Raw genomic sequence first — 142,282 nt, forward strand, 5'->3', positions numbered from 1 at the left:
ACATATTTGTACACCTCGTTTGTATTACCCGTGTATCCAATGATATTTTAAATGGTTCAACGGGCTAAGTTTTGATTTGAGATAATATAAGTTCGAAACGAACTATTACCCATGTATACATGAAGTACATAGAAATGATATTACTTGATATACTGAAGCATGAAATGATTGTTACATGTATGTGAAACTTGCTTGATGACTTTGTTCATCCATGATGATGGGCTATTATATGTGTTTAGGCTTTTGTCCAAGTTGATTTGAAATATGTTTTGTATGCTTACCTTAAATGTAATTGAATGGTAAGTTAATTTGTTATACGAACTTACTAAGCGTAAATGCTTACTCTATTTTATTTTCCCTGTTTTATAGTAACTTGGAAGCTCGTTTTGGTTGGAAGTTGGTCAGAGGTGATTCGCACTATCCATAGGCCTTTTTGGTACATATAGTAAACTAATTTTGGTTATAATGGCATGTACAAGTTAATTTGGCCAATGTTGGCCTAAAATTATCTTGTTTAGACTAGTCATTAGAGTGGCTTGTGTTTGATATATTTTGAGATGTATATATATGGCCTTATCATGATTAATGTGTGTTTGGTATGGTTGAGTGATGAATAATTTATAGGCATATTGAAGATTGGTTTGAGATAGTATGTTTGGTACAAATTTGCATATATGTGTATTTTGTTAATTTGGTAAGTTTGGATACTTGGATATATGTGTTGAAATGTCATGTATAAAACTTGATTTTGGCTTGATTTGAATGTCTTGTTATGGTTTGTTGATGTCAAAAAATGTTGAGATGGGTTGATGACAAATTGGATGAGAAATGTGGCTTGAAAATGACTTATTTTTGTCCACACGGGCAGAGACACAGGCGTGTGTCTCAGCCGTGTCAGGTGACACGGTCGTGCGTCCCCTGTATCTTTTAAATTTTGCAAGTCAGTATGCTCACATGGCCTAGCACACAAGCGTGTGGTTTGGTCGTGTGACCTCAGTCAGAGAGTTACAAGGGCACGGACACGGCTGTGTGCCCCTATTTCGAATGCCTACACGGCCTGAGACACGGATGTGTCTCTTGACCGTGTAAACGACACGGCTTAGCCACACGGACGTGTGTCCCCTGTACCTTTGAAAAATTTTAATATTTTTCAAAAAATTCTTTGAATACCCGAATTAGTCCTGACTTGTTTCTAATGTATGTTTTGGGCCTCGAGGGCTCACATAAGGGAACATTATGCTTGATTTCGATTGGTTTTTGATATGAATGCTATATGATATGAAATATCTATTTATTTGTTCTGTAAATTTCGGTAATGCTCTGTAACCCTGTTCCGGCGACGGATACGGGTTAGGGGTGTTACAGAATAGGCCAAGTATGGGAGATGATTCATCAAAGAATGGTTTGGAATATTCAAACGGTGAAAATTTTAATTTTTGGAGGGATGCATGGATGGTTGATGTAACAGCCAGATTTTTAGTGATGTCAGAAATAGTGGTTCGAGGCCCCTAAATCTGCGAGTAAGTTTGTAAATATTATTATTTAATATTTACGAATCAAATATGATTTTTAATAAAAAAGATGCATTCTCAAGACTTCGTTCCGGTAAATCAGATTCGTAAATATTTTTAATAAATATGTACAAAGCTAGCTGTGTAGTTAATTAGGTTTTGATTAGGTGAGTTTGACTTAATTAAGGTTAATTAGATAAAAGGACTAAATTAAATTGATTGTGAAAGTTTAATTATGAAATAAAAAAATCAAGGGACTAAATTAGTAAATAAACCAAAAATGTGACACTTGTGTGGTAATAATAAAATACATGTGTAATAAAATATATACATACATTTGTAATAATATGTATAATTTACTTATTATTTAAGTATAAGATATTTTAGATTAAAATATTTTTATATTATATTATTATATTACATTAATTAATCAAAACAAAATAAAGAAATGAAATAAAAAGAACAAAGGAAAGAAACAGAGAAGCAAAACGAAAACAGGGGAGAAAGGAAAGAAAAAGAAAAAAAGGGAATGAAAGAAAGAAAATTTGGGATTTCAAGGTTCAAGGTTTGGTTGGTAAGCTAATTTAGTCTATTTTTTTATAATTTTGATGTTTTTGGAATCCCAGAACAAAATACTATTTGATTTAAGTTAAAAATTTGAAAGTTAGTAAATTTTTAGATGTTGTTCATGTTGAATTAATTGATGAATTAGGGGTTAAATTGATTGAATTTGTTAAATTAGCTTAAAGTGGGAATGGAATGAAAATATGAAATTAGTTTTCAGAATAAAAGTTAGTCTTGGTTCAGAGACTAAATTGGAATTTTGACAAATATTGAGTAAATATTAAAATATTTAATGTGAGATTGAATGGTGTTGTATTGATATTTTTAATTGTTTTAATTCCGTAGCTTGCGTCGTACCGGAATTCTCGACTAAAAGGGGAAAAAATATAGTCGACGAGGAATAATTCAGAAATCTTGTTTTGTATTTCTATAATCCGAATCTAATTATTAATTGTTGTATTTTGATTAAATGTTATAGTAAGTGATTGAGGTGAGAATTATTGTGGTTTACAATTGAAATGGATTGTCTTGGTATGTAATGAAATTATATTGGTTGAATTGAATTTGAATATATATATTATGAATATATATGTGTAAATGTGAAATTGTGCAAATATGATAATTGGATTATTATATATATATATAAAATTCAGTTTTAATGCCCAAGTAGACGGAATTTAGAACTACTGGGATATTAATGGCATGTCATTAAAGAACTTTAGCGCGCTCTCTTATTATTAGCACGTTGGTGCTCTCTGATTACTAGCACGACAGTGCTCTCCGTTTAGCACATCTGTGCTCTCTGTTCATTAGTGCATGATAATGCACATCTGTATTTGTTCCGTATATCCGGTGTGTTCTATAAAATCTACTTTGGGATAAGAATATGAGATAGTAAACTGAAAATAGAATGTGAAATATGTTTTAAACACATGGAAGACACGAGTTATATATTCATAAATTGATTGTGGAATGGATAGTGCCATTGTTTAAATGATACGTGAATAAATGATGGAAATGTATTACATATAGCAAGTGATGACAATTGAGTATTGTGTGATTTTAAATGTTCAATTGTGTTTAACATTTTATTATACATATTTTATTGTTTTATTTTTTTTTAAAAATTGGATTATAGAAATACCACTGAGTTTTTACTCAGCGTACGGTTTTGTTTTCCGTGCGCAGGTTAAGTACTTAAGTTTGATCGCTGATTCAGCATCCAACAATGATCCCGAACTCAAATATGGTGATGTTTATTTCTTTGTGTCGGCATGTACCTAGAGTGTCTAAATATTAGTTATTTTGTAGTTTGATTGTAAATGAAGTTATAAGATCTATTTTGGAGAGTTTATAATTTGGATTAAAATGATGCTTTAATGACTTGTTTTGATGATATAAAATATTTGAGATTTCTATCTGTTTGATCTATAATCTCCGGTAATGTTCCATAACCCAATTCCGACGAGAGATACAGGTTGAGGGTGTTACAGTTGACATTAGACCACTAATTGATTAATTGGGTTGATAAGAGGAATAGTGCCAGAATCATATATGGGTCAGTGGCTTCAATGGTTACACCAAATGGTGATTGAAATTGGAGTTTATTGGAAAATGCTTTACCATGTAATATTTTGCTTAAATTAGCAATAATGCTTTCGCCGGACAAGGGGGCAATGTGGATTATTTGGCTTGGAGATAGGATGCTAATAGGAGATTCACTGTCAAATTGACCTACTCAATGGCGTCAAATAATTTAATGGAAGGGTGCAAGAATGGTGGAAACCAGTATGGTATTTTAGAGAACCCTAAAGAATTCGAATTTTCTTAAAATTAATGTGCTTGAATAAATTGTTAACAAACAATGAAAGGAAGAAAAAGCATATGATCATTGAGGTGTGATGTGTGCAAAATCAATTTATTTTCTAATATAATATTAGATATAGATGCAATATCTATAAAAGAAACTATATATTAAATTTTATGTTCATATAAAAAATAAATATGATAAGAACATAGGCCTAAAAATTAATATATAATAAATTATAAAACAATTTACTACATTTATTATTAGTATTTAACAACAATGAAGGTAAAAAGAAATTACTTAATTAATCTCTCGTACTAATAGCATCCTTGAATTTAGTGCGTCGTGATTATGGGACAAATCCATCCATCTTGGATTGGATAACCCCCCCCCCCCCAACACATCAACAAAATTTGTTGGAAAAAGATAAAATGAAAAGTGGGCATGGCATGCAGTGCACGTGATATTTAAAATGTTAAATTTACTAACGTGGCGTATATTTAAACTAGATCTCACGGTTATCAACTCACCTCGTTTTCGCTTCCTACCATTTTTATTACATTTTCACGAATCTGTAATTTTAACTAATTTTCCTCCAGCTTCTTCAATGATTATGTAAAAGCCTGCAAAATCTCAGTTGTCCAGTACAATGGCTACCCTCTCCTTTTCTCCCCTCAAACCAAACACGTTATTTTCTTCTTTTCTGTTCCCTTCTAAAAACTTATCCTCCCGACCAATTATCTATACTCTTCCTCATCGAAACACTCCTCCACTCACTTTCTCTGCTGCCAAACGCCCTCCCGCCGCATCCGCAACCAATTCATCCTCTTCCGTTACCGTCGAAACCGTCTCTCCTGAAAATGACGCCAACTCAACCGTTTTCGTCATCCGTGCGCGTAACCGTACCGGTCTCCTTCAAGTTATCACGCGCGTCTTCAATATCCTCGGTCTTAGCGTCGAGAAGGCCACCGTAGATTTTGAAGAAGACTATTTTGTCATGACGTTCTTCGTAACCGATTCCCGCGGCAACAAGATCGATGATCAGAAGAGCTTGGAAAGTATCAACAAGGCCTTGATCGACGCAATCGACGGTGACGATGATGCCGCCTTGTCTGTGGCTCCGCCAGATAGAGGGGTCGTGGTAAGGAAGCCTCGGTTGGATTTTGGGGAGAGGAAAGGCCAAGCTGAAAGGATGCTTGGATTGATGGATGTTTTCTTGAAGAACGACCCGATCAGCTTACAAAAGGATATTTTACATCACGTTGAGTACACGGTGGCTCGATCGCGATTTAGTTTCGATGATTTTGAAGCTTATCAAGTAAGATTAAAGTTTCGTTGTTGGGTTGAGAACGAATTTTGACTTCCTTTTTAAAAATTTGGCGGGAATGTATAGTATAACTTAAGTGCGATTGTTTAACAGGCTTTGGCGCACAGCGTAAGAGATCGGTTGATTGAACGTTGGCATGATACTCTGATACATTTCAAGAAGGAAGACCCAAAGCGAGTTTACTTTCTTTCGCTTGAGTTTCTTATGGGTATACTTTCTTACCGTTATGAGCCTTATAATGTTTGCTCTAATTAAAATGATGGATAAGTTTAAGAGCTCTCGAGAAGTTTGGTTATGCTTTCTGTTACTCTCCTAGCACCTATAGTTTATCAAATCTAGAGGATCTGACTTTGGTTTCTATTACAAGTAGAACTAGTTTTTGAATTCACATGTTATTCTGGATTTTCTTCAGTGCTTTAAATATCATTCATGCTAAACAACTGTATGCAATTTATATTTTCAGGGCGTTCGTTGTCAAATATTGTCATCAACCTTGGAATTCGCGACCAATTTGCAGATGCTTTAAGCCAGCTTGGTTTTGATTTTGAAGTTTTAGCTGAACAGGTTAACTTGACATTCGATTTTCTTCTGTCCTCCTTTATTGTCCTAATCTTAGATTATTATTATTAGCATATCACGATCCGGAAAAGTAATTGTTTGTTTGCGAGGAGAATTGAATACATCAAGTATATTTATTGGAGATCATGTTGTGTGGTAGTCGGAGATTTGAAACTAGGTGAATCCAATGGATGGCCATATTCTTGGGAACCTAGAGCCACAAAACTGTATGATGTTAAGGTGTGCTCGTCCTTTCGAAACAGCCTCTCCTTGGAATTAGAGCTCGAGGGAGATCTCTGTTTGAACAAGTTAAAACTGAATTCTTAATCATGTTGGAAGAAAGCTTTTCTTATATATATATTGTACACTCAGATAATTATTTACTTTCCTCTTTATCTTATTCATTATGATATTCTAAGGAAGGAGATGCTTGCCTGGGTAATGGAGGCCTTGCTCGTCTTTCAGCATGTCAAATGGATTCTCTAGCAACTTTGGACTACCCTGCAGTGGGGTATGCCTCTATTCTATATTTTTCTTGTAAGATTTGTGGAAGCATTTCAAGTTAAAAGTAATACATATAAGTCTTCCATTAAGTAGGGGTACTGAATCATTATCCATACTGGCTTTGAAACCAAAATGGATTATGGACCGTGAAGTTGACTGCTTATCTTCTAATTAGTATTAGCTTATTTATAATCTATGCTAGTTTTCCTTTTTCAAAATCATTTAGCGAATTCTTGCATCAAAATCATGTCATTTAGTTCATGCATAACTTGTATATCCTCAAACGAGTATTGGCTTTTATGTTTAATAATCTAATTCTAGGGGATTGTTTCTGCAGCTATGGATTACGCTACCAGTATGGGTTGTTCCGTCAAGTTATAGTGGATGGATTTCAACATGAACAGCCTGATTATTGGTTAAATTTTGGAAACCCTTGGGAGATTGAGCGAGTTCACATAACATATCCTGTAAAGGTTTGTAAGCACTTAGATGTGTTCAATTATCTGTGGGAATATTGGATGTTTGACTTTATCTTTCTATTTTTTTGCAATTCTGTATTGTTTACTAAACTTCTGTTCACTATGTTTTTGGATGGTAAAGTTCTATGGGACGGTCACAGATGAATTTTTGAATGGAGAGAAATGTAAAGTTTGGGTTCCTGGAGAAATGGTAAGGCTGTAATTCTTTTCATAAATTGAAGCCTAGACATTTGCATAAAACTCTTTACCCATTATTTATACTCATGGGCGATGCATGATTTAAATGAGTGCTAAATTTAAGTGAATGTGGTTGGCTTTTTTTAGCTTAGCAATATCTTCATATTCGTAGGTTGAAGCTGTGGCATATGACAATCCAATACCTGGTTATGGAACAAGGAATACCATTAATCTTCGCCTTTGGGCTGCGAAACCAAGTGATCAACATGATATGGTAATTTCGACAAAGTCCAATCAGTTATGCATGAGTTCTATGCACACTTAGGTGGATTAAACTAAAGTACGAAGATCTGGCACATAAAACTAATTCTTATGATCTAGATTCGCTAGAAATGCTATAGTTGGACTGAGCTAACAATGCTGATTTGGTAGCTTAAAACATAGTCATATATGCAATCATGTGTTTTTTTCTGTACGGATCTCTTCTATATCCTACCCATCAAGCTCTGCTTAGACAGCGAGGGATTTGGAAATCTTTTTGAATAATTTCTTTCAATTGTTTTGGCTTAATTGTTTTGAAACATGCTTAATCCAACTGAAGTGATATCAGTTATTTGCTGTTTCAATGTGCTTGTTTCTTTTATCTTTCTTTTATTTTTTTTTTCTTTATTTCACTATTTGCATTTTGGAGAATTATATTTTGGTGAGAGCTTATGTTAGTAAGGTTAGCATCTATCCTGTCTTGTATAGTCTTTGAGGCAGGTATTTGATGTCGGTTCTAGAAAGATTTGTTAATTAGTAAGAATTTTGTATATTTCAGATATTTTGTTACTTTTAGTTTTAGAGACTTTAATTTTTTGTAGGTGTTATTTTGGAAAATTCTTTAAGATTCTGATTTTTGGTTTTGTATGATATTTATTGCCATACATGCTTATGGATTCTTGTTAGTATGCGACCTTGTTATGTCTCAAATTCTTGGGTTTGGAGCATGGCAATGCAGGAGTCTTTTAACACTGGGGATTATGTTGATGCTGTAGTCAATAGACAGAGGGCAGAAAGTATTAGTAGCATACTATACCCCGACGATCGTTCTTATCAGGTGTGATTGCTTTTCCTTAACTTGATTGGTTACATCAAGATTAGAGTCTGCCTCATCAATTTTTTCATGCTTCGTCTTCTAAAGTTTTTACTGCAATTGTTTGATTTATGGGAAATTAAAGGTACTTAGTCGGAGATTATTAATGTTGCATTCACTGAAAACTTGGTTGAAATGTTTGCTAGGGGTTGAACAAATATGTTTCTTTGTCTTTCTGTAGATCTACATTCATATTTCTTTTTGGTGGTTTCTTTCAGGGTAAAGAATTGCGGTTGAAACAGCAATATTTCTTTGTATCCGCGTCAGTACAAGACATCTTCAGAAGATTCAAAGACACTCATAAAAAATTTGATGAGTTTCCAGAGAAGGTTCTTAGCTGCATGTTTCATGTGTCTATTAGTGCAGAAGCATATGTAGAGACACCTCAAATCGGATTAGTTTGTACTGATCTGATCATGTAGTGAGGTGACATGCCTTGGTTCTACCCTCCTGAATCTTGTGTAACATAGCTGTTCTCAAGGTTCTCTCAGGTTCTCAATGTCACATCCTTAACAATTGATTTGCTTTCAGATGATGGCAGTTGTGAGATTTGAGTGAGGAATCTTTCTCTATACTGAGAAGGATTTCTTTCCACTTTTATTATCATCCCTAGGTTGAGTGCTGACTGCTGCTTGACTCCTGTTCTGTCAACTCCAATTGCATTTTATATAGGTTGCACTGCAGCTGAATGACACTCATCCATCTCTTGCAATAGCTGAGGTGATGAGAGTGCTTCTGGATGAAGAGCATTTAAGCTGGCATAGAGCATGGGACATCATATGCAAAATATTTTCGTTCACAACTCATACTGTATCACCTGAAGGACTGGAGAAAATTCCTGTGGATCTACTGGGCAACCTTCTCCCTCGACATTTGCAGGTGTGTTTTGTTTGAATTTTGCAATGTACTTTCTTCTTTGATAAAGTTTACCCGTTTCTTTGAATTACTTTATGTGATTGAAAGCCTAAGTAATTCTACTGGACAAGATTCATCTTACAATATTCTTTCATTTATATCTGATGTCATATGGTATAAGCTTCATCTTAATAATTTTCTTAACTACAGCATCGTGCCTCCAAGGTACAGAAGCATGCATGTGGTTAATTATTATTTTCCGCATAACTCTTTCATGTATTACCATTTAGATTGTAATTTATTAGTTTGATTGGTTGTCAACTTGTTTCGTACTATTTTAGAAAATTGCTCTTTTCAGATTATATATGACATAAACTTCAACTTTGTGGAAGAGTTAAAGAAGATGATTGGTTTAGATTATGATCGGCTGACCAGGATGTCAATTGTTGAGGAAGGTGCTGTGAAGGTATATATCTCAAATTTTATGGGTTTCTAAAATTTATATTGTGTTGATGGATTGCTAGAATGTTATGAAAATTGAAGTCCATAACCATCCCTTTTGTCAGAATATTCGAATGGCAAATCTATCAGTTATTTGTTCTCATACCGTGAATGGTGTCTCCAGATTACATTCAGAGTTGTTGAGAACAAAATTATTCAAGGTAAAACTTATATTTGTTTTTTCCTGCTTAAACGTTGCCTTTCCTTGTAACAAGTTTGAAATAGAACTCAGCTTCGATGAATGTCTTTAATTAGTTGATCTTAGTTGTTGTCTATTAATGCTTTTCAGGACTTTTATGACCTATGGCCGCACAAGTTTCAATACAAAACTAATGGGGTGACACAGGTTTAAAATAAGTTACAGTTTTTTCAGTACATTAACTTACTGATAGGTTAAGTTGTTTCCTACCTGTAAATAAATTTTAGACTTGTTACTGTGATGCTGTGATGCATCTTGCCCTGATAACTAAAAGTACGCGAATAATTTAAATTCACCTGCTGTGTAGTTATTTTGATCTCTTAATATTTGGTTTCTCAGCGTCGCTGGATTGTTGTTAGCAATCCTAGTTTATGCGCTCTTATCTCAAAATGGCTTGGAACAGAAGCTTGGATCCGTGATATTGACCTTTTAATAGGCTTGAGAGACTATGCAACTAATGCTGAATTGCATCAAGAATGGAAGATGGTACTTTCATAGTTGGCATGCTTCACCTTTGAAACAAAACATATCATTGGCTATCTCATTCATTTATTGTTAACTATTATCTCATAGGTTAAGAAGGTCAACAAAATAAGGCTTGCCGAGTACATTGAAGCGATGAGTGGTTTGAAGGTTTTGAAGAAAGCTATAGTTTTTGCACCTACATTTCTTTTTCCATTTTTAAGGAGCTCTGAAATGATGTAATGTTGGTGTGCATTATTTGTAATGGGCAGGTCAGCTTGGATGCAATGTTTGATGTGCAGACAAAGCGAATACATGAATATAAGCGGCAGTTGCTTAATATACTTGGCATTATCCATAGATATGATTGCATCAAGGTTAACACCATCTTTGGCTGAAAGAGCCATGAAAACTTGTGGAATTTATCAAATGCTTCTTTTTATATGCGCCTTTTTGAATTGTCCGTGTAGCAAACTAACAACATAGGTTTAAGTTATTACCATCCTGTTGCTGGATGTTTGCAAGACCAACAATTCCTTACTCATTGTAATATGAGTTGATTAACCATTTCCTTAACCATCATCTTTTTGGCTTTGCATAAAGATGTTTAAGTATTAGAAATTGTACATATTTTCGAACATTGTAAAATAAGTTAAAAGAATGTGTAACTCAGAGGTATCTTTGCTCATGCTATTCTCATTTGGTGCAGAATATGGACAAGAATGATAGGAAAAAAGTTGTACCACGGGTCTGCATAATTGGAGGAAAAGCTGCTCCAGGATATGAAATTGCAAAGAAGATTATAAAACTCTGTCATGTTGTGGCTGAAAGAATCAACAATGATAATGATATTGGAGATCTTTTAAAGTTGGTAAGCTAGTATTTATTTTATCTAGAAGTTCAATGGAACTCTGAAGCGTGTATTGTTTACTCAGAAGGGTGAGTAATTTACCCTTAAAACAGATATAATCAGCAACCATGATGATGAATTAAAGCTGCAAGGACCTTTATATTTGTCTTCTAATAACAAATCTGTCTTTCTAAGTCATTAAGTATTATTGCAGGTCTTTATCCCTGATTACAATGTTTCTGTTGCTGAGATGGTAATACCAGGGGCTGACCTTTCTCAACATCTAAGGTAGTATGCATAAGTTTTGCACATTAGATGATATTATCAATTTCGTTAGCAGTTACATTATGTTTTGTAGTGATTGCTGATTGGGATTTTTCTGTGTTTTTCTGTGGTCAACTATTGGCTTCACTTATATAGATAGATCTATTTGTCACTCTAAAGTTGTATGCCTCCATTTTACCATTAATTTGGGTCGAAATATTTTGGAATCTTTTAGTATTAATTGTCATTAAGCTTATGTATGAGCAGTTCAGAATCACTAGGTTGATGGAATAATATAATATAATATAATATAATATCCAGGTGATTAATTGGGGCAGAATTAGTCTCTCCACATTCTGAGCCCCGTTTTCCAGAATTAAAAAAAAAACCCTGCTTCCACTCAACTTGTCTACTTCTGATGTATACTTCTTTTACTTTCTGATCCAGCACTGCAGGACATGAGGCATCAGGAACTGGCAGCATGAAATTCTTGATGAACGGATGTTTACTTTTAGCCACAGCAGACGGTTCTACAATTGAAATGGTTGAAGAAATAGGTCAGGATAACATGGTAAGTGCTAAATCAACAGTCATACAAATGAATCAAGGTAAAAGTACCATGAAGTCCTCTGTATTAGGGGTCAGATTGTATTTTACCTCCTCTACTCAAGAAATGAGCAAATTAGTCACTCTACATTAGATCAAAGAGCAAACTGGTCCTTTTATAGAAAATTTCATCCATTTTTGCTGTTAAAAGTTGGTCTCTGTACGTTAGCATGAGGTACACATGGCATGTCACATGTCACTGTCTAGTTATTTCATCAATCATGCCAGTTTTTAATAGTACAAAAGAATGAAATTTTTAATAGAAAGGACCAATTTGCTCTTTAATCTAATGTATAGGGACTGGTTTGCCTATTTTTTTAGTAGAGGAGGCGAAATGCAATCCAACTCTTAGTACAAGAGCCTCCATGGTACTTTTACAATGAATTAACAATATTAGTTGGAGTAGATTTTGATAACATTTCTTTCAGTTCCTGTTTGGAGCAAAAGCGCATGAAGTTGTTGCATTGCGCAAGAAAGGACCCACTCTTAAAGTTCCTCTTCAGTTTTCGCGTGTTGTAAGGTATTATACCCCTTCATTCTACGTAATGTATAGCTTTATCAGTACGTTGCATCTTAGTTTCTCTGTAAAGGAGAGTATATGTATCCTTGCTTTTCTTATACAGAGGTAGAGTTGATTTAGATATTATTGGTTTAAATTTCAAGTGATTTGAGTGGCATTGTGTAACTATTATATGTAGGATGATCCGAGATGGTCATTTTGGATTTGAAGACTATTTCAAATCTTTGTGCGACAAGATAGAGGGCACGAGTGACTATTTTCTTCTTGGTGCCGATTTTATGAGCTATCTAGAGGCCCAGGTAAATAGTTGGTTTTCCATCAGTTAGAAATAAGAATGCCTTGTAAAAGGGAATTGCATTTTAATTGTGGACTGTGTTGAGATGAACAGGCAGCCGCCGATAAAGCGTTCGTTGATGAAGAGAGATGGACAAAAATGAGTATACTTAGCGCAGCTGGCTCTGGGAGATTTAGCAGTGATAGGACAATCCAAGAGTATGCTGAAAACACTTGGGACATTCAACCTTGCAGATGTCCCTTTTGATTTGGGAAGTGAGAGCTACTCGAAATAGAATGAAGCTCTCGCAATGTCATGTGCGGGGCTTCTGTATTTATTAATAAAATAAAACGAATTGAATCGAATAAAATTACAATGAATAATAACAATGTTTCTAAAACTAATAATAGAAAATAATCAAAGCATTCAAAAATATTTGAGTTGGAGCTTGACATAAATATTTGACCTTATAAATGTTTATTTAAAAAAATTCAGACGGAAACCTATTGCAGACTTTTTTGCCCATTTCAAACAATTTTGATTTTGGACGAATTATAATAATTTCTTCTCTTTTCCTTTACCAGAAAGATATACCTTGTCTTTTTCGTAAATAGAATTAACTTTATTCAACTGATTTTTGTTTGGTTGTTCATACTTCATGAAATAACAATTTTCTCCTGGATTCTACAAGCTTCGATTACCCGCCACTATTTCTGTTTACTTCTTCCGAGAAGAAAAAAGGAGGAAAGATAGAAAAAAAAAAAGGTTGTTTAGAAGAGGCAGTAATGGCGGTTAATATGATTCTCCTTCCCTCCATTTTCAGTTTTTTCTTCTTCCTCTTCTTCTTCTTCTTCTTCTTGTCACTCACATCTCAAGATGAACAAAGTAACAACCACAATCTCTTGATCCTTGAATTGCGCGACTCGAAGCTCAAGATCTCTCGTTTGGGTAAAATTTCTTTTTTATTTCTTCATTGATAAATAAATACCTTACTTAGAGTTTCCAAACAAACACTGATCTTAACCTCGATTCCTTGACTATTGTAAAATATGGATGCAGAATCTGTTCTTGAAGAAAGAATTCAAAACCTTAATGCTAAAACCCTTTCTGTTAAGGAACACGGGAAATCCCTCGAGGACATGGCAAACAAGAGCACTTATCTGCAGTCTGCTCTATTTGATCTTAAGGTTCAATTCTTTCCTAAGAAGCTTTGCTTTTGTTTTTAGCTTTGTTTTCATTTGTATGTTACTCGGGTTTATTTGGATTGAATGTCTTCTCCCTATTGATGTCTCAAAATGAAAAAAAAAAAGGGGGGGGCTGCTTTTGAAAGCAGAAAATTGAATTGTGGTACGGTTTATTCACTTAGTAATCTTGTTCCAAAAATACATAGCATATTGACATGTGATTTTGCAATTTCTAAATGTATATAGCATATTGACATGTTATTTTGCAATTTCTAAATTGTAGGATTATTCATTTCTTGCTGATGAAAAAAGCTTAACGCTCTGGAAGAGGAGGTTCGTTTTAAATGCTTCTATAAATATAATCGCTCTTTCAAACTTTTTTTCGTCCTATTTGATTCCTTGTCATGGTTGTACGGGTGAGTGGCAAGAAATATTTGCTTTAGTGCAATTCAACTTAGTACCAGGCTTCATGATCCTAGGTACACGGCCTTTGGGCTGTTTCGAGAAAGAACAATTTTGATCTTCATGTTTTAGAGTTGAAAGCACAGGACGCCGAGGATAGACTGGAAGCTGTTACTTCATAAGTTGGAAAGGTTAGCATTTACATTCGTTAATTTTGTTTCTGTATAGAGACTCTGCTTGTAAATGATGAGGGCTTCGTCTTTGTTTTTTTTTTTTGGGGGTACAATTATAATATGAGGTGAACCCTAAACCCTGGGGTGTCAACAAGAGAGCATCAATCACTGCTCCAAGGGGATGTTGGTGAGGGGTTTTTCTTGTTTGTCATACACCATGACCATCTAATGCTGAATGACTAAGCATTTCTTCATATTATAACGTTATATAATCTATAATAAACTTTAATGCCTCGTTTAGTTATCTAGTGTATTAACACAAGGAAAAGCTTACTACATAAGTATTAAAGTAGTTTTCCATAACATATAGTGTATATTTAAACTTGAAATTAGAAAGATAAGTAGAACTCTAGTAAAAAATAGGACCTCTTCAAAATAAGAAAAAAAAATTCTTTCTCATTGCTCAAAACAAGTTGTGCTAGTGGTTAAAAATTACCATCTGAAGTTAGTTTGTTTGTAACTCATGTACTAAGACATGAAGAAATAATATTCCTACCGAACCTAGCATAAGAGTTTCATCAATAACTGCAAGAATGCTTTAAGCACCTATTTGCTGCTGTTCCAATTATTGAAGTTTGTGTTGCCTCATTTCTAGATTTAAATATCCTTGTTGGGTTGGGAGAGGTTTTGTTGGGTTGGTCATCAGGTATTATGCTTTAGGTACCAGTCACTGGCTCAACGCTAAGCTGTATTTCTTTAAATGGAAGAGAAATATTATATCCTCATATTCTTTCTAAGTTGTTAATGAAAATGACCATATTTTATCAGAACTCTTTCTTGGTTATTTGAACTTTCTTTTGATTGTTGATGTGTAAAAGGCTTGAAAACTTGTTTATTCCCTATTGGTTTTATTATCTCTTGATATAACTAATATTGAAATAATTTGTATTTTACTCACTCAAAGTCCCATTCCCTTGCATTTAGATGGCAGAAGTTGTTACAGAACAATGGGTTCAAATTCAACATCTTGAGCAGGCACTTCAAATTGCTAAAGTATGGTCTTAGGCCCTAATGATATCAGTTATTTGTTAAACTCAGGGAAATTTGAAAGAAAATGAAGATAAAGGTTTTTCTCATTATAATTATCCTTTATTTGCATCATTTCTTTGTGTTACAGATGAGGGCATTGCAAGCTCAAAAGCAAAGGAATATGAAATGCACATTCTTGAAGGTAAGATAATAAGTTGACAGTCTTTCAGACCTCTTCTTTTCCTCAGTCTCTGTCCCTTTAAATTACTGTAAATTTTATCTTTGTATATCAAAGCATCAGCAACAGTTATAACTTTTATAGTTCCTTTTAGTTAAGGCAAAAATACTTTGTCATATGCTCGTGTTTCATGTTAGTCATAAGATAATCTAATCTTGTATGTGAATAGTTCATAGATGGCATTTCTGGAAGACATCTCCCGAAGCCGTTCAAGGCCTTGGATTCTTATTCATTGGGAAAAGGACCTATCATAAGATACTACGTGTCTTAAGCTCTGCAACAATTGAAAAGATTTTACTCAGCAATTAGAAGGTTTCACCCTGAGGTATGTTTGATACTGCATGACTTTCTAGATTCTTGTCTGAAAAATAATGGTGTCACTCTTGAAGGTCTTCACATGTCAAAACTTACTTGACATTACCTTTGTGAAGTTTCCATTAAAAAAAAGTGGTCAAGAAACATTTGAATTTCAGTATTGCGCTTGCCTCTATCAACACCTCTTCCACTCTCCTTAGCAATTTGACACAGAAGACTGTAAGATATAATGGCTTCAAGATTGCAGAATCTCTTTCTTTTACTAAGTTCTGAAACTTATTATGGAAACTTTTGGTCTTTTCCAACCTAAAAAATGGAAAATCGGTGGGTTGATCGGTCATGTAAATAAGACCGAGTATTCGTGGAATTATAGTTCTATCAGCCAAGAAGAGTATATTATGAACCTTAAACTATGTACCTACATAGACTTTGAACCTTAATTGGCCCGTTATCAGATGTGAATGTTGCCTTGAATGATATTAACCATACTTAACTTTTATTCCCGAGGCACTGAAATTGCTTGTAAGAGAAGGATAATAATTGTCTTGCACTTTCAACTTGAAATTCTCTGCGTACAATCATCTCTGTTGGATGTATGCAGACATGAATTCTGCAATCTTGTGCTTTAGTTCAGAATATTATTTAGTAACAATTCAATTTCCTCCAATGCACAGAATTTGGCCTGCTTTACAATTGAAGGAGTTAAATTAGCAGCATGTTAAATTTCTTCCATCTGTCTCCTTTGTGCTCATCAGAGGTTCCAGTTTACAAGTTAATATGCATTAGTTTTAGAAAATATTGGCCAAGTACAAAGAAGTATATCCCTTCCCTAGGAACCTCTGGCTTTCCAAGAAATAAATGTTTTCTGTTTGTTTGCAGTTGCAAGCTTTCATCAAATAGGAGATGCAAAGAAATGAACTTACTGCTGCTTTTGTCAATGATGAACTGGTATTCTTTCTGGTATGTTCTTGAGTACCAGCTGCCATCTTCTGTACATGAAGATTTACTTGAATTGCTGGTATAATTCATTTTATGGTATTTCAGGCTTCTGCTTTCATTACCTTCCCTATACTGGGTTCTTGGATGCTGCTTTTAACATAGTTCAGCTAGGTGAAGAAATCTTCTTTTAGGGGGTAGTGTCTTACCCTGAAATAGTAGGTGACATCCAAGCTGTTGCACTTTGTTTTCTCTGATCTCTTTTACAGATTGGTTTTTGATATTAAAAGGTGAAAGAAGAGTTAGACACATTACTGCGTACAGCACCGGGTCATTTTGTTGCCAATGAGTCAATTTTACATGGAAGTATTCCAGGGTCCAGATCAATACAGTATGATATTCATTGACCCAAATGTTGATTTTTGAGGCTTAAGATATTTGCATCTATTTGTAGCCTAATCAAAATTGGAGTCGATCATTGAATTGATTGTGTACAAAGATACGCAGACATTTACACACTGGGAGCGTTTCACGTCCATGACAATTTTAGTCATTTTCTTTAAAAAAAATGTTGGGATTTGAATTTTAAATCTTTTTTTCTTAAAAAGTTGGTTTCGGTAACGCCGTTGATGAAACTAAAGAACAGCCGTGGCATCCATGAGTGAAGATTAACTATTAAAGAAAAACAAATGAGGAAAGTGGTGAGGAGGAATCCCAGATTTTTGTTAAAAGAAAAAGGAAAACGTGAATTCATTCATGATTCATCATCTCTCTGTAGTCGGTCATCATGAAATCAACGTAAAGAAAGGCAAATGGCAGGCGATATGGCAATTCCTTGATGAAGGTATTTCAAGCCTTGCAAAAAAACAAAAACCCTTCCTTTGTTTCTTTTTCTTTTTTTTGTCTCCTTCCGAAGTCACAAGGCTAATCCATAATTGAGACTGAAAAAAGCAAAAATGGAAGAGTCGACATGAGAGCAAAAGCTCCAGGCTCTAACCCACATCCTAACAAGCCCCACAACCTCACCGCCTCTCCACTCTCAACTCTTCATCTCCACACAAATACCATGTTTCCTCAACTGGGATTTCCCTCCAATTCTCTGCAATAAACCCAACTCCCATACCTTCCCTTCTCTCCACCTGAAATGGGGAATCTCTCTTTTCCTCAAAAGGGTCTCAAGATTGGGTGTCCCCGAAACTTCCTGGAGGCCCAAGTGCCCTTACTATCAGCCCCCACCACTGATTCTGGCCAAGGGAGTGGATGAAGCACAATGGGTCGATGCGCAAAAGCGAGAGTATGTTAGGAAGAGGCTGAGAAGGAAACGCCTAGAAAGCCATGTCCACCCTTTAATTCCGATTTTGATTCCCGATTTATTATTGTTCTCCCTGCTCTGGTTCAATCCATTTCATCTTAATGATTCCTGACAATTTTCCTTGTCTCAGAATTGTGTAATAATAAGTACATAACTCTTATGTCTTATCACTTCTCTTGTCAACGTTGGATCATTTTATTTACTTTGGTCGATTTCGGATTTCTTTCTCGGTAGCACTGTTGTTTGCCTTATCAAAATCTCTACTCTCAGAAATTTTTCTTTCTTTTATAGAAGATGATGATGATGATGATGATGATGATGAAAAGGGGCTTAAATGGAGGCCCCAAGTAAATTAATTAGAAGCTACAACATCATAAAGCAAAATCAGTAATAAAGAGTTCTGATTCACTTTGCTTAATATAGAATTTACCTTTGCCAGTTAAGCCCGCCTGTAATTTTGGTTAACGTCTAAACATGCATTTATTTATTTATTTACAACTTACCTCATTAATTTTCTCCCCATGTATAACCCACCAAACTCCAACTGCACTACCTGAAACTCTTTATTCGGTTTAGTTAAATCTGGCCTCCACTTTACCACAACATAGTGGGGCTGGCCATCGCCTCCACTTTATTCAATACATTCAGCTTCTAGAATTCCAAAAACAATACATCATGATTTGTTTATTATGTTACTTCAATTTTTTTTCCCCTTTTCGTCTAGTCTTGTTTTATATTAGCAGTGTTGATCGTTGATAAAGGTTGAAGTTTCGGATTTTAATGTTTGAGTTTAAGTTCTACCATCTATAATTGCAATACGGGTCTCTCTTACCTTGTGTATATGCGGTGTGTTTTATCTAATTATTTTTAGATTTTACTATGTTTTTGTTCAGTTCTTCATCTATTATGAATTGCATCAGTTGAATTTTACGTTATAATTTATTGAACATATATTTATTTTTGTCTTCTAATTGTACAATTTTTATACCAGTGAATTTTTTTTAAAAAAATCATGTGATTATGGAATATACGACATATATTTATGAAATTTTAAGAAAAGAAAAAAAGAAATGTTAAGTATACACCATTTTCAGTCACATTAGAATCCTGTTAATACATTATTTCTACGGCTTCTACATCACTAAACTGATGATCACATTGGATACTACCTTTTCTTTTCTTTTTGACTTAATAGTATTAATGGTTTTCGAGTTTGGCAAACATTTTTTTTCAAAATTGGGTAGGATTCGATGGCCAGATTGATACAATCTTTGTACGGCCGAAACGCTTCCCTACCGTTAATCAACCAACCAAACTTCACTTAATCCAAGGAAAAGAAGAAAAGCAAAAAGTAAAAGCCAAAAGAAAAATTATTCAATTGATTGGTCAAACACTAACGTTGACAATAAACTTTTTTTTTTTAACTCTCTACCATTGATCTTTTATTCCACCCCTTCCTTACAGCTTTTTGTTGTTGTTGTTTTCTAAAACAGAACCTCATAATATCAGACATATTGGGACTCTGAAAATTCAACCTTCAGGGAGAAAAAATCCTTCTTGTTTCCATTATGTTTATTTTGTTATAGATGGAGGCATCGGTGCTTGAGTTGTGAATGCATAAGCATGAACCATAAAGTTCAATCAAGATATGAGGAGAATCTTCTTTTTCCTTTATCTTTGCTTTTCTGTTTTTCCTTTGTTGATGGCGCCAAACGTAGTCTTAAAGTATATTAGATACATCTGGTGACCAACATTCAATTACAATAAAGAGTATAGATAGATACATCAATACTATCCAGCCCTCTTTCATGATGATGTTGCAAGTTTTGCACTCCACCCCCATATTATTATGAAGAGGAGAAATTCCTGTTAGTTGAGCTTTATTTTCTAAGAAATGACTTCTAACATTAATAAATTTGAATCATGATATATTTATAGCTATTTCTCTTACTCTCTCGTATTATAGCTTTCTTTATATGCTAAAACAGGAGATGAGTAGGAAGAAACAATTTTTGTTAAAAGACGTGAAGTTGTCTTAAGATTGACAAGGCAGTTAGATGCATTTAAATTGGTATTTAAGGATATGTCTGTATATAACTAGAACTAATTAAGATTACAATACACTGCAAAATGATTCCACCTTTTTTTTTGGGGGGTTCTCTCTTTTATATGATCAAATACAATGTTGATATGAACAAGGTTTTGCAGTTGTAGAAAATCGTGGAGGACTTTTTTTTTACAAAAAAGAAAGATAAAATTCATAAAAAAATGTGAAGTTAAGCATATTTAGCGACGGGTGGGGTATGGGGTGGTTTGCTAACATGGAATGCGCATGGCAGATTGGCACTTTAAAGAAGGGATGGGGCCGAGGGGGCGGGAGTTGTTAAATCCTCGGGGTAGAAAAAGGTAAGTAAGCGTGTCCCTGGCATTAGACAAGGAGTAGAGGGGGCAGCACATGCACAGCATAACTATATCTCTTTATTTTATGTCCCACTCCACTCCCCCTCATCTCTGCCGCAACATTAAGTACCATATGCATCCTTACTATTCATAATGGTTTTTTGTTGGGTTGATGTTACAAAATTACAATTTTACTATAGATGTATTTATAATATTTAAGATTTTTTTAAGTAGGAGTTTAATCTTTGGTGGTGATGTTGATTTTAGATATATTCCCCACCCGCAAGTAGATATCATACATTCTAATATAATTAAAAATGGTATAATTAAAATATTTTTAATATTTTTAATATTATTTTTATATTTTTTGAATTTTTAAATTTTAAAAAATTAATTAAATTTTGATGCGTCATCTACATGTATGCAACGGCGAAGCTTAAAAAATATTAATTTTTTTCATTCGTGATTTGACAAAAAAAAGTAAGTTTAAAGGCTAAAAAAGCATAAATTTAAATAAATAGCTAAAATAATTTTTTTACAAAGTTAGAGAGCTAAATAAATTATTATTTTATTTAAAAATATTTTTTTAATAAATTATTAATTTAGTCACATAATCTAATATAATTTAATTCAAACCCGTTGGTTCCATCAACAAATTGATCTGCATGAGACTTAAGGGTTAGAATTTGGTGTGTAACTCTTTTTCCTCCTAATTTTTACTTTTAAAAAGAAATTGCAATACAATTTTTTTATTATAGAATTCTCCAATTTTTATTTATTTATTTGATCAGGAAGCTTTATTGACACTGCTTTTATTTTTCCATCAATCCAATTTAAGAGACAATTCACTTTTTATAATTAACAAAAAACAAAAAGAAAATAAAAGAAATTACTTTTTCCTTTTTCGTGTTCGATACAAGATAGATGAAATATGGAAAATAAAATGCAATGAAAATATATTATTAGTGATATATCACCTCCATTATGTAGGGGAAAGAAATAAAAATAATATTAATTTATGATACTTTCATAATGTGGTTAAAAATAATTATCTAGTATTTTTTTGTAAAAAAAAAGAAAGTTGATATCTATGCTACTAATGAAGTTTCTTAGTGAGTTTGTTACTAATCATATTCGAATTTTAAAAATTGTGAATTTTTAAAAAATAAGTTATTTATATAACTAGTAATATACTATTTTGACTCTTTTTTTATCCGAGTTAATGTTAGTTATCTCGTGATACCAATTCAATAAAACACTTTATTTATATTAAATTAATATAGCATACTGGGTGAGAAGTAAAACTATTTAACAAATATATTCTTAAAAATACTAAAGGAGGTTTTGGTTGAATAGCAAAATATAAATATTACAAATTATAAAAATGTAGGTTCAATATTTTTACTATTTTTCTATATAAAATGATAACCTTATAAAAGTAGTTTGTGGTTGATGGACTAATTTTTTAAAAAGAATTAATATTAGTAAAGATATATATGGTACTAAACATAAGGAAATAGGGGAAAACGTATCATATTTGTAGTGGGAGAATGGGATCATTACAAGGAAAAATGAAATACATATCCTTAACAACAAACATAAAAGAAAGCGTCTTTTGATAAAGTTGTTATTGGTGTAATGTGAAGGGACCACAATCATCACCATTCACCACTTGCTCCTAATTGAGTTGAAATCTTTTTACAACATAGAAAACTAGAACATCTCCCTTTCTTGCTTCCTATATATAGATTTTGTATCATCGCAATTCCACATCACACACGCAAGCAAAGCAAAGCATTAGCAACCATAGCCATGGCTTCCTCACCAAAACTCTTCTCTATGTCTATCCTCTTCCTTTTTGCCCTCTTCTCCATGCAAATCCATGCTAGAGAGTACTTCAGCAAATTCCCAAGAGTTAACACCAATGAGAAAGAGACAACAACCAGAGAGCAAGAGCACGAGACCTTCGTTCCCCAGACCACCCAAAAGCCAGAAGAGCAAGAGCCAAGGTTCATCCCTGAAACCCAAAATGGTTATGGCCTTTACGGCCACGAGTCAGGCTCAGGCTCAGGCTCAGGCTCAAGCCGGCCCAGTTTCACCACCAAAGAAACCTATGAACCCTATGTCACCCCTGTTAGATTCCACCCTGATGAACCCTATAACAGCATCCCCGAATCCTCCAACAATAAAGACACTTACTACTACAACAAGAATGCCTACAAGTCCACTAAGCAGCAAAACTTGGGCGAGGCCATTTTCACCGAGAAAGGATGGAGCACCAAGGAAAACCAGAACAACAACTACTACAACGGCAACATTAATGGCGAGAAGCAAGGCATGAGCGATACTAGGTACTTGGAGAATGGAAAGTACTACTATGACGTCAAGAGTGAGAACAGCTATTATCCAAACCAGCTCGACAACTCAAGAGGAGTTGCTTCCAGGAACGAGTTCGATGAGAATCGTTACAACAACATGGGAAGGTACCACCAGAACCAAGAGGAGTTCGAGGAAAGCGAGGAAGAGTTCGAACCCTGATCACCTGTCGTACAGTATTTCTACATTTGATGTGTGATTTGTGAAGAACATCAAACAAAACAAGCACTGGCTTTAATATGATGATAAGTATTATGGTAATTAATTAATTGGCAAAAACAACAATGAAGCTAAAATTTTATTTATTGAGCCTTGCGGTTACTTTCTTGTGATGATCTTTTTTATTTTCTAATTATATATAGTTTCCTTCGCTTTGAAATGCTAAAGGTTTGAGAGAGTTATGTTCTTTTTCTCTTCCTCTTTCTTTTTTAACTTTATCAAACAATTTTTGAATAAAAATGTGAGTATATTGTAACACTAGTTGTCTATATTCCCCTACCGAAAAAATCTACTTAAAAGAGCAGTAAAAAACGCAAAGAGAAAATGAAAATCAAATACAACAATTCTTTAGCTTTTCTATACATGAACATTAATGATGTTCCATGCATACAAGGACAATAATCATGACAGCCTCATTAAACTATTTCGAAATGATTGGATCTTTTCATGATCTTGTTTTGTAGTCGATGATCCCCCTTCACCAAACCATGCACGCGTATATAAAAGAACCTAATTAATTAAAAAGTTAAATTTGAACAAGTTAGGGAGGTCTTGTTGGTGAAAACATAGAGCCGATAGGATTGGAACAATGATTATATATGGCGTCTCGTATGCATCTAGCTCATAGATCATATGCATAAAAACGAGTTTTCAACAGTCATAACCCCAACAAAAGTGTGTAGCTTGCTAGTTGTGTGCCACTTCCATGTGATGATATAAATGGCCACCTTCTTCATCACTATCTTTGCAAGTGATAGCATCATGTTTTGAGGTCAACAGTTGATCGCACTTCTGAAGATAAATTTTTCTCTAACAATGAATTTTTTTCGTAACTTTTAATTAATTTTTTTCGATGGAATTAATCAACATAGTTTTAATTAGTTCAAATAAATCTGTTGGCTAAATAATAAATTCAATCGTACCAAGTTATAGTTTAGGTTGAGAGTATAGTTTATTTCTTAACCATATCAGGTTCGGAGTACTATTTATTAGTACATTAATTAAGAAAGGTAATCCTAGTCGATCAAGTTAATGGTCAAGAGTTAAGTATGCTGGTTGGTAAACAAGCAGCAACGTAAAATAAGTAGGACCACCTTAGCCATTAAAGTAAAAGCAGGTAATCAATTTTAAATATATAATCAAAAAAATAATAATAAAAGAGAGAGAGGAAAATGATGAATTTCAATTGGATTATCCGTGAATGACGGATAGACTGTGGTTTGTCTCTTCTTCTTTTTCAACTTTATTTGTGTTCTCAAGCTTTAGCCTTTAGAGACCCTCCTTCTTTTTGACTTGTATATACACATATGAACTCAATGAATCCAAAGACTTATCTTGTAGGTGTATATCATCTGTTATGTCAGTGTAGAATGTTTATAATATTATAGATAACTGTTAGGGTTAGTTGGAGACCGGCAAACCCAACTAAATGGGACCGGAGAGGGTGCTCTCCCAGCATAATGTGTGGGTACTGAGTACAGTGTCTTTATTTATATGGAACCCCATTTCAACAAAGGGAAGAATTTATTGACCCCCAAAAATAGGAGCAAAATAATTGTGGGAGTACTCATGATGCTGGGTATTGAATGGTTCTTATTTTTAAAAAAATAATAGCAGTACCGTAACTTTAACAAATAGATAGATAATTACATTCATCAATTCAGGATAGTTCGTGATCAACTCTGAACAATGCATCTCTTACTCTCCAACACTGCCTCTAATCTTTTCAACCCGAAACATTTTTCGAGTGTTGACATGCAAATATTGTAACTAAGTTCCATTGGAGAAAGATAAAGAACAATGGCCCAAATGGCCCCAGGACCTACTAGGATCAGTACCCATCTTTTTTGGGCCTTCAAACATTTTATTTATAAAAGGCTTTTTAAATGTTGATAGACAGTTCACCATAGGGTATATGTCTTTTTTTAGGTGGTGTGATGACGAACATTTATGAATTTTTGTTTATGTGGTATTATTTGATAAATTGAAAAATTAAAGTTAAAATTAAAAAATATTCTATATTTAGAATAATTTTAAAACTTCAAAAGATAATGCAATCAATAACAAAATATGAAAAAAGAAAATTTCAAATTCAGGTCTTTGTCGAGTTTCTACTTTTTACTATTTTCTTGATCTTTCATTGGGGGCAAAAATCATAAAAGCTAATTAATTTGCAAATCACTGTTGATTTTCTTTTTTTTCTTAATCACCAAAATGAAATTCAGAAATTGCGCAGAATTTATCTAATTTTCTTTTAGGATACTGTATTTCAAAAATAAATTATTGAATGTTTGCTAAAGTGATAAAGTAGGTCATTATCTAACACATTGAAAATTCCCAATAGCTTTATTATGTATATTTTTAATGTAAAACTTCCTAGTTTAATTTTAAAATGTAGTTCTATATGAACTTCCAGATTTATGCTTAGTTTTATTTTATTTGTATGTTTTTATTATACATTTTCAGAAAGGCCTAACCAAACTGAATTGTTCCACTTCTTTTATTGTTCTTTTCCCGAATAGTCTGGGAGGATTAAGAATTTTGAGCTATTTAAATATTTAATTAAAATTTTAAAAAATTTCCAGAAACTTGATGAAAATGCAGAAAAAAATTTGAGAGCTATTGACAAAAAGAAATTCCAACATCTTCTAAGGAGCCCCACGTGTCCTTTTCTCCATGCGGGCGGATCAACAATAGGCGGAGTTCAAATCTTTTATATACGTTTCAACATGTAAAACGCCTTTCAATTTCCCATGCGATTTGTTTATGGCACCTCCTCCATTAACCCCAATCTTGTCAAACTAAACACACAGACTGCAAAAACAAACAAAACCAGTGGAGTTTTATTTCATTTCAGAATCCCACCTTCAATCTTTTTGGTTTGGTACTATTAATGTCCGAAAATTTTGAGCTGGAATCATTAACGTGAAAGTTAATGATTCTAACAACCCTGAAATTGATTGATTTCAACTTTTTAACTCCAAATTACTCTGGGCTTTTATGTTTGTTTGCTGAAAACAATGTTACAAATGAACTTTCCCCCTGAAATATGAACCATTACCCTTTTTTGTAGTCTCATATTCCTGTCATGAACTGCCTCTCTTTAAGTTTTCACCTGTCACCATTGCCTGCCCATTTACTTCTAAATTAAACACCCCTGAACTTAAATTTAAAGGAAATTAATCAATCAATGCGATACTTTAAAAAAATTGGGTAACAAGTAAAGAACCCTTTCTTTTCTTTGTTATTTAATGGTGTTGGTTCCTTTCAGAATGCAGTTGTTCTAATTCGAGGGAAAGTAAATGCAGGTTTAAGTGAAGTATGAACCGTACAAAATTCATCAATTTCTGTAAATTTGTATAACCCCCCCCCCCAAAAAAAATGTTGAACAGAGTAAGTTGCATCAAATAGAAAATGAGTAAGAGTTATGAATAGACAAGCCAACAAGAATCCCATTTTCTTTTGTTTTCTAGCTTGTTTAGATAGTATGATTACTCCATTTGTGTGAACCTAATGAAATATTTAAACAAACCCATTTCTTTTCTCTTGAAACGAAAGAAACTTAAATGTAATATATGAATAGGAGGCTAACAGCATTGATTCTCTTGCTGTCTACAAAGATTTCGATTACTCGTTTTGTTTGAGTAATCATTTAGCAGAAAACAGAGTTGAGTATCACCTCCTCCATTTCCCTATATATGAGGTGTCCCGTTTCTTTAATGCATGGGAGGAAAAACTGTTAGCCAAATACCGTTCATGATAAGACATATCATATTAAGAAATAATTACATAATTATTCATGATAAGACATACCTTTGCTGGTCCATAGATTAAAAAGAAAATGAGATTTTTGAAATATGGCGGTAAGTTGATGGTTAAAGTGTTGTTGTTCAATGTCTAAACGGGTGTGATTATGTGACCAAATTAAGATAATGAAATAGAAAATTGGTTATATTAATCAACTCTCTCTTGTGATTTGCAAAGCTGAAACTCCTCTCCCCTGGGGCCCATATCATCAATTGCTCCTTGTTTAAGGAAGAATCTCTCAGATGAGCCAATCCAAGACAGGCGCTCTTATTGACCACCTCTTGTACTTTTAACACTAGCTGCAATTTTGTGTTCCGCTTGCGATATTTTGTGATCCTCATCTTCATTCATTCACTTGCCATTTTCGTTTCATTTGTTTCTTGCCGTTGGAGCTGTCAACCCATGGCTGCTGAGGTAAATAGTTCTTCTTCTTATTGGTTGTTTTCTGTTGATCATGAATGTGAACTTTTTTTTTCGTGAATTTATGTTTTGATTTTCTGGTAACCAAGAATCGGTTTCTGGGTTTTAGTTCCTTTATGTTCTTGGTTTCTTGCTCATATATTTGGTGGTTGGGAATAGTAACTGAAAGATTTTGGCCCCTGGTTATGCTGAATGTCACCGCTGTCGCGGTAATAGTAACTTGCTGTTTACTAATGATAGAATAATCTAAATTTGAAAGCTTTTCATAATTCATACTATTTTCTTTGGAAACGTAAAGGTGTTATCATGGCCTTTTCCTCTTCCTGATTCACGGGTTTCTAGAGAGAACCTAATTAAGGTATGCTTAAATTTATGGTGTTTTAAGTGGAATTACAACCAGGACTTTATCTCAGTGCTTTCTCTGGTTAGCACTTACTGATCTGTGCCGACTGTCTTCTCTGGTTACCACTTACTGTGTCGTTGGTTGGTCGCAGCTTAGATTTTAATCCATGCTTTTGATGTTCTAGCAGCACCAAATGTAGTCAAAACAGAAAGAATCTCCGGACCCTGTGTTTATTACTTATCTAGTTTGAAGTTAAATTTGTTAGTATTTGATGCAAGAGAAAAGGGGTGATGAATGTTCATTTGATATTAACTAGCATGTTTGATTACAAAGGAAGGTCCTTAAGTAACATTGATGCCTCTGTTTCATCAGAATGGGCTCTTTGGCTTGTGTTTGGAGGGTGAAACTGACATTTATGATTTATGTGTGATAAGGAATTTGACACTAAAATGTCATAAAAAACTTTTTGAGTTTGCCATCCCCCACATGGCTTTAGCCAAACTTCCTTTGTTCAATCTCTTTCAGTTTTTTGAGAAGGATTATCATTGAACATTTGAATGCTAAATTTTGAATCGATTACCTTTTCCCCAGAATCATGAAACGTCCAATGGTTGGCCACTTGGACTACAGATAATGAATATAAGGCTTGGGTTACAACAAAGGTTACAGGCTGCGGCTCCAGCTGTGGAACTATACTTTTTGCACATTCCCTCTAGCAGTTTTTCCTCATTCTCCTCTTCCAACCTTGACACCGAGGTAACCAACCTTTTCTTCCCCCATTTGCTGGCTCAACATTCAAGCCTTGCAACAAATATATATATATACATATTTATTTACCAATACATGCTATTTCTTGCATTGCTACCAGTCCTCAGCATCATTTTTCCAAGATAACAGCGTATCCCTGGGGAAGCTAATTGGATATGGACCAGGTGAAAGAGAATCGTTGTATTTACAGAACTCAATCCATACGGATCAGAGCTGTAGGCTACCTGTAAGAGGTGCCTGCAACTGCAAGGATAAAGGACGCAGTGCAGATGCGTCTCAGTCTCAGGGGATTTGTATTCCTCTCCTACTAGGAGCTCTACTAAAGATTACTGGAAACAAGATCAAGTCAAAGCGATTGGAATGAATCCATTCCTCTTCTACCAAATTCTTTTCTCCTGTGTTTCATAAGTTAGTCATTAATACTGCCGTCAACCGTCCAACAGCACTATCGAATTAACATAGGAGTTTGAGAAACTGGAAACTCGAATGTTATTTTCATTTTAAGATGATCAAGTTCGACATTGATTTCAGGCAAATGATTCAAAAACAAAAGGCTAGTTATGTTCTTGCTTAGCACAAATGTTTGCGTTTTGACTTTTGTTCCAGAAAGCAATGGCTTCCTCAAATCACCACACAATCCAAGTAAAACCAGAATGCCAAAGGTTCAAATGAATACCATTAAGCTCGACATCACTTGGAAGCAAATATTTGAAGAACAAACGAGATTCAATAAAGCATTTAAACCAACGACCAACTCGATTTAGAAAGATCTTACTATCAACACTTAAATTTCCAGATGCAATTTGTTCACTAGAAAGCAGTCTTGTACATATTCCACTAGTACTTAATCTAGACCATTAGATGTTAAAAAGTATGATGCAGAAGACCAACCATCAGCAAGATTTGTATACCAAACCCAACACGTTCACAATGAAAATTGTACCATAATAGCATCTCGCCAACATTATGAAGGGTAAACCAGAATCATCAGGTCAATCCATAAGAACTCTTTCGGTATCCAGCAGCTTAGGTCTCAGCAATCTCGTCATTTTCAAGCACACTAACCAACTCATACTCGACAAGCGATAGATTGTTATCCTCTTTAACAACAAAGTTGGCAGGGTCAGTGACCTCGATGCGGCCCCATTTGTCGACAGCCAGCCTCATAGAACCCTTAAACATATCGATCTTCGCATTACGAAGAATTACAGTGTCATCGGGCTTCATCAAGTCAACTGCAAAATGATTCAAGCATCATCATGGTGTTTAAGACTGAGCAGTTTAAATGTATAACCTCTGTAAAAGTGAAAACCAAAAACCAAAGCAAAATACGAGTTCACAATTTTTGCAATTGTGAGAACGCGACAATTTCACAGATAGGCCACCAAGTTTTACTATGATTAATAAATTAAGGATTTGAACGCCAATTAAATCCAATGTTTGGTTCTTGATTAATTTACCATATCTCTTCGAGAGTTTCTTAAAAAGTTTCATATTGAGAAATAGAATTAAAAACATTAACACCATGGCAAATCAACGATTAATCAAGAAACTCAATTCGTGTAACATCGCAATACTAAATAAACCTTAATTAACAGCTAGATCCTAGATCATATCAAATCCACACTAGCACCAACAAAACAACGAACAAAAAATAAAAGCTTCTGAATGCCACTGTGTTTCATATAAACAAGCCAAAAAAAAAAAGAACGGAAAGATCATAGCTTTTGGAATTAAGGATGAAATAAAACGTACCCTTTTGAGAAAAATTAAGATCCGATCGGTAGAGCATAAAACTTTTTTTAAGAAACAGAAAAAAAAAAGAAGGGCTAGAAAATTGGACCTTGCTCATTACGAGCAGTGAAGAGGACAGTGCCGGTCTCGTCTCCTACAAGGCACTCAGCGATGCGGGTTTGGCGGAGATTTCGAGAAGCGGCTCGACCCTTTTGAAGGACCATGTTAGAGGACAATACCTTGGCGACTAAGGTGTGGCCTTTTGTCCCTGGTTTTAGCTGATCTACTTTCACAAACACCGGCTTTCTCTTCTCCGTCGTTTTATTTTGTTGTTGTTGCTGCTGCTGCTGTTGTCCTTGTCGTTTTGGCTGCCCTGTCGTCGCCATTGTTTCAAATTGACAAAACCTCTTCTCTTCTCTGCTTTTCTTACTTCTTTCAGAGCTTGTGGGAGAAAGAGAAATGGGGTAGCCCTAGAAGTAGAACAGAAATTGAAGCATTCCTACTTTTCTCTCGATGGGAAAGTAAACGATGGCGTTTTAGCTACTTTAAAAAGATTGACTTTGAAGCCATTTTTCTTTCTATGGATTTGTCTTAATATTTATTTCTAAAATACAACTAATGAAAATGACTCTACAAATCCTTTGTTACATGATTGATGAAAATAATCAATTATGGTATTTTCCATCAATAATTAAACGTCATTGTTTCTACGAATAACTGCAACTTTTTCATTCTTGAAATATGGAAGTGGGTATGGCATGAATTATGAAACACTCCAACACCCAATACTCCTCTGAATAATAATCAACAATCATTATTTTATTACATAATTATCAGTTATCTGTCGCTTTAAGATCAAAGTCCAATTATAAGCATTTAGAGGGTGCTCTGCTCCTGTACCAAGAAAAACACTGCATTCATATTCATTTGTCGAATGAATGGCCTTGGGCCAATTGATATATCTATCCATTATTCAAGGTAATAATTCAAATAAATGGTGTACAGTATATGATAACATTTACTTACAGAGCGATACAAATAATGCGAAATTTCTCACATCAACATCAGACTTTCTTCTGAAATAACTGTTAGCAATGAATACTTAACTTTGATCGAAATTCTGCCACCTTCTACACAGAGTTTGGCTCCGGTTACCACCCAATATCCAGGTGTATCCTGAGGTCCTCTAACTATCTCCTTTGTGTCCACAAAGTTTGTCATTTTGGGTGCTTTGGTTGGTGAAGGTGGACCACCTGGAAAAACTGCTGAATTTAAGTCCACTTTGGTCGGCTTCTCATTTGGATTCAGTCCTGAACTGAACCTCGTGCTGATCAACATTGAGAACATTCCAGATTTCCGTGACAATGTTGAGGGTCCATCCCATTCTGGTCTACGTAGCCTGGCAGAGGCCACCATGGAGAACCCAAGCCTCAGGAACAGAACTTTCCTCATCCCAACAACCTTTACCTCGAACCAAGCTTTGGTCACGATAGGAGCAGTACATTCAAAGTGGGCTCCGTTGTAGTGTACAGGGGCAGTGCATACATGCGAGAATATGCTCCACTTGACAGGTTCCAAATACCCACGTTCGGGCTCAACGATCGACTCATAGCTGTGGTCATCTGAGAGCGGGAGGATTGTAGGGAGAGTTGAGAGATGCTGAAGATGGATTGCTAGATGGTCACTCTTCTTACCCTCCAAGTATAGGCGTATTCCTGTCACCGGTCGTTTTCCAGTATCAACCTGCAATTACGGATTTGGAACTCGAGAATCGGTGAAATAAGAATAGTAATCACATGCATGATTTATGCAGATTGTTTTTGCAATTATAACCATTTTAATCCGTGGCAATCATCCTGCAACATCATTATTTTGGTTCTAAAAAAATTATTTGACCCCATTTTAGTGTTACATTGGTAAAAAAGGGAAACCAGTCGATTGTATTATGAGCTCAAAAAGCAAGCACTTTATCAGCATGCTCAGAAGCTTAGATGACATTAAATAAAACGACAAGTCAATCAACAATCCAATATCAACACTGCATCTACAATGGTAAAAATGTTAAGCATGGCTAAGCAAGCAGTCCACCAAGGGGTTCATGTAGAGTTGATGAGGAATTCGGGTAGATGCATTTATAAATTTTCAGACACAATCATTCCAAGTATCAACTATCACGGAACTTCACTTAAGCAGCAAACAATCATAAATAACTACTAAAATGTCAAAAGAAATGGCGCAAGTAAAACTGTGTGCTGCGAAATGATACCCGTGCAGTATTAACATAAAGCTTAGGCCCCATAAAAGTGAACTGAAGTGATGGGGATGATTGTTTTCTGTGCTTGAGACCAAGAGGCAGATCACTGTATATGGGAGCCCATTGTCGAGGTATTTGAAATTCGAGAAATACATGGAGTTCCTCTATCGGTGGTTTATCTGCATGATATTAACAATCATTAGAAGCCAAAATCAGAGCACACATAAGCACCATATTAACAAAGAAGGATGCAGTTATATGATTTGCGAAAACAATGATCTTCCATATACACCAACATTCACTCAAAATGAAACAACTAGGAAATCACTGTCCGCAAAAACTTTGAATTTAATGTACCTTATAATTTATTATAGATCTTCAAGGAGCATAAACAATCCCATTTTTTACAAGAGTAGTACAATGTGCCAAAGTATGAATAAATTGTAATTCAAAATAAAAATATTGCATTTGTGAAGTATTAATATGTAAATGAACTAATTAAACCCCAGCTAACAGGGAAAAATCCAGTTTACAGAAATTGCCCTTATGTAATCTAGTGCCATCTAGACATTTAGCCTCGGAAAAAACCAAACTAACGGTATAACAAGTATGCAAACTCACATCGTAGGTACAAGTTCACTGCATGGCTTAAAAATCCATTTCCCCGTGCACAGCTCAGTAGAGAAGTAATAGGCACAAGGGATATTGATATGACATTTGGTGACTGCGATATTGTTGACAGCCACTGGCTATGACTTTGACCGAAATCAATGCCTCCCCTACGAATATAGATATTCATAATGTCCTGCAACAAAAACAAAAATCAAATGGAGTCGTCACCTCTACTAAAAGCGGGGTGCAGGTGTAATTCCTAAACAACAGTTAAAATAAAAACCATCAAACTTACATTATTCTTTGAGCAAGTGACAACAGGTGGCCTCATTGATCCAGCGAGCACCCCTTGATGAAGTTGCCCGGGAATATAATGTTCTCCCTAAAGCAATCGATGGAAACAAATTAGTGAGAAAAAATTATTTCCAAAGCCTTGCCAACAGTGTTCTTCCATGAACTAATATGTAGAAGGGGTCAAGTAATAATTAGTTTGAATTGTAATCCTTCTAGCTCCTATATGGCATTATCGTTACCTTGATTACTTATTGCCAAGGAAATTTTACAGTGCATACTGAACATTCCCCCCGCAATTATCTAAAAACTGTAATTTTGCCTACCTACCCTAGAATGCAAAAATGAATAGAATAATAGGCATGCACAATTCATTCAGATTTTTAAGATTAAATGCACCTTTGGTTTTTCCGAGAATGGAGAAGTTCCTATATTTTCTGAAAATCTCTCATCAGCTAATTGCTTTAAAGTTTTCTGCACTTCATTGGGCTGAAGATTTGAATTTTGTAATTGTTTTACATGTATAACATCTTTACCTCCCATTTTAACCCCAACAACAACGTGAGTACCATATTTTTCAATGAACCTGGGAAAAACCATGATCAGCACAGGTTTAGTACAAATTATCAATAATACTAACACACACGGTTAACGTCAATGGGAGCACTAAATTTATAAGTGCAATTGCTTTGCACATGTTATAATCAGATTCATCAAAAACAAAGTAATCATAATTCTTTCCCGGGGAAGTTTTTTACTCCAAAAGGTTACGTATATGAAGAACTTACTCAGCAATGGCAGCAGGGTCCCATGTAGTAGGCACCTCTTGTTTCACACGCTCGGACAAAGTTATGTTTGTTCTTTCCAACTCAACATTGTACAGTGTTAAGAACCAACCATCATAGGCAAGACCTTTTGCGGCACAGGCATCCTTCTGCCAGCAGCCTTTGAACTCGAACATGGCATTGAATAGGCCGGAAGGAATCTTGCCGGATAATGATAGATCCCGATTGAACTTCTCTGACATCTAGCATAAAATGACCCCCAATTTAATTTCAAACAAATCAAGCCAAGTCTGAAGAAAAAAGAAAAAACTCTCCGGGGCTTTCTTTTTCTTCCTGATTTTCTATTTTCTAATCTTGAAGGATAGGGATGCCATTTTGTTATTTCTTTGTGGACAAGTTTAGTTGCAAAACAACTTCCAAAGAACAAAGATATGCAAGAACCAGCAAAAAGAGCATAAGCAAGAAAAGATGATCATAGGAGCTCTCTTGAATACTCTGGAACTTTACATTATAAATAATACAAATTGTGGACTCTAAATATTGAAGCATATTCAAATTTGCGAAAATTTTTCCCTCAAATAGAAAACAAAGCACAAACCAAAATTAGCAAACAAAAAGCAAAACTTCCCTATAATTCTAATATTATTAGTACTAGTAACTCTCTCTTTTTCATTTATTTAAACAGTACTAAACCAGCAAAATAAACACAAATATACCAAAGGAAAAGGTCAAAAACTTACCTGGCTAAAAGAAAGAACATCAGAACGAAACCTGGTACGCTCGCCTTTATCGTATTTAATCGAATTGGGGACATCTTTTACAACAACTCCATCAGGAAAAACCAGGTCCCGAGTCGCTGCTGAGTCAAGTTCGATCAATCTGGAGCCGGAAGGGCCAGGCAGGCAGGCGGATAGCCTGACATCCCTGCACAAGTCGAATCCGAAACCGATAACTGAAACGGCCTTTTCAGCCGCCGATTGCGGGTCCATTTGATAAAGATTCCCGGGCATGGATTCCTAATGAGACGGTAGCTGGAGTTGCGTGTGGGTTTTAGTGAAACTGGGTATGTATTATGGGGTTTTACCCACTGCTGAGGAAGGAGATGGCCCATTGAAATGGTCTTCGGTCCGAGTTATTTTATCGATTTTTAATTTTATTTTAAAAAAAATTTGCCTGTTTCGGGGGGGAAACAGAGATATGAAGGTGACGTTCGAAACTATGACGTTTGACTTGAGAGTTCAGACAGACAGAAGCTAATGTAAACAAGGGAAGTTTACCAGTCGGCTGGCGTGGAAACTAACTGAAACTGCATACTTGTTTCCAGATGGAAACGTGTTTGGTAAAGTTTGGCTTTTTGAATGTTCAAAAGAAACTATAAATTGATTAAAAAGAAAAAGATTGAAAAGTCATTAATAAAGAAATCAAATGCAAGGAGCAAATTTCTTTCGGTACCCTAAGTTACGTATAGACTTGACTTTGGGGATGGTTCCGATGGCGCTTTCAGGAAGTTCAAACGAACTTTTGTCGAGAATAATCAAGATGAGCGTTTTTAACACTCCCAATTTTCAACTTGTGGAATAGTTAATCTATGATGGGATCCATCTGAGAAATTTTCACCCCCCTCAAAGCTTGGAACGAGGCAGTCCCTTTCCTTACTAGCTAGTCCCAATAAATCAATATTATCTAACATAAGCTATAACTAAAATCCACCCCCCCCCCAAAAAAAATCAACACGCTTGTTAATATATTGGACTGAAGTATTAAAGCCTGCCTAATCTATTATAATCCAATGATTTGTAGTAGCTTTAAACTTATGATGGGATTGAATGCAGGATGCTTTAGATTCTATTGATACAAACCTACATATTATTTGATTACATGTATCGATTTAACATCAAGATTTAATTCATTATCCTTGGTAATTAGTTTTTTCTTTTTTGAATTATAAAAAGAAGATAATGTCTTAATAATAAAATAATTAGTGTAACTCAAACCCAAGTCATATCTAAGAGGTGTATATCCTGATGATCAGGTCAACACAAAGGGTTCGATAATTGATATTATCAGCATCCTCAATATTTATTGGTATATTTTATTTATCAAGAGAGTTCTCTTGTAATTATATGAGAGGAATATCAATGATTAATTAATCACAATAAATTCACTGATAAATTTTATCAATATTTGGATGTACATTGAAAATAGTTTCTGTGAATTTAAGAATAATTATAACAGTGAGATTAATTACTTTAGCAAGATGTTAAATAACGTAGTAGTAATATTAAAATTAATAGTTATATATATATAAATATTTGGATTCAAATGCAAGGATGAGATAATAATAACAATAATTTTTTAATTTTTTGTCAACATATTATAAATATGTCGTTATAAATAAAATTTTCAATAAAATAAAATATATTAATCCCATATAAAAATAAATGTATGTATTCATTTCCTAAAATGTGTCTAATTGAACCAAAATCAAAATTTCGCATATAGATATGAACCACAATTCAAGTTTCATGTGTTTAATTGCACCATATAAAAGTTCAAGTATCAAATTGCACATTAGACCAAAATTTATGTATAAGTTTAATATTTATCTATTTATTTTAATATTTTTTTACATTATTCTAAGTAAATAAATAAGTATTTATAAATGTTCGCATTGATATTTAACAAATAAAATTTCAATAACTTCGTTTTATGTACGTTTATATAAATATTTTAGTTATTTATTTATTTTAGATTGTTGCAGACTTGCAGTAGAAAATATCCAAGGTTAAAAAAAGAAAAACATATAATTTAAAAGTCCAATATTTTTGTCACTAAAGAAATTAAAAAACTCACTGTCTCCCATCGGAGACTTGAGCTCCACTGAAAAATATGAGATGAGTTTGCTCAATCACAGCTCACTAATATTATTCAAACACCATACGACGGTTGATTTGTAAATTTTTTGTCTTGAAAATTAAGACAGCTTCAGTTGTATCCAAATGGAGCTTGACTGTGTCATCCCAAGAGCTTCTGGTTTTCTTTTTGTCTTCTTTAAGAGTGGTTCTTTCCTTTTCCGTCGCCAAGTCTTAAAAGTAATCAAAGAGTTGGAGTTTTACTCGCTTGCATGGCCAATACGGTGCTTGACTTCATTGATGCTACTTCAAAGTATGACATGCAATAACATAAAAATATTTGTTCTTGGTTTTCCGAATTAAGAACAAGCCAGATAGTGTGTATACTTAAAAGAAGTTAAGATTCGAGTATTTAATTATCCTATATAGAAAGCCTTTTTCCAGTGCTCAGCAGATGTAACCATATATGGTTTCTACTCTAAGCGTGCTCTCTCTCTTTTGTCTGCTCTACTTATAGTCTATCATCTGCAAGATAAAAAAAAAATTTATCCATATATCCATAGTAAACGTGTCTTTCTGGGGGGTTTAGAGAGTTTGGCAACAACAGTTGGCCTTATGTAATCTTGAATTTTTCCTTATATGTATATGTTCAATTTCTCAATTTCTTCCGCTATTTTTACTTGTTCGATCCCAATTTCATTTTATTCAACCTTGACCGTCAAAAAAGTTGATGCATTCAGCAAATAACAGCTTTGTTCGCCAAAAACGTCGCTGCGATTAGTATTAGCAGATTCAGACTTTGATCAAATTAGCTTTTCAGTGCCCAAGTGCTGAAGTCTCTCACACGTTTCTGATAAAACAGTAAGAACTCCATTGCTAGCTGTGTTGAGCCTTGGATTCCATCGGGTAGTGTTTCGACACAATTGTCATGCAAGTGCAAAGCAAATAAAACTAATTCAAATCAAATACTAATGGCCAACCAGGTGGAAGTACCAAATCAATAAAGTATATAATATTCGCTTAAATAAAATTATCCAATATTTGATAAAGAAGCATCCTCATGCAGACAACAATAGACCTGTGAAAAACTCTTCCTGCACCGACATGAAAAAAAATCGGGGGGATAACTCGAAAAACATTAATGATTGTTTCAGCCGCTCAAGTGCTATACTATTGCACTCTTTCCTGCAAAAGAAATTAAACTTCAAGGTCATATCATAGAAATCCCAAGGATCAACCCATGCCAAGATGTGAGATGAAAGATCAGCCACCGAGCTAATTATATAACTTTGAAAATGTTAGAAGCCTCTTGTGATCAGATGAATTAATTATTAGCTTCCTTAGTTGTTCTTGATTCCGAGAAGCTTCATGGCTACCTCCCAGGTGACTATTGCAGCTGCATTAGCAGGAAAAGCTCTCAGTATAGTAGGACCCAGGCCTGTGTAGCATCCTCTAAGTCCAGACATCCGATATATCTACAAGGCAAGGAAACAATTAGAATATCCTCCGTTCCTTTCAATATTATTTTGATTGTTACAAAACCTCCACCATGCTGCTATCCATCTTATTGTGCTAGAAAAGGCACATTCAGATCATCTTACCGAATTTAAAACTTGAAACGGATTTGTCGGAGAGCTTTTATCTGGAGCGGTCTGGATAATGGTTTTTGCCACATCCAAAGGTAAAACAGTTGACCAGAACTAAGAAAAAACAAATAAAGAATAAAACTAGATATAAATAGACCATATCGTAACTCAAAATTGAAAAATCAATATGCAAGGATGTCAGAATGCTTACAGCTACACCACCCAGACCACCACTCAGAATTCCAATTCCCATATCAACCAAATTGTTATGGTCAGATGAACCAGATTTTAGCTGTAAATGCATATAATAGCGGACATATTCATACACACTAAAAAATACTGCATTTCCAATAGATTCCCTTAAAAATGTTGTAGAGCCACCACGAAAGGCGCCTGTAACCTGTAACCTGTAACCTGAAAGGTGTTCCATTAGTTTAAATCACGTACAAATTAAGTTGCCAAAAGGCAGAGTATTTCTCACCCCATCACTTTTTATGGTTTTTAGTGCGCAATCAAGAGAACTACTGTAGCCACTGCACTTTGGAACCAAAGAGTCAGTACCTTGAATTTGCATCCTACACTGGAGAAGCCCAATGTCAAAAGCATGCTTTGGGAGAAACAAACAGTGATCTGCTATCAATTATCATAGAGCAAGTACTAGCGGGGCATAGAAACTAATTCTTACCTTCACTAGCTCTGATGGACATAGAACAAAACTGATAATAGCTCCAGCGAAAGCAGCAGAAGGAATTATTACTTGGGGCTGGGGCCTGCTACTCTGAACTCCTCCCTTAATTGGCACAAAAAATCTTTTTAAAAAATAATTTAAAACATTACAATGTGTTGGAAACATGCCTATGATATTATTAAAACAACTAGTTCCCAATCTAGTTTCTGCAATAGGAGTTTCATGGATGGGTATATCACCTCCAATTCCCTGTAATACGAACCTGCAGTGACTGTTTTGTTTGCGAATAAATGCCAAAAAGAAGTGAACTTTCAAAAGCCATCCCAACAAAAGATGGCGTTGCCCCTATATAAAGTCCTCTAACCTGCCAAAGCTAATCATGAGTTCTCCAAAAAAGAAAAAATTCAAATATGTTAAGAGTAAGGGAGAGAGTAACAACCATGTATAACATATACAACCAAAAAAGTGAACCAATGATCTATATTCCACAGACAACCTTGTACATGCTGAAGTATCCTCTCAACTTACGTAGTAGACCAAAATCTTGGTTCTAGAATTGCAGCTATAGATATTGAGAATTTGTAAGAATCTTTCTTTATTCTTTCTTTTCCCTTTTGGACATATACAAATTGCAAATTCTCTCTATCTTCACAGATTCATGGATAACTTCAATTACTTTTTCCAATATTGACATTTACATTTTTAGATTTTAGGACATTAGCAGACAAGATCCATTGTAGGAATAAACACATAACAAGCTTGTCTGTGCAAAATGTTGAAGTCTGAGATAGCAGAACATTTAGCTCATTATATCCTACTGATTCATTTTGCATTTGAACAGAAAGAATCCCTATAAACAAAATCAATAGGTCTTTGAGTTCAAGAATGACCAAAAGTCATAAACAAATAACATGATCTCTTTCCACCGCATGTATTTATCTAGATGCCAGTGGTCTAAACTCTCAGCAAAGGTAGCATTTGGTATGATGGAAAGTAGTCACTTTCCTAGGAATTTAATAAGTTGGAAAATGATTCCAACGTTTGGTATGTTAGATTTTATTTACTTTTCTTGGAATCTAACTTTCCCTTAAGAATTACTTTCCCGTAAATATGGCAATACGATTCCCATGATAAAAAGGTGGGAAAATTACTTTCCCATTCCCATGTAGATTGAAAAGTTGAAAAAATATTAAGACAAATTAACCCTATTTTATATTGGAAAAACTATTGTCTTCTTCCTTTGTCCTACTACTTGATTTTCTCTATTACTTCCACCAGATTCTTCCTACAATTTTAATCAATACCTTCCAATATATTAACTTCCTCAGTAATCACATTCCCAGCCATCATATTCCATCGAATCACATTCCATAGGAATCATATCATGGAAAAGCACCAAACACTACCAAAGAGCAAATTTACGAACAGGGTTCTTGATGGTGAAAAGAAAAGAACAAAGATTAAGGAGCATACCCCTTCAGTTGCGAGTATCCTAGCAGTGCAATGGAAGCCATTCCTATATGTAATCCCCTGCACATTAGTATTGTGTTTCTGCAACTTAACCTGACCAAACAACCGTAGATACAAAAGAAGCTTTACTAATTGTTACGTTGTCAACAAAACCAGGAAGCAATAAATAGAACTTATCTTAAAGGAAACTAATCAACATTTACATGTTCCCAAAGAGGAAATTTTCCGATTTTTAAATTCGATGATTGAACCCACATTCCTAGCAACACTAACAACCTAGTTAAATTGGTAATTGTTACAACTTAACAAACATAATCCTTCAAAAATTTCCGAACCCATACCTAAAAAAAAAGGCTTTATTTTCCAAATTTTTTAGGATGAGAAATGAAAACGATAAGAAAGAAGTTATACCTTGACAGTGTCGAAGGGGTGACCGACGACGACAGGCGCAACACCGGCGAACAAGCCCGCGACGTACTCTTTGTAACTGTAAGGTTTGCGACTGTCTTCCATGACCATGTTTTGGTAAATGTCTAAAGCCTTTTTTTAGTTTGACAGTAAAAAGAACATCGGAGATTCGGTCCACTCCGCGCCAGATCCTATAGAGCGATTGTGCGAGGGAGAGCTACAGCGAAATCCTCGTCAAAATCTCGAGTATCAATAATCTAGAACTAAATTACTACTATATGTTCTATCTTTTTATTATTATTATTTTAAATAATATATATTTCAATTTTTTTTAAAATCAGTTGATAATTCATTATGTTTTGTTTTTTATTCTTTTTATTATTTGTAATCAAATTTCATGTAAAATATGATAAAAATTTTAAACATAATTTAAAGTAAAAATATGAAAATAAAAATACATGAAATGATATTTTAATCATCCAAATAAATTTTGAAATATTGATTTTCTTACATGAAATATTAACTTGTTAATTGAAGTTGTAAACACTAATAAGGAAGACTGTAAAAGGAATTTAAGCATTTTGTGACAACCAACTTTTCAAAGTCATCATTCAATGATGGAACCGAGGTCGGAAGAGACTCTAACAGAGTAGATGTAGATTAGGTTTGGGTTTTGGTTTTGGTTTTGGTTTTATCACAGAGATAGTGGTTGAACATACATGTGATCTGTCAGACACGTCAATGACGGAAGTTAAATAGGCAGAAAGACAATATGGTGAGTTAGCTTTATTAGCACAAGAAGGGTGCCCCGTTCTACGGGTGAATGATCATTCAAATAAAACTTTTTGACACTGATCCATCTCTATTTACAAAAGTCTTTATTAAGAATAAATAAATAAAACAATAAAAAATTATTAAAAAGAAAAGGGGAAAATTAATCTAAAAATTAGAAGGAAAAAAACAAATAAACCTAATCTAAAAATATGGAAAGTAAAGAAAATGTTCAAGCCTCAAAAATTCACTACCAAAAGTTTATAAAGTAGTATTTATAATCTATTAACATTTAATCTAACTTCGACAATTATGCCCTTAAATGAAAACTAAAATGAGCTTGTTTGGACATAGCAATTTTTCTTCACCCGTCAAACTTTAGTGTCGCGACATCCTTGGCAGTGGACATGATATTGGCTTGTGTCGCGACCTTGACGACAGTAGGCACAAGCTTGGTTTGGGGCACTTGGCATCACGACACAGCCTTATTGGTGTCACGATTTCGATGACAGTGTCACTGAGTTCCTTCGCTTCAACCATTGGCTTGAAATCACAACCTCGAGGGCTTGTAATTGAGACTTTGAGGTTCAATGTCGCGACACAACACATCGTAATGTCGCGGCTATAGTGGCAAATTACTCCAGGTTGATTTTTTGTTGAAGTTTGCTTCCTTTAAGTGATGGAGGGTCAGTGTTGTGACACATATGCACCAGTGTTGCAGCCCCTCCAACAGATCAGGTCCTCCTTAATGTTTGGCCATAGTGTCATCTTCCTACATAAGCTCAAATCAATTATTAAGCTCACAATGACATAGCTTTGTCAATTTAGGTCTTAAAAGAGGTAAAATATAATAAATGTTATCATTAACACTAAAATCTAATAATCAATAAAAAACATTAAAAAAACTCGTAAACTACTTAAAAATAAGCTTATTAAATACTCAAAAGAACTTAATTTATCATATCAAATTACAGGAAATCAATAACAAAAAATATAAATTAATTTTCTACCTTGTTTGATTTTTTATACCATCGGTATTGTACGTTATATATAAAAAAATCTACAAGAGATTTTAATAATAATTAAATTATGGTATTATGTAAATAGTTTAATAAGACTTTGATTAAAATGATAAAGTTGAAGTTTTGGAGATTTTGGCACCATAAAATTCTATTATATGAGATTTTTTTTAATTTAAGTTTATATATATATATTTATATAGAATATAAAAAAAACATCATTATAATAATACTTGTCGCAATATTTTAAAAAATATTTTTAAGTCATTTTCTAATGATACTCAATTAATTTATGATATTAATTTTATCAAATCTTAATAATAGTATAAACATTTATATAAATTAATATTAATATGATAAGGCCGATTAAATTTATAATCACAAAATAATAAAACATCAACTCTACTTATGGGATAAATTTTAAATTTATACATAATTTTTTTTATATTAATTTAAAATTTATGAATCACCTTATATACTTAACGAAAATTCGTGTGTAATTTTAAAAAGAGTTAAATAATTATTTCGGGTATGGACTTGGCAACAACTTTCACATTGGGGTTTAATTTTTAATCCTTAAACTTGGTAATTATTCTCATATTGGGACATTGACAAAACAATTGTTCCTACATTGGGGATTGAAAATTTTTTTGTCCAAGTTATTCCAAAACTTGACAATTAATCCCACATTAAGGGCTTGAACTTTAAGGTTTTCAAAAAAATATTAGGGACTATTTGGACAAAAACGTTCAGGTCTTGATGCAAAAACAATTGCCAAGTTAAAAAGCTAGCTTGGACAAAGAAAAGTTCAAACCCTAGTGTAACAACAATTACCAAATTTAAAAATTAAGTTAAACAAAAAATATTTTCAAATCTCAAAATAAAAATAATTATTAAATTGAGAACTCAAAAAATAATTTAACCCTGGTAAAGATAAACCCAACAACATCAAGGTTGCCGGCAGCTTTATAAGACGAGAACATGATGCTACAACTTGCTTTTTACAAAGTATAGATTCTATCACTCAGTTTTTAACTTTGTTTTTTTGGCTTTTCAACTTGGCTAGAGTACTTTATCACATACGAAATGACGAAATTTAGGACATCCTAGTTAAAATTCTATCTAGTATATCAATATTAAAATGAGTTGTTATAATATCATTCTCTAATATTTGGTAGACTCAAAAATTGAGTCAATTAAATCAAAGTATTCCCGTATGAAATATCAGTTTTGTTTTTAATGAAAAATTTCAATTATTGAAATAATCTGATAAAAAAATAGTTATAGTCCCTACTTTCCCATTCCTTAAAATGATATATATTCAAATATATTATTTTTATAAAAATTATATGTTAAATTTTGATTTTGTCGTCTTTATGAAATAAAATTAATTCAAATATGTATTTTTAAATGACAATGTTTTGTTAAATAAAATTGGTATATAATTTTACAAGATTGAAAGTTTAGATTTTCAAAATAAAATATTTTACAAAGAATTGTCAGATTTTGCAATTTTAAATAATTGCAACAAAATAAAGTACATTAGCCAGAAATAGAATTAGAGTACATGAAGGAGGAAAAAAAACTATAGTTATAAATTTATCTTTTGAGTAAGCACAACCTTTTTAAGTTTTAACTAACCTAATAAACATTAGGTTGTTTTTACAGTTAAACTAGTTTTAACTAACACACTGACTTCAAAGTAAATAACCCTCTGATCTTTGTTAATTTTGCGTCTCTTATTTTTGTTTAATTGCAACTACACAATTTCACTAACAATTATAATTTTAATTTCAATTCTAACCCGACCAAATTACACTTATACAAAATTTTATTTAAAATTTATCCACTATAATCAACAAGTATCTGATTTAGGCGGGTGAAAGTTTTGACTAATTCTTTGATTTGATTGTTGTATGACATATCTTTAACAATGAATTACTAAAAATACTCAAATGTATTTGATAATTAACTCTAATAACTCGAGTCAAAATATCTCAACTTGTATTGATTTAATAGAACAATTGTTAAAATTTTTATCAAATATTTATTCACGTCCCTATCCCATTATTGTAGGAAAAGAATTATATATCCCAATTAAATATGATAAATTACAATAACCTATCAAATATTCGTTGAATTGTAACTACCATTCTAACTAGCGCTAATAACAGTCATATCAACAAACCATTCATGTCATACTAGCTATCTCAACGCTTAAAAGGAAAAAAAGATATTACCAAAAAGGGGGAAAAAATTAAAAGCCTTAAAATTTTGAATTTTGATCTTTAAATTAAAATGTTTATATTTTAACAACGGGCTGTTAATGATGTATTAACCGTAGTATATTCCTTTTATATATATATATTATATTTACCTTACGGTCTATATTTAATATTCGTGATTATTTCTCTCAACAATATTTTTTTTTAAAAAATATAATGTGCAGAGGCGAAGTCAGAATAATTTTTTAAGGAGATCGAATAAAATTTTAATTTTTTATAATTTATATCTTTATAATTTTTAAAAAATTAAATTAAAATTTTATAATTTTAAAGGAGACTAAGGAGTAATTTTCCCTCCACTAATTTAAAATTTTTAAAAAACTTAAAGGGCCTAAATAATAATTTTTTATTTTAGAGATCCGGCACATGTCAACTCTTATATCCATCTTATCATTGCACCCAATGATATTCTTGATTCTAAATGAAAATTCTAGGTCATCAGCCTTATTATCACTTGAAATCTACTTGAATATGTGCACTTGCCATTTTACAAAGTAGTCAGTTCTAATGGAAATAAATAGGTCCCCCATCACACCATTTTCGTAACCATTCCTTGTCTAACAAAGGTGGGTCCATAAAACGTACCATGAGAGCGAAACCCTTATCCTCTTCTCACCTCAATAATTGACCTTAAAAAAATTAAAAGATAAATGGAGATGAACCCCAAAATTAATTAAATATTATTAATGCTTTGATTAAATTAAAATAACATACTTATGCACATCATTACACATACCCCATTAATCTCTTTATTTATTTATGTAATATATCCGCCGCTCACGGTGGCAGCTTGAATGACAAAGCATCAATAGCCACCGTGGGCTAGCGCACCCTTGGCCAACATTACTTACAAAAAAACAAGGGCAAACTAAAGCTTTAGCTGTCAGCTCTTAAAACACCTTCTACGGTTACTCGAGACATCAAATAGCATCAAGAGACAAAGACAGAGACAAAATAGCACATTGAAAAAAAAGAAAAGAAAAGAGAACACACTATTTACATGCAACCCTGGCTCACTAGAGCAGCCTGCTAGCCGCCTGTCAGTCGCCACCCTCTCAGCGATGCTTGCTCCTGGTCTCCCCACTGTAAAGCCTGTCATCGCATGCAAACCAAGTGCTTTCAATATCTTGGTACACAGTTTTAGTTTTCATACCCAGAAATTAGATTCAGCCCCTTTGATCCAGAATCGTAGTGAAATTGATTCAAAAAAGTCTATATATCTAAATATTTCTTTTGAAATATCTAATCTTTACTTATTTTAAGCAAGTCATCTAATTTCCGTTTGTTATAAAATAATTAAAGTTAATAATAAGAAACAACTAGTGTTATACCATAAATGAGTATAAGAGTGTATACTGATCAAAAGGAATTATTTCCACGCAGCGACCAAACAAATAGCCAAGTTTTCCTTCATGCTCTGTCTCTGAGCCTCCGTTTGGTTGCTGAGAAAACGTTAGAAAAAAAAAGGAGGAGGAAAATCCTTGAGGATTCTGCTCTAAAATATCTTGATTTCATTATATATTTATATTTAGTGATTATCTGGTTAACCGTTGCTGTCACCCTTGCCATGATTAATTAGAATTCATTTTTCTCAGCAACCAAATAGATAGATTAGTGAATGATCAAAGCCCCAAAAACCAAAAAACCAAGTGTCTAAAGAAGTAGCAGCCAGACAAAATCCATGCATGCATGGTACGAGGTATACGCACCAGTCATAGACGGTAGGAGAGTTAGGTTGTGGCTTGTCGAAAACTTCAGAACCTATACTTTTGGTGGCGAGGTTGCTACCCGGATGGAACACACTCCTCCACACGTTCTCCTTACGCGCCGTCGGAGTCGTCGGTGTCACGGGTGTCGGACCTGACACTGGACTATTCGGCAGCGACAACGACCTCTGGTACTTTTTCCTTTCTCCTTCATCTAACCAAAACATATTAACTCTCAGTCAGTCACTCAACAGTCAACAAAAAAAAAATCAAATCCATGCATAGTATTGATATTTTTACCTTTGATGGACAAAGGCTGGGTGGTGATCTTCCTAAGCCTGCCGAGACCACGTTCAGGTGGAGGCCCAGCTACTACATCGTCCCACATTTTGTCTAGCAGAACCATTTTTTCTTTCTTTGTTCTCTCTGGTTTCTCTTCTCTGTAATGTAATGTTTTTTAAGGGTATATGGTGATATTATATATGGGTAAAGTTTTAGCTAAAAAATATCTCTCCCTCTCTCTTCCTACAAGGAAAAGGGGTTTCTTTTTGCTATTTCCAAATTTATAATAGTTTGGAGGAAATTAAATTTAAAGGCAATTAATGACGAGTGAATATTGGCAATAGAAGAATGAGGAGTGGGCATGATATTACGTCCAAAGGAGATGGATAAGGATGAGAAGATGAGTGAGTAAAGGGAGGGGGGGGGCGCAAAACAATATCTACCTTTATTTAATTCTAATCTGATGAGAGTGTTCAAGAGAGTAGGTTGATATATTGATTCAGAATGTAACATATACAATTGTTTGTCCTAATCGTTAGATCCATTATCGGGGGTCCACAAAAAAAAAAAGAAAAAAAAGAAGTCATGTGTTTGGATGTCCCATTCCCTTTGATCACGCCATTTCCTTCATTTTTCTTTTGGTTAAAGAATTAAGATGTAAGTTATGCTGTAAATATCTCTTTTAACTCACTGGATTAAAATATAAAAATGACGAAAAAAAAACTTTTCTAGAAATCTAAAGATAAATCATATTTCTTTTCTAATATTTGAATAATGCAAGTTGAGGTGACCAAAGCTAAAGGTTTGTCTATTGTCAAAGGGGAGTTAGGCAGTGGAAGGATCTGGAAAATGGACACTAAATCTTAAGATCACATTTTTATTAGATTGATGTGTTCTAACCGTGGGATTCAAAGCAACCTTATTGTTTGTCTATTTTATGCATGTTAAAATCCAGCAACTAGGTGGCAACTTTTCTTAGTGGGATGTCAAATTTTTTAGACCAAACCACTTTAAAAAATATAAAAAATGCCAATAATACAAGAGAAGAGAGTCATGGTTAAGCTTTTCATTTGACACTCCAGTGTGATTAGAATTCAAACCTTATTAACATAGTCCCCTCTCTCAATTTATAGTGTACCAAAAAAGGCAAGATTTTTTGGACTAAAATTGCAAGGAAAAAAGTCCAATAGTTCTAACAAATGACAATAGCTTAATAATATAGCCATACTCTTAAAATATACTAAATTAAAAAAAAGAGTAAAAATTTGACAATCGGAATTTATTTACGTAAGAAATTTAAGGCCCAAAAAGAAAGGAGGACGAACGCAACGTAGCCCATATCATTATTATTCTAGGAAATTTGAAGTTGCAACTGTTTATGCCATTATTTTGTTGGATTAATGACGCAAGTACGAGTTTGTTCTCGATACTAGGGAAAATAAGCATCAAAATCAGGCAAGTTTTTTTCTTTTAAAAATATATCCAGACAATAACATTCGGCAAATATTAAATGAACCAATCGAACATACCACTAATTGAAAGCAATGGATACGGTTACCCTCGTTGGCATCAGAAGCTCATGCAATGAATGAAAGATAGATTGTCTCCTGATCAAATAACAGCAAAATATAATCATTAGATTCCACTAAAATCTAAAAATAAGAGAGCTGCTTCATTGTTTTACTTCACCAGCTTCATTGGTAAATCCACCCAACAAAAATAAGAAGATCAAATTGCCGTCGAGCCTCCATAGTCCATAGATCCCTGCAAGTTTTAACCGATGAAAATCGATAACGCTGTTTTATCTCAGAACTGCCAATCCTGAAGCAAAATGTGGAGGATTTTCTTTAATCACAAAAAACTAACCTATGCGTTATGAAGTCAGTCCGATACTCCTATGATGATGTAATGCCGTAACATGATTCTAATAAAAAAAACCATCAGAGGAAAGGGCAAAAGCAACTGCTTAGGAATGTCTAGTATCAAATCATTAAAGGAAAGGTATGCCTTAAGCAAAATGAGGTAAGTGCCTCACCCCCTATAAATTCTGCTACAAGCATGATGACGGATGTTATCTGTAAGCACGCAAATCTGAAAACTGGAGCTAACAGAACAAGGTCAAAAAGATGACCAAATAGCAGTGAACCTACGTAAAAACTGCCATGTATTTTACACCAGTTTGAACCATAAGAGACCATAAATATCAACATTCCGTATAACCATAAGCATGAAGCTTAAGCTTCATATTACAACTCATCTAGCCTGATAGTTTTCACAAAACTGCAGGGTACTACGAAATAAAGTCAAACTGTTTTAGAACTCGTGACTTACATCCATAGAAAATGTTGAAAAGGCCATGAGTTCAGAACAAGCCAAGGGAGTCCCATTTATACAAAACATTTTAGCTGATCTTACATAATCCTAACAGAAAGTTTAGGTTAAACTCCTTAGGAGATTTCGTGGCATGCAAGCTAAGATGATAAACATACTTAGAATCATACCAACTATTGATAAGCCACATAAACTGTAAAGGAAAAAAGAAATTAAATATGAAAAGATTTCATGAGGAAATTCCTAACACTGCCATGGTGATGGTTATCAGTTTAATATATTAAAAACATCATTGTTAGGAATTCCCTTAATAAAGGGCACAAAACTGTACAAATACATAAGCACTCTGCCTCTCAAGATTTTCCGTATTTCTCGATATATCCCTGCAAAACAGGGGTGGGGAAATCTCAGTTTGATAAATGAATTATATTAAAAAGTAGACTAGTAAATAATAGTAAACCTAACTGATGGAGAAAACAATATCCACACTTAAAAAATCTAATCTTTGTTTAGAGGGAATATCAGGGTTGGTAGAAGTAATAGCACACCTATTCTAGATCACGCTAGTATATACCATACCAACTCTCAAATCAAAGACGCTCACCTGAACAAGACTTGCTATTTTTGATTGGGATGCTGAAAGATACTGCTTAACTGATTCAAAGGTAAGTGGAATTTGAAGAGGTTGCACGGTGCCAATAACCTTGTTAACTGCTTTTTTGACTATTCTATTATGGGCATCTTTACTGAGATGACCCTCACGCCAAGTTGGTTTCAAAAGTTCTTTAATTAAATCTACAAGAGCAGCATGGAAATGCCTCATTGCTTTAGACTCTTTGAGTGCCTCCCCATCTGCCTTATGCTCAATATCTATTTCATTCTTTTCTCTAACTCTATCTACTTTCAAGTCCTTTTTGCATCTAAACCCATCCCTTCGATGTCTAGCATCACGATCAGTATCAGCTTTGCTCGCCTTTGAAATGTCTTTGACATGAGAAGCAACCGATGAAATCTCTTCTTTAACCAGCGTTCCATTTTGCATGTCAGCAGCAGAGGTCCAATCATTTGCATCAGTTGTTGAATCTTTCCCAGAAGTGTAGCAATTGTTATTGACCAAATTTTCAACATATCTACCATGGCAAGATGCAGTTATTTTATCAGCATTACATGCAGGGACCAGTCGCCCTGCTGATGTAGAATCATCATATGTTGGTGGATATGCTACATCCAGGAGGGATGGACCTTGACTAGAGAAAGAAAATTTAAGAGACCTCTCCCCTACATTGGACAAATCAATGCTATCACGAAGAGGATCATACTCGCGTTGAGGGGATGATGGGCCAAAAGTGATAAAAAAGGATGGTCGAAAAGGTACTGATGGTTCCCAATCTTCTGAAGAAAATTTTATTCTATATTCGACTAAGTGCAATGGATCCTTAGCAATATCAGTTGCAGGAAAGTTTTCTGGTTCAAAACTAGATAAGGAGGAAAAGCCTCGCAGCAAAGAAGATGGACAGGAAGTATGGTGTTCTCTGTCATTCTTCAACATCTTTTGAGCATCAACAGAGCATGCGCTTGAAGAAGAACTAAAAGGTAATGATGCTAGCCATGTTGAGACACGATATTTTTGGTTCTCTTTATATGTATTGCCCAGATATGTATCCGAGCCACTTAAATAAGGTATATGCTTAGGAAGAAAACCATTCCCGAAGGTAGAACTACCTCTATCACTCAGCAGACCAGGCTTGAAATAATTGTCCGCAGGTAAACTCTTACCTATACTGGTTTGTCTTACATCCTTAGATGGCTCGGAATCATCTGTAGATGCTTGAAACTGTTGAGAGCCAAGGGAAGTTCCAATAGATTTATCCTTACTCTGGATTAAAGGAGATAATGCTGTCCTATTTCTAGCTGATGAAGGCAATCTGTCAGAAGAACCGGGTGAAGGTGGCCTTGATTTTTCAGCAGTATTTTGAATACCTGATGCATAAAGTTCTTGTAAGATATCACAGTAGAGAAGGTTCTGGATCATCCTTAATGCAGAGAATTTGTTGTACCTTCATCAAGCTGAACAGCTATTTTCTCATCTGCTACAGCTGCATCTTCCTCAGATTGTTGGCTAGGATTACTACCACTATCTTTTATGTGAATAAATTTACATGAACTTCCTTTGACACACCACCCTCTAGCAAAGAAGTCACAAATAAGCGCAGGGCGTTTGTTCTCGCTATTAAACTCAGCACCAGGGTACAGACTTCCAGTACTAGTTTGCGGAGCAGAAGATCTGTAAAACCTATTGGTTAGTAAAATAATGGACGACTAATCTTGGGAAGGCAGAAATTTACTAGCAAAAAGGACACAATAAGAAGCTTGGGTTCAATCTACGTTACAGAAGGCATATAAGTATCACTAACCTTGACTTCATACTCCGCTTATTATCCTCTGTTTGCATGCCCATTTGCTTGCTTTTTTGCTCAAAACCTAGATGACTACTAACTCCGACACCTGAGTGATATCTGCCCAGTATTGAAATAACATCATTGATAGCTACCTCTTTGCCATCAACACTTATTAGATTAGTAGCCTCATACATAATCTCATTGACCGTGCTACTAGTATGCTGTTCATGGTGGTCTTCATGGGCCTTTCTTTCAAAAATGACTCGAGCATCTTGTCCATTAACCCCATATTCTTGGATTGCCTTTTCATTCGCAGGCCTTTTTCCAGATATTGGATACTTGGAACCGTCATAGTTTTTGCATAGATCCTCCCTTTGAGTTGCCCATGGCTCATCTGGAAGACTACATAAGTTGAAACTAGTACTACTCTCTCCTACATAAAGGGTTTTAGATGGTATTCTCATTTCAGACCTTCCAGGAGCACTTAACGGATCTGATCCCGAGTGTCCAACATGCCCCTTGGACTCCATAATATTACTACCATCTGCATTGAAGGAAAACTCAATCAAGATGACAAGAAATAACCATCATTTCCGGTCAGACTATGAAATAGCCTTTAATCAGATCTTATAAAAGATGAGGTCTTTCCATTTTGTTTTCTTATAATCTGGACCCTAAAAGTAGTTACCAAGCCAAAGTAAAGGAAGATTAAATAGGAGCACCTGCACGGCTGCTTCATTGCAATACTACAGGAACAAGTTAAAGATGTATCAATTCACCTGATGCTAACATAACAAGCATCAAGCACCTAAGAAAAAGACCTGTCAGCAGCATTATATACCAGTACTTTTTTTTTTTTGAATATAACATACAATTATGTTAAAGCTAAAAAAATGGGTGCCAAATTTCTTGGAATACTAAGGTACTTAGGCTCAGTTAAAAACCAATCTAGTTGTTGAATAAGTACATGCAAGTCTATAAACCCTTCTCCCCACGATGAGAAATTATGCTTATTTTATTTCTTTTGCTCCTCGAACACTACAATCTTCTAAGGCCCATTCAAGTTACGGCATAAAAATCATAACTTTAAACATCTTCAAATATTTAATCTCCTTTCAGAAAATTCAAATGTCATAAAGATGAAACGATGTTATCATCATACATAATTTATCAACGTTCCGAATTAAGTCAATGAAAATCGATTGAACGATGGTTTATTTTTGAATAACCGTTTCGTTTTGAAGACACTTGCAACTCCTCTCCTCTTTCTTCATCATCATCGTCGTCGATTTCCATATCGGAGCTGTTGAATTCTGGCCTGGTGGTCGACGCGGTGCGTCTTTCATCGTCCTTATCAGCGCGTGGAACAGCGGCGGGCGTTGACAGAGGCATTGCAGCTGAGTGCAGTATTTTGAACGAGGTCGTGAAACGGAGGGGATGGGGGTTGCGGAGCTGCGCACTCAAAGAGTGTGATCTTTATTCATTCATCGTTTGCCGTCTGGATGTCGATGATCATCACCGGGTGACGACCCAATTACCTTCTTCTCCACGCGCTTCTCTTAGAGCGTGCTTAGAGGGTCAGTGATTAGGCTCCAGCTACAGTTTGGGCCATAATCTTGTATTGTGAAGGAGAGTGAGTTACCTTTTAAACCATTTCTTTTTTCATATTTCCACATTTCTTTAATATTAAAGTATAGAGGTAATTTAGTTTTTTTTAATTAAATTTTTAGGCTAATTTTTTTAAAATTAGGTCGATCTTGGAGAGAGTTTGAAAGCGCGTCCTCAACATTTTTTTAAAATTTTGTTAGGGTTAGGATAAGAGTTTTTTAGGAATTAGGGTTTAATATTTTAATAGTAAAATCGTAAAAGTTTATAGGTAAATTTGAGGAGTCGGGGATGTGATAACACATCTTAGAACACATACATTTCATATGTCATGCCAAGATAAGACCATTACCTCAGAAACCCATCATATGAAAGCCAGGTTTCAGGGTAACCGTGCTTGATACAATCACGAGTTGAAGTTTAAGTGAAGGTCCCAATCGGTGGCCGTGATGCGGTCACGAGTTTGAATATAACCGAGGACCAGTTGATGGTAGTTATGCAGTCACGAGTTCAAGCTTTTCGGATACCCAGAAATGATGATTTATATATACCATACATAAGATTGATGTCATATTCATAGGGGAAAATGATGGGATTTTTCGGTGTAATTAACGTAACTTTTTTCTCTATTTTCAGGCAGTTAGTATCTTTAAAATTTTATTCTTATTCGAAGGCTAACACCGAGATGGACACAAGAGGGCTCTCAGGCGGAGAGCGGATGTTCTGTTGAAGTAGAGGTCAAACTTGAGTCGATGTGGCAACGGTTGTAGTTATTAATGATTTGTTTAATAACGACAATCGTTGTCGTCCTGAAAGGTGTATAACCTTTACTCTAATGTCACAGCCATTGCCAGCTTGAGAGTCCTCCTGTGTCCACGGTAGTGCCGACCTTTGGATAAGAAAGAAGGTTAAAGATATTAACTGTGTAGAAATAGAGAAAAAAATTACACCGATTATAGCAAGAAACCCCACAGTTTTTCCCTATGATTATTCGCTCAAACTTTTATATGGTATTTATAAGGCAACATCTCAAGGTATCAAAAATTTTGAGTTTGTGCTCGCATAATGACTGTCAACTGACTCTTCCGTTATATTCTGATCGATGATCTCATAACGACTCTCGATCGATACCTTTACACAGGCTTCCACCCATGACCGTATAAAGCAAAATCACCTTGGAACCCGACTTCCACGGGATAGGTTTTTGAGATAATAGATTCATTTCGGCAAGATATATGAAATGTGTGCGTCTCAAGGTGATATCGCATCACTGACGACTTAAGAATACCTAAAACCGAAAACTTTATTGGCGACAAAAATTTTTAACACTGAAGTGGGAAAGAAAATCAAAAGAAAATAATATCGTAAAATGTAAGGATAGAGGCTGGGAGAGATGATAGGTTTAGGGATGATGGAGTATAGAGGGGGAACCCCCTTTTATAGGCGTGAGAGAGGAGTGAGATTGTAAAGGAAAAAATCTCAGTGGTCGAAAACGCATCACAAGACCAACATTTTCATCGAATATCTTCAAAATGTGCTTCAAATCTTATCCCGAATTCCCGAGATCAGGGTACTTTTTTGGCAGACTTTAGTGGAAATAGTAAGAAAGTTCATCCAACTGAGCGAGCTTTCCTGCTAACATGGTAAGAAAACGGGAATAGCTAGATGCACTTTCCACTAAATACAATAATAAGTGGAGTGAACTGCCCAGGATGTGGTGTAGACATTGGTGGCTCTTATTTGGTTGATGCTGAGGACGAACACGTTGCAGCACCTCCTCCGGACCTATGCTGCTGGGATGGTTGTTGTGGCTTCTTCTGAAGAAGTTGCATACTCATCACCTCCATTGACAGCAGATATGGCTTCCTGGCGACTTTGAACCAAGGCATGTGCTCCAAACAGATCGTCGTGTCTGATGAGAAAAAAAGGTTCGCGGATAGGTAAGAATTTCATCCTATGATCCCAAATACCGATGTATTTTTTATGGTAATCTCACCAATTTTCGTCGGTCTTCCCCCGGAGATCGAGCTTGTGCAGTGCTTCCATGTTTCGCAATGGCAGTAAAAATTTTTACCTCCACCCGAATTGTTGCATCACTCGATCTGATTTATACATTTCTATCGTCGTATACACTATCAATAGCACCCTCACGTCCCACATACTCTGAAAGGCCAAAAATTTCAGTGGGATACATTCTATGATATCCGAATCGACGTATGGCATCCATTCAAATTGCAGTGCACAATTATAAATTCTGTTATGTACGAAATTTTAAATTGCAAATAATTGTATAATTATTATAGGCTTGAAAAAAACAATAACTAACCTCGGCTTTTGAGTGTTAATCTAACAGTAACCGAATATTTTCGAGCTGTTCCGGCAGTCCCACGTAACTCGACCCGTGGTTCCACTTATTCAAGCGATATGTTAATTCAAACATATAATAAATAAACAACATTTATTATATTAACTACATATTATTATCAAATTATTTTTACCTTGTCACCAATGGGAACCTATCAGGGACGTAGAAATAGCCCATGATTGTAGTAGTAGCAGACAACTATCGATTGACATCCATCTTATGTGTACCAATTTCGAGATTTATTGGACATTAGAATGCCTCCGATTAACCTCAGGAAAAATCCTTGGGCGTATTGTTCTTTGACAACGTTGGGCGCATTTGAAGGAAGTTCTTTGAAATTAGTTTACAACCACTTCATATCTATCCGACCACCTTGAAACTTGTTCGGCACTTTCCCTAAAACTGCGTCAGAAAGGTCCTTTTTATTGGGAACAACCGTTGATCCCGTAACGACTGCCCATCCATCGGTAAACTGAGTTATAAAGCTACGTCATTGAGTGTGATTGTATACTCGTCGCATGGAAGATGGAATGTGTGTGTCTCGGATCTCCTATAACACCCTTAACCCACATTTGTCACCGAAATAAGGTTTTGAAACATTACCGAAGCTTATCGATCAAACAGACATAAATTACAAATATTTCTTATCATATTATATTTAGGTCAAAAACCAATTAAACTCATACATATTGTCCCTTATTTGAGCCATTGAGGCCTAAAATACGCATTAGAAACAAATCGGGACTAATTCGAAAACTCAGAGAATTTTTCAAAAAATATTAAAAATTTTCAAAATTGTAGGGTTCACACGACCGTATGATTAGGCTGTGTGACTCACGGTCAGGTGACACACCCGTGTCGTATACCGTGTGCCAGACCGTGTGATAACACCCCTAACCTGTATCTGTCGCTGAAACAGGGTTTAGAAGCATTACCAAAATTTACAAATCATATTAAGATATTTTATGTTATTTTACAATCGTATCAAAAATTAATTATAATTTAACCGTATCGTCCCTTCTATGGGCCTTCGAGGCCCAAATCATGCATTAGAAACGAGTCGGAACTGAATCGGGAACTCAGAGAATTTTTCACAAAATTTCAAAATTTTTCCTAGGTTCAGGGGTCACATGCCTGTGTGGTCAAGTCGTGTGAGCATATGAGGTAGGGCATACGCCCGTGTCCCTAACTCGTGTAACTCTCTGACTTGCAACTTAATTAAGTGCAGGGGTCACACGGCCAAGTAGGGGTGAGCATTCGATCGAATTGAATCGAATCAAATTTTTTTGAGTTAATCGAGTTTTCGAATATCATTTTATCATCCTAACTTTATTTGAAGTTTTCTCAAATCGATTCGAGTGAGATGAAATTCGAATCAAATAGAATTGAATATATTTGTTCGAGTTAAATTTTAAAAAATAATTTTGGGTCCTTGTAACCATTGTCACCCATCATAATAAAATTTGTCCACCTTAATCAATTTTTTTATTAACTTTCATCACCTCATAATTTATTTATTAATTTTTTATATACTGGTTAGCTTATTTGTTTGCTTAGTTGTTTCAATTATCTTCAGATTCTTGTCACTATGTATTTTGGAATTAAAAAATATATTAAATATAAAAATATGATTTTTTAATAAAATTTATTTTAAAAATAAAATGTGAAATTGATACCAATATAAAATTTTAACACGGATATTTTATGGCATAATTAAGAATTTAATTTTTAATATAAATATTAAATATGACTAAACAATTAAATAATATAAATAATATAAAATGTGAAATTTAATTTAATAATATAAATAGTATATATAAATAAAATTATTACTATTTATGTTTAGTGATTTTTTTTGGGTAATTTTGATTTTTTATTTAAGAGTAAAGGGTGAGAAGTAAAAGTTTAGGGGAGAAATAAAAAGTTTTGGGGAATAAAAGTTTAAGGGAAAGTAAATAGGAGGAGTAAAATTTTGGAGGGAAAATATTAAAAAAATGGAGGGGGGAGGGTTTAGGGTAGATGGGAGGTGGGATGGGAAGAGAATAAAAGTTTTAGAGGAAAAGTGGGAGTGAGTAAAAATTTTGGGGGGAAATAAAAGGTTTTGACTTTTGAGGGTTTTTGGGAGTAAAATTCTGAGAAAAAATAAATGAAAGAGTAAAATTTTGGTGGGAAATAGATTTTGGATAGATTAGGGGGTTGGGAGAGGAGTAAAAGTTTTGTGGGGAAAGTGGGAATGAGTAAAAGTTTTGAGGGAAAAGTACAAAAGTTTGGGAGTTTAGGGTAAAAATGTAAAATATTATAGTTTAATATTCGAATTATTCTAGTTATTCGAATTCGAAAAATCAACTCGATTTGAACTCGAAACTCAAAAAAAAAATTGAGTTGATTCGAATAACTCGATTCGTTTAACTCGAAATTCGAATTTTTTTATTTTTTCAAGTCGAATCGAGTTTTGCTCACCCCTACGGCCAAGTCACACGCCCGTGTGCCAGGCCGTGTGATCAATTTCAAGTACTCTCTTTTAAAATTTTAAGATGTAGGGGACACATGACTAGAACATATGCCCATATGCTAGGCCATGTGTCACACACAGTTGAGACACACGCCCGTGTGGACAAAATAAGGCCATTTTCAAACTTTATTTCTCACCCATTTGATCATTCAACTACACAAACATTTTAACACATCCAAAAGCCAATCCAAAACATTTAAAAACATGCAAAACTCAAGTCTCATACTTACCATATCACTTCATAATCCATGTTTGTAAATTTATCTATTTGACCACATTTACATAATATCATACTAATATTAATAAACCAAATTAAGCACTTACACCAAACATGAAATTAACTCATATGTTAATATGTCAAAACACATTCATCACAAACCATTCCAATAGCTATTTACAACCAAAATATTTGTATGCAAACTTAGGCTAACCAAACCTATACATGTCATTATATCAAAAAATAATGTCATAAATATACTGAAGTGAGCCGATGGATAGTGTGAGTGATCTCCGCCAAACTTCTAACCCAACGAGCTTCCGAGTACTATAAAATAGAAAAAATGAAACTGAGTAAGCACTTAGTGCCTAGTAACTTTGTATAACGGGAAGTAAACTTACCATTCATTTGTATACTAAGTAAACATACTCATGCATTCCAAACAACTTGGCCATAGCCTAAGCACATAATCTCATCAAATATGTTAGTTAATCATTTCATGTAAATATCAATACCAAAGATGAGCTCATCAAATACCAAGTTCCATGCATTTCATGTGTTTTTTAGATATTGATTTCATTTTGATTCTCATTTGTCTTCATGTCAGAATTTCACCTGTTGAATCATTTGAAATCTCAATGGATACAGGGGTAGTACACATAAAGTGTACAAATCAAAAATTCGCCAATTCATGTCTGGGAGTCCTCATTAGAGCACTTAAATAGAAAGGTCTCTCTCAAGCACTATAATGGGAAGCTCATTGAGCCATGTAACGGGAAACTTATCCGGGCTTAATAACGAGAAGCTCACAACGAGCCTATATCAAGTAGCTCCAAAGAGCACTTAACAAGAAGCTTCGAGAGCACTTTAACAGACAGCACCGGATAGCTATGACTGGAAGTTCAAGTGAGCACTAACGGAAAGTCACATCTTAGGCAAAATTACTATTTTACCCTTATACTTTTACTAATTGACGATTTTGTCCCTAGGCTCGGAAAATGAAATTCATGTAATTTACTCCTTATTCCAAGCCTAAATACTTTCACATATATCAATATCAGCCCATAAATTCCATGAAATTTTAGAATTTCACATTAATTCAATAACTTTACAAATTAATCCCTAAAACATGATTTCATCCAAAATTTCTTAATAAAATAGCTTTAAATACCCATCAACATCTCAATTTCATCATCTAATAACTAAAATCATATGAAATTATCAATGGTATCTTCCAAAACTTTCAAAAAATTCAAAAATTAATGAAATAGTAAGTTGGACCTAGTTGTAAAAGTTCAAAAACATAAACATTTCAAGAAAAAAGCAAGAATTAAACTTACATGAAGCTACAATATGAAAAACCAGCTTAAACCCTCGTCAATGGCTATTTTTGAGCTGAAAATGATGATGAATTTCTCTAGAATTTTCAATTTCCCATTTATTTCTCTTTAATTTAGCAAATTTGTATTTGCAATTTTGCCCTTATTTCACACAAAATCCTTGATTTTTTTCATGATATGCCGCCTCAGCCATTCATATGGGTCTATTTTCCCTTTTGGTCCTCCTTTATTTACAATTTAGACTATTTAATCACTTTAGCAAGTTTTGCACCTTTTCCAATTTAGTCCTTTTTAATTAATTGACTACCAAAACGTTAAAATTTCCTAACGAAACTTTAAAACTACCTTATTGACACTTCGTAAATATTTATAAAAATATTTACGGCTCAATTTATAACACTGAGGTCCTGATATTTTTTCTAAATCAATTAATCTAATAAATCCTTGTAACCACAAACTTACTAATTCAAAAATATTTTAAAAACCTCATTTGGCTTGTAAACATTAAATAATAAAATTTATGAGCTCATTTTTTGGATTTGATGATCTCGAACCACTGTTTCTGACATCACAAAAAGCACCGGAGCACCTCAAGGCGATGTACTAGGACATATAAAACCACGATCCAGTAAGTCCTGTAGTTGTACATTTAATTCTTTTAACTCTGTAGGTGATATACAATATGAGGGTATTGACACCGGAGCTGTACCAGGAAATACTTAAATTACATATTCAACCTCTCGATCTGATGGTAATCTCGGTAATTCTTCAGGAAATACATCAGGAAATTCACAAACAGTTCAAATTTTACTGCATTGACTTTTAACAAAATCTAAATTGATAATATAAGTTAGAAAAGGTTCACAACCCTGATGAAGAAGTTTATTAGCTTGAATTGCTGAAATAATACGGGTTTACCCACTAGTTCAAATACCATTCACCTCAATCTTATCTCTATTTTCACTTTGAACAATAAACTTTTTTTTTATAGCAATCTAGAATCACCCCGTGCTCCGTACGCCAATCCATAGCCAAAATTATATCAAAATTTCCAAATGGCATTATCAATAAATCAACATGGAATATTATGTTTTGTATCGTTAACAGACACCTCCTACACACCTGATCCACTAACACAGATTGCCTCAATAGATTGGACACCACTATTGATACTTTAGACATCTCAGACTTCAATCTTCCCGACTCAACCAATTTAGTATTAACATAAGAATGTGAAGATCTCAGATCTATTAAAGCGTTAACAGGTTTTGAATGCAATAAAAATATACCTGTCACAACATCATTTGCATCACCCTCCTCACAGGTCCGTACAACATAAGCTCGAGCTGGTGCTCTGGTATCTGATTGTTGAATAACAACAACATTTCCTTTTCTAGCACCACACCTGGAAAATGAACCACTTCGACTTGATCCACGACCTCTAGAAGCAGGCACAGATCGCTGAGAAATAACATGTGTAGCATTCTCATTTTTCAGACAATCTCTAACAAAATACTCTGTAGATCCACAACGAAAGTAGCCTCGAGTCAATCTCTAACATTCACCTCGATGTTTTTTTCCTACAATGTTCACAATTCAGAATTTCAGTATCTCAAGATGGACTTCGTACACTACCTGTAGAAACTGTCATCTGTCCTTCACAGTTTCTATCAATTATGTCTGATTTGAAACTTGATCTCCAACTACCACTAGATTCTTTTGATCTTTTGGGTTGTGAATTTGAACTAGTAGCTCAAAAACGTTTTCTAACCGAACGGTGAATCTCAACCTTTTTATCAAATCCCAATACTTGTTAAACCATTTATCTCTTTCAACTAAATCTGCAAATTTAGTGATTCTATGTGACACCACGCAAAAATCGCTTACAACTATCAGCTTCTGTTGGCATAAATTCAATAACATATCTACTGAGTCATGAAAATTCCCGTTCATAATCAACTACAGACATTTCTCCTTGTTTTAACATCAAAAACTCTTGTTTCCTGTCTTCAATATACAACTCACCCACATACTTCTTTTGAAATTCTCTTTGAAAGAATTCCCAATTTACCTGTTCTGCGGGTACATGACGTGTTATTGACTCTCACCAAACATATGCTTCTCCTTGCAGTAGAGAAACAACACATAATAAACTTTCTCGTGGAGTACACTCAAGTTGCTGTAAGATTCTTTTTGTAGATTCAATCCAGGTTTCAGCTGTAGAAGGGTCAACTCCTTTCAAACCCATAAATTCAGTTGCACCATACTTACGTAATTCTTTAATTGGAGCTCGACTGACAGTAGGGGTAGATGTCGTAGCAGATGCAATTCCTGCAAGTTGTTGAAGAGCATCAGTAATAGCTCTAAATAATTTTGAATCATCTCTTTCTCTAACATTACCTTGTTCGACATTAGAAGGTTGATTACCCACTAAGTTAACTCTCGGTGTTACCGATTCAGTTTCATCTAATTAACGAGACTCTTCATCTCCAGTATACATTTCTTGATCAATATCATCAATATATTCATCTGACATTTTCAACTATAAAACAAAAACAAATACATATATTAGCATCCAAATCCTGACTCAATTCGACTCAATTATGGCATGTACCTCTAGACTTAATTACGAGCTCGATTTAATTCGAGAATCAGCTAAACCTGCTAAGCTCTGAAACCACTAAATGTAACACCCCCTAACCCTTATCCGTCGCCGGATCAAGGTTACAGAGCATTACTAGACTTTTCAGATCAAATATGAACATTATATAATCATCTAGCATACACATCATAATTTAATCATATTGTCCCTTTTATGAGCCATCGAGGCCCAAAATATGTGTTAGAAACAAATCGGGACTAAATCGGGTACTCCAAGAATTTTTCGCAAAATTTCAAAAAATTTCCTAGGTGTAGAGGACACACGCCCATGTGTTAGCCGTGTGTCTCACACAGTCCAGTCACACGCTTGTGTGTCTGGCCGTGTGGACTCAAAATGAACCTTAAACATCAAGTTTACCCTTCCCTGCAACCTTGAACACCAAGCAACTCAAAAACCAATCATTCAATCACTTTAAAACACAATTTAATACCTTTAAAACATGTCAAAACAATCATCCTAGTTTCCTAACCAATGTACCCTCATAGGTACTTCACATATATTATCAAAACAGTCAAATAAAACACCATTTAAGCCAATTCTAAATTCATACAAATTTCAACCTCACTTTGCCTATATCTCTCTCACTTATGCATCAACTTAAACATTCCATATTAAACCTCAAATTAACACGTATAATCATGTATATAAGTAACCAATATCATATTATAATATCATTTACATTCACTTCCCAAAATGACAAGCATAAGACATCCTAGGTACATGTCGACACAAAAAGAAATATACATCACCATATTTTGAGTTCGGGATCGTTGATAGATGCTAAATCGACAATCTGACTTTAAACTAACCTGCGCATGGAAAATAAATCGTACGCTGAGTATAAACTCAGTGGTATTTCTATAATCCGAGTGCTTAAAAGTAAAATAATATAACATACAATAACTATAGTCATATAATTATTCAATTCATAAATAAATTATATAACACACTTAATTTTTATCATTTGCTATCCCAGATAGCTTTTCACGATATGAACCCAAATCATTTGAACAACAATATTGTTCATTCATATTCAATTCATAAATACACAAATCATATGTCTCTAACCATATTTCATGTAATGGCCCAAATTTAAGACTATCGAAACAGTGGTTTCGGGACCACAAATCCGATAAGGAAAATTTTATTTTTCTTATATTTTTATGGTCTATGATTTCACAAAATGATTTCATGAAAATTTCGTTCGAAAATTTTGACATTTGGGCACTCAATTTAGTAAAAAGGACTAAATTATAAAAAGTGCAAAAGTTGAGTTCTACATGTTAGAGGTGTCCAATTGTTATGAAACTTTAAATTGGAGGTCCTTATATGGTAATTATACCATTGGTAACTTGGTAGACAAAAATGGATATGAAATAAGTGAAATAAAAAATTTTTAAGTTAGGGGCAATTCGGTAATCTAGTAATAAAAAGAATTAAAAGGGAAAAAGATGGCAAAAATCATCATCTTCTTCATTAGGACGAAATCAGCAAGGGGGGAAGCCATAGTTAGGGTTTTCAAGCTTCCAAGCTCCATAGTAAGTGATCCCAAGCCCCGTTTTTAATGTTCTTTACGTTTTTGAGATCCCAGTAGCTTAATTTAGCTTATTCTAGCAATAATTTAACCTAGGGTTTATATTTGGAAAAATACCCATAGGTGAAAAATGTTTATTTTGATGTTTTATGATAGAATATGAAGCTAGAAATTATGTTAAACAACTTTTGCTAGCCGATTTTAATCGAAAACGAGTAAAACGACATAATCGGTAAAAATACCTAATGTTCTTAAGTACATGTTAGAGTGGGAATTTGATGTTGCCATAGAAGGGAAAAATGTTCATCATGTCATAAAACATAAGAATAAGGGATGAAGTTTAATTTCTGAGCCTTGGGGCAAAAATGTAATTATGCAAAAGTTTAGGGGCAAAATCGTAATTTTGAAAAAGTTAGAGTCAAGGGCTGTTTTGATAAATGTGAGTATTAAATGAGTTAAATTTTCTATTTTAGATCAAGAAGAATGAAACTCGAGATTAGGCAAAGGAAAGAATAAAGTTGAAGACTAAGTTGGTGAATTGGGCTATATTGGTACCGAGGTAAGTTTACGGTAAATAAATACAATATTTTAATAATTATTATTAATTTTGTTAATTTCCAGCAATTATATATTTATTTCATGAATTTATTTGATTATTATCCAAGCATGAAATGATAGAGAATTAAAATTAAAAAGTCCCGTTGTTACATAAGGATGGTACTGGATACGAATGTCATGACATTTGGGTAAAAAGGTCCCATGTAAGACCATGCCTGGGACATGGCATTGGCACCGAGATGAGAGGTCCCATATAAGACCATGTCTGGGACATGACATTGGCACCGAGATGATAGGTCCCCTATAAGACCATGTCTGGGACATGGCATGGGCACCGAGATGAGAGGTCCCATATAAGACCATGTCTGGGACATAGCGTTGGCACCGAGATGAGAGGTCCCCCGTAAGACCATGTCTGGGACATGGCATGGGCACCGACATGAGTACATCCCATGTAAGACCATGTCTGGGACATGACTTTGGCAAGTTATGATCAGAAGATACCCGAGTATCCTTATTATTCCAATGTGGTTCAACGGGCTAGTAAACGAATCAGGTACATGAAAGTTCAGTTAAAGATAAGAAATGGCAAGCTCAGGTGAGTTATAGGAGTTAAGAATTTATTATATTAACATTTGATATTCAACAATGCAGCAAGAGAAGAGTAAGTTATGAACACAAGTATATTAAGTAATCAAGCAAGAGAACTAGTATGAGATTAACTAAAGAGTAAAATAGAGATATAGACACTTGAGTTTAATTATTTGTGTTAAATATTGTTATTTATTTGCTAGTAAACTTACTAAGCTTTATGCTTACGTCTTTTATTTCTCTTTCTCTTATAGTATTGCAAGGCTACTTCAGGGATCCTAAAGAAGTCAGAGATCGTCCACACTATCAAGAAAAACTACTCGGTATTTTATGAAGAAACATGTTTGAGTTATGGCATGTATAGGGATTTAGTTATTTTGTATGCTTGTAATTATGATTTTGCTAAAGAATGAGGTGTAAGTATTTTATGATGAATGGTTATTAAAATGGTTAAGTATGAAAGTGTTTGTGGTTATAAGAGTCTAAGTGATATATTATGCATGGAAATCATGAAAGGGGTAAAATTTTGCAAAGAAGCAGAATTCAGGCAGCACAGTGACGTGACTTTGAAAAATCACTTAGGATGGTATAAAATGAATTAGAGGGTGAATGATATATGGAAGTAAATCCTGTTGAGTCTATTTTCATGGAAAAATAACGGTTTAGCAAAAGAAATTTTATATTTTGATATATGTGAATTTTAGTGACACAGGGTCAGATCTATTTTTGGAGTCCCCTGTTCTGAGTTTAGAAAATCACTAAAAATGGTACAAAAATAGTTATGAGTTTTATTTTATATGTATGGAATCCTTATTGAGTCTATTTTCTGTAGAAATAAGTGGTAGCATTATATGAATATCCCAGAATGAGAAATTTTATTTTTAGTGACAAGAGGTCAGGGCAGTCAATTGGTGAAATAGGGGATACTTTAACTAATAAACTGTACTAATTGGTTGAACCAAAAATTCTAAAAATTTTATGGCAAGTAGATATATGAGTCTAGTTTCAAGGAAAATTTACAGAGTTAAATTTCGAGTTTCTTACCTCAAGTTATAATTAATTTAGTGACTGCTGCGCAATTCGATAGCTTTGCTGTAAATAGTGAAATTAATTTGCAAAGTAAATTTTTATACTCCGAATTAGTAAGATAAGTTAAGTAATGCCTCGTGCTCGAATTTGGCAACGGTCTCGGGTAAGGGGTGTTACATTTCAAATCACCACTCAATATCAATCATAACACTATTTTATTCAATAACCCCTATTAACATGACACGGGCTCAGACGGATACATGGATCCAACCAAAACACATCAGTTTGGCACCTAGTGCCTCATCGGATAATTCGAAGCAATAAGTTGACACACAATGTCTCATCGGCCATGCCGAAATAAATTGGTACCCAGTACCTCATTGAATTTATCCGAAGTAATAATTTGACACCCAGTGTCTCGTCGACTCGAAGTCGAAGAAATCCCTGGACTCTTCCAATCCTATGGCATGCAATCTATATCCGATTCAGCCCGATACAGTTAATAGAGTTTAATTTCACTTTTCAAATACAACCAATATTCAATTCAATTCAAATAATCAATATATAATCAATATATATATCATTTCAATCAATATAAATTTAATAAATTTATCACATACTAAATTAATCCATTTCAATTGCAAAATACAATAATTCTCACCTCAACACTTACCATATACATTAAATTGAATTATAACAATTAAGAACTAAATTCGGATTATAGAAATACAAATCAAAATTTCTGAGTTACTCCTCGTCGACTTTATCTTTTCCTTTATTAGTCAAAGTTTCCGGTACAGCGTTACCTACGGAAATTAAAACAATTAAAATTCATCAATACAATACAATTTCACATTGAGTATTTCAATTTTTATTCAACTTTTGTCTAAATTCTAATTTAGTCCCTAAACCGAGACTAACTTTATTTCTTCAAAACTAATTCCATATTTTCATTCAATTTCCACTTTAGACTAAATTCAACTCTCTAATTTGACTCAAATCCTTAAAATTTGAAATTTTTACAATTTAGTCCCTAATACTCAATACTTATAATTTATTTTACAATTCAATCCTTTTTTCATTTCTGACATAAAAATCTATCAATTTTATCCCTATTACTCTAATTATTCAACATAAACAACATTTAAAAAACTCAATAATTTCTAAAATTTTGACATAGGTCGGGTAGTATTTAATACCGGAATTTCAAAAACATAAAAATTACAAGAAAAGAGACTAAATTAACTAACCAATTAAACTTTGAACAATTGAAACCCTAGCTTTCTCCTTTCTCCTTCTTTCTGTCCTTTTTCTTTCGGTTTCGTTTCACTTTGTTTCTTTTTCTATTTCATTTCATTTATTTTGTTTTATTATACATTAATTTATTATATAATATAATATATATACTTAATACTTAAGGAATTTATTTTATAATATATATAATAAATTCACAAATATCTTACTTATGCCGCCTCATTTAATGCTAATGGCATAATTGCTTCTTTAGTCCCTTTAATTTTTCTTTAATCTATAATTCAACTTTGACCCTATATACAATTTCGTCCTTTTACCTAATTACTCTTGATTCATACAAATTCACCTAACAAAAACCTAATTAACCACACAACTAACTTCGTAAATATTTATTAGTAAATATTTACGAGCCTAATTTACAGTAACAAAATTTTAAAAATATATTTTCCGACACCCATGACTATCGAGTCGTTACACCTATGGCATGTCATCTATATCCGACTCAGCCCGATACAGTTAATAAGATTTTAATTTCACATTTTAAATATAAACAATATCAAATACTAATTTTTTATATAATCTCATAAATATACATATATCCATTTCAATTCAATAATCAATACAATCATTATATATTTACCAATTCAATCCATTTTAATCAATTATCAAATATCAATCACTCACCTCCACACTTACCATATACAACAAATTGAATTATAACAATTAACAACTAAGTTCGGATTATAGAGATACAAACCAGAAATTTTGAGCTATTCCTCGTCAACTTTATCTTTCCCCTTTTTAGTTGAGGATTCCGGTACAACGTTAGGTACGAAATTAAAACAATTAAAATTCATCAATACAACACAATTCAATTTCATATTGAATATTTCAATTTTTACTCAATATTTACCTAAATTTCAATTTAGTCCCTAAATCGAGACTAACTTTTATTCTTCACATTTAATTCTTTATTTTCATACAAATTCCATTTTAGACTAAATTTAACTCCCTATTTTTACTTAAATCCATAAATTTCAAAATTTTCACAATTTAGTTCCTATTTCTCAAAATTTACAATTTATTCTACAATTTAATCCTTTTTTATTTCTAGCTTAAAAATCTATCAATTTAATCACTAATACTAAAATTATTCAACATTAACAACACTTAAAAACTCAATAATTTCTAAAAATTTTAGCATGGTTCGGGTAATATTTAACACCGGAATTCCAAAAACATAAAATTACAAGAAAATAGACTAAATTAACTAACCAATTGAACTTGGAAGCTTTTGAAACCCTAAAACCCTTCGTCTCCTTCTTTCTCCCTTTTCTTTCTTTTTCTTTTCTGTTTAGTTCTGCTTTGTTTCTTTTTAATTCATTCTTTTATTATTTTGTTTTATTATACGTTAATATATTATTATATAATATAATATATCTACTTAACACTTAAGGTTTATTTTATAATATATATAATAAATTCACAAATAATCTACCTTATGCCGCCTCATAAAGAAACAATGACATAATTGCTTCTTTAGTCCTTTTAATTTTTTCTTTAATCTATAATTCAACTTTCACCCTATATGCAATTTAATCATTTTACCTAATTACTCTTAATTCATGCAAATTCACTTAATCAAAACCTAATTAACTATACAACTAGCTTCGTAAATATTTTTAATGATTATTTACGAGTCTGATTTACAGTAATGGAGTCTCAGAAATACACTTACCGACACCCGTGACTATCAAGTCGTTACATATTCATCTTTCTGCCAACGCGCTGATGAGTGTAGGATCCAATTTATTGCCCACGAGCATACGAGACACATATAAGAATCGCACGTCTTGCAGATAACCACAAATTTCGGTGTCTGGGCTCTTTGACAAATTATGAACCCCTCCAAAACATGATCATCCACCTATTTATATTGACAAAATAAAATAATTTAATATATTTTAAAAATTTAAAAACTTTAAATTTAACTTAATTGAAAATAATAAAATTTAAAATTTCTTTTTATCATTATACTTGAGCGGCAAAAATGTATTTGTCGTTGAAACGAATCAAAGAGCTTGCCATTCATGAAGAATTAATCAAAATGAATATGCGAAATAATTAAATAAAACTATGGTATTTTTAAACAAAGTGTACAGGAAAATTTTGAACAAAAATCAAGAGAATTAAAAGTTTAGAGAAAACAGAGAGAGTTGGCTTTTGAGTGAAAAGAATAAAAAATGACCTGGTATTTATAGGAAAAAAATTACCCTTGGCCTTTTTAAAATTTTTTACTATTGCCAACGTTTAAAAAGTAATTAGGAAGAATGACCGTTGATAGAAAACACGCCCAACTGGACACACTTTCACACACTCTCTCCAAAGATAATATATTTCCCTAATTTTTTTTAAAAATAGCCTAAAAGGCCAATTAAAAAAAACCTTGATATTGAAGTTCCCTATCGAAATTACTAACAAAGTTTTGAAATTCTTCAATATATTTACCTAAATAAGTAAATTGAATTTTAGAATTTTGAAAACATTGATATAAATGAAATCTCTCTTACAAACTATCGTTCAAATACGCTCTAAAAATGTATTAGAATTTTTATTGATTTTTTCGATAAAAATATTACTATAATGTTTATTGATATTTTTCGATAAAAATTATTAATTTTTTATGACTTAAATTTTGCATTCGGTTTTTCATTAGTTTAAATTTAGTATTTAGTATTTAATATTTATATTTTAATTTGACTTAATTTAATATATATATATATATATTTATAAAATTATCAATTGATTCAAATAATTAACATTAATAACTATCCAATTAAATTATTAATGCGATTTTTTTAGAAGCATTTTTTTCTTTTCACCTTAATATGTTGATTAAGTCTTAAATCATTTGATACCGTTGTTATTGTAATAGTTAAAAAATATGGGTTTAAATATATTTTTCTCATTTTAAATATTAAAGAACAATTTTTTTTCTCCAAGCCATTTGTTTCTGATCTTTTATTTTGTTCATCGGCAAGCCTATTTTAAATTATTAAGCTCCAAATATTTCGCTACTAATGTCTAATTATGAGTTATTAAAGGGTAAAATGATGAATAAAAATTCACAATTTTAGGGGTTGTTCCTAAAGGACCCAAAAAATTTTTAATTGGAATTAGAGGATCTTTTTTAATTGATTGTTTTATCACATTGTAATATTTTACATCGTTGAATGGGCCCATGCGAAAACTATTAGATAATGACAAAATTATCAAAGATTGAGATTCTTTATTTCTATTCAAGAGTGTATGAATAGTTTCATGATTTTGGCTAAACGATTGTTGAATCCTTGCATTGGAATAAATGGAATAAAACGGATTTTTATCGGTACGATCTGACCTATTATTAAAAATCAATTCTAAACCTGACGGATCATTTCTTTTTCTGATATAAAAAATATAAGATTTCACTAAGTCGATTCTTAGGAAATCTCGAATCAGACTATTTGTCCGTGCCAGCGTCCATGCTGGTTATCACTAGCCTTTTTCCTCTCAATCAACTCTTTATTTCTTTATTCTTCTCATTCACTACACATGTCTTCTCTTTTTTCAGTTTGTAGATATCTTTTGTGGGTATATTTGTTGTCTTTACAAGTTGTGATGGATAGATGATGGTGTTTGTCATTCGCTAAAAATGATTTCACGTGTCGATTTAGATTCGTGTTGTCTTAAATTTTATATGTTTTTTCTTTATTTTTCTATTGTTTAATAAGTCTTCAGTTTTAGAAATTTTTATCTATTCTTGTAGCACGTTTTTAGTATTGCTTATGCATATAATCTTAGTTTTATAAGTGATTTTAAAGATGATTTTGTTGTCGTTCTCTCTAGATTGGTGAAGGTTCAATTCTTTTGTCAATTTTTGCTCGCCGCTTTGGACCATCTGGGGTTGATTTCCTTATCGTTTTAAGTGCTTGCAATTACTCTAGATACGTCGTGCTTGAGTTGTGACAAAGCTAATTGTCAACGTATAATAATATTCTATCGATGTTGTCATGTTGATGGAGCTTGTTATTTACCATCTACGACGAGTAATTGCTATTTTTTCTTTGAATTGTATGATTTTATTTATTAAATGAATTAATGAATTTAAATAAGTATTAAAGAAAAGCTTTATATATAAAAATAATAAATTCACGTCAATATGAATTTTTTAATATTGAAAAAATAAGTATCAAGGAGTATTTCTTCGTTTGTTTCGAGTTTTTCTTTTAACCATAGGTGAATTAGTCAAAAATTTAACCATAGGGAGAGTGGTATATATAAGAAATAGTGACAGAATGGAGGGTAGCCCAAAATCTGAAAACGCCGAACAGAGCAGTGCAGAGCAGAGAGAGAACGAGCGAGAGAATGGGGAAGCCACTTGGATCAACAGGGGAATTCTTCAAGAGGAGGGACGAGTGGAGGAAGCATCCGATGCTCAGCAATCAGCTCCGCCACGCCACCCCTGGCCTAGGCATCGCCCTCGTTGCCTTCGGCATTTATCTGGTCGGGGAGCAGGTCTACAACAGGATTTATGCTCCTTCCTCCTCTCATCATCACCAACAACAATCTTCTTCTCACTCCCATTGAGATCAGGTCTTCCCTTTTTCCCCTTTCTATCGCTTCTGCTGTTTCCTTCCCTCTTTCATTATACTTTGTGATTGAGATCAGGTCTACTCACTAGATTCGACTCGGATGCTCTACGGTTTGATAATCGAATTTGTTATCCAGATTTGGGTTTTTATCCTTTAGATGAAAGATCTATGCTTTTGCAATTTTTACATTTGGTGGTGGATAAAAAAAAAGGGTTCTATTTTTTATGTTCTGGAACTAGCTATAACCGTTTTCTTTCTTAAAAAAAATCTTGTATTGATTTTGCTATTTATGTAAAATTTGAGCCAGTTTTACCTCTTCACTTTGAATCTTAACCTAATTCAACCTATTCCATGTGTGACAATTATGTGGTTCTTAAAATATTAGGGCATTAGGATATTGCAATTATGTGAAACCGGTTCATGGTTTTGAAACTTTGGAAATATATTAATGGCCAATATCACAGCGTAGGTGTTTTCTTCTTAGTTTATATTTCTGTCACCATTAGACAATGAGTTTGATGCTTACATTTTGGGGTCTAGAGTGGTTTTGGAATCTAAATAGGGGAATTCGTTGCTGCAACTGGTTGTTTGTTGGTAGTGTTACTTCTACAAAAATTGTATAATTTGTGTAAGCTATATTGCATATTTAATTCACAGAAAGCTTTGTCTAATATGTTGTTTGCCATTGAAGGCATTGACACTAAACTTGTTCTTAAAAGCCACTGCTACTTTCCCCAGTGTTGTTTGAAATGGCTGTTTAATCCATGTTCCATGGATGGCTGATCTGGGATATCTGTTAGGGTTCTGTAAAGTTAGTATAAGAGTGAAATTATTATCATCCTAATTAAAATGATTAATTGCACTGAAGCCTGTCAAACTTCGACCATAATTTCATTTTCATCCCTGACCTTTCAAAATTTCACTTGTTGCAATTTTCATCTTGAACATTGAGTAGATGTGACAATGTTATCTTGTCATAATAAAATTTCATGTGCAATGGATGAAATTGCCCATATTACTGCAATGTAGCACCACCCGTTTTTGCATTGTTGAAAAATTAAAGTGGAATGTAAATTGTCTTATCTGCTGCTGTTTTTATTTTTATAGTTGGTCTTTAAATTGTTTCTTTTTCCATCTCATAATTCTGTTAAGCTGTTATGTAGAGAATCAAATGTTATTATAATAGGACTCCTTGAAGTGTAACCCAAGTTATGCAGTGAGGGGAAGTAGGAAGAATAAAAGGAAAATTGAAGCTTCCAAAAAAAACAGAAAAACCAGAGCAAAGCTAAAGTGATGTTAAATGGAAGTTAGAGCAAAAAAGAAAGTAGGCTTTAGTTTTTGTAGAGCCTCTAACCATGGTGTCCAAGCCTAAAGTATCTAATTACTATTTATACTAGGTTTATGGCTGCTATTAATAGTTTATATTTACCTAAAACAATTTACCCTTTCAAAGATACGGATAAGGGTTTCTAGGGTAAGGTGATGCCAATAAAAAGTTGTGTTCATTAGGTCTAAGGAGAATGCTAAAGGGGAATTGATGATCATGATAATCTTATTGAAGGTTCAGTTTCTTTTGTTTTGTTTTCTTTAATTCTTTTCCAATTTTTGTTTTCTTTTTAAGATGTAATCCGATGGTTATCAATATGTGATTGGATATTATTTATGGTTTTCTTTCATGATTGCAATATTAACACATTTTATTTAATTTATTTGTATTAAAAATGATTTGTTTTGGAAGTAAATTAGCAAATAACAATATTAATTTCAAAACTTCAAATGTGTTTCACAATATCTCCAAAACAACAAAATGTTTCATGGCATCACCCAAACAACATAAAATATTAGCTTCAAGTAGAATACTGTTCACAAAAGTTGTATTTTCCAGGAGCCTAGTTAACGAAACAAATAGAGCCTAATAACCAAGGAAATTTCATGTACCAAGGCTAACATTATCTTTGGCTGTGGCTTTTATTCCCGTGCTCTGCCCAACTTTCTACCAAATGGAAGCATGTCAAATATGTTATTAGCTTTTATGATGTTTTGTTGAAACGGAACTAATTTTACATGTTGATGGCTTTTATATTTTTGTGCCAAGGCCTCGAGTTTTTGTTTTAGAACACTAGGTAGGGTTGGTGATATATCCAAAATGATAGTCAGAATTGCTCTATTTTTTGAACTTTGCTTATATACTTTGTTTGCAAACTGATTTCCATCAGAAAATCAATATTGCAGGTAGATGCTCTATGGAAAGAACACAGTTTGGACATGGTCATGTTTCAGTTTCCCTCTGTAGTTTGCTGTAATAAGCTTCGTACTGACATAAAACGGACTTGCTTCAAGTTTGATTATTGAAACCTTGTATTGGAGCTATTCTATGGATGCTTTATCTGTTTCCTCCTCATGTTGGTATGTTTAATGGACTCATTAATGTCATATCTTTCGAACTTAAAAAATCTTATAGTAAGTGAATACCAGTCGTACTGCGTAGTTTGCGATGCTTAAGAATTCCGGAGTCCACGTTCTTTTAGAAGCTTTACGTCCTTGGTAGAATATTGATCATTGATATTTTCTGCACGTCCCTGTTTTAATGTGGGTTAAACTGCATAGCAAGCGGTGGTTTGATTTGTTTACTAGTTTATATCCCACGTTAAGTTATTAAAGGCATTTTAAGGAAATATATGATACTGAATAAAATATTTAAAATAAATAGCACAAGGAAAAAGACTTGTGCATAAATAAAAAATTGTGATGAACTATTAATGCGTTAAAATGAATATAAATGCATAATACATTAAACAGGTTGGATTGATTAATTATGAGTTGGATCATTAAAGTTAATATGAATTAAAATTTTTGAATTAATTTTGTTTGAATCAATCTTGATTTTAGATCATTTCTCATTAATCTAGATTAGATAAACATAATAGTAAAAAATATATATTTGAGAAATATGAAAAGAATAATCGACATCCATAAAGACTGATCTCTCAACACACGTGCAAAAGTGGCAGAAGCACAATTACCCTCCCCCGCCAACTATTCAGAGTTCCAACTATGACGTCATCCATGCATGAAAGACTGACAAGAACAATATGAAGCTCAATCCCGTCTTTGTAACTTAACCATGATTACGTAACAACTAACGGAGCCCATTACTGTAATCTTAACCGTATTTACGTACAACTAACGGAGCCCATTACTGTAATCTCAACCGTATTTACTAAAACTAACGGAGCCCATTACTGATTTTAACAGGTTAAAACTACTCATACAAATCATTGAAAAACTGACCACTGTTTAATTAGACTTACCCTTAATTTCTCTTGGTATTATTATATCTACCAAACGATTTTATGAAACAAAATTTCAATAAAAGATAATCCGCAATACCTAAAACATGGCAAATTTTATTGAGATAGCTCAACTACTGAACAAATCGGCGTCCGCGTTTACATCTAATTTCCCCAGTAAATTATTAAAAAAAACGAAACAGCTTGCCGTTGACCATGTAGGTAGCTGCTACACTCATCACAAGACCAATCCTTGTGAGAAATTATTATGCTTAATTAATTCATCCACCGATTTTAAGCTGCTTTAGCTTTCTTGCAATAATTTTCAAGCCAATCCATTGTAACACTTTTTGGCCTTTCGAGGGGCAATCCTAGTGCTCGGTCCCATATTAGCTGTACCAACAGAAAACAACATATATAAACTGAAGCAACACCTGGTGATCCACAAAAAAGCAGATAAAATATAGCAGCAAAACAAACCTGAGAGCAAATTCCAATACTCCTTGATACACCAAAAAGAACGGTATAGTATCTGCACATAAAGTTGGAAAAAAAATTATCCTTTGGAAAATGAAGATTTACTAGATCAGTAACAACAGTTGTTCATGCTACTGAAAAAAATGAAATGTGTTTATACTATATGAAAGAAAAGCTTCAGATGGTACCTAGCTTCAGTTAAACCAAAATGGTTCAGCAGCACTCCACTGTGTGCATCAACATTGGGCCAAGGGTTTTTAACCTACAAGCATCCCAAAATTCCACATTCCAATTTAACATAATAGAAATGATGTATCTCCTGTGCTAATCTATTCACGTTGAAGTTTTAGTTTAGTTGCCAAATAATGACCTAGTATTCAACGAAACAATATAAAATTGTAATTAAAAGTCGCAACTCGTAACTTTTCTTGAAGAACCCATGTCTATCAAATATATGGATAAGGGCATGAAGGTATGGGAAAAAAAACACTCATGCCAGACACATACCCATATCTAAAAGTTACTTAAGTGGCATAGGCTTTAATGACTACAGCGAAGGGACCATGAGGATTCCTACCTTTCCTTATCCTATTTCCCCAATTTTACCATTCATATCAAATAATAAACCAAGCTAGCAAGGATTTCAGATTCTATCCATCAATATTAAATTTTACACGGTCTTCTCAACTTCACCACTGCACTCAATGTCATTCTTTTGTGATTTTTTAGAAAAGGCAACATCCGCAATTTCGTCAAAAGATTTCTGCTCAAACCTCAAAGAATGTAAATAAGAAATTACCTTGCCTAACTCAGTAAGAATAGGAGGCACCACTTCATAAAGCTGTGAAACCTGCAATGATGAAAATTATGTATCCTTAGCAATTAAGTAGAAGTGTAAACAGTGGAGGACAAATGACAATCATTAAAATTCTCTCATTAAGGCATAAGTGAGAACCAGCTTGAACAGCGGATCATCAGGCAAGTGCTTTAAAGCAAACTCCCTTTGACACATGTATCTTGGATCAGTTTTACGCAACACTCCATGACCAAATCCTGGGACAACCTGCAAACAGAAAGTACATCGAATTAAGACATAAAGGTAATCTAATTGAGCTTCTAATAAGAACTGAAAACAAATTGTGCTATTGGGCATCCAATGATGTTAAACCCAGCTTTTTAGCTCAACTCCAAAACTGAGGACCTTGAAAGGTAAAATGCAATCTCAAACAACAGTTTCAAAGGAAGGCAGCAAAAGAGCTCAAAACAAATAGAAATTTCTAAGCAACCACAAGATGCTTATAAGCACTGAATCCCTTTCCTCCTGAGTTCAATAGGAGTATTGAGATCAGATGCAACAAAACAAAATGATTATAATGAGGCAGGAACGAAATTTACACATCTACCAAGAGTTACAAACTTAAGGTGTCACTAGATAAGCAGGTGCTATAATAAATGTTCGAGGCATAAGAATTTTCATAAATAATAGTTAAACTAAATCTTATATTCAAATAAACTTCAGACAATACCTTTCCACCGTTCAGTGTTTTCCAGACATAGTCTTTCAGCTGTTCTTTGGATATGTTCTCTCCACATTCATCTACCACAGATTTTATCCAAAGTAGCACTTCCTGCAATGAAACATGTAGCAACAATCACCAGGATGCAAACTTGTTCATAATTTTAGATTCAGAATCCCTACTACTCGTTGATGGTACATTAACCAAATTAAATGGGTAAAGATTATTATGATGGCAGTAAAAAGAAATCAGGGGATGTCCATGCTAGTAGTTCATTGTTTTCTTCTAGGAAATTAGATGATCCCAAGCTGCAATAGTGGCTTTGCAAAGATCAACAGATTTAGAAAGCTCTGATTGAATTGGGAGTAGCAAGACACACAAACCATATAAACATTTGAAGCAAGATATCTCTGCTTCTATGAGTAATGTAAGGCATGGAAAGCACCTAGGAACAACCAGACTCGAAAAAAGATGAATGAAAACCTATTATAGGCCTTGGGGACACATTACCTATTCATGCACTTTTTTCTATTAGTGAATGGCGGGAGGGATTTGAGACAGAATGAACCCATCTACAAGAATTTGGTAGAATCATATGATAGGAAGTTTATGAATAATCAATATCACTATTTTCTTCCAGTCAAGAACTTTTGGCTGCAGTAAACATTCAAATACAAGCAGTGACTAAACTTTAACCATTGGCTAAAAAGACTCCATAAAGTCAAACTCACTTGAAATTTAGAATCATTACCATCAGCTAAATATCTATAAAGCTTAAGGAAGTTATGGACCAAAGCTTAACACAAATAAGTTTTAGAAGCAAAAAAGCATATTGCTCTATATAACACGTAGTATTCGCTAAAACCTAGTTATAGAAAATAACTTGCAATAATGATAGGAAACTCAAGTAAGGAAGATCTAATACCTGATTAGCCAGACCATGAAGCGGCCCAGCTAACCCATTCAATGCAGCTGCAAAGGAAAGATAAGGATCTGAAAGCGCACTACCCACCTAAATACAGATCATCAATAAGAAAAATAAAAAACCAAGCATCAGTTAGATTGGCATAAGCTGGAAATTTTTCAATTTGTTTGATAACTTGAACAGATGAGCTCAGTATGAGATGGTTATAACCAGAGATCAGAGATACTGAAAACTCATGGCAACTTAAAATAGTTATAACCATAACAATAACCATTTGTAACTTACCAAGTGACCGGTGTGGGCACTAACATTTCCACCTTCATGATCACTGGAGCACAAAATTGAAACTGGATCAATATAGTGACACATTATTTGACCAAAAAGATGATGGATATTTTAGAAGATATCATACTGGTAAAATTAAAAGTAAAATACAGAACTTAAATTCTGTATGTCATAAATCTTATGCTCTATAGAAGATTAACAAAAACAAACCTATGTATGGTGACATAAAGCCTCATAAGCTCGTGCATTTGGTGACTGCTAAATCCCAACATGTGCGAAAAATTCCCCCCATAGTCCAATGAGTCATCCATGGGAATAAATTTTCCATCCTTGTACATCCTTCAAAACCAAAGAGAACACGATTTAGAAAACATAATTTTATGAAACAAGGATTACAAGGCAATGTAGCTGTGTGATCAGATGGGCCACCTAACATGTCAGTACAGTTGGTTCATAAGATTGAAATAGCATCCTTATTAGGGATGGCAAAAAAACCTGAAACCGACGGATTCCAACTCAATAGGGTTGGGTTTTTTTTCTCCTGAAATCAGGTTTGGGTTGGATCGGTTTAATTTAAAAAAAATAGTCTGGTCGGGTTTAGGATAAACACACCCACCCCAGGGTATTTACAAAATTACCCCTCTTTATATTTTTATTTACAATTTAACCCCTCAAGTGATTTTAATACTAAAACTTTCTCGAGCCAGTGGCTACTGGCTACAGCCGCCTCTTTTTAAGCTTTAGTACGTTGAAACCCTAAAAATTCCCCACAATCCCTAAAATTATCAGTGACTTGATTTTTATTCTCCTTTGATCCTTTCGCCATATCTGTCTTCAGTATTCACCATCTCTGCAACAATCGACATCTGTTGGGGCTTGGGGATTTTGTTTCTCCCTACAAATTGACAGTGAAAGTAGGTTCTTTGCTTCGCATTCTCTTTTCAGTTTTTCTTGCATAAATTTCTTTGAATTTCTCAGGTGAATTTCTTTGATTTTTGTTCCTCTCATGAAGCCAACATTTTTGGGGTTAAGAAGCAGAGAGAAAGAGTTTTATTAACATTTTATTATATCGTTCATTGGACTTTGAATAATCTTGAGCTAGTTTCATTCTAAAACTTTGGATAATTTTCAAATGTTTGTAAAGCCACCACCCACCAACAGCTTGAAATCCACATTCTTTTTTGTCTAAGTTTCTTTGAGAAACTAGTGGCTGCCAGAAATAAAATGAAATAAATTTGGGACAGGTCAGTGTTGGTGTTGGTGTTGGGTTTTTTATAAAATTTCGGGGTCGGGACAGGTTTATTCTTTTAATGCTGGGTTGGGTTGGGGTTGAGGCATGGGCGTGGAATTTCATGGCAGGCAAAAATCTGCCCCGCCTGCCCCATTGCCATCCCTAATCCTTATTGATAGGCCAGGCCAAACTGAATTAAACAGACCATCAGATCAACACATTGATGAAGGACCACTGCAGACAGTTAGTTACTTGGAATCACAAATTTATGCCAAGTGTTACAAACTCTTTCTATAAATTTGTTCTGTGTGTTTTTAACAGAGATTTGGGTTATAGAATTTTTTTTGCTTTCAGATTTCCTGTCCTTTACTCCCTCAGGTTCAACTTGTTTCTCACTTTCCTCTCTATTTCCTGTTGTCTCCCTAAAGTTCCTAGACTCAATATTTTGTCTCTTTAACTCTTCTTGTTCTCCATCACTCAGAAGTACACAAACAAATTGCTGCAGGTTTTTGGAACACTAAAAGAAGATTTCACAAATGAAAGTCATCCAACAACTTATCTGTGCTATAGACAAGGTTTTATCATATGCTTCACTAACCTTCTATAAACATACGAAGCGACCAATGGCACACAAGCTATCAAACTAAGAGCATCTTCATATGTTGGCTCCCAATACCTGAAAGCAAAGTAATATCACAAAGGATCCATGACCACAAGATAATTATGCGATCATAGTATAACTGCTTAGAAAGCCTTACTTTAACTTTGAAATTCCTTTCTCATATGCTTTCTGAAATTCACTTTGAACCTGAAAGATTAAAGTTGTTAACTCAGATACATGGAAAAAGAAACTTAACAACACAAGCTTGAAATTGGATATGCCCTGTTTACGCCTACAGATGCCACTATAGATTTAAAACATAACATTAACGCTTGGAGGTACTTCTAAAAATGAAGCTACCTACATATATAATGATAGGAGAAAGAAGTCCATCTCCTATAAAGTCTATAATGTATAGGAGAGAATAAGGGGGGAAAAAAAAGGAAAGGAAATGATAGCACCAGAACAGCAAATATAGAGATATACTAGAGCAACTCAAAAACGTAACCATAAAGATTATCCAGTTAATTCTCAGATGCTATCTAGTTATTAGAAAGAGGTGTTTTCTGATTACCAAGAGATGAGAAATGAGAGCATAAAATAACAATTTGTGGTTTAAAGAATTCAAAAAGGGATTTTCAAATATATAGTAGTTTAAAGCCAGGTAATCAGTCTTAAAATACTAAAATTGAACGCATTTAAACCCCAGAGCAACATTGCCATCTGCTAGTTGACTTTTGAAGAACAACAGCTACTGTCAAAATTGTATCTTATCATGAAACTGAAGAACACAGAACATCAACGTTTACAACTAAAACCAAATGCATGATTAAGCATAGCAACCTGGAGTGCCATAACACCAGTTGCAAATTGAGTCATTGGATGAGCTGAAACAGGTAGAGCATCAATGGCCTTGAAAACGTAATCTATAACCAAACAGAGAAATCCAAGTAAGAATTGCACAGCTTGAACCAAGTGAGAGGTAAGAGTTGTTTAAGGTTTACACTTGCAAGGAATAATCCAGAAGCTACAAACCTGGAACAACAGCACGGTCACGCAATTCCTGAGATAAAGCATCAACCTGAGCTTTGCTTGGCACCTGAGGTGGAGGAGGAAAAGGGCACATCATCAACCACTACAGGCCAAAATAGGTATCCAGTTATTATTAGAACCTCACACAATTACACACCTTTCCAGTCAAAAGAAGCCATAAAAGACCCTCAGGCAAAGGTTCTCCATCAGGCTTTGCAGCTGGTAATAGTTTTTGACACTCGGGAATTGACAAGCCCCTAAAGCGAATTCCCTGGAAAAAGAAAAACACCTTTCAGATCTACCAAATAAATGTCACTTTATCTTCCAGTAATTATAGTAACTTAGCACAATAGTCTGGTCAAAACGCTGTTTCTAATGGTAAGTGAGTGAACCATACCTCATCTGGGTCAAGTAATGAGGTTTCCCAAAGCAACCCTGTCATTCCTCTCATTCCACCAATGACCTTTCAAACACAGTGCAGAAATCAGCTAATGAGAAACCCAAACATATACTCACAAGCCATTCAAAATTTTCCAACTTTGAATTGAGAAACAAAACACAAAAGAAATTTTCACTAGTGCAACACTAGAAACATATAATATGTTTTACCATATCAACAGTAATATTCCCAAGTTGCACTTTTCCATGTTCTGCCCTCAGTTTCTTCAGGCGCTCCTGGGAAAAAACTAAGAAGCCATTTAGTGAAGGCAATTTTGATACAAGCTATGATCTTGCATATGATCATTGGCAGAATCACACAGGTGATAGATTATACACTAGCTGGATAAACTTGTGAGGATTAAAAGTTAACAATAAGCCTCTTCAACAACTTATCAGTGGAGTGGCATACATAAAAAGTGGTTATGAATTAAGCAGCACTGGCTAAAATAGTAACTACATCTGCAGCTATCCCTTAAGGACAAATGGAACCCCATTGAGACAAATAAGACAAACCTGTTGTTCAGGAATCAATTCCTTCAACTGCGAATGAAGATCCTGCAATGGCCCCAAATAAGTTAATTTACAAATATAAGCAAGGGTGAATACAAGTAAAAGCTAAAAAGACCAAATGGGAAAACCAAGTAGCAAATGAACCATTTTGAAGTCCAAATATATAACTAAATAGTAATGCAAATAAAAGATTGTCACTTTCAGGCTAGGATTTAAATACAGCCACAAAGTGTCATTGTGGCCACTATTTGGCGGTTTCGGCTCTTCCTGTCACCAACATTTGTCAGAATTGGGTTGTGATAAGTTAACAATCAATAGCTTTAAGCTCATGACTGTGAACTAAATAGTAAATAGATTCAATTTACAACTTGTGAATAGTTTTTGGGTAAATAAAATATCCTAATATGCATAAATGATTTTAAAAATCATTAATAAAGAATTTTTTAAATTATAATTACTGTGCATTATAATAAGATGTGCAAAATCTTTCACAACAGCAAAAATTGAAATGGCCGTAATAGCATCCACTATATTACAGGTAAACTCGACATGACCAAAACTTTACGGGTGTTAAGTGAAGCCCACTATCATGCCAAACAGACGGTGCTACTGCAACATACAAGTGTATACTGCTGATCCAACGTAGGAGTTTCTTCTTTTCAGAGAATAGCGTGTCTTTCATGTACAACTTATACAAGAATGTTCAAAAAGAAAAAAAAAAAAGTAGGAAGAGAATAGATAACTCACAAGATCGGAAGAGGACTGCATTTGAAGCCATCTAACAGAATTGCTGAGACTGGAATGCTGTTTCTGCAGCACAAATAAATTCAATATATAAGACCTTACGCACACAGCCTACTAGGGAAAAAAAAGGTATATGGTAGATCAGAGTCACATTGAACTTACAACACGTGACCTTAGCCTGGATAGCGCTGATACTCCCTTCAAAAACACCATCGCGCACTGCAAAAAAAAAAGAAAAGTAAATAAATAAAACAGAAGCATAGCGACGATTATTGGATCTTCATTAGGTTATGTACTAATTGATTTCCGATTATTTGTCAAAAGTAAAAGAATCAATAATAACTAAATAAAGAAAAATATACAAAATAGAATGTGTATCTATATGATCAAAAACTTGATCTGTAAAATATAGCACCTCCGGTAACAAATGTTACGCTCTACAAAGATCTATGAATAGCAATTAAATACAAGAACAACTCAAAGGCAGAAGAAACGGAGATGATACAGAATTAGCTGGTAATTACAGTACTTAAAAGAGTAAACAACAAACAAATCAAACAGAACAGGGTAATCGACTGAATATTGAAGTTATGAGAAGGAAGCGTACCCGGTCAGAGAAATACTGCGGAGAGGGGAAAGTGATATGCACAAATTTTGGAGATCTTTTTCGCTTTTTGCTTTGTATTTTCAATTCCGTGAATTTATTCGGTGTTTTCTTATTCTTTTTTGGCTCAAAGACCTCATGTGTTTATCGAATTCCATTTGTACCCTCCTTTGGCCCTTGTTGGGTAGTTGTCCGAAATGGCTGCTCAAGAAACCAAATGGTCAACACATTACAGCCATTTTCGGTTTTTCTAGAAAATTGTAACTTGAAATACCAAAATTATTAAACAGAACTTTTAGATTGTACTAAATATTGCACATCCAACGGGTAAAATGAAAAGGTATATATTATACTTTTTTAAATTTAAGATATAAATTATGTGAAATTTTGAAGTATATTGATTTAATTTATTTATATTAATTTATAGAGTGAAATTTTGAAGGTTAAAATTTATTTTAAACTTTTATACACTTTAAATATTTAGAATTTAGTCTTTTTACTTTTATTTTCAGGAATGTAATCTTTTACTTTTTAAATTTAAATTTAAATTTAATTGTTATCACCATTAAAATTCTTCTATGAAATTTTTTGGTGTGATATTTGGAAATTTAGAAGAAAAAAATATTTACTTTATAACCATGTAACAATAATGTTGAAAATATTAATTGTGATTTTTTCTTGAACACGCATATTCGAAATGGTCATGATAAAATAAGATTTTCAGTTAGAATGCTCTTATTGAGAAAAATTGATGTCAACATTTTAATTGGAATAGTTAACAATATTAACTATTTAGACTAATTAATGACATTATAAAAGTAGAGGGACTGAATTATGTTAAAAATTAAAATATATAGATTAAATCTCAAGTTTTAGCATAGTTTATGAGCCAAATTAAAATTTGACCATTGTTTTATAATGTAAACAAAAGTGACCAAAACGTAAAAGAAATGGAAAGCCGTATGTCAATATCTAAGACTTTGGTGTATTGAGATTATATATAATCACATAATCTTTTAATCAAGAAGTTAATATAATGACCAAATTATATTAAAAATTAAATGATAGAGATTAAATCTCAAATCTAAGCATGTTAGAGGGATCAAAATTGATATTTAATATTTTTAAAAATGTAAAATAAATAAAAATAAAAAAGAGAGAGAACATGTGGTTGAGTTTGCTATGTCTCAACTAAACCTATTCACTAGTAAAGCCACCCGCTTAATCCCGAAGGCTCGCCTAAAATGTAAGAGAGTTTAGATAAAAATATAGGTTCGAAAAATAAGTTTAGACAAAAAAATAATGTCTATTTTCTAAATGGGTCAGGGCATAGGTAAATTTGGTGGCTTGGGTTCAACCCGACCCAAATTTACCTAAAAAAAAAATTTCACTATTGTTTTGTTGTTATTTGCTGCTATTTTGCTCTCGTCTTCTGCGATTTTGATGTTGTTTTGCTACCGTTTTACTATTATATTATTGCTATTTTATTGTTATTATGCATTCACTTGCTAAGTTGTAACTATCTTAATATTATTTAAGTATAAATTTTTAATGTTTTTTCAAGGGAAATTTTATTTTAATATATTTGATGTATTATATTTTTAAAATTTGTTGTTATATAAAAAATAATATAATATTTTTTTAATACGATCGGATCGAATCGAGTTCAAATTTAATATTTTTTATACAGGTCAAACTTATACAAAAATTTAAATCTATTTTTTAAACCTAAAAATAAATATAAAATTTTGTATTGACCCAACTAGACTATGATGAGATTTATTCTTAACACATTCATTTTATGCATTAGTAACATAAATGTCAGATGTGCAATAGGTTTCTTTAAAAGGTTAAAATAATTTATGCATTTATACCAATAATGATAATAATAAATTTTTTGGTACATATAGTACTTTATGCACTCATCCTCGGTACAATTTATGCATGTGACCAATCTTCAGTATTTATGGAAATATAGCCAAATTAACAGGTTTCTTTAAAAGATCGAAATAATCATGCTTGTGACCAATCAAATTGGTTAACTTTATGAATTTATGATTATTGAATTTAGTTCAGTTTAGTATCACAATCAAACTCTGTCAACTTTTTAATAATATTTACATTATATATATTTTTTATAAATATAAAAATTAACCTTTATATTTATATTTTTAATTTTCTTTTTTATATTTCAAATTTTAGGATTAATTATTAGCGTTGTTAATATTTTTTCAAGTTAAGTATATTGTAACGCCAATTTTTAGTTATATAGTTACCAAGTGAATTTTTTATTTCAAAATGTTATATCAACAAATCTAATAAAATAATAATAAAATTATAACTAGATCTGATTTTGAATTTTAAAAATAAAAACGAATAATTTTTTTAAAATAAAAATATAAGAATTTAAATTTAAATTTATAACAAAAAAATGCATTATCTTATATTAACCTACTGGTTATTTTCTCTTTTCTTTTTTATTTTTGGCTAAACCTACCGGCTATTTTCGGTATATGTGTTATAATAAGAAAAAAAATACATTATCTTATATTAAATGTATTATAGTTTCATTTGCTAATTCCCCATGATGAAAATGCGTGAGGCATGACCGTTTAATTCTTCTTATTATAACACATTTAATTAATTCAGTATCGCAATTTTATCAAACATCAGCTTAATTAGAAAAAGAAAAATCTATATTTATTTTTTAGAGAGGATATAGGGATAACTATATACTTTACAATTTTATACAATACTCCTTCTTTTTAAAATTAACCTATTCCACTCCTATAAATCTACCGATTATCATGACTTCTCTCCAATACCTACTCTTCTTTAATATTCATTATTTCTAAAAGTATAAAATTTATATTTTTTTATAAACTATGCTAATAGTCACTCAACTATTAGAAAATTTATTTTTGTCACCCAACTATAAAAAGATACAAAATGATCACCTAACTATTAGTATTTTTTTATCACTAGTTCGCTAACGGTGACAACTTTTAAATTTAGCATAACAGCAACTTCAACTTTCAACATTTATATATCGTTTCAATTTAGTATTGATTTTAAAAATCAAACCCTCAACATTTGCATGTTATGTAATTTATTTTTTTATTGAACATTTGCGTTTTCTTGTGATCCTTTCACCTAAGTAGCCAAAAATTTAAATTTATTAGCTAAATTTTATTGAAAATATTCAAAAAAAAAATAGAAACACCAAAAAGTCCACCTTAATAGTTTTCATCTTTTCTTATTCTTTTACAATAAACCTTCAATGTCACAAAGAAAAGTAAAAAAAAAAAGATTAAATTACATAATGTGTAAATGTTAAGTGTTAATTTTTTACAACCAAGATTAAATTGATATAATTTATAAATATTGAGGGTTAAAGTTGTTATTATGTCAATTATAAAAGTTGTTACCATCAGTCAGCTTGTGACAAAAAAACAAAATTAAATAGTTGGATGATCAAAGTAGAAATTTACTAATAGTTAGATAACCAAAAAAGAAACTTACTAGTAATTGGATGACTACTAATGCGGTTTATTTTTTTTTAAAACAATCAATTTTTTTATTAAAATTAGCTTGATGAATTTATAATTTTTTTTTTTGGTTTTGAAAAATACATGTTTTTATTATAAAAAAACAATAGTTTTCAATGGAATTTTTTATGCGATTAATCAACTACGAGATCACTTTTATAAACAAAACATTGAAAACCTTTTCAAAAGGAAGAATTGTGGGTTTACATTGAAAACCGTAATAAAAAAGGTTTGGGAATTAATTACGTGCAATGAAGGTTTTAAGGCTCAAAATTAGTATATTGTCGTTATTTTTTATATCAGTGAGTTAACATTTGTGTTCGTTCTATTATTTATAAAGACTAATCATTTTGGAGTTTATGTATGTCATTCTCAATAATGTGAATGATGCCTTATGTTTATGAAAATTATTGTAGTCTGCACTCAACATTTGTTGATAAAATTAGTACATTGTTTAAACATAAATTGTCGTCAATTTTGATGATTAAAACTTAAAGAAAAAAATTAGATATATAATTATAATCCCTTGAAAGTCTAGAAATGAGAAATTAATCGTCAAACTCATAAAATTTCAAAGTATTAATTGTTTTTCTTAGAAAAAAAAACACTCCATGATGGACTTTATGTTTATATGTCATCCTCTGTGGATCGAAATCCATGACGAATGCACATAGAACATTCCATAATAGTCAAATGATTAAATGAGACACATTTGATCCATTTAAATCGACTCGATTTGTGGAACATGTGAAAAAGCTCATCTATTTGCCCAGTGAAACACTCCAATAAAATTACAGTTATCATACTGAATATTGTAAATCCTAAGGGATAAGATTGTATGAAGTTTAAATCCCTTAGGATTCTTATCTTGTAGATAGGCTTTGATCTCAACTGTTGATGTAATTTAAACTATACGATTAGATTTGGGAGAGCTCAACTATAAATAGAGGTCTTCCCCCTTAGTTGTAAATTTTCAAAGTAATAGAAACACTTTAAGAGTATTTACTAAAACATTTGGTATGCTTAGTTTTTTTTATGGTTTTTTTGTTCGCTTTTTACTTATTTGCTTGAGAGTTTGTTTCCGCTTTATTTCAATGCCTTGGAGAATTTCCTTTGTAAATTCTCACTTTCAAAAGTTAGGTTAACTTAGGCGGATTTGAATCTAAGTTCTGCCTAAGCCCGTGTAGTTTGCGAGACTATAAATTTAGCCCCATGATAGTTGGTATCAAGAGCCAGTGTTAGGTAAAGCACCAGTTGAGATAATGAAACGAGTAGACGTGCAGGTTGAGCCTAATGAGACCTGTGGGAGAAGTAGGAAAGATAGCAAGTCGAGGGATATGTTATCGGCTTTAGAAGGTCAAATGACTAGTCTTGATAAATTCGTGGATGGTATGAAGGAAATCTTTGAGATAGTTGAGGGATGCACCATAGAGTTAGATTCGGGGTAGGATCAGCTCAGAGAATAGGTGTTGGGTTCCACCAACGCTAGTGCCGAAGAGATGCAATAGGTTCTCAAATCCACTAATGAGAAGCAGACTAAAAGGAATGATGCTCTTGAAGCTATGATTATGGTTTTGAAGAAGGAAACTAAAGTCATGGTCACGAAAATTTAGGAGCTCGAGAGAGATCTCATTGTGTGCAGAGCTATCGTGGGAAAAGGGATGCTGAGAGCAACACTTAAATGTAAGATGGATGTTTCCAAACCGAAAGAGTTTAAGGGACTAGGTCCGCAAGAGATGTAGACAACTTCTTATGAAGAAATTGAATAGTATTTTCGTGCAATGGGCATTGAGGATAATGCCGCTAAGGTAAAAATAGCTCCAGTTTATTTTGTCGATGTTGTTCTTTTATGATGGCGTCGTAAGTCTATAGCTGAGAGACAATGTGGTACTGTTATTGAGATTTTGGTGGATTTCGAAAATAAGTTTAGGAAATAGTTTTACCCTGAGTATGTTAAGGAAGAAGCTCGAGCTAAGTTGCATCGACTTATGCAACAAGGAACAATTCAAAAATATGTTTGGGAGTCCCTGAGTTGTTACTCCAAATCCCTAATTAAGTGAGAAAGAGGCATTCTACTGGTTCAAGGATGAGTTGAAACCTTAGGCAAAGTAAGAGTTGCCTTAACTAGGGGTTAAAAGGCTTACCAAAGTCATAATTAAGGTGAAGTTCTTTGTCAAGCTTGGTTCAATGAAAGACAAGTTTGAGTCATCCAAACCCAAAGAGGCGAACAATGGTAAGGGACACCGTGAGGAAAAACATGATAAAAATGGTCATTGTGGTAATGGTACAAATGGTGGTAATAGGAAACTACAATATGGGAAAATGAAACCCAACAATAATCCAATGGGCAAAGAAAATGAAAATAAGTTAATACAATACTTCTTATGTTGTGGTTAGCACATGATGCGAGACTATTCAGAGCATTCTAAGAGATTCGAGATCAGTAAAGAAGAGAAAGCGAAGCCCGATGATAAAAGGGTATTACAACTTGGATCAATGATACTCAATTTTTAGAAAGCGATTAGGAATTGTGTAATGACCTGATAGTCACGGGTGTCGAAAAGTGCATTTTCAGGTCTCCGTTCCTGTAAATCAGACTCATAAATATTTATTATAAATATTTACGAGGCTAGTTGTGTAGTTAATTAAGTTTCGGTTAAGTTAATTTACTTGAATTAAAAGTAATTAGGTATAAGGACTAAATTGTATAAAGGGTGAAAGTTGAAGTATAGATTAAAGAATAATTAAAGGGACTAAAAAGTAATTTTACCATTGTTTCTTTAGTGGGATGACATTAGGTAAATTTATGTGTAAATTTATTATATATATAAGTATTAAGTAAATATATATTATATAATAATAAAACAAATAAGTAAAAGAAATAGAAATAGAAAGCCAAAACAAAATTTGAAAGAAAAAGAAAGAAAAAAAAAGAAGGAGATGCACGGCCTAAGGGCAATTCAAAGTTCAATTGGTTAGTCAATTTAGTCCCTTTTTCTTATAATTTGCATATTTTTGGAATCCCGCTATCTAGGGTTACCCGACCGATGTCGAAATTTTAACAATTATTAAGTTTTTAAGTGTTGTTAATGTTGAATAATTTTAGTATTAGGGATTAAATTGATAGATTTTTAAACTAGAAATGAAGAAGGATTAAATTGTAAAATTTGAGTATTAGAGACAAAATTGTGAAAATTTTAAAATTTAGGGGTTTAAGTGAATATAGGGGGTTAAATTTAGTTTAAAGTGGAATTTGTATGAAAATATAGAATTAAATGTGAATAATAAAAATTAGTATTGGTTTAGGGACTAAATTGGAATTTAGGCAAATATTGAGTAAAAATTGAAATATTCAATATTCAATATGAAATTGAAATTTTATTGTGTTGAGGAATTTTAATTGTTTTAATTCCGTAGCTAACATCGTAGTGAAGTTCTCGACTAAAAAATGGAAGGATAAAATCGACGTCGAATAGCTCAAAATTCACGGTTTGTATTTCTATAATCCAAACTTAGTTGTTAATTGTTATAATTCAATTTAATGCACATGGTAAGTGTTGAGGAGAGTAATTGACATTTTGATAATTAATTGGAATGGATTAAATTGGTAGATACATATTAAATGTATTGATTATTGAATTGAAATGAATATATGTGTTAATGTGAAAGTTGGATATTGATTATTATAGATTGAATTTAATTTATGTGTATATATGTGATTATATGGAAAATTAGTATTGAATATTTGTTGTATTTAGAAAGTGAATTGGAACCCTATTAACTGTATCGGGTTAAGTCGGATATAGATGGTATGCCATAGGATAGGAAGAGTATAGGGATTTCTTCGACTTCGAGTCGATGAGGCACTATGTGCCAATTTACTTCGTTTTAATCGATGAGGCGCTGGGTGTCAAATTTATATAGCGCTGGGCGCAATTACTACTTCAGATTTATCTGATTAGGCACTGGGTGCCAAACTGGTGTGTTGGTTGGATCCGTGTATCCATCCGAGTCTGAGTCGTGTTAATAGAGGAAAATAAATAATAATGTTCTATAATTGATATTAAAATGGCATGGTATGAGAAATGGGAGTGATATAGTGAATTGAAAATAGAAAGTGAAATATGTTGTAATTACATGGATTATATGAATTATATACTTATGAATTGAATATGAAATGGATAATGCCATTGTTTAAATGAAATGTGAATCAAATTGTGGAAAGCTATTTTATATAGCAAGTATGAGAATTGGGATATTTGTGAAACAAAGGAAATATGATAGCATGTATAAGTTGAGTATAGTATGAAATGATACGCTATTATGTATTAATTTAAAAAATTGGCATATGGTAGTTGTGATTTATAAATATTAATATGTGTCTATATTTCAATTATACATTTATAATCTTTTGTCTTTAAATATTCGGATTATAGAAATACCACTGAGTTTTACTCAGCGTACGGTTTTATTTTTCTGTGTGCAGGTTAGGTACTTAACTTTTAATCGTCGATTCAACATTCAACAACGATCCCGAACTCAAATATGGTAATGTTTATCTGTTGTGTCAGCATGTACCTAGAATGTTTAAGTAATAATTATTTTGTGGATGGATTGTAAATAATGTTATAAGTATAATGTTAGTTTGGTATATACATATAAATACGTGTTTGTGTTTGAAGCCATATTATGGCATGGTAAATTGAACTAAAATCTAAATAGGTACATATGAATTTAAGTTGATGTTTAAGTGCTCATGAACTAGGCAAAATAAATTGAATTTGGTATGTTTATAATTTGGATTTGAATGATGCTTTGATGATATGAATTGGGGATATAAATGTGGTACCAATGAGAGTACATTGGTTAGGCACCTAGGATGATTGTTTTGACATGTTTTGATTGTATTTGATCGTGTTTTGAACTGGTTAAACAAATAGTTTTTGAGTTGTTTAATGTCCAAGCTTGCAGGGAATGGTAAATTATTGTTTAAGGCACCTTTTAGGTCCACATGGCCAGACATATGGGTGTATGACTTGGCTGTGTGAGACACACGGCTAGTACATGGGCGTGTGAGGCCATTTCAAAGGGTACACGGCCTGGGACACGGGCGTGTGGCTTGGCCATGTGACCCAAGTCAGAGAGTTACACGAGCACAGACACGGGCTGGGACACGGCCGTTTGTCTCTACTTTGAATGCCCATACGACCAGACATACGGGCATGTGACTTGGCCGTGTGAGTTACACGACCGTGTGAACCCTGCAGCTAAATTTTTTTTAACTTTTTCTAAAAAAATTTAAATATTCCCGATTTAGTCTCAAATCACTTCTAAAGTGCTTTCAAACCCTCAAAGACTTAATATGGGATTCTGTACATGTTAATGATGAATCATTTTATGATTTTTTTTAAATGTTTGAAATAAATGATTAGATTATAATTACTCGGTAATGTCCTAAAACCCTATTCTGATGACGGATATGGGTTAAGGGTGTTACAGATTACAAACATAATGAGTTGATGTTGTGGACATTGTCATCCCAGGCTGAATGAGGAGTGCTCTTGTTGATACGAGGGCATATGATTTGTTTATATATGAGAAATTTGAGGGTAAACTTGGTCTCTCAATTAGCAAATCGACTAAGAAAATCAGTACTATAAATTTCAAAGAGGTCCCAGCTGTGGGAGTAGTACAAGATGTTGAGCTATAGATCAATTAGTGGAAAGGAAAGAAAGACTTCGAGGTAATTTATTTAAATGGTTATGACTTTGTTCTTGGCTTAAATTTCCTTGACAAGATTAATGCTTTGTTGGTTCCTTTTTCTGATTGCATATGTATCTTGAACACTTGTCAACAACAATTCGTTGTGTCAGTGAGTCGTCTTAAGATAGGTGGAACCGAGGTATTATCAGCAATCCAATTAGCCGATAATGTTCATTGTGGTAAGAACATTGACTTGGTAGATTGAAGTGTTAATGAGACCTCCTTGGAAATGCTAGAGATGTGACAAACTGATGTGAAGCCTGTTGAGTTATCAGTGGGGCTACCATCTATAAGAGAGGTGAGTTGTGCATCAAACTTTTGTGGGAATAGTAGTGATGCAAACTAGGCAGTTAAACATAGTAAATGTTATGAGTAAGGTACATCTTAAACACTTTCCTTTGTTTTTCATTATAACTTGCCATTGGCTTAGCAAAGACATAGGGACTCTTTTAGAGTTTTGAAATAGGTAAGTTGTAGGGTTTATAAATTAGAGTTAGTGACAATATTCAAAGTTAACTTAGTGTTCAATGTGGGCATGTCTAGAGCTGCTCATGGGCCGGGCCGGGCCCAGAAAAAAATTTCGGCCCAGGTCCTAGGCCCGGGCCCGGCCCGAAATATGGGCCTAGAATTTTGCCCAAGCCCGGCCCGGGAAAAAATTCATAAGCCTGGGCTCGGCCCGTTTTTTAAATAAATACCAAAAATTTATTTTAAAAATTTAAAAAATTATTTTAAAAATATTTTAAAATTAAAAAAATAAAAAAAGTATTTTAAAAATATTTTAAAAAATTTTAAAAAAAGTATTTTAAAAGTATTTTAAAATTAAAAAAATAAAAAAATTATTATATTCGGGCCGGGCCGAGTCGGGCCGAGCCCGGGCCAAAAAAGTGGTGCCCGAGGCCCGGCCCGTTTTTTAATCGGGCCTCATTTTTTTACCCAAGCCCATATTTCGAGCCTATATTTTTACCCAAACCCTCCCATATTTCGGGCTGGCCGTCGGGCCGGGCCGGGCCGCCCGGCCTATGAGCACCTCTAGGCATGTCTAAGCCTATTTTTGATGATCAAGGGGATCCCAATTGAGGCAAGTCACAATGGGGGCAAGTAAGAGTGGTGGGCTTTTGCAAACGAGATGTACAAACGATAGAAACAGTTTGAGTTAGATGACGACAAAGACATAAGTTGAGACAAATGTTTCGAAGGGCGAAACTACCTAACAAAAAGAATGTTTTGGAATCAGCCTAGACGTCGTGACAGTTCTGAGACAAGTTAGACCAATGTCATTCTGAGGACGCGATGAGGGCATCGCGAGAATGGGTGAGGGAGAATGTCACGGGGTCGTGAGTTGAAGCCTGTGACGAATGTACATAGAATGTCCGTTGGTGATTAATTGATTAAATGGAGCTCATTTGACCCACTTGAATTGATCCAATTTGTGGAACATATGGAGAAACTCATCTATTTAAAGCCTTGGTGGCCCGATGGAACACTCCAGTAAGAGTGGAGTTACCATGATGAATATTGTAAATCCTAGGGGATAATATTGTATAGAGTTTAAATATCTAGTACTGTCATATTGTAGATAAACTTCGATCTCAACTGTCAATGTAATTTAAACTGTACCATTGGAATTGGGGGAGCTCAACTATGAATAGAAGTCTTTGCTCTCATTTGTAATCACACAGTTGTAATTATTCAAAGTAATAGAAGCACTTTAAGAGCATTTACTCAATTATTTTAGTGTGCTTGGTTTTCTTATGGTTTTTCTGTTTGTTTTTTGCTTATTCGCTTGAAAGTTTGCTTTTTTTTTTTATGCTTAAGAGAATTTTCTTTATAAATACTCGCTTTCAAGAATTAAATTGACTTGAATAAATTTAAAGCTAGCATATTGCGAAATTGAAATTTTAACACGTGACATTCTTATGCTCCTCATGCTGTGAGAGATTTTTTAGCTAGTGATGCTAATTTCGCAAACCGTGTTTCGTGGACTTCTGCTACTTGCAGATTAGAGCAGGAAAGACCATTTTATTTTCTAAGAAAATACTTATATTAAAAAAGATATTTTATTATTAAAAATAATTAACAATTAGTATTCCAATAATTTTAACAACGATATATCTTATTTATATATATAAAATTAAAAATAAAATTTTATAAGTATACACTCATGAATAAAAAAGAATACAAACCCACAAATTGGTTAATAAACAAATACAAGTCAACGATATTATGGGATTAAATCTATCAAATTATACAATCACATAACAATATTAAACCAAAAACTTATTAAACCGTGCATTTGAACTTTATAAATTTAGGATTTTTAGAATCAATTAGCACCTCTCGTATGTATATATTATTTTTGTGTATTAAATAACAATTACAACCCCATGCGAATGTCTAACATCACCCATCAACGACATTATAAATTATTAAGTAAACATACGTATATTATTTGAGGTTTACGCATGTACTTATGTTTACAACTTGAGAATTTAATAATGGATTAAATCAGCATAATGTCAAAATGAAATGCATTTTCTAATAAGTACTCGACGTCACCATAAGCCAAAAGTCATTTTCATCTTATATCAATAACACAAGGCATAGCATTGACATATATACTGATATATAAATAAATTAATCTATCGCATAAAATGAATAAACAAAAGCAAAATGATTTACCAATAGTCCAAAACTTTGGGCCGTAGTCCTTGTTGAAACTGGGCTTCACTAGTGGTTGAGCTGCTCCTCACCAGGTCAGGTCGGTCCTGGTCTGCTCCTGTTGAGCTCCACGCGGGTTGTTCAAAGAAAGTGTCATTCTCTCTCACCTGCCATTTTGTTCACAGCAGATCATCTTTTTGAATAAAAGAATCGTTTCTTTTTTCTTTGTTGAAACTTTCATCGCTCTTTCTTTAAGTCAAAATACATCCTTTCTCGGTTCTATTTCTTTGCTTCATTTCCATTATCCTTTCAGCGAGTTTAGAGATGGAGAATGGGGGACTTCGGTGAGGGTATTGTTCGATGTAGGATGTTAGAGGACGATGGAAGGTTGATCCTAGTCAAAAGTCAGGTAGCAAGTGTGTGACGGAGAGGGATACGGGTGATAGAAGGAAACTGAAGGGTTGGTTTGGATCAAGGGTATGTTAAAATGGAGGGCAGGCTTGCTTGTGGCTTAGCTGAAAGTGTTGGGAGGATGGTGCAATTAATGGCGGCTTCAAGCAAAGATGGAAGGTGTCGTATGGATTCAAAGGTGAAGGGAGACTTTGGTTAGTGATAGAAAACACAACTCAAACAAGAATTACAAGATAAACACGTTGTTTATAAGCAGCTTATTTACTTACAACAAAAGCTGTTGAAAAATAGCTGTTTTGTGGTAAGCAATTGCAGGAATAGTTTAAATTGTTGCATGGACCCTTGGATGTTGCATTTCCAAGAATTTCAACAAAGTCAACTAGCTCAAGAGGGAGAATAGACACCCAACTTCGACCGTAACCGAAAGAGGCAGCTGAAAATGGTTTGGTAAGAATGTGATTCACCTGAACAGACCCATCCTGATCAGACATCCGGTGGGTGTCAGGGATGAATTTGAGCTAGAGGGTAGGTGCACATGTTGGCCAAATTGAAAACATAATTTATTAAATTGCATGCGCTGAGAAATATAAAATTTGTCATTGCTATTAAGACACTTATAGTCATGATAAGAAGAACTGTACCCAAGAAATGTGCAATGCTATGACCGAAAGGTAAATTTGTGTTGATTAAAGGTATGTGTCAGAAGAAAACATTGGCGCCCAAAGACAGGGAAAATTATAGTTTGGCTTGCTGTCAAAGAGCTTATCATAGGGGGAATTTCCATCAAGAATCTTCATGGCAACCTATTAATGAGATACGTAGCAGAACAAAAGGCATGTAAAATTTAGTGGGATGGAAGCTTGGGCTAAAAGAGTAAGACTAAGTTCCATATATAATATGCCTGTGATTATACTTTACTTAATAAGAAGACAATGAACCGTAAAATAAGTAAAGAAAATACCAAAATAAAAGAGAGAACAGAAACCGAAACTCTCCACCCTAATTGGATTGCAATTCTTTCAGCTTACCCCCTAGTTGCCATTTGGCTGGCTTATGAAAAGTAATCATACCTGCTATAGGCTTTATTCATAATGAGCTCCTTCAAGGTTCCTAATGTTTTTTTTCCCTTTACTTTTCTTTTTGATGAGCTGGATCAATTCTGAAAATAATATGATGTTATCATTTGTCTCCCACCCGTGAAAGCATTTTGGAAATGAAAGATAATTGCACTTAAAACTGGTTTCAATTGACGAACCAAGATATTTGCATTTTGCTTGAATGGAGGAAATTTAGGCAAGCATCTGTCACCAACAATATCCCAATTGTGCTGAAAAAAATACGACTGATTTGTTACCCGATCCTGGAATTTTCAACGGACCTATTTTAAACACAGCATCATTGACTTCCTCCTTAGAAAGGGATTGGGAGAAGAGGTGCCTCATCTCGTTAGGGACTTTTGGCACATTTAGTTCACGAAATTTTTTTTCCAAATTATTTGTATTAACTATTTCAGGACCATTGCAAATTCTTTGAAAATAATTGATGAAACAATTTGATAGGTCTTTTTGTTTTTTTAAAACTTTATCCTCCTCATTTTTAGTTACAGAATATATATTTCTAATCATTCTCTTATTGACGACAAGGTGAAAAATATCTAATATTCCTCTCACATTTGATGATTCGGTTTGCGCTTAATTTTTACAACCATAACATCTATTCAAGTTCAAGGACATCCTCACGTTTCAACCTTAAAACTTCCCCATACCTTAGTGAATTCTCATCCTAGAGGTTCTCTTGTGCTGCTTCCAATTGTTTTTTTTTTATTATTTTGAGAGAGAATATTTCCAATTGCTTTGAATAACCATTGTTTTCTCACGAGAATATTTTCTATGGCATAATCTTTATTTTAAAAATTTATGGTATAAATATTTAAATCATATAATTAAAGCTAAATTCATTTTGTTATTTATTTAATATTTAGCATACTTTTCAATTTAATCGCTTGATCCAAGTTCAACCAATCAAATTCTTTAAACTCATTAGAATTTGGTCCACCCACACAATGTAGACCGAGTATTATTTTATTGCAAGTTTTAACGTTGAATGTTTAGTTTATTAAACAACTACAGAGGATAATAAATATTCTTTTTCTCAAACCTAGGTTATTCACGGGGATCTCAACATCCCGCGAAAGCTACAACAAATATTACTAAAAATTTAGAAAACTACATGTCTAAAATATAAATACATCAAATTAAGAGTATTAAATAAATAAAATTATATATCACGAGGTTGTATATTAATGATTTTGATTTAGTTTAATGCATAATTTGATATTCGAGTTTGATACTTCTTTTTACCGCAAAATAAAAATGTGTCAAATTTAAGTATCAAATGACACATCAAACTTTTTATTTTTAATATTTTATATAAAATTTTAAAAGGATAAATATCAAAATTATATATAATATTTGACGCAATGCGTAATGTCATATGTGAATTTTGATTTGTATAATTTTATGCATCGAATTAACACCATTTTAGGTTGACATAATATAGAAACAAATAATTATATTATTTTAATATAAAAATAAATAAATTTATTTATTTAAACATGTACAATTGAATCAAAATTAAAATTTTATGTGTATATATAAATCACAATTCAAATTTCATAGTTGTACTAAATTAAAATTCATATATCAAAATATAAAATTTATCCTAATTTTAAATAAACAAAATCTGTTGTTATAGGTATTAATTTATTTATTTTTGCTGGAAAGGGTTCATTTTTGCCTACAGCTCCATGGTTTGAAGTCATAAGCCTCTTTGATAGTCAATCTCAGCTCAGCCCACCACTGATAGGTATTGCCGACGCGTTTCTTACATCATAGCATCATTGATCATCGACAGGGCCATTGTGTTTGAAAATTCTGCAGGGAAGAAGACGAACGATGAATCCAACGCAAGCGAGAGCGGCTGAATAATTTAAAGCTCGGAGTCTAAAGAGCTTAAACAATTAGCGGTAGGTTTGATTCTCTTCATCAAGTCTTTATAATTTATAAAAAGTTAAAAGTCATTGCTACTTTCTCTGTGTTGCTTTCTTGTTTTGAATGTTTCTTTGAAAACGACATTTATATTATAGGAGATTGGATGTTACATTTTTTTCCCAATGACTTCGACTTTTTTTTGCTTTGTTTTTAAGCAAGAAGCAATGGACTTGCATGTTTCAATATATCATACAAATTCAATTGGCGGGCTCCAGCTATTTTGTAACAAAACAAACCATCCTGTGCTACTAAGCTTTTTCTTGATCTCATCTATTCAAGTCCTAGCTAAACAACATTGACTTTGGCATCGTTTACCTCTGTTGCACGTAGCAATAAAGGGACATGAAAGGCCAAGATTTTTATTCTAATCCCACTGGGACTATTTGCAACTTTTTTAGATCCATTCAAAGTAGTTCATATCTTACCTTTTCTTCTTTTTACCATATAGATTATGTTCTCATTTGAATATAAGGAAGTTGCTTCATGAATTGCGAATTGGTTGATGTCAAATGGATGTTGTTCTATGTTATGCAAATTTAGAAACAGAAACCAAATAATTTCCTGGTCTTTTACTCTTGAACTCTCTGAAGCCTTTGGTTGATCTCGCAAATGGGTTCAGCCGTTTGGTTATTTTTGGTAGTGGTTTCTATTCATATCTATATCGTTGCAGCTGAAACAGACCCTGATGATAGTAAGTTTGCCTCTAATCACTACTTATTTTGTTTTCTTATAGCGTAGTTTCTGTTGGTTCTTTTGGGTTGATTTGGAAATATTATCTATACATGCTAACCAAGTTTCTTAACTAGCAAAGATGATATTTTCGTGAAGATTAGTGGTTAAGTCGAGCAGATGAGGATATAGGATCGCTTATGTTCGCCTAAATGCCAATATTATTCTTCCTTTGCTTGCAAATAGACTCAGAACTGAATCAAGGAAGTTAGTCAAACCTTTTGGGATGGTGAGGGGTTTTTCTAATTTTATGAGAATGGTTTTGACTCTAAATGTTTGAAGCCTTGCAGTTTTTTGGTCTGGGCTCTGGGGTCTACCCGTTGAAGAATCCACTATCATAAGATGTCTATGTCTGATTTAAATTAACAAATCTATTTGTATTCCTCCAATTTCATGGAAATATATGTCAAATGATTTGGAATTGCTACCTCAGAATTGAGCTTTGGTTCTGATCAAAGGGGAACTGTTTGTGCAGATAGTTCGCTAAGAGCTGTCATGAGTGAGTGGAAAAATGTACCATCTAATTGGGGGAGAGGGGATCCTTGTGATGATAAATGGGTTGGAATTGGGTGCACTGGTTCACGTGTGACCTCAATGTAAGTCGCTGGTGCTTCCACTTTTAAAAATATTGTTTAGCTTGGGTCTTCCAGCTTTGTGATCTTCCTAACATCTTTTCTGTTTCAGAAATCTGCCAAACATGAAATTGGAGGGACGGCTGGTAGGAGATATTTTCTTCCTATCTGAGTTAAAAGAATTGTAGGTCCTTTTGCCTACTACCTTCTTCTTCTTTTGTTTTTGGATACAAGGGATGTGCTAATTCTTGTAGACCCACAAATAAAATTAAATTTTGTTTCTTTCATTTCTTTCAATGAATGCTATATCCATTTTTTTGTGAATTAGTTAGATGCAGTAGTGTTCACGGTTATGGTTAGTATAACATCTTTGATTTGGCTTTATTTTTCAGGGATCTATCTTACAACAAAGGTCTCAGGGGAATTCTTCCACCAGCGGTTCAAAACTTAAAGAAGCTAGAAAACTTGTAAGGGGATATATTTCCTGACAAAGCATCAACGGGAAGCAAATTTCTTTATGCATTTTTCTTAAAAGATCTTTTTTTTTCTGTTGAACTTTTTTTCCTGAATGGCAGAATCTTGGTTGGTTGTGGTTTCTCTGGTCAGATTCCCAATACAATAGGATCTTTGCCGCAGCTGAGGATCCTGTAAGAATTTGATCTTCAATACTTATTCCTCTAAAGTGACTAACAATTTCATTTGGATTCTTTCCATGCATTATTAGTATTAAGTGAAGGACATAACCTTGGTAAAACTTCTATTTGAGGCTCCCTGATTGTTGGCTGTATAATGTTTTCTATTTATTATTCTTTTACATCTATTAATCAGATTACTTTCATGCTGGCCAATATTCCCTGCAGATCTCTAAATTCTAATGCCTTCTCTGGGAATATTCCACCATCCATTGGTAATTTATCAACTCTTAATTGGTTAGATATGGCTGACAACCAACTTGAAGGAGAAATTCCAGTCTCGAACGGATCCACTACACCAGGGCTTGACTGGTTGATTCATACCAAGCACTTGTATGTCATTTTTCTTTGTATTTTATGTATGTTTAGATGGGTTTTTTTTGCCAATATTCTATTTCTTCATATAGTAATGATGTTTTCCATTATCGACAGCCATTTCGGGTTGAACAAACTCTCTGGTCCAATTCCAAGTAAACTTTTCAGTTCAGATATGACTCTGATACATGTGTAAGTTCTATTTGGTTTTCTATCAAGTAGTTTCTGCAACTAGAGAAAAAGGCACATTTTCAGGACAAATTTCTTCTATAAATGTTGATTTCTCTCTCAGCAGTCCATGCATAATAGGGTACTTCATATTTGACGCCATCCTTTCAAAGGAGAGAGGGACATAAATTTTTTCTCTCGTTTCTGCTCCTTCTGCATTCATTAACTGTGTACATTTGAAACAATTGATTTCCCATCTCTGTGCCAGGCTGTTTGAAAACAACATGCTCTCTGGGCCTCTTCCTTTGACCCTTGGGCTTGTGAAAACTCTGGAGGTGGTGTGAGTATCTAGACCAAGTACTTGATTGACTTAATGTCAAGGTTTTAGATGGAAGATTATTTTGTACGGGGTTTTTGACAATTAATAAATTTATTGTGTTGGTACAGGCGCTTTGACAACAATTCACTAGAGGGGGATCTTCCATTGAATCTCAACAGCCTTACAAGAGTTCAAGATCTGTAAGCTATGAGCATAAAAAGCTGATAGTTTTCTGCACTTGTTTATGGAGGTCAGAAGGGAACTATTATCCTCTCTTAATTGAGACCATTTGGTGTTAATTTTCAGGTATTTGTCCAACAACAAGCTGACTGGGCCTCTGCCTAACCTTACTGGCATGAGCAGCTTGAACACGTTGTAAGTAACAAATGCTTTAATGAGTATTTAGTCTTCTCAAACTGCACTTGTCGTCTTATTTTTGTTCCTTGCATATGTTTAGGTGTATCCGAGTGATATTTGGCTTATCAATTATCATGGTCGTCTTGTTTAATAACAGTAGATATTTTTATTATCATTGCTAATCTTTGTTCTATTGCATAATGTGCAGATACTTGAGTAATAATAGTTTTGATTCATCAGATGTTCCTTCATGGTTTCCGACCCTGCTGTCCTTAACAACATTGTATTTCCTCTCTCTCAGCCTCTTGTTCTTCATCTACTGACAAAGATGCATGAAAGTTAACTGAAGATTGAAATCATATTAATTGTTTCAAGTGTAGAACAAAAATTCTTTTAAGCATTTCCACCATTTTCTCTTAAAATTATATTAGTCTAAAGAATGCTTAAAGATAGTGCTAGTCTGGGAATTGTAACATTAAAACTTTCGTTCTCACTAGTATTTTTCTGTAGTTGGGAGAGTAATCAATTCATTTGTGTGGCAGAATGATGGAAAGTACTCAACTTAAAGGTCAAATTCCTGCCTCATTCTTTAATCTTCCACAATTGCAGACTGTGTAAGTATGCTTGACCTTACACATTGTACTGGAAAATGAGGATCCCAAACAAAAAATTGTCACATTTAGGAAATGATCATTGGACTTTTTCCCCCTTTTTCTGTTATACTGTTGACAGGGTACTAAAACAAAATGAACTTGATGGTTCCTTTGATATTGGCCCAAGCTTTAGCAACCAGCTGCAGATCATAAATTTGCAGGGTAATTCCATTACGAGTTTCAATAACACTGGCGGACCTATCAGTTTTGACATAGTGTAAGCTGGAATCATTTAGTGTATCTTTTATTTGCTGAATTACTAGGCTTATATTCTTACACGCCTTGGAAGCTGGATTATCTGTAGATAGATATAGTTGATGTTAAAGATTATTAGTATACCTTTTGACATCACTGAAGTTCTTTCTGCCAATTCTGCAGACTTGTAGACAATCCAGTGTGCCAGGAGACAGGAGCAGGAGCAAACGATTACTGTAGCTTACCCCAACCAGACTCCTCCTCTGTGTATACAACCGCTCCAATGAACTGTGTTCCTAATTCATGTGGTTCTGGTCAAATTTCCAGCCCCAGATGCATATGCGCGTATCCATATACAGGAACACTACAATTCAGAGGCCTTTACTTCTCGAACTTGCGAATTGAAACTCCATATGAAAGTCTTGAACAGAATTTGACACAGTTCTTCCGGTTCCCTGAATTACTTGTGGATACTGTTTCACTAAGTAATCCACGGATGGATCAACATCTGTATCTTCTTTTGGACCTTTATTTATTTCCATATGGCCAAGATAGGTTCAATACATCTGGAATTTCGAAGATTGCATCTGCCTTTAGCAGTCAGGATTACAAGCCGCCTGAACAGTACTTTGGACCTTATGTTTTCACTGGTGCTGAATATGAGTACTTTTCTGGTAATGCATATGCAATAGAACTAAAATGAATACAAAAATTTCTATTTATTTAGATTCATTTTTTCCATGCATATGTGCTATATCATCTAGATGGACCTGCACACTCAAACAAATCAAGTGCTGGCATCGCAATAGGAGCAGCAGTTGGTGCTTCAGTGCTTTTTATACTATTAGTGGTTGCTGGGATTTATGCTTATCGTCAGAGGAAGAGAGCAGACAGAGCAACCAAAGAGAGCAACCCTTTTGGTATGATAATTCTTTCATTTAGTCCTTTCCTGTTTGATTGTATGGAATATCTGAGGTACTGATCCTCCTCCATGAAAACATAGCACACTGGGATCCTAAGAAGAGCAGTGGTAGCATTCCTCAGTTAAAAGGAGCAAGATGCTTCTCTTTTGAAGAGCTTAAGAAGTACACCAAAAATTTTTCAGAAGCCAATGATATTGGATCGGGGGGTTATGGAAAGGTTTGTTTTGACTCGCATTCTCTCTGCATTGCATATATGCTTATCAAAAACATGCATGCTAGAGGTGGTCTCACATGCACTGTTTCACATCATGTGCAAGACATATTGAAATTTGTAACTTATTGCGAATCGTGATCAAGACAACAGAGAATACTGTCAAATAGGCACATTTATGGGCGCATGATTTCAAAAAATATAATGAAGTATATATATCTGAAAGAAATAGTCATTTTATTCTATGTTGCTCTTCATTTTTTTGAAGTATTTGTGTCCAATAACTGACACATGGGTATGGGAATATAACCTCTAAGGGTTATCCAAATACATTGAATTTTTTGAAAAATCTAACCATATTTTATGGTTACACCAAGTCGAGTAACATAGGTTTTATTCATTTTTTTATTTGAGGCCACTAGCAGTGGCCCCTTTTGCACACAGTGTTTGCACTGAACTTTTTAGCTTTTACCTTAATGAACGGATTTTTTTTTTTTTTTTGGCCAGAATGGAAGTTTGAAATAGATTACAAAGTTATTATTCAAAAAACCTGGGGGAAAGACAAGGAGACGATAACCTAACAGATAACTACTAGTTGCGTACAAAGAGATATTAACACAGAATAAAACTTTAGTGTCATTTGTTTGCTTCAAGACCATGCAGATATTAGATAATTTATGCGTTCCTTTTCAATTTTCATGAATGCATTGTGTTCATAAGAATTTACATGCAGCATATTGATCTCAACCATGAAACACGGAGATACTGTATTAGTTTGACATGAATTGAGAACTTTTCTGAATAAACCAAAAGACTTTTTTCTGGATACTTATTTATTTAGCATGATCATTGTGAGTTATAAAATTAATTTTCCAAATAATTTAGAATTTCCTTATTTACAGGTTTATAGAGGAACTCTACCCACTGGGGAGCTAGTTGCCATCAAACGAGCTCAGCAAGGATCAATGCAGGGTGGGCTTGAATTCAAAACAGAGATTGAGCTTCTATCTAGAGTTCATCATAAAAATGTTGTTAGTCTATTGGGATTTTGCTTTGAGCGAGGTGAACAAATGCTAGTATATGAGTATATTCCTAATGGCTCACTTAGTGACAGTTTGTCAGGTATCTTCCTCTATTTCCCCACTTTATTCATCCAAATTGGATTACATTATCAATAATTAACCGGCATGTTACAGTGTCCTTAACACACAAAGAAATGAAAGATATATTTACATATATTTGATGAGCTACACTAAACTGCTGGTGTAAGAGGAAGAGAAACAATATAGCCCCAGTGCTCCTTTAGTTTGAACTTTCAACCATTGTCACTATCATATCTTATATAAGACTCTCTCTCATAGCAAAGAATTTCACATTATAAGCTCAGTAATGAAAAGCATTCATCGTTATCCCTAATGGTGATTTTACTTGTTAAAATCCAGTTTATTTCTTAATAAGCATCTTTTACTTACGTCCAAAGCTTTTTCTTCACTCATGGGTTTACTTATTTTAAAAATAACATTATAATAATGCAGGGAAGTCAGGAATCAGATTGGACTGGCCCAGGCGACTGAAAATAGCCCTTGGTGCAGCTAAAGGTGTGGCATACCTTCACGAGCTTGCAAATCCCCCCATTATTCACAGGGACATCAAATCCACTAACATCTTATTAGATGAACGCTTAAATGCTAAAGTTGCTGATTTTGGTCTCTCCAAACCTATGGGTGACAGTGAGAAAGGTCATGTTAGCACTCAAGTGAAGGGTACGATGGTGAGTTCTTCCATGCACCTATTCATGCATACTATACAGCCCTTATAATGGTAGAAACTTGAGCACCAAGACCAGCTGTTGCCAATATTGCTCAGGCACAAGGGTCAGCTGGTGCAGATAGTCCTCTTTTTGTGGTGATCTTTAGTTTATTTTCCTTTCATGGTAAATGCTGATATTCTCTCGGTCTCTCCTCCTAGACCATCCCTTCCTTCATAGACGCTGAATTCATTCATTAATACATTTGAGTGTTTGCTGCAACCATAGTAATTTTACTGCACGAAATTGATTGACTTTTGGATAAGGTGGTTACTGATGATTCTAAAATGCTGATAGTATGCAGAGTTCTAAGTATTATTTTATTGATGTTGCAGGGTTATTTGGATCCTGAATATTATATGACCCAACAGTTGACTGAGAAGAGCGATGTTTATAGCTTTGGAGTGCTGATGCTGGAAATAATAACCGCGAGAAGACCGATAGAGCGAGGGAAATACATAGTAAGGGAGATGAGAATGTCGATGGACAAAACGAAAAGCCTGTATAACCTCCAACAGATTCTTGATCCAGCCATTGGTTTTGGTACATCGTCCAAAGGCTTGGAAAGGTTTGTAGAACTGGCAATGAGATGTGTAGAAGAATCAGGGGCTGACAGGCCTACCATGGGTGAAGTGGTGAAGGAGATTGAAAACATTATGCAGATGGATGGCATGAATCCGAATGCAGAATCGGCATCAAGTTCAGCAACTTACGAGGATGCAACAAAGGGAGCTGATCTCCATCCGTACGATAACGAGTCTTTTGCTTACAGTGGAGCCTTCCCTCACTCAGCTGCCAAGATAGAGCCCCATTAAATGTGGGTTTCTTTTACTATGTTTTGTTAGCAATGAACTTAGTAACAGTGAGAGCTGCTTCTGTGTTTTTTTTTTCCCTTCCACTGAATGGCGACTTACAAACTCAATCATGTGGGATCTTATTCTTATTTGTTGGATATTATGATGTAACTCTTATTAGAAAGAATTCTTTTTATGTAAATAGGTAATGCGACTGTTGATTCAATTGCTTTAGCATATAATTATTTTATCCAAATGCATTTAATCCGAATTATTTATGAAATCCTTTAGTTGTTAGGATTAGTGAATGTAAAGTAGAGAAGTGGTGATGGTGGAGACGATAGATATTGTCTCAATAATCACCCTTCATATGGTGTAAAGGAAGGCAACAATTTAACTTTATTCTTTTCATAATTAACAATCTCATGGATCTCTTCCCTTATCCTCTTAATCATTGTTTAGCTATGGGTGGCTCCCTTGGGATTTTGATTAACTTTTTTTTTTCTTTTCCTCTAAATAATGGACATTGATATACCTCAACCTCTTTTTCTTTTCCCCCTTCACTTTTGAGTTGAACCACCTTTCCAATAACCCAGGTTGAGTAGGGATCAGATACTAGTGGTTAGGTGTTTAAATTTTTTTAATGTCTATATAACTACTTTAAAACTTAAATTCTGCTTTCTCATTAATTTGAATCTTATTATCCGAATTCAAATTTAATTTAAATAATAGTTATATTAAATATCTAGATTCATTAAGTATTCAAATAATTAAAAAGTTAAAACAGATAATGGATTTAGATATTCAAATCTAAATCTATTATTTGCAATAGTATATTGAATTCGAATAATACCAATAAATGTTAGATATAATGGGAAGGTACATTATATTCTTAAAAAGAAAATACGGATTCGAATCTTGGAGATGACTTTATTAAAAAAGATAACTATGAATTCTAAACACAAATTATAAAACGGATATAATATATATATGAATAGTAAAAATAAATTGAATATATGCAAACATGTAAGTCTCCATATTTTTTAAGTGAATCTGTATAAAAGAAATTGTAACACCCCTAATCCATATCTGTCGTCGAAACATGGTTACGGAGCATTACCGGAATATACGGAATAAATACAGATATTTCATATTATTTAACATTCATGTCAGAAATTATTCATAAAGTCCCTTATATGAGCTCTCGAGGCCCAAAAAATACATTAGAAACAAGTCGGGACTAAACCGGGTACTCAGAGAATTTTTCGCAAAATTTCAAAATTTTTCCAAGGTGCAAGGGACACGCGCCCGTGTGGTCAGGTCGTGTGGGCATTCAAAATAAGGCACACGGCCGTGTCCAAGCTCGTGTCCGTACCCGTGTAACTCTCTAACTTGGGTCACACGGCCAACTCACATGCCCGTGTCTCTGCCCGTGTGGACAAAATAAGGCCATTTCGAAACTATATTTCTCACCCATTTGGACTTCCACCTACACTAACATTTTAACACATTCAAAAGCCAATCCAAGACATTTGAACTAACCAAAATCAAATCATAAACATGTCATATGTCTTCATTTCTTATCATTCAAATTTACCATATTAATGAAAACATCTATTTGCTTACTTTTTCCAATTATACTATCCCATCTCATACATCAATATGCCTATAACTTATCCATCACTCAACCACATCAGACACAACAAACATGAAGAAGCCACACAAATATATACTTAACAAAAGTATGTCCAACTCAAGCCATTCCAATGACTATTTATAACCAAAACACATATTTGCCATCAATGACCCAATTAAACCTATACATGCCATTATACCAAAATTTAGTTTGTTATGTATACCAAAATGAGCTGAAGGATAGTGTGATGATGCTCCGATCAGCTTCCAACCACTTCGAGTTTCTGAATTATTATAAAACAAGAAAAATAATATAGAGTAAGCATATTATACTTAGTAAGTTCGTATAATGGGAAATTAACTTACCATTCATTTATATTTAAAGTAAGCATGCAAAATTCATCCAAAGAAAATTTGGCAATTTTCCTAAACACATATAATCTCAAGAAACATGTTAGTCACATACTTCATGTGAATATCAAGAATCAAAGATGAGCTCATCATGTAAAATTTTCATATACATATGCTTTCCACATCATATATATTAACATGTACATTTCCATAATAATTCATCTCAAATTCAGATTATTCCATGTCAGAATTTTGTCCGTTAAATTTATTAGAAATATCGATGGATACACAGGTAGTACACTTGAAGTGAACAAACTGTAATTTGTCAATTCATATTCAGGAGTGCTCGTTAAAGCACATAATCGAGAAACCTTCTCTTGAGCCATTTAACAGGAAGCTCATATGAGCCATGTATCGGGAAGCTTATCCGGGCTGTATAGCGGGAAGCTCATAAGAGCCATAATTAAGAAGCTTATGGGAGCCAATAATGGGTAGCTCCAAAGAGCCATTAATCAATAAGCTCCAGATAGCTATATATCGGGAAGTTCAAGCGAGTCATATCGGGAAGCTTCTGAGAGCCATTAATTAGGAAGCTCACAAAGAGCCTTTAATCGGGAAGCTCACGAAGAGCCATATAACAGGATGCTCATAAGAGCTGTGGTGTGTCTACAACACATGCAAAATCACAACCGATCAGAATGCTCCGAATAGCTATTATCGGGAAGCTCGCAAGAACCATATAACAGGAAGCTTGAGAAGGCTAATAACAGGACGCTCTTTCGATCTGTGGTGTGTCCGCAACCTATGCAAGACCACAACCAATACAGAGAATCCTGTATCCATCGAATTTTATTTATTCAAACGGGACTTAACATTTATCAAGCTTTGTCGGATATGCAATTAGTTTTATATATATGATATTTATACAATTCACATGTAGTACATTCAATTCAAATATATAAATACACACAATTTAGTTATATGAACTTACCTTGACAAGTGTTCATTGATTTGTTGTCTACTAATCCGACACTTTCTCTTTTCCTCGATCTAATTTCGTATTTTGTCTATCCGGATCTAATTAAGCCAAGTAAGCTTGCTTGAGTTCTCTTCTCTTAGCTAGGGTTTCCATGTATTTAATTTTGGGAAAGATGATATAAATGATGATATTTTGTTTTATTTTATTATTTATCATCTTTATTTTCTATCTTTCCAATCTTGTCCTTTTCTTTTCTTAATTTTCCATGGATGAATCCTCATATTTATCTACTAACTCTTCTTAATGGTCTATTTGCCATATAAGGGCATCAAATTTTAAATTCTATAGTTATTTGATACTTATAGCTACTAGAATTCAACTTTTACATTTTATGCAATTTGGTCCTTTTATCAATTAAACATGTAATCGGTAAAATTTCCTAACAAAATTTTTATACGATATTCCTATTATACGGTTGACCATAAAATGATTTTAAAATAATTTTTCTTACGAACTTAGATTTATAGTCTCGAAACCACTAGTGTTACAAAAATTGTGATTTGATATTAGACGCTGGACCCAACAAAGCTTTATGATTTCATATGCTCTGCTTTACGTTTCTCATTGATGCTGCTTCACATGCATGTGTAGGATGTAAAATTTGAAAAGATTCATAATTGTCTGATATGCTATTTTTGTTCTTTCCGAAATTCACTGACAATGTGTTTAATGTTCTTTCTTTGTTTAGGATTTCGCTGTCTTGCAAGATTGTCTCCTCTATGCTTCTCTACTGTTCGATTGTGCTGCAAATATTATACATCTTTCAAATTTCTCATATTAATATTTCTCATTAAGATCAATTTCAAGTTATATGCAATGAATTTGTTAAATATATAAAATACACTCAAGCTATAATGTATGAGGTGGATTGCTTGGTTCACAAGTAACATCATGAAAATGTGCCAGACTCTAACAGCTTTTATTAAATATTCCATACGGAGAAATCATTGACTACGGGTTTTTTAAAACAGATATATAATGTTAATTTCATAACCGGAAGCTTATATTTTTCAAGGACTTCGTCATTTAAGCAGTACTGCAAATATGAACAAAATTTTATATAAAATAATCTTTCTTTTATAAAAAAAAGGGGTTAATTTCACCAAATATCCTCAAATTAGGGCTTAAATTTTAAATTTGTTTTAAAACTTTAAAACATTTTGATTGAATCCTTGAAACATTAAGATTGTATTCCATTAGCCTAATATCAACTTGGGCGTTAGATATCATATTACATTACAAAATTCATTATTTGAAAGTCCTCACAATATTAGTATTGGATTAGCTTAGTGATTATATTAGGTATTAAATGTTAAGTTAAATATGATGTAAAGTATATTTATAAAATATGAGTCAAAATTTAAAAGATGTATGTTATTTATGGCATAGAAAACTTAAAATTGGTCAGTTACACTATATTTTTTAGTGTCAAAATTATAATGCCGACAAAATTAGAATAAATAGTAACAAACACGTACAATTTTTGGATGTCTCCTGATAATAAAGTCATATTCTACATATCGATAGTATAAATCTAGGTATATATAGAGATAGATAAAAAGGAAAATCAGTCTGCATATATACACTCACTTTGGATTAAATATAAACCCCTTGATTAAATATGATAGCTAATTTTGGATACCCTCATTGATTGATTTGAAAAGGATCTCCGCTGTCTTGTAAAAGGATCTTCTCACCCACTATTCCAAAAGTAGTCCACCTTTATGACTTTAAGTTTAAAGTTAATAATTGTTCAAAATATTTATATACGTAAATAATGAAAAATTAATTATTGGGTCCGGTGATAATGGTTTGAGTAGATTTTTAATCTTTTTCTTTTAAAGATTATAATTTAAATTATTTCTTAAATTGTTTGTGATTTGTAATATTTTACATAGATTTTCATTAGAGTTTATAAAAGATTAAGATTAAATATTTAGATAATTTAAGAAATGAAAATTAAAACTGAATTGATTTTTATTTTATTAGTTAAAAATAAATATTTTATATTTATATTAATAAAATAATTTAAAATTTTAAAATACCATATTATTATTTAAAGTTATGAAAAAAGCTTTAAAATTTTATAAAATAATGTTCAAAAACCATAAAATAAACCAAAAAAAAAATATTATCGACAATTCGAAAATTCATGCAGAATGATTATCACCCACATAAACGACTTGGGACAAATTTGTCCCATTGATGTTTTGAATAGGAAACATAAAACTCGGGAGTGTCACGTGACTGGGGACCTCTTCTTGACTCCAACCAAACAAGACACTCAAAAAGAAATAAATTCCGAGTTAATTTGATTATCTATAGCATCCCTTAAGACTTGGAAAATAGTACAAGGCATAATTAAGCTTGCTTGCACCACCATTCTTTAATTAGCTAGCCAGCTCCCCATTGACCTGCCATTGGTTTTTAGTCCGTTTCTCATTTCTGTATGTTGTTTTTCCAAAAGCTAAGAACACTCCATGTGCATCGTCTTCACAACCCCTTGCTGCTTGTTACTGTTCTGCCACTAAAGAATCTTCTTTTATCTATTTTTAGAGAGAGAGAGAGAGAGGCGTGCACTCTAATCATGGACCTTCTTCTGCCACTTCATCATGTGCTTCAATCACCCTCTCCCCACTTCCCCCATTATTTTACAATCTTCACCTTACCTTCGTAATCATTTCTTTTAAGGGAAAAAAAATTGTGGATTGCTAACATTCAAATTTCAACAATGCTGCTATACCTCACTTTTCAAACAAATTCGCATCAATTCATTTTTGCGTGTATATATCATCATCTGCCTTTCTCCACCTCTTAGTTTGATTCTTTCAATTACCAAAAAAAGGAACTAAATCAAAATTTGGAAACCTTGCAAATGAAAAGCAGCCCTGCAGCTTGCGGCCAGCAATCTTGGTAAAATCCCTACTGATATCTCGTCTTTCCGTTTTGAAACTATACATATTTATATGCAATATGTCTCATCTATTTCTTCCTTTTCCTTTTTTTTTTTTTGGTTGTCGAAAGGTCCATCAGCGACGACTCACTAAGAAGATACGTCCAATATGCAAGCGAAAGCTGCATACAGGAGTTGTTAATGTCGGCTTCGGTCTCGGTTTCACCAGCTTCAGAGACGGACAAGTTGGGGAATCGCAGTGATGGATGGAAGGTTCTGACCCTTGAAAACGGAGTGGAGATATCGAAGCGCAGGTCTGGATCGCTTCACATGTTCCGAAGCCGCTGGGTCCTCAGATCTGTCTCGCCCCAGCAGTTCATCACCGTCGCCAACGCCATAGATGCTGCCAAGGTGATCCTTCATTTGCTGCATGCTCAACCTTTGATTTTTTCTTTAATTTGGTTTAGTTTAGATTAGATGTCTTTATTGGGTGGAAAAGGAAATTTTGTCTGCAAATGCAAGCACTGCCCTGCCTATTGTTTTATTTGGAATATATTCTCCAATATATGTGATGTGGTTGATTTCCCCTACAAGAGGATTCACACGAATCCAGAAGACAATACAAAAAAGTTAAAGAAATATTTGAACTTTTACTATTTAACGAAAAAATGGCTTGCCGTTTCCTATATTTTCATCCTTTCTCTAAATTGAGGTTATTATATATTTTTTATGACTATATATAGTATATTATTGCTTCAAATTTAATAATTTTATTGTTGTGTGAACAGCAATGGGACAGTGAGCTTGTAGAAGGCAGATATATTAAAGATCTTGAAGATAACTTGAGCATTATTCGTCTTAGGTTTGGAGACAACTCAAAGCCTTTGTTTAGAAAAAGAGAATTCATAGTGTACGAGCGACGTGAGACCATGGAAGATGGCACTCTGGTATATATATACATAAGTTTTATTCTACTTTTAAAATTTTTAATTAATGAACATTCAAAACTGAGACTGGTTCACAGATTAATTGGGAATTAATTAAGTTTGCAGGTTGTAGCAGTGGCCTCACTGCCCAAGGAAATTGCTGCAGGTTTGCTTCCACAGCAAAATAATGCAATTAGAGGCTTTTTGCTGCAATCAGGATGGGTCGTCGAAAAGCTTGAAGATATAAACTCCTGTATTGTTACTTACGTTGTTCAGGTAATATACACACGCGCGCGAGGAATTCACTAACAATTGCATTTTCTGTTTTATTAATATAGATAATGCCGGTTGAGTTTTAAGTATATTAACGTGCTTCAACTCTATAAAGAATTTTACAAGTTTATTGGAGGAACATCATATAAATTAGATATTGTCTTAAACTTTCGATTAAGGACAACACTTAACTTGTTTGATGTATCTCTCGATTTGTGCTTTCAATAGAGTCAAGACAATTACTACATGAAATTACACTCTCTTTTTTTTTCTAAAAATATTGTATACTTACCTTCTTTAAATATATGAAAAGAAACTTAAAAAATTAACAGGTATGTATTAAATATGCACTTATGTTTGACATTTAACGTCAAATCCAAATAACATATTGTGTATTCAACAAAAAGGAGACTTGAAAAATTACTACTATCTTTTATTCTTTGAAGACCAATATATATTTGGGAAATGCTGGTATTTGATGTTTGTTAATTGTGATGTAATGTGCAGTTGGATCCTGCAGGATGGCTTCCCAAGTGGTTTGTGAATCGGCTTAACACCAAGCTAGTTATGATCATTGAAGACCTTAGGAAATTGGTTCAAACCACTGCACCACATTGATCCTATAGCTAGTGGTGGAAAGAAAGAACAGAGTGCTATTATTATATATGATGCCGATTATATAATTCCAACTTGCTACTCTGTTATTATATCTCAGTTTTACTTTCTAATATACTCAAATTTACATGATAAAGCTGAGAAAATTTAAAGTGCTCGAACTTATTATATTTTTACATTGACAATAATATCAATATCAATCGAACTAAGATTTTATCAACAAAAATTTGAAAATTTTATTAAAAGTGTTTAATAAAATTTTAAATTGAACTACTATAATATATATCTAAATATATTTAAATTCATGTCTAATTGTTTCAAATTAGAATTCCGTAAATTTAGAATTTTATTGAAAGTTAATGACATCAAACACTTGGTGAATTGATATCCAGATACTCTTGAATGCAAATAAGAATCCTCACAAATTTGTAAACTTAATTTGGGCAATCCATGAGTTGTTTTTTTGCCTCCTCGTCTATCATGTTAGAAATTTGCAATTTTCAAAATATTTGTCCTGAATGCGATAAGACCCGATACATGGTAGTTTTGTTTATGGACAATGAGTTTCTACCCTAAAATGTGTTTTTATGAAAGTAGTCTATTTTCCTTTACATTATTTATAAAAATATAATTTGTAGTGCAATTTATTTGGTTTTTATTCTAAATAAAATGTATACACATTAAATAATTATTATTAAATTTTATTTTAATATATGTAATATTATCGTACCGCATAATTTTTATTTAGCTAACATGACAAATATATATGATTGTTATAAAAATTGCTACCCGTGCACACGGGTTTGCTTTCATTGTTAAAAAATGCTTAATAATAATTAAAAATTCAAACCTATTAGATAAAATAAATAAATAAATAAAATCCATGAATTGTCTTAATTATCATACATTTTTTAATATCATTTTAAATACTAATCATTTAATATATTAATTAAAATATAAAATTGAATATGAAAAAAAGGAGAGAAGACCACAGGTAAGGTATGTAAGGTATATGATAAGTGCACACAGTAGCTTAAGTAGATAATAATGAGACAATATTAGGCATATAAACTAGTTTGCTCATCAAGGCTTCTGGCTCCAACTTTAGCAAGCTGGTATGCTTCCAAATTACTCTCTTCATATATTAACAAGCCACAGACTGAAACACTTAAAAAGAAAATTTTGTATCAATTACTTCCATTTTTCTTGTTAGACTAGTATCGCTCAGAGCTACAGGTTTAACTCGATTATTTCCTAATAATTGATATACCTCACAAGTTACATTAATTTGTTGACTGGCGATATCTTGACCCTTAATTACTAAGGCATTATAAATATTAGGCATCTTGTCCGGAAAAAAAGGCTACATCCAATACTGGATCGATGATTTGAGAAATACACCCCAAATTTTTTTTTAAATTGTGGAAACTCCTGAAACAGAAATACTTGAATTTATTTTCATAATATAATAAAGTGAAATATGTCATCCTTCGATACGATACAAAAAGTTTATCATAAAAAATTAAAATAAAAGAAAAGAAACTCAAACAATCCAATCAATTAACCATCCATTCAAGTTAAAAACACACACACAAAAAAAAACACCAAGTAATTCAATAACATGAATCTAGAAAAAGAAAAAAAAAGAAGAAATTTTTAGTTTAATGAATTCATAGTTTTATTTATTAATTTATAAATATAATAATTATACTTAAACCTATATATAGCATATATATTAATTTAAGCCAGAACAGGAGGCCTCCCAAAAAATCTGATCTAAGACGATTTAAATAAAAAAATTGATTATAAATCTTACTTAAGTTCAACTTTCAAGTAATATATTTTTATTCAAACTCTTTATATTTTAGATGAGTTATCGGATTTATGGGAATAACTAGATCCTTGAATAAATTTAATATAATAATTATCAAATTTTTTTCTCTCAATTCTATTTGATAAAAAAGAAAAAAAAGAAAAAGACACATATCACAATTTGTGCTAACAAAACCACTCTAACGGAATGAACCAATTTGAAAGAAAAAAATTGTAATTAGGATCAAATTGAGACATGTTAAAATTTAGTGATTAATATGAAATTTGCTTCAAAGTTGAAGGACTATCATCTATTAATCCTTTTGACAAATTTAACTTCTTTTATCCCTTTGAAATCAAAAGTTCATCATAGCTATTAATTTATTAAATAAATTTCTTCACTTCAATAGTGGTATGGACTGATAGATCCCTTTAAAACCTAGCTTCGTTTTATTATTAAAAATAAAAGTAAGAAAGAAAAGAGAGAGAGAGTAGAGAAAACCAAGGCAAAGGAGCTAGTTTAAAACCCCCCGGCCTCAATCTTTTGGTCTAAAATTGGCTTTTAGTTTCCGTTATCCGTCTTCTTCTCTCTTTCACAAAGTGTATATTTTTATATAAAATAATAATTTGAAGTAATTCCCAATTCCCCAAATCTCAATCCCACCAAACCCTACAATGAAAACCCTAATTCATTTTACCCTTTAATTTCTGATTTGCTGCTCTCAAAATTCTATTCTAAAGTTTTGTCCACGTATTATTCTCCTTTTTGTTTTTCTTTAATATTTCAATATTTGCATATATATAGATAGAGATTAAGGATTTTTGGGTTAGGGGGGGGAAATCTTTGAAGGGGAATTTGAGAGAAACAAATGGAAGGGATACCACACCCGATACCGAGAACGGTAGAAGAGGTCTTCAACGACTTTAAAGGCAGACGTGCTGGCTTGATTAAGGCCCTCACCACTGGTTCGTTCCCTTTTCTTTCTTTCGTTCTTGGTTTCTTTTTTTATTTTCCATTTCAAAATTACAGATGGATTCAATTAATTAGTTTTTGTTGTCATATTTTGGGCTTTTTATGGCAGATGTTGACAAGTTCTACCAACAGTGTGATCCTGGTGGGTTTGCTGTTTTCATTCTCATATTTTCATTCTCATAGTTGACGCTGCACCGTGGACTCTGTATCTGTCTGTTTTCCTTTTCTCGAGTTTGCTTTCTTTCATTTGGGTTACTTTTCTATATCTGTGCGAAATGGGTTTATTATTATTATTATTATTACGTTTTTCTAGTCAAAATTTTGCTAATATTTTTATTTTCTGAATGTCTTAGCTGCAGACTCTTTAGTGAAAACTAAAAAAATAAAAAAACCCTCAGAGTCAAATGTATTTCAGTGAAGCAGTTAAACTTTGTTTTCATACGTGATGGCTGCTTGATCAGATAAATTCTGTAATATTTGGCGATTGGATTTGCAATTTGTAGTTTTCAGTTTTACCTACTTTTTTTAATTTGATTTCCTTTTTGCCCTTATCAATCCATAAATAATTCATGCTTTTTTCTGTCTTCATGTTTTACGTGGAGTACACAGTAAATGGCTCCTAATTCAATTCACTTCAATCGCGACAAATCTTGTATTAGTCAGTTCTCACCTTTCTGGTTTTAGTTCCTCTAGATCATTTATCGTATCAGCCCCTTTAGCCTTTTCGATGATTTATAATCGTGGTTTATTTGCTACAGTATACTTGATTTGCCTGCGAGGTGAACAGAATTTGGAAAAAAGTTACATGAATGAGTTACCTTTCTTGCAAGTGTACTGTCAGGTTTTTATTTAATCTACTTACAGCCTGCATTACTATTTTGATAGACGGTTTTCAAATTAACCTTTTCAGTCAAGTGTTCATTCTCAGCTTCATGAAAATTTGAAACTTGGAAAGCTGCCTAAAAGCATGTTTCAAACGGTTGCCTAAACTTTTCTTAATAGCCTTTGCCTTTTCATGATGTTGACATGCTTCTGGTTATTTTCTGTACTAAAGTGTAGGTCCATTTTGTTAATGTCCATCTCTTGTGTAAAACTCCAATGTGTAGGTCCATTAACAGTTACAAGATTTTTTTATTAATCTAATTTGAGAGTGGCTTCATTCAATTGGAAATATAAAGGTGACCAAAAAGAATAGAAATACGGTTATCTTTGTATTTTATGTGGACTAATTGTCTTTAATGTCACACTCAAAACTACTCACGAATTCATTTATGTTTTCTTCCTTGATGGCTAGTGATTTGCTTGAGTTTCTGTATTATTCTTATAATGTAGAGCTGTTTAATGTCAGAGTGGAAATAGAATATCTAGTTTTCTTCATTTACAGATGGAAACTAGGCTTTATGCTTCAATATGTCACATTTGCATTCTATATGTAGACACATATTGTATCTTGGATGTAATTTCATTTCTCAGGAGCAGTTTGGTTCTGATTCTACTTTAAAAAGTACTACTGCAATATGGTGTTTATAGCTATCGGTTCAATTTAACATCTCTGTTCCTACATGTGTATATTTTATACATTATTAGGAAATTTTGAATCTATAATAGAAGTTTCTAGCTTGACTTAATTACTTAATGTGCTGTATGTTCATTGTGATTTATTTCAGCAAACTTGTATCTTTGGAAAAAAAAATGAATTGACATTTATTTCCCGAATTTATTAAATTTATCTGCAGAGAAGGAAAACTTATGCTTGTATGGACTCCCAAATGAGACATGGGAAGTTAACTTGCCTGTTGAGGAGGTGCCTCCTGAGCTTCCAGAACCTGCACTAGGCATAAACTTTGCTAGAGATGGAATGCAGGAGAAGGACTGGCTATCCTTGGTTGCAGTTCACAGTGATTCATGGTTGCTTGCTGTTGCTTTCTATTTTGGTGCACGGTTCGGGTTTGGCAAGAATGAGAGGTATGTTTACTTTTTACATCTTTTATGGCACATTGAGTCACAGTTTTCACTGCTCAGTTGCAGCCGTATCATGGTCGAATTTAGTGCTAACTGCATTATTCTCTTTGCGTATTCTAGTATAGAAAAAACAGTACCCTATCTCTCTTCAAATGAGTTTATTTCGAGTTTATAGAAGATTACCAATCTAACCAGTCAATCATTCAAAGCATAAATTCAAAGCATAAAGTTAAAGAATGAAGCAATATTACATGTACAAAGTTGTAGAAAGTTCATTTTAATCCTCATTTCCATTTTTAACTTCATGTAATTTTTTGTTTTAAGTTTGGTAAGATGAATTTGGGACCATTCTGGTACTTTCATTAGTATTTTTTTGACTTGCCATAGGTGTTTGTGCCTTACAATCAAACGAGAAGTGACTGTCCTTTTTCATTTTGTATCTTGCTGGGTTTGAGAGAACAGTTTGAGCATTGAGTCTGGATGCCAAAATGCTAAATGAGATGTTTGACTATTATTATTTAATCCTAACATATGTCTTGCATGCCATAGAATGGTAGAATGAAATATTGACCTAAATGTTTTCACTCTTGTTAGAAGTTCGTTGCATGCATGTGTCTAAGCTACCAACAATGGTTAAAAACAGATCAGTTGGCTGAAGTGGTAGGTCTAGCAGTTAAACCATATGGATTGAACATGACTACCGTGGAGCCAATCGGAAACTGAAAAAACTGGTAAACCAGATAGTCTTTTTTAAACAAAAAAATTGGCCTTTTAAACCCATTTAAATTAATTTGTGCAATAATAATGAAATTTATTCCTTTTCATTATTGGTTTCTCGTGAATTTAATTTTCTATATTTAAAAAAAAAATTCCTTTACTTTTTTATTCTTTTCAAACTTTATGATTTTTATGATATTTTCTTAATTATTTTTAATTTCTGTCCTTTTTATTTTTATTTTCTTAGTAGTTGAAACAGCTGGTTCGACTAATTGAATCAGCTGGTTCGATCAATTGAACCGGTTGAACCAAATGTCCAACCAGTTCAACGGTCCGGTTTTTCATTCATTGGCTACCAATATTATGGTCACATGTTTTCTGGTCTACACTATCAGGAATGTTGCTATGGTGTTTTATTATAATTATTATTCTAATTTTATTTTAAGATGTTATGTCCTGCACAACCAATGAGCAGTCCATAACCCATGGACTGCTCATCGTCTTGTGAATATACATTGGTTAATATTTTTAGTACAGGACTTGCTTTAGGAGGGAACATTTGACACATTTGGGGATTTGGATTTGTCTCAAAGATTTGGAGTTTGAATTTAGGGAGAGAAGCAAAATTAGCTCTTAGTTTCATTGTTGCAGTGGTGTGGTATTTGATAAAAAAAATGAACATTGAGAATGAGGCAGCTGTGGGAGAAAAAGAAAAGGCCCTGTTTGCTGGGGATATGTAGAAAAATGCCACTTCAGCTGCTATCTGTTAATTTGAGCCCTATAATTGTTGTTTCTCTCGTTGAGCAATCTTGTATCATTGAACTAAGAATACAGTTCTCTCAACTTCCTTTTGTTGAATTCTATATTGCTCCAACTCTTCTTATATCTGATACATATTAGAGGTGGGTACGAGGATATGAGTATGACCACTCCAAAGACCCTCCAGATATTTGGAAAAACATAGAAAAAATTGAACGTACCCACAACCCAGTATGAGGGATGTAGGTTGAGTAAAAGAAAAGAAAGACTAAATACAGCTTTTCTCCTAAACCTGGGATTAGGTCACATGTGCATCACATGCATGCTTTCCTCGTAAGGGACTAGAGCTGTTAGGGGTCTTGGGGGTGGGGGAGTGTCCTTCATCGCAGGTTTTTGCTATTGCTAATGTTAATGTTTTTTATTGGCAGGAAAAGACTCTTTCTAATGATAAATGATCTTCCAAGCATATTCGAAGTTGTTACTGGAAATGTAAAGCAATCAAAGGACCAATCTGCTAATCATAACAGTAGTGGCAAAAGCAAATCAAGTGCTAAGGTGGTACAAAGTTAACCGCAAATTCCTGTGTTGTTCTTCCTTTTGCATGCACCCATCTGATTTTATGTCACATTCATATCCTTGGTGTTTGCAGTCTCGTCAATCTGAACCCCAGAGTAAGATGGTAAAGATGTCTCCACCATCCAAGGATGAAGATGAGAGTGGGGAAGAAGAGGAGGAAGATGATGAACAGGGTGCCACTTGTGGGGCTTGTGGAGATAGCTATGGAACAGATGAATTCTGGATTTGCTGTGATATCTGCGAGAGATGGTTCCATGGCAAATGTGTGAAGATTACACCTGCAAAGGCTGAGCACATCAAGCAGTACAAGTGCCCAAGCTGCAGTAGCAAGAGGGCTAGAGTTTGAAAGTAGTAGGTTCAGAAATTGGACTTTAAATCTATTTAAAACGAAACAGACAAGGTTGGTTTTATAGCCTTTTTCGTTACAGTTTAGAAGTAAAACAGAGCTTGGTCCGTTTAGTTGATGAATGAATTTTATGACTGCATATGGGATTTAATGTTTTGCTACTCTTTGTTCCTGCTTTGTTTAATTTTTATTGACAATCGTGTTCTAAACTGATGCTGGTTTCTATATTTACTTTATTATGCATACATATACACGAACACAAGGGAACTACTTATTTATTATATCAATTGGAACTATTATCTGTATTAATGGTCAAAAGTCTTTCGTTAGATATTGGTAATTGATAGGAGCAAGTTGCTTGAGCACAAGAAGAACTGAATTAAAATCTAGAAAAGAAGTAATCAGACTAGAAATTGTGCCAGAACAAGAGAAAAAAAAGGCACAAGCTTAAAAGAAGCAATCAATTTTGAGAAGAAAGACAAATCTCAACGCGATTTTGAAGGCAACGCAACAAATCCAAGGTTTTTTTTTTTAAAGAACGAATGGTAAGAACATGTTAGAAATGGAAAAAAAAAGCCAAATTAAAAATAAAATAAAAGAAATAAAGATATGTCTATGGTGCCGTTTGAAGAACTTCATCAAACACTATAAACGGTTCGAATTCACCCTCTAAAGCAAAAACTTGAAGAGTTGAAAAACTTTATTTCAGTCTTCAATGTATAATGCGGAGAATTTTATATAAACTTGCTAATTACATAAAAATAAAAAGTAGTATCTTGTTGATTAAGAAAGATAAAACAAACTTCTAAACACCTTAAAATACCTAAAAATATTTTAAATTTTGGAATAAATAAATAATAATAATATAAAATCTAATAAATACAATGTTGCGCTCATATATAATCAAAATTAAGCTTTAATAATCAAACCAATATGATTTTAAACTAGAATTAAAGCTTGAAACTCTTAATTTTTAGTAATAATCCCGTCCAAAAATTTTGCTCGCGCAGTCTTTACTCAAACAACCTTAACTTGAGCTGTTGGACTCAAAATTGAGTGATTCAAAGTGCATTCCGAAGCTAAGAGAGCTCTTTAATCATTATGAAGACAAATCAACTGGAAATGTTTGGATCCCTTCCAAAAATGCACCACAAGTCAACTTATTATAACATGGGCTAGGTGTGTGGGCTTGATTGAGCTCTTTGAAGTTTGATGCTTAAGGTTTGTTAACATCTTTCACACGAACAAACTTTGGCCCTTTAATTCGTTCTTGATCTTTGATGAACTCCAAAGTCCATTTTGAAGCTTCAACTCTTCCTTATGGAATATTTTGGTCACGAAATCTTGTACAATTAGGTTGAGTTTTGTACTTCAATTTTTGAAATTTGAATTTCATGATTGGGCTTTGAGGAAAATTGAGTCCACCACCATCATGAGCTTGAAATTGGGTTAGGCCGCTCGTATCAATAATTTACTCAAAATTGGACGTGAATGATATAGTAGAATGAAATATGAAACATAAAAAAAATACAAAATCAAAGGACTTTTTCATTTTTTATCAGCAACTTTTTCTTGTAATTACAAATAAGGTATTGCAAAGTTATTATAAGCATGTATCCTTATGCTTAAAGTCATGTTTCTAAAACTGTTTGAAGTCAATGTATTGCTAAGATGAGGCATTGGTAATTGGACAGAGATTCACATATATTGATGAAGTATGCGAGATAGTTATACATAGTACAGGAATAGTGTTACGAGTATCGAATATGACTTGGTAGAATTACTCAAGTATTTGAGGGATATGTTATCATGTAATAGGCATCGTGTAAAGTAGTCTACTGATTTACGATAGGTTCAACTTATACAAGGAGTATTATATTTTAAGTCACTGCAAAATAAGTCTCAAAACAATGATGCTTTTAAGGTATAGATAAGTGATCCAAAGAGGATATATCTCACTTATTAATTAGATCAACAATATAATAAAGTAGAACACTTTGAGAAAAATAATTTCTTTAGTTTCTAGAATTAACTTTAAGGTTATAAATTTTAATACAATTTACAGCATAAGTAACTTTATATTGATTTATGTGCAATTTTTTTTTTTGGTGAAAAGAAACATCAATTACATAAAGCAACCATTAATTTTATCCTCTTGAAGTAAATCTAAAATGTCCCTAGGAGCCTCATCCATAATTTGTAAGCTTGATTTCCAACTCAAACTGAGTTTAGCAAGACGATCCGCTACCAAGTTTTGATTTCTTGATATATGCTTAATCCTCCACTCCCCTTCTGATTGCATGATGCGAAGAGTCCTTCGGAGTACAGTGATTCCTGAATCTTCCGAATCCATATCATTCAAGATTTGGGCAACTTCAAGATTATCAGTCATGATAATAGTTTTTTTATATCCCTTATTAAGTAAAATAAGGATACCGTCTAGAATGGCCCAAACTTCAGCTTCAAATGGAGAACACACGCCTAGGAATCTGTTAAATCCCACTATCCAATTTCCATTCTGATCACGAGCCACGCCTCCTGTTGCAGCATAACCAGAATCTCTGGTCACTGCTCCATCAGTGGATAAAAACACCCAAGTATCATCAAGGTTGACCATCAAGGGATATTTCTGCTTGTTGTTAATGATATGTGCAATTTAAGATATTTGGTGGAAACATTATATCTACCTATGTTATTATTTGAGCCCTTAATTGAGTTAATGTCATAAATCAATTGAGCACTAATTCGAATTGAAATTTATTAAATGACTAAACTTTTAAACTATCGTTATATAAATAATTTCATATATATTTTGGAAATAAAAACAAATAAACTTTTGAACTTGGGTTGGATTGACACAATATCTAGTGTGGGCTGACCTAATTATATTTTATATTCACACAGTAAACACTAACAGGGCTGTCCCGTTGATCAGGAAACAAGGCCATGTCATTTAATAAGTTTAACATCTTGCCCCCGTAACTGTCGCTAGCAACCATCACTATGTCAGATAGAATTGCGGGATGAAATAAATAAACCTATTGAATGGGGCATTCACTTTGGCATAATGTGATGGCAAATTTGGATGTATAGAAATTGCGGATTCTGTCATGTTGAGAATTTCAACTCTTTTGATGTGGCGATGCATTCTAGTGCTTGGATTAAGAACGTGAACTTAGCATGGTAAAAGGATGATAAGATACGAGAGGGAGTGGGACTTGTTCAATGGGAACCACTTAATGAAAGGGTGGATCAAAATCAACTTTGATGGGGTGTTACGCCTGGAAGCTATGATGCATCTTCAGGGGACCTTTTTTTTTTTGTAAAAATATTTCATTGTATAAAACCCACATACTTTAATGAATTATAGTATGCAATTTGTTATTATTGTTTTTCTTTTTTTAAAATCAGAATGTGATCAAAGGATTAATTCATGTCAAAACAAGAAAGTCCCAAGTAAGATTCAAATTTATCATTTTATTTTTACAGAAAAAAAAAACTAACAACTTATACTGATATCATCTTTTTTATTTTAAATTTTCAATCGTTCAAATATATTCAAAATTAAAAAATAAATTTATAATTTGCCATTAAGCTTCTAAATATATCTCTTAACATTTAAAAAAAATTAATTAAATCCCAACTTAATGCCAAAATCCAGTGAAATGGCTAACGATCTGCTACTACCAAATAAACAAATTATATATCGATAATGATTTGACGAAACAATCAAATCTGTTTTCCTCATTGATCAGGACAAAATATTATGGGAAAAAAAAATCTCCGCTTTTCACTCATCCAAATGTTCTAATATTTAAAAAATATACTATCAAATTAAAAGAATATAAAAAAATATGAATAATCTGTTGAAGGTTGTATTTTTAAGAAACAACACAAATTTAAATATTGGAAACAATTTGATTAAAAATATCAGAACCTCGAAAATATATAAAACTATGAAAGGCATCATGTCTGGTTGTGGATAGAAAGTTAAAAAAAGCGAGAAAAGAGAAAGTTGGTAAGTCCCGTTATGTGCTGAAGAAAATTACAGTGTTTCTTCTTTATGCTTTTAAATTGAAAGCACGTAAGGTGATGAAAATGGGACAACCCAGATTGACTGACTGCTTGCGTTGGGCCCTTAATATTTAATAAGAAAATATGACCTGTTGACAGGTTGGGAAGAATAAGCCGACTACCTCCATAACCTTTTCTAATTAAGTGTGAGTTTGGATGGGCGGTGCGTTTACCTGCGGTTAGTGTAAAAATAGCGGTGGCGGTGAGATTAGATACTGTAGCGATACTGTAGCGTGAGAGAAAAAGTAAGCTAAATGCACCGCACCGCACCCAATCGCCCATCCAAACTCACCCTAAATCTCGTTTAGTAATTTAAGAAAGTGGGGAATCTCTAATCAATCTTCTTCTCCTCGTCCTACCATACAGATTGGCCCATCCTATCTCTATTTTAATTTATTTTGTGATATCCCCTCCACACACCGACGGCACTTGAAACTTCCATGAACTACAGTCCAAGAATATCTACAATTTTCTAAAATATATTGGGATTTTGGAATGAAAGATTCTTCATAAACACCCATGAGCCTCACTGGAATTTTCCATGCTCCCAGGTTTGACTCTCCCTCCTCCCTCCTACTTTAGCTCTGAGTGGTCCATTATTTTAATACCACATCTCTATATAAAAGAACGGCCGTTTACTACCCATTTTATTATTGGTCCATGTGTGTTATCTATATCAACTTTAATTTGGATGGCACCAACCAACCATTCAACTTAAAAAGATCAAATTAATTATTACAAGGTTGTACGAAAGCAAAAGAAGAAGAAGAGAAATTATGAATTTTGGAATTACTATTGCTTTTTTATGTAATATATATCGTTTCAGTGAGTAAAGTCTCTTCTTTTCTTTTTTAAATTATGATCATTCTCATGGTCGAGATCAAAACTCTTTTAAGTATAATAAATGAAGATAATGTATGGTTTTTCCTTGATTAAGCAACCCTTTTCCTCAACTGGTGATGAGCTCATCCCAGAGTCCCCCCACCCCCACTTCTCTTGGGTTCATGACAAAAACTCATAGCCCAATTTGGGCATCATGAACCAAGCCATAGCAACGGCATGTGATAGCTTGTGCCCACATGACCTAATATCAAAGCTTTTTCAACAGTCATCACCGTCCACACAAAACACAAAAAATGCAAGTACATGAGGTACATGATAGATAAGTCATCAAATGAGCCTTGGAAAGAATCCACTCACATTCTCCATTTGGGCATCATGGTCGATACATATACTACCACTTTATATAATACATATACATAATCATTAATAATAACAAAATTGCGGAAACATCAATTTGGGTGGCTTATAACCCTGCCTTACCCATATTTTTTATGGAGGGCAAAAGGGTACTTTGATGTCATGATCATTGAAGTCGAAGTTAGTGGTGTGGCCAAATAAGTGAAGAAATAATGGTTAAGGTATGAGAAAAATCAAGAAACTGTAGAGAGGTAGATATCTGGCAGGACATTGTATGCATTAGGGAGGGGTGGGGATTTGATGGGTACAGTTGGCTTTGATTTGATGGTTTGGTCCCCCAATTCCAGAGCCTCTCTTTCGCTAGCTTGTTCTCAGTCTCGCACACTCAACTCAATGCTCAAGAAATTAACGTGTGCGTTGGGTTTCTTTCATGTTTGCCATTTTGGAATCTCTTGTCCGGACGTGGTTAGTGGGTGGGTCGGTCGGTAGGACCCAATTCCCCATAATTCACTTATATCTCTATAGTAGGTTTTTTTTTTTTTACTTTTTCATTTTTTAAATTGAGTTTTAATTATTTTTTGGATTGCGTTTCAATTCAGACACTCTTTTTCTCATGTGTCCACGTCATAAATATACATTAATTATTAATCTCAAGTTCTCTACCAATTTTAACAAGAGGAGAAAAAAGTTACCCGGATTAGCCCTGTTAATAGGTAGTATTTTTCATAATTAATTGTGTTTTGAAAGTTTAAGTGTACTAAACAAATATAAATATTGTCTTTAAAATTATAAATTCACACAAAATTCGAAACCACCCTTGAACGCCCAGTAGACCCTTTATCTAATCAAATAATGAAGTCCATCTGTAACTTGGTGGAAGTAAATAACAAATGTTTGAGTCGATTACTTTGATCAATGAAGCTTAATTGAGTGTTAAATTTTATCAGAACCCAGTACTCAAAGCTTCTTTCTATTGCATCTGTGTAAAACCTTTTAACCCACTCTTCATGGCCTTACGGAAGTCTCTCTAATGGCACTAATAGGTGGAAACGAATTAGCATCTATTTCCATCCCAAGTTTTGTATCAACGAATATCTAGCAATTTTAATATATATATATATCAAAAAAGTTTTATGAAATGTTTTGGATTACTAATAATGGGTAGGTTAAATTGGAATGTGTTACTTGTCGTCGTGGCAATAGTATATGCTACTAAATAAAATATTTCAACAAATATGAAAAGAGTTCCATTGATGATCTTGTATGATATTTTTATGTTTTTATTTTTCATGAAAGAAAGATTTCCCACATATGCCAAATCTAAGCGATATATATAGCTACTTAATTATTCCAAAAACTTAATTAATATCATTACCTAACAAATATAATTGACAGATCGATTATGAGTGCATGTTTGGAGAAGTAGATAATGGGAGTGAGATCCAAAGCTTAATTAGGAACTCTCAAGTATGGTTGTGATCTTATTTTCATACCTTTTTATAATTTCTTTTTCACCTATATAATACCCCCACACAGCTCTTTGTTATCACTAAGAGTCAATATTGCAAATAATTTTGACAAAAAGAATTAGAAACATATATTCAAAGAAAATCTCCCATATTTGATACACCGATTAAGGTGTAATGATAGTATAAATTTAGGGTTTTGTTTTATGTGTTGGATTTGATAACAACCTTGAAATACGGCCCTCGAGTAAAAGAGCAGTGATAAATCAAGCTAATTGGCATCAATGTGCAAATAATGATGTCCATTGGATCTGGATATAGATTTAGATTTGTTCATGATCAAAGCTAGGAAGGGCCAGGGCGTAGGAGCTTCCTACAAACTATGCCTTAATTTTCTCTTTCCTATGTTTTCAGGCTATCTATCTATGGATAGCTGGCTAAGGTGCAAGAAAATAATGAAAATATATTAATTAGTGGTAGTATAATAATAATGATGATGAAATAAAGCAACGCAATGGGATTCGCTGCTGCATGGGAGAATGGGCATTCTCTCTCTCTAAATGGAATGTTACATATACCGATTTAGTAGGATTTGTTTAATAGATTTGATAATTTTGATTGCTTGATACCAAGACCATTAGATATAATTGTTGGTACAAGATATGGTGTAGATTTTGGGTGCTTCACATTTGATGGTTTTGAGTCACTTGGTTATTATATATATATATATATTATATATATTAGAAGTTATACATGAGTCTCACTTAATAAGTATCTAATTGGGTAAGGCCTGAAGGAGGGTTGCGGAGATTTTTGGTGGGGTGCAGTCAGATATGATATGTGAGACTTGGTGTGGTTGTACTTTAGCTTAACGAGTTTGTCCTTGAAGTTTTGGAGAGTAATGAAAGTTGACGTACGTGAGGTTGTATTAGACATTACCTCGAGATTTTGTTATTGTCACCATCGTGGACATCATCAAAAATCACAAAATTACGGAGATCCAAAGCCTTTTGAATGGGTCAACAATCAACCAGCTAAGGACTAGTGCAACTAGATCGACAACATCGTGCGCAAGCTGATGAAGTTTATTAATGACGACACTCCACCAAATGTAGGAACCTTGTTCAAGCGAGAGAAACTAAGAGCCAATGAGACCCTCAACTAAAGAAAATGAGATGAACTTTGAGAGAAAAATGTGAAAATTGCACATGGTGGTCCATAATCACTCCACTACCATTTCAATGGCCAAGAGCTTGAGCAGGAAGGGGAGAGAAGACCTCAGGGTTATTTTATAGGAGAAAGGCCCGTGGCAATAGACCCTAGGTGGCAGAAGCTAAAAGGCTTAATAGACCAAGAGAGAAGACGAAGTATTTAAATATACTATATATGTGGGTAAAAACAAATATGTAATAAAGTTATAAAATATTAATAAAAATATTATTTTGGTTGAGACGTTAGGATGAAGGAATGAAGGTAGTTGTAATACCCTTAACCCATCTCTGTCGTCAAATTAAGGTTACAAAGTATTACGACACATACCAAAACAATTAACATCATTAAACTATTCATTTATTAATTTAAATAACAACATTTGAATCTAAATTTCATTCATATCATAATTACATTTACGGACCTTAAAATGAGCTTACGGGGCCTTAAAAATAGTTTAGGAACAATTAGGGACTAATTTGAATCAAAACCAAAAAATACAGAAAAACTTGAAAATTTTGAAAAAAATGGATCACACAGCCATGTGGCCAGGCCGTGTAACAGAGCCTAGACCATGTGGCCAAACCGTGTACAACTCAAAGTATAGGTCTCACGGTTGTGTCCCAACTCGTGTGCTCGCTCGTATGCAAATTGAAATAAGGTCACATGGTCGTGTCACAAACCGTGTGAGTATTTGAAATAAGGTCACACGATCGTGTCTCAAGGCCGTGTGGAAAATTCTTCACTTAAAATCAAAATGACACGCGACCGTGTGACATGACCGTGTGTGTCACACGACCGTGTGACAGCCCATGTCTCAAGTTGTGTGCATCTAAAATAGCTTCCAAAACAAGACAAAACAACACCAATTCTTTAGGCGCCAAGCCAAAATCAAATTAGCCATAACCATACTTTCAAAACACATATAATCCAATCTATAACATACCAAAACATCTCAACCTAAGTGCTTAACCAATATGCCCTCGTTGGCACCACATATAAACAATATTTATCAACCAAAACAATTAATCTATTCAAACCTTCTAACTATCAATAAACATACCAAACTTGTTAAAAAATAGTTATCCAAAAATACCATTTTAAACATAACTTAACTACACCTTACCAAGATGTCAAACATGCCATATATATATGTACTAACTTTGTACAAAAGTATATTTACAATCAAAGTACTAAAACATGCCTAAGCATTTGCAAAATGAGCATCCTATATACATGCCACTATTAACCACATTACAAGACTTCGAAATCTACTGATGTTAGATAATGATGGGTGTGAGCTTCGCTGATCCGATCGACACACTTCACGTATTCAAAATCTACAGAAAATAATAACAGAAATAAGTATAAAAATACTTAATAGATTCATACATTTCAATTCACTAACTTACCATACACATTTAATTGCTAATTGCATATAACCATTCAAGTAATAACCATATCACAGCACGAATCAACAACTCCAAGTCAATAACCAATAAATATAGGGATACTCAGAATTCAAATTATGTTCACATTTATAAAACCATTTAACATTGTATATTTAGTAGCTTTCCGTTGGAACTTCGTAAAAGATTTCAATATACAAGTCTAGAAAACAGATAAAACTCATATGAGTTAATCTGGTACATAGATATATGTGCCAGGTTACTTGTTCGGGCTAAGCCAATGACAACACAGAAGAAATCTAGCCCTACCAGGCTATGTATATATGTTAGGTTACCAGTCCAGACTAAACCTTTAAAACGACAACAGATTACCAGTCCAGGCTAAATCTTGTCATATGTATATCTGAGTCCGCAAAAAATGCTGGAGCTCGATCAAAAACAGGAATCATCCAGAAACCTTGTATATGATACTTTTACTGATTCCATTGGAAATATTTCAGAAATATAATTTTATTACTATAAAGTTTGATTTTCAATTTTAGCAATATATATGTATAATTAACAATATTTAATAACAAATTGTAACCTTAAAATGTAGTATGAACTTGTCAAGTGATTCAACTATCAGGGACTAATTGGTAATTTTCTCTTTTCCCCGTACGTCCTTCACTCGTTGAGATTCTTGATCTAAAGTATAATTTAATTTAATTAAATCAACTCAACTCAAACCAAATAAATAATCAATTTATGCATTTAAGTCTTTTTGTCACATTTATAATTTTACCCTTAACCTTACTTTTTATACAATTTAGTCCCTAGACTCGAAACTATCAAATTGAACATAATTAATCTTAAATCAAGCTAGCCGATTTTCCTATAACCCAAGAACAACCCATTTTTTTTACTATTTTACAATATTTTCATGAGAATTTACAAATTTAACATTTAAATCCTTAAAACATCAAAATCACTAAAAATCACTTTACAAAATAGTCCTATTTAATAATCAAGCTTAATAATCGATCATCAAACTTCAAAACACTTCAAAATCATCAATGGCATAATCTAAAATTTTTAACAATTTCACAAATTAAACCTCAGATTAACTAGATTAAGCTAATACGATATTAAAAACATAAAAATCATTAAAAATGGGAGTCAAATACATACTCTGCATGCACAACTAAGCTTGGCCGAAAGTTTCCCTAGCTCTTCAATGGTGTTTTCGGTTAGAAAGATGGAAGAAAGATGAAGATGAAGGATTTTTCCATCTTGTTTTGTTTAATTGTCATTTATTTATTAATTTATTATTTTACCCTTTTTATTAACATTAAAAGTTGAAAAATTCTAACCCATAACCGTCCATAACAATTAATGGTGGTCTAATTACCATTTAAGGCCACAAAAATCAAATTCTAAAGCTATTGAACCCATTTTACTAATAGCAATTAACTTTTTAATTTTTACAATTTAATCATTTTACATAATTAACTATTTAAATGTTAAAATTTCTTAACAGAACTTTAATACGACATTATTGGGACTCTATAAATATTAAATAAATAATAAAACATTGACTTACTAGTCGAAATTGTGGTCCCGACACTAATAAAAAAGGGGATGTTACAGTAGTAATGTTTAGAAAAAGATTGTATAAAACAGAGACGCCACATCATCTTGTATCTCTTACCAAATATTATTTAATGTCATTTCAGCATCATTTTCTATATTATTGATACATCATTTTGGCAAAATTTTTAACTTGGACTTTGAACCCTAACTCTTGAACCCTGAAACTTGAGATCTTAAACATTAGACATTGAACTTCGAACCTCGAATCCTAAACCTTAGACTTAGAATTTAGGGTTGAGGGTCGAGATTTGGAGGTTCAGGGTTCATGGTCAAGGATAATTTTTTTCAAAATGATGTATTAATTATATGAAAAAAATGTTAAAATAACATTAAATAATTAACAAAAAAAATACAGGAGAATGTAACGTGTATATTTCATACAATTCTTTTGAGTCTAAATTTTATATAAAAACATAAAAGTACTTTCAAAATAATTATTGGATTTATTAAATTTATCTACCATAAATTATTTATATAAAACAAAGATAATTTCCGGATCTACTGATCTAGAACTCTCATGTTAAATGTTCTCGTTGCTTTTCAAGATTCATCTCTTCTGCCGCTTTACCTCTCTGTCTTCTTGGATTTTGAGTAATTTTCTCCCCATACATATATTCTTTGTTCCAATTTTTTAATCTTAAAATTTTAATTAATTAATTATACACCAGATCTATCACGTGAAAAATTGATTAACAAAATAAAATATTAATTAAAAAGAATTCCTTTGTAATGCTTATAACATAAATGACGGTACGGTACTCTTGTCAGCCATGGTAAAGATTTGAGGCCCATCAAACAAATACTCCCGTCGCCACCTGCTCTTTGTCTGTTTACTCTTTGTTTTCAACGATTCCCTTAATACAAGAAAATTGTTTGAGTAACTGCGAGAAGATGATTATCTCTTCAACTGCTAATCAATGGCCACAGGTTTAATTTTCAGTACTCTCTCTCTCTCTCAAGCAATTATTCGACAAAACATGACCCCATTTTTGTTGGTTTGCTTTTGGAAGAGAATATCTATGTTGTGTTGCTATTTTACTCTAACAACACTCTTTTAACTCATTTTTTTCTCTCTCTTTTTCTTTTTTCATTTCTTTCCTCTTTTTGGCCATGCATCTCTTTGGTTGCAGGATCATATAGATGAGAAAGATTTGATGGCGTCAACAGCTAGGCTTATGGAGAAACCAAGCCATGAACAGCAACAACAGCAGCAAGTCCTCAAGTGTCCTCGTTGTGATTCTTCCAACACCAAGTTCTGCTACTACAACAACTACAGCTTGTCGCAGCCAAGACACTTTTGCAAGGCTTGTAAGCGTTATTGGACTCGAGGTGGAACTTTAAGGAACGTTCCGGTGGGTGGTGGATGTAGGAAGAACAAGCGTGTGAAGAGGCCGGCGGCTTCAGCTACCGGTGGTGCTTCTCCAACATCTGGTGCAAATATTGCTAACACTCCATCTCAACCTCAGATGGATGTGTCTTCAACCTCAAGTCATCATATCAACCCTTTGTTTTATGGGTTAGCTAATAACCCATCTGATATAAATCTTCCATTTCCTCGGTTCAGTTCAAGAGTTTTGGGTGCGGAAACAGTCACTGGTTATGATCTCCAGCCTGATTTGAACGCTCTGGGATTAGGGTTTTCTTCTGGGATAGTGTCTAGTGATACTGGGGATGGTGATTATCGAAATGGTTTTAACACTAACCCGACTAAGCAAATCCAGGATGTGGTGACTTCAAATCCACTCCTTCCAAGCTATTCCAATATCTTTGGATCTTCTAGCACCACCACGACACCAACAATTGCTTCTTTGTTAGCTTCTACACTTTACCAACACAAATTCATGAATGGTGGTGTCAAAAATACTCAACTGCCTAACCAATTGCAAGCCTTATCACCTTTCCAAGACCTTCAAATGACAGGTAACGGTGAAAATGGGGTAACCATGAAAGATATCAAAGTTGAAGAAGCGCAAAGCAGAATGGATTGGAATGTACCATGCCAGAATCAGCTCGATCAAATGGGTTTATCTGATCCTACGGATTATTGGAGCACAACAAGTGTCGGTGCTTGGAATGATCCGGCAAACTTTGAGTCCTCAGTCACTTCTCTGATCTAGCAAACTAGACTACTCTTTTTCTTCAAATTGTCTCCCTCGTTCTTGGGTTTAAAAAAAAATATATATTTTGGGGTTATAGGTGCTTAGCTTCGGTTGATTACTACTGTCGGTAATGGATTCTACAGTCATAGTGGGGGTGGGATTGAAAACAAAAAAAGGAAACTGTAATAAATAAAAGTTTGAGTATTGAAGCATGGATGGGAGAAGATTGGATCGGATGGATCATGTCAGCTGCAAGAATTCAGCCTAAAGTTTTATTAATCAAAGGTTGAGAAGTCCCTATTTGCGCTGAGAGGAACCTCGGATCCTCTTCATCTCATCACTGATGGGTATCATCTCCTTCATCACTCATCACTCATCTGAAAGCTGCAGTGTTGAAGAGATAGGCTTTAGCTCCATCATGCTGCAAATTTTTTAACCCAGTAAGTTTGGATTCTATTTTGTATGTGTATATATTGCATGACTTATGAGGTTGGGTTTTTAGGGTACTACATGTTTCAGTCCTCGATTAAAGATGAGAATGAGGATTGAGGAGCTAATTATTTTTCCCACTGTTATTTTATGTTTACATTTTGTGGTTTTGGGGGGTGGGGGGTATAATTTAATGGTATAGATGGAGAGGGAGATTTGTACCTGCAAACTGCAATTTGGCGCTCTTATTATTATGGTCTGTTTAGAGTTCCAATACATATATGAACTTCTGTTTGCTTTTGGAAACAAGAAAAGTTTTATTACATCTTTAAACCTTCTTGAATAATGTATGTATGTACACATATATGTATGAATGTCACTGTTTTAAAGTAGGTTGCATTAATTAATGTAAAACGTGATGGATTCATTAAGGTAATTGAACTAGGAAGGGATTGGAATTTAGTAGGGTGGCGTTAGTGCATGGGCTGGTTTAGAGTGAAAGGGAGAGGTAGAGACATTAAGAAAGAGTTGAGTTATGGCAGGGAGTTTGGGATAGAGAGTAACTGTGCGAAGGAGATTAGGTCCACTGTTGGAGTTTAGCAGCTTGGATGCATCCCAATGAAAACACCATTTCCACCCTCCCCACTTTCTCTCTCTCTCTCTCTCTCTCTCTCTCTCGCTGCGTGCAAAATTTGTGTTAAGCTTTAACCAGAGAAAGGGAAAGATATATATGGGGACCTTTATATATATATATATGGCTAAGGAATTCAATAGTTATTACTCCTAATTATGATTATTATGTAAGTGCTAGATTTACTTTTGGTTATAGTTATACCTTGACCCCTCCCCCCTTTTTCTCTTTAAGAAAAGGAATTTTCCGGTTTTGAGGTAATTCTGTCATCTTTCAAGTTTGACACTGCACCTCCAGATTCATCTCCATGTTCATTGTAGGTATATGAATACTTTCATCTTCAAAGTTTGGATATGAATATATATTACATTGCAACTAATATTTGTTTATATCTGCACCATTGATTTCATTGTATTATTGAAGTATTTTATATTAGTATATATACACATTATTACCAAATTTGATAAGATTTTATCTAAATATCAACTTCGACGATTAAATTCAAACCAATAATTATATCAAATCATGAAATGTTGTTTGGAAGATTTTGATGATGTTGGTAGGACTTAAACCTTAGGTCTTGACCATTTGATCTTTTAAATTATTGGACTTAAAAGAAAACTAAAATCCAAATTATATAATTAACTGTAGCAATGATGAAGTTCCTTGTTAACACCTTATAACTAGGGTTTAACCGTTGTTAATATGATGAAAATATATAACTTTACTACCTTATAAAAAAAAATAGTTTTGTGTCTTGGGGTCCAAACCCTGTACTTTGTATTGTTGGTGATGCACTTTTAAAAGCTGCAAAAAAATCAATAGTCTGTAAGATTCTCAACACCTCATGTGAGTGCTTGTAGATCCTGATTAGCGTGCCGAAGAAAAGTAATGGTACTGGTAATAGTTGACCTAATCACTTCATTATTACTAGTTTGATTTTAAGGTTGTAATGGAATTATGAATGCATAATTGCATTAATGCACCACTCTATCAATATTAGAAATCCAAAAATCCTTATGGGATTTTGCTAATGAACATCTTAACATACTTTCTATTAATTATAGCAATAATGTTATATCTTAAATTAAAAAAATACCATTAGAGCTAGTTATCAAAATTATTTTTTCAAACCTCACATCAGCTTCGTGTTTAGTATCCAAATGCAAGAATCCTGTTGCAGAACTAACGATCAGTTGATGGGGGAAACCACCACCCCAAATTAAAGGTGCATTTGATAATAGACCGTCGCTTCCGGTTTAAATTGGTGTGCACTAACCTCTTTTTTGTTTAGGTCCAAGTTTTTAATGTACTTTGACAGTGTAGGGTTGTTTTTATGTCACTCTACGTCTATTGTTTTAATTATTTTTGTATTCTTATAATCATATTTAAAAATAAAATATAATCATTAAATTATATTATTTTAAAAATTATATTTGCATATAAACATAGGTGTGCATATATATAGCTGAGGAACATTTGCATATATGTAATATGGTATATTAAAAATCAATACATATAATATTTCAACAAAATCTATAAATATGGAATGACACATTTAAATACACCAGCTCTAAAATATATTAGTATCAAAATAAAAATATATGTTTATAGGATTAATATATTATTTGGTATTTGAGTTTGGCTTCAATGTTTATTTTAATACTTCAGTTTGCTTAAGTTATGTTTTTGTCCCAGTTAAACATTTGAGTTTGACTTTAATGTCCAATTTGGTATATGAGCTTTTTTTTTTTTGTCTCAATTAAATACATATGTTTTTTACTAGAGCACATTTGTCAAACATTCATTTGGTCATATAACATCATTTGATTTGGGTACCTAATTGAATATTAAAGTCAAAGTACCAAATTAAGATTAAAAAAACTTAAATACAAAATTGAAAAGCCCAAATGGTGTATTAACCCAAAGCGATAAAAGGAGATTGGAACCTTGACTGACCAACATGTTCTTCACTTCTGCAGTTGGTTCACTCTCGAAACCCCACAGATATTTGCATGTGAGGGAAACCTAGGCTCATTTTCATCTACTGCATTATATTCGGCTAAGTAGACCAGATATATAGTCTCTAGGAAAAGAATAAGGCAATGCTGCGGCTGCCACAAAGCTCTCACTTTGTCATAGTGCTTTCATTTATGAACTTGTAGCTTTTTTTTTCTTTTTTTTTCCGAAAGCAATGAAGTTGTAGGTTAAGTGAGGTGTAGTGGGGCGTTTTGAATATTGTCTGGGGGGACCAACTTCCTACTCATAATTATCACCTTAAATTAATGTATTATTTCAATCTTAGATTTATTATCCATGGAGTGACAAAACCATGATCTATTATCCATGAGAGAAAAGGTAGCTACCTGTTTGTGGTTGAGCTCAATATCTCTGCATTAATTTCATGTTACCCTTGGGAACCAATTACTTAAAGCACAACCAGTTATAAAAAATAATAGAAGATTAGGATGAATTCTAGACAATATTATCGGTCAATATTGAATGCAGTACGCTTCCAATGAGAATGTATGTTGATATCTTGGAGATAAAAACCTAAACATGGATTTATCGGTGCTGGCCTCATGGATATTTTGCTCAAATAAACAGTGAGGATTTTATGCTGAGAAATCAATGCAAATAAAAATACCATCTTCCCTTCTTGGGTTTTCTTTTCCCGGTCAAATATGGGCTTTTAAAAAATAAATGTATAATTCATCTGCGAGCTAGGCCCAATCTTGATACATTTTGTGAAAATGGGAAAAAGTTGTAACTCTGTATTCCAATTATTTCTCTGCGGCCTAAATTTTATCATCTTTTTGACCATTCAAAAATGCTTAGAGGCTTAAGTCATCTTTGTAAATGACTCAATAGTTTGTAACAAATTTCCATTGTGTAGCAATCACACAAACTTCTCCATCATCTGACATAATTAGTAGAAGACAATTCGACCAAGGATCTTACTCAATATTTTAATTGACAATGAGAGCTCAAAAATGTTATTTATTAAATAACAGAAAACAAAATCAGTCTTAATCAAAAGCTTCTAAAACCACCAACTACATTACCATATAGTAATTATTTAATTTTTAACTTGTCAGATACTGTATTGCAAGGCTGACCAAATCATTCTTTTGGAAGCCATAGGGAAGACGACAAGTAGCCCAATACTAGGAAAAAACATGAGCGGTTGAAAATATATATAATGTATATATGTGTGGGGGAGAAACTTTTGCTGATCTCAATACCCATTTCTACCCAACTTTGACAGAATGTATTTGTATAACCAGTGAATGCGTGTGATTTTGGGGGTGGTATAGGGTACATTATGGCTTCAACCCTTCATTTCCAAGCTACTGCAAAAGAGATTTATGAATTTTTGTTGGAGATTTTCAGCCAACCTTTTCTTCAAAATGTTGACAAGGATTATAGACTTTGTTGTACTCTTACACAGAAAAGGGGTTCTTTAAAAATGAATTTCATGTGGGCGAATTTGAACTTTTTTATTTTTTATTATTATTTTTTTCAATGAGAATAATATTTTCTAGTACGAATTTTTAAGGAAAATTGACCATTCAATGCTTGAAGTCTTACGACTATTGTAATTTATGACTGTTAATTTGTTATACATAGTCCTCTGCCTCATGTTTGTGACTCTGGGGTGTAAAGAAATTACTCATTGATTTCATTTATTTTTTCTCTGGGGGGGGGGGGGGATGGTGCATGTGCATGCATGGACCAGCCCCATGTTACGGTACTCTTCACTTTAATACTTCTTTGATAAGTTATATCGCTTGATCCTTCATTTAAGGAAAAAAGGACTTTTGCTTCCGTCTAAAGTTAACAAAATAATATAGCATTTTCTCTTAATTTCATCCAAATAATGAAGGTGGATGAAAAGGCCTCTAGACAAATTTATATAATCTCTTACTAAATATGGTGATACTAATAAAAAAAAAAGGTGATAAAGGAAGAAACTACTACAACATATTATGCTGTTGATTTTGTTATTTAATAGTACTAGATAGTAGATCGAGTAAGAATTACATAAAAAAAAAGGTTAAAATTCATACTTTAAAGAGGTGATTTTGCTATTTCTTAAGTTGCCGATTCAGTCCTTATATTTTAATTTGATCAATTGTTGTATTTTTTATTTTTGAATTTTCAATCTTATCCAAACAGTATCTGTTAATTTCATTGTTAAGTTAAATTTTGTTATTTTCAAAATCTTATGCAACAAACATTTTATCACATGTTAATGTAATATTAGCTTGTTATTTTCACATAAAAACTTGCATAAAAATCACGCCATTTTAATTAATGGATTTAATAATTATTGGGCTGAAATTTCAAAATTTAGAAAACAGAAAATCAAAATTAATCAAATTAAGTTATAAAGATTAATAAATCAATAATTACAGGATTAAAAGATGATAAATTGATTATTCCATAAGAAAATACCAAAAGTTTATAAGAAAACCAGAGCGAGACAAGTGGGAATAAGGGGTTAATTAGTTGGGTTGATGGGGGCAAAGGGTTTAGGTCAGTCAGATTAGGATAGGATGTGGGGGCAACAAAAATTCCACCCAATATTATCTCAATTTAACCCTCATCTCGATTTATATGTTGCCCCATTACTAATTACGTAATACATTATGGGTGATGTATGGTGGTTTTCATTTCGACTTCAATTTTGACTAAATAAATCTTTCTTATAATCGAATCAAAGCTTCCTATAGATTTTACAACATAATCTCCATTTTAAGTACATTTCTTAATCAACTTACTTGAACTCAATTCAAATGATATGATAAAAAAAATATAAATTTAAATGTGTTTAATTATATTTTTTATGATTTAAATAATATAAATAAAAACATACTTTATATAAAAAATAATGATAAAACACATTGCTTGAATTTAGTTCAGATGATACGATAAAAAGGATATAAATTTAAGCGTGTTTAATTATATTTTTTTTATCGATTTGAAGATTTGACTGTTATAAATAGAAATATGCTTTATATAAAAATAAGAATAACGACAAAACAAAAAAGAAAAGGTGAATAATTTTCCAAGCCAAAAGTATGTCATAAAAAAATTAAAATATATGCATTAACTTGAATTTTGTACTTGCAATTAATACAATAAAATTTTTACTTGTTCCGTAATTTCATTTTCATCTATACTTATGTGAAAAAGAATTGTGCTTTTATTGTTTCACATAAGTTGTTTCCTTGTGATATAATATAGTATTCTTAAAAGTCCCACCGGAGTAATCAAAATCTAAAAGCATGTAAACAATAATTATGTTAAAGATGATGCGTAAACACGTGGATATAGATGAGGGTGAGAATGTCTTTCAAATCCACTCAAACTATTTACTTTGGATAGTCTTTCAATAATTTGTTAAATAGTTGTCATAATGCATACCACATAATTACGTTTTACCAAAAATAAATAAAAATGTAGGTACATACGAATATGAAGAGATTAAGTAGTGCAGTGTAGTGATTAGTGAAAGTGGCAATGACATTGCCCCATCTTTTTCTTTTATCAGTAAAGATAGCGAAAGACTAGGGCATAGCGAGCTGATTGCTGACCAAAATGATGATGATGATGATGATAAAATTCACAAGGAAAAGGTAAAGGGTAAGGGTATAGTCCACAAAGACCATTTGTCCTGGAATTATAAGTTGGAACAACACAACCGACTTGACCAAATGATGGATGAATGGGGCCTTCTCAGTCCCCATATCGATTGGATGTTTGATCGGAAGTGGAGTAACCCACTGATGCATGCTTACAGTATACACATATAGGATGGATAGCTGTTCAAAACTAAAATTAAAATAATAAATTTGGACCCTAAACCTAAGGGACAGAAGTAGCGGCCATCACCCAACAATATCATTCAAATGTTGATGCGGTGTTAAAGCTAGACACTGGATTGTTCTTCCATGCATTTCTCACCAACCTTTTTTTTTTTTTTTTTGCAAAAACAGGAAAGTGAAGTAAAAAAAAAATTTGATATTCTCTCCCTCTCTGTCTCTCTCTTTCATTTTCTCAGCCATGTCATGAAAATACCTTTTGTCATATCGAATGAACTGCGAAGTTAGCAGCCCAATGCCCACTATGGAAAGTTTCT

At 33.3% G+C, this 142,282-nt stretch overlaps 14 protein-coding genes across 23 annotated transcripts; 8 read left to right on the forward strand and 6 right to left on the reverse strand.

Annotated features, from left to right (window-relative positions):
• Window positions 1-4,409: 4,409 nt before the first annotated feature.
• On the forward strand, window positions 4,410-18,401 carry LOC107905809 (glycogen phosphorylase 1). Of its 2 annotated transcripts, XM_016832572.2 has the most exons (30): window positions 4,410-5,200; window positions 5,303-5,417; window positions 5,673-5,773; window positions 6,187-6,278; window positions 6,609-6,744; window positions 6,872-6,940; window positions 7,100-7,201; window positions 7,928-8,026; window positions 8,281-8,391; window positions 8,735-8,941; window positions 9,276-9,383; window positions 9,484-9,579; window positions 9,708-9,764; window positions 9,957-10,103; window positions 10,191-10,250; window positions 10,352-10,456; window positions 10,789-10,950; window positions 11,144-11,217; window positions 11,641-11,764; window positions 12,228-12,319; window positions 12,498-12,618; window positions 12,708-13,541; window positions 13,653-13,780; window positions 14,061-14,110; window positions 14,257-14,370; window positions 15,337-15,405; window positions 15,530-15,583; window positions 15,789-15,944; window positions 16,814-16,894; window positions 16,979-18,401. In XM_016832572.2, exons 1-22 carry the CDS (start codon window positions 4,532-4,534, stop codon window positions 12,858-12,860), a joined length of 3,000 nt encoding a protein of 999 aa, XP_016688061.1. In that variant the 5' UTR covers window positions 4,410-4,531; the 3' UTR covers window positions 12,861-13,541; window positions 13,653-13,780; window positions 14,061-14,110; window positions 14,257-14,370; window positions 15,337-15,405; window positions 15,530-15,583; window positions 15,789-15,944; window positions 16,814-16,894; window positions 16,979-18,401. The 2 variants fall into 2 exon arrangements, with proteins under 2 accessions (XP_016688061.1, XP_016688062.1); XM_016832573.2 differs by lacking the exon at window positions 8,281-8,391.
• A 3,786-nt stretch (window positions 18,402-22,187) lies between these two features.
• LOC107905808 (protein E6-like) lies at window positions 22,188-23,333 on the forward strand. Its single transcript, NM_001326962.2, has one exon. It carries the CDS (start codon window positions 22,395-22,397, stop codon window positions 23,118-23,120), a length of 726 nt encoding a protein of 241 aa, NP_001313891.1. The 5' UTR covers window positions 22,188-22,394; the 3' UTR covers window positions 23,121-23,333.
• A 3,477-nt stretch (window positions 23,334-26,810) lies between these two features.
• Window positions 26,811-29,088, forward strand: LOC107905807 (uncharacterized). Its single transcript, XM_016832570.2, has 3 exons — window positions 26,811-27,398; window positions 28,339-28,503; window positions 28,616-29,088. The coding sequence occupies exons 1-3, from the start codon at window positions 27,387-27,389 to the stop codon at window positions 28,877-28,879; spliced, it is 441 nt and encodes a 146-aa protein (XP_016688059.1). The 5' UTR covers window positions 26,811-27,386; the 3' UTR covers window positions 28,880-29,088.
• Window positions 29,089-29,274: 186 nt separating this feature from the next.
• Window positions 29,275-30,637, reverse strand: LOC107905806 (uncharacterized protein At4g28440). Its single transcript, XM_016832569.2, has 2 exons — window positions 30,359-30,637; window positions 29,275-29,750 (listed from the first exon to the last, which is right to left on the reverse strand). Exons 1-2 carry the CDS (start codon window positions 30,633-30,635, stop codon window positions 29,542-29,544), a joined length of 486 nt encoding a protein of 161 aa, XP_016688058.1. The 5' UTR covers window positions 30,636-30,637; the 3' UTR covers window positions 29,275-29,541.
• On the reverse strand, window positions 30,537-35,907 carry LOC107905805 (MACPF domain-containing protein NSL1). Its single transcript, XM_016832568.2, has 7 exons — window positions 34,932-35,907; window positions 34,195-34,433; window positions 33,806-33,992; window positions 33,411-33,497; window positions 33,125-33,308; window positions 32,516-32,682; window positions 30,537-31,992 (listed from the first exon to the last, which is right to left on the reverse strand). Exons 1-7 carry the CDS (start codon window positions 35,199-35,201, stop codon window positions 31,303-31,305), a joined length of 1,824 nt encoding a protein of 607 aa, XP_016688057.1. The 5' UTR covers window positions 35,202-35,907; the 3' UTR covers window positions 30,537-31,302.
• Window positions 35,908-38,040: 2,133 nt separating this feature from the next.
• Window positions 38,041-41,499, reverse strand: LOC107905804 (mitochondrial arginine transporter BAC1). Its single transcript, XM_016832567.2, has 8 exons — window positions 41,199-41,499; window positions 40,791-40,880; window positions 39,580-39,681; window positions 39,315-39,419; window positions 39,111-39,209; window positions 38,841-39,029; window positions 38,645-38,743; window positions 38,041-38,518 (listed from the first exon to the last, which is right to left on the reverse strand). The coding sequence occupies exons 1-8, from the start codon at window positions 41,304-41,306 to the stop codon at window positions 38,384-38,386; spliced, it is 927 nt and encodes a 308-aa protein (XP_016688056.1). The 5' UTR covers window positions 41,307-41,499; the 3' UTR covers window positions 38,041-38,383.
• A 4,504-nt stretch (window positions 41,500-46,003) lies between these two features.
• On the reverse strand, window positions 46,004-47,736 carry LOC107905802 (auxin-repressed 12.5 kDa protein). 2 transcript variants are annotated; one of them, XM_016832565.2, is made up of 4 exons: window positions 47,277-47,729; window positions 46,980-47,190; window positions 46,602-46,712; window positions 46,159-46,362 (listed from the first exon to the last, which is right to left on the reverse strand). In XM_016832565.2, exons 1-3 carry the CDS (start codon window positions 47,380-47,382, stop codon window positions 46,640-46,642), a joined length of 390 nt encoding a protein of 129 aa, XP_016688054.1. In that variant the 5' UTR covers window positions 47,383-47,729; the 3' UTR covers window positions 46,159-46,362; window positions 46,602-46,639. The 2 variants fall into 2 exon arrangements, with proteins under 2 accessions (XP_016688055.1, XP_016688054.1); XM_016832566.2 differs by lacking the exon at window positions 46,602-46,712 and having other exon boundaries at window positions 46,004-46,362; window positions 47,277-47,736.
• A 2,085-nt stretch (window positions 47,737-49,821) lies between these two features.
• Window positions 49,822-53,642, reverse strand: LOC107905801 (protein FRIGIDA-ESSENTIAL 1). Of its 2 annotated transcripts, none has more exons than XM_016832562.2 (5): window positions 53,218-53,642; window positions 52,004-52,532; window positions 51,647-51,873; window positions 50,194-51,569; window positions 49,822-49,972 (listed from the first exon to the last, which is right to left on the reverse strand). In XM_016832562.2, exons 1-5 carry the CDS (start codon window positions 53,378-53,380, stop codon window positions 49,943-49,945), a joined length of 2,325 nt encoding a protein of 774 aa, XP_016688051.1. In that variant the 5' UTR covers window positions 53,381-53,642; the 3' UTR covers window positions 49,822-49,942. The 2 variants fall into 2 exon arrangements, with proteins under 2 accessions (XP_016688051.1, XP_016688053.1); XM_016832564.2 differs by having other exon boundaries at window positions 53,151-53,390.
• Window positions 53,643-71,981: 18,339 nt separating this feature from the next.
• Window positions 71,982-74,722, forward strand: LOC107905800 (NADH dehydrogenase [ubiquinone] 1 beta subcomplex subunit 3-B). 2 transcript variants are annotated; one of them, XM_016832560.2, is made up of 2 exons: window positions 71,982-72,290; window positions 74,522-74,722. In XM_016832560.2, exon 1 carries the CDS (start codon window positions 72,063-72,065, stop codon window positions 72,282-72,284), a length of 222 nt encoding a protein of 73 aa, XP_016688049.1. In that variant the 5' UTR covers window positions 71,982-72,062; the 3' UTR covers window positions 72,285-72,290; window positions 74,522-74,722. The 2 variants fall into 2 exon arrangements, with proteins under 2 accessions (XP_016688049.1, XP_016688050.1); XM_016832561.2 differs by having other exon boundaries at window positions 71,988-72,290; window positions 74,506-74,722.
• Window positions 74,723-75,676: 954 nt separating this feature from the next.
• On the reverse strand, window positions 75,677-84,158 carry LOC107905799 (citrate synthase, mitochondrial). 2 transcript variants are annotated; one of them, XM_041093898.1, is made up of 20 exons: window positions 83,950-84,158; window positions 83,505-83,561; window positions 83,346-83,408; window positions 82,602-82,643; window positions 82,257-82,322; window positions 82,045-82,110; window positions 81,805-81,918; window positions 81,651-81,714; window positions 81,459-81,541; window positions 80,773-80,822; window positions 80,613-80,690; window positions 78,994-79,122; window positions 78,784-78,826; window positions 78,499-78,585; window positions 77,583-77,684; window positions 77,012-77,119; window positions 76,856-76,906; window positions 76,245-76,318; window positions 76,060-76,111; window positions 75,677-75,972 (listed from the first exon to the last, which is right to left on the reverse strand). In XM_041093898.1, exons 2-20 carry the CDS (start codon window positions 83,553-83,555, stop codon window positions 75,874-75,876), a joined length of 1,422 nt encoding a protein of 473 aa, XP_040949832.1. In that variant the 5' UTR covers window positions 83,556-83,561; window positions 83,950-84,158; the 3' UTR covers window positions 75,677-75,873. The 2 variants fall into 2 exon arrangements, with proteins under 2 accessions (XP_040949832.1, XP_040949833.1); XM_041093899.1 differs by lacking the exon at window positions 83,950-84,158 and adding an exon at window positions 83,758-83,929.
• Window positions 84,159-99,176: 15,018 nt separating this feature from the next.
• On the forward strand, window positions 99,177-107,337 carry LOC107905798 (leucine-rich repeat receptor protein kinase HPCA1). Of its 5 annotated transcripts, XM_016832554.2 has the most exons (19): window positions 99,644-100,067; window positions 100,581-100,701; window positions 100,790-100,861; window positions 101,070-101,144; window positions 101,253-101,324; window positions 101,538-101,702; window positions 101,802-101,876; window positions 102,121-102,192; window positions 102,300-102,371; window positions 102,478-102,546; window positions 102,737-102,811; window positions 103,071-103,142; window positions 103,261-103,398; window positions 103,560-104,050; window positions 104,141-104,296; window positions 104,380-104,516; window positions 105,413-105,632; window positions 106,046-106,281; window positions 106,653-107,337. In XM_016832554.2, exons 1-19 carry the CDS (start codon window positions 99,986-99,988, stop codon window positions 107,130-107,132), a joined length of 2,880 nt encoding a protein of 959 aa, XP_016688043.1. In that variant the 5' UTR covers window positions 99,644-99,985; the 3' UTR covers window positions 107,133-107,337. The 5 variants fall into 5 exon arrangements, with proteins under 5 accessions (XP_040949835.1, XP_016688043.1, XP_040949834.1 ...); XM_041093901.1 differs by lacking the exon at window positions 99,644-100,067 and adding an exon at window positions 99,177-99,351 and having other exon boundaries at window positions 101,538-101,876; XM_041093900.1 differs by having other exon boundaries at window positions 99,669-100,067; window positions 101,538-101,876.
• Window positions 107,338-112,461: 5,124 nt separating this feature from the next.
• LOC107905796 (START domain-containing protein 10) lies at window positions 112,462-114,958 on the forward strand. Its single transcript, XM_016832553.2, has 5 exons — window positions 112,462-113,049; window positions 113,161-113,440; window positions 113,818-113,976; window positions 114,082-114,231; window positions 114,736-114,958. The coding sequence occupies exons 1-5, from the start codon at window positions 113,012-113,014 to the stop codon at window positions 114,844-114,846; spliced, it is 738 nt and encodes a 245-aa protein (XP_016688042.1). The 5' UTR covers window positions 112,462-113,011; the 3' UTR covers window positions 114,847-114,958.
• A 2,066-nt stretch (window positions 114,959-117,024) lies between these two features.
• Window positions 117,025-122,199, forward strand: LOC107905795 (PHD finger protein ALFIN-LIKE 7). The gene is made up of 5 exons (XM_016832552.2): window positions 117,025-117,621; window positions 117,738-117,770; window positions 119,365-119,593; window positions 121,495-121,621; window positions 121,716-122,199. Exons 1-5 carry the CDS (start codon window positions 117,525-117,527, stop codon window positions 121,986-121,988), a joined length of 759 nt encoding a protein of 252 aa, XP_016688041.1. The 5' UTR covers window positions 117,025-117,524; the 3' UTR covers window positions 121,989-122,199.
• Window positions 122,200-133,749: 11,550 nt separating this feature from the next.
• On the forward strand, window positions 133,750-135,829 carry LOC107905794 (dof zinc finger protein DOF1.4). Its single transcript, XM_016832551.2, has 2 exons — window positions 133,750-133,905; window positions 134,109-135,829. The coding sequence occupies exons 1-2, from the start codon at window positions 133,870-133,872 to the stop codon at window positions 135,093-135,095; spliced, it is 1,023 nt and encodes a 340-aa protein (XP_016688040.1). The 5' UTR covers window positions 133,750-133,869; the 3' UTR covers window positions 135,096-135,829.
• The last annotated feature ends 6,453 nt before the right edge of the window (window positions 135,830-142,282 follow it).

This window comes from Gossypium hirsutum, chromosome D05, assembly GCF_007990345.1.
Source record: "Gossypium hirsutum isolate 1008001.06 chromosome D05, Gossypium_hirsutum_v2.1, whole genome shotgun sequence".
Taxonomy (NCBI): domain Eukaryota; kingdom Viridiplantae; phylum Streptophyta; class Magnoliopsida; order Malvales; family Malvaceae; genus Gossypium; species Gossypium hirsutum.

Excerpts from the sequence above, each read along its gene's own strand:
- LOC107905809 (XM_016832572.2), top strand. The coding sequence starts at position 4,532 with ATGGCTACCCTCTCCTTTTCTCCCCTCAAACCAAACACGTTATTTTCT. Across the intron at positions 6,279-6,608 it reads TTGGACTACCCTGCAGTGGG|CTATGGATTACGCTACCAGT; the intron begins GTATGCCTCTAT and ends TTGTTTCTGCAG. Across the intron at positions 11,218-11,640 it reads GACCTTTCTCAACATCTAAG|CACTGCAGGACATGAGGCAT; the intron begins GTAGTATGCATA and ends TTTCTGATCCAG.
- LOC107905808 (NM_001326962.2), top strand. The coding sequence starts at position 22,395 with ATGGCTTCCTCACCAAAACTCTTCTCTATGTCTATCCTCTTCCTTTTT.
- LOC107905807 (XM_016832570.2), top strand. Across the intron at positions 28,504-28,615 it reads CTTCCAACCTTGACACCGAG|TCCTCAGCATCATTTTTCCA; the intron begins GTAACCAACCTT and ends CATTGCTACCAG.
- LOC107905806 (XM_016832569.2), bottom strand. The coding sequence starts at position 30,635 with ATGGCGACGACAGGGCAGCCAAAACGACAAGGACAACAGCAGCAGCAG. Across the intron at positions 29,751-30,358 it reads CACTGCTCGTAATGAGCAAG|TTGACTTGATGAAGCCCGAT; the intron begins GTCCAATTTTCT and ends ATCATTTTGCAG.
- LOC107905805 (XM_016832568.2), bottom strand. The coding sequence starts at position 35,201 with ATGCCCGGGAATCTTTATCAAATGGACCCGCAATCGGCGGCTGAAAAG. Across the intron at positions 33,993-34,194 it reads GACCCTGCTGCCATTGCTGA|GTTCATTGAAAAATATGGTA; the intron begins GTAAGTTCTTCA and ends GGTTTTTCCCAG. Across the intron at positions 31,993-32,515 it reads TTTATGTTAATACTGCACGG|GTTGATACTGGAAAACGACC; the intron begins GTATCATTTCGC and ends CCGTAATTGCAG.
- LOC107905804 (XM_016832567.2), bottom strand. The coding sequence starts at position 41,306 with ATGGTCATGGAAGACAGTCGCAAACCTTACAGTTACAAAGAGTACGTC. Across the intron at positions 39,420-39,579 it reads AAACAAAACAGTCACTGCAG|GGAGGAGTTCAGAGTAGCAG; the intron begins GTTCGTATTACA and ends GTGCCAATTAAG. Across the intron at positions 38,519-38,644 it reads CGTTTCAAGTTTTAAATTCG|ATATATCGGATGTCTGGACT; the intron begins GTAAGATGATCT and ends CTTGCCTTGTAG.
- LOC107905802 (XM_016832565.2), bottom strand. The coding sequence starts at position 47,382 with ATGGTTCTGCTAGACAAAATGTGGGACGATGTAGTAGCTGGGCCTCCA. Across the intron at positions 47,191-47,276 it reads CCAGCCTTTGTCCATCAAAG|ATGAAGGAGAAAGGAAAAAG; the intron begins GTAAAAATATCA and ends TGTTTTGGTTAG. Across the intron at positions 46,713-46,979 it reads TCTCCTACCGTCTATGACTG|CAACCAAACGGAGGCTCAGA; the intron begins GTGCGTATACCT and ends ACGTTTTCTCAG.
- LOC107905801 (XM_016832562.2), bottom strand. The coding sequence starts at position 53,380 with ATGCCTCTGTCAACGCCCGCCGCTGTTCCACGCGCTGATAAGGACGAT. Across the intron at positions 52,533-53,217 it reads AGTGTCTTCAAAACGAAACG|ATGGTAGTAATATTATGGAG; the intron begins GTTATTCAAAAA and ends CCTTCAATGCAG. Across the intron at positions 51,874-52,003 it reads AAGCGGAGTATGAAGTCAAG|ATCTTCTGCTCCGCAAACTA; the intron begins GTTAGTGATACT and ends TAGGTTTTACAG.
- LOC107905800 (XM_016832560.2), top strand. The coding sequence starts at position 72,063 with ATGGGGAAGCCACTTGGATCAACAGGGGAATTCTTCAAGAGGAGGGAC.
- LOC107905799 (XM_041093898.1), bottom strand. The coding sequence starts at position 83,555 with ATGGTGTTTTTGAAGGGAGTATCAGCGCTATCCAGGCTAAGGTCACGT. Across the intron at positions 83,409-83,504 it reads CCAGGCTAAGGTCACGTGTT|AAACAGCATTCCAGTCTCAG; the intron begins GTAAGTTCAATG and ends TTTGTGCTGCAG. Across the intron at positions 77,120-77,582 it reads AAACACTGAACGGTGGAAAG|GTTGTCCCAGGATTTGGTCA; the intron begins GTATTGTCTGAA and ends TTCTGTTTGCAG.
- LOC107905798 (XM_041093900.1), top strand. The coding sequence starts at position 99,986 with ATGGGTTCAGCCGTTTGGTTATTTTTGGTAGTGGTTTCTATTCATATC. Across the intron at positions 102,547-102,736 it reads ATGAGCAGCTTGAACACGTT|ATACTTGAGTAATAATAGTT; the intron begins GTAAGTAACAAA and ends CATAATGTGCAG. Across the intron at positions 104,051-104,140 it reads TGAATATGAGTACTTTTCTG|ATGGACCTGCACACTCAAAC; the intron begins GTAATGCATATG and ends TATATCATCTAG.
- LOC107905796 (XM_016832553.2), top strand. The coding sequence starts at position 113,012 with ATGAAAAGCAGCCCTGCAGCTTGCGGCCAGCAATCTTG. Across the intron at positions 113,050-113,160 it reads GCTTGCGGCCAGCAATCTTG|GTCCATCAGCGACGACTCAC; the intron begins GTAAAATCCCTA and ends GGTTGTCGAAAG. Across the intron at positions 113,441-113,817 it reads ACGCCATAGATGCTGCCAAG|CAATGGGACAGTGAGCTTGT; the intron begins GTGATCCTTCAT and ends TTGTGTGAACAG.
- LOC107905795 (XM_016832552.2), top strand. The coding sequence starts at position 117,525 with ATGGAAGGGATACCACACCCGATACCGAGAACGGTAGAAGAGGTCTTC. Across the intron at positions 117,771-119,364 it reads CTACCAACAGTGTGATCCTG|AGAAGGAAAACTTATGCTTG; the intron begins GTGGGTTTGCTG and ends ATTTATCTGCAG. Across the intron at positions 121,622-121,715 it reads AAAGCAAATCAAGTGCTAAG|TCTCGTCAATCTGAACCCCA; the intron begins GTGGTACAAAGT and ends TGGTGTTTGCAG.
- LOC107905794 (XM_016832551.2), top strand. The coding sequence starts at position 133,870 with ATGATTATCTCTTCAACTGCTAATCAATGGCCACAG. Across the intron at positions 133,906-134,108 it reads CTGCTAATCAATGGCCACAG|GATCATATAGATGAGAAAGA; the intron begins GTTTAATTTTCA and ends CTTTGGTTGCAG.